This window comes from Heteronotia binoei, chromosome 19, assembly GCF_032191835.1.
Source record: "Heteronotia binoei isolate CCM8104 ecotype False Entrance Well chromosome 19, APGP_CSIRO_Hbin_v1, whole genome shotgun sequence".
Lineage (NCBI taxonomy): Eukaryota > Metazoa > Chordata > Lepidosauria > Squamata > Gekkonidae > Heteronotia > Heteronotia binoei.
In genome coordinates this window covers 30,558,170-30,661,459 of record NC_083241.1, presented here as the reverse complement: position 1 = coordinate 30,661,459, position 103,290 = coordinate 30,558,170, and the positions used below count along the sequence as shown (strand labels likewise).

Genomic DNA, 103,290 nt, shown 5'->3' with positions numbered 1-103,290 from the left:
TTGTACTGATTCAGACCATTGGTCCATCTAATGGTGTGGTGGCTAAGTGTGCAGGCTCTTATCTGGGAGAACCGGGTTTGATTCTCCACTCCTCCACTTGCAGCTGCTGGAATAGCCTTGGGTCAGCCATAACTCTCCTAGGAGTTGTCCTTGAAAGGGCAGCTGCTGGGAGAGCCCTCTCAGCCCCACCCACCTCTCAGGGTGTCTGTTGTGGGAGGAGAAGATATAGGAGATTGTAAGCCGCTCTGAGTCTCTGATGCAAAGAGAAGGGCAGGGTATAAATCTGTAATTCTTCTTTTTCTTCTTCTAATTCAGTACTGTCTACTCTGTCTACAATGGCCCATCCAGTCCAACACTCTGTGTCACACAGTGGCAAAAAAACAAACAAAGAGCCATCAGGAGGTTCACAAGTGGAGCTAGAAGCCCTTCCACTTTGCCCCCCCCCCCCCCCCGCAAGCACCAAGAATACAAAGCATCACCGCCCCAGACAGTTCCAATAATATGCTGTGGCTAATAGCCATTGATGGACCTCTGCCCCATATTTTTATCCAATCCCCTCTTGAAGCCGGCTATGCTTGTAGCCGCCACCTCCTGTGGTGCTACCAGAAGGCTTTCTATCTCAAAATTCTAAGTATTGCACCTGCGTGAAGCCTTTGCTAGCTGCTTTGTTGCTAGCCTTTGTTCACTGCTTTGTTGTTGGATTTCCTCTTTGCTCCTGAACAGCCCTCCACCTAGGAGGGTTACGATCGAAGGCCGCAGTCCAAACAAACCAGGAGCTGAGTGTTTGCCCAGCCCTGTCACATCTCTACGGTGTACGGAGAAAGGCCAGCCCAGGGTCACTGGCGGTGTCTCCATCCCAAGCCACGTTTTGTAGTCACTGCTCCAGGGTGCCCTTCCAAAACTGCCTTGTCCTTCAGAATCCCAAAGTGCCAGACTTGAAGCTACCCCAGGAAAAATCACACAGCAGCAGAAGGAAGAGTTAGGGTTACGGGCAAGGCTCTTTTTCTAGCAGGAGCTCCTCTGCATATTAGGCCACACCCCTCTGATGCAGCCAATCCTCCAAGATCTTAGAGGGCTCTTAGTACAGGGCCTACTGTAAGCTCCAGGAGGATTGGCTACATCAGGGGGCGTGGCCTAATATGCAGAGGAGCTCCTGCTAGAGTTCCACCCGATATCAGGCCACGCCCCCTGATGTAGCCAATCCTCCAAGAGCTTAGAGGGCTCTTAGTACAGGGCCTACTGTAAGCTCCAGGAGGATTGGCTACATCAGGGGGCTTGGCCTAATATGCGGAGGAGCTCCTGTTAGAAAAAGAGCCCTGGGTACGGGCAGCTTGGTTTTGAGACCCCCATCAGGGATGCCGCTCAATCTGGACAGTTCTACAGGGGAAGCTGTAGGGGGGCAGGGAAACGGGTCTGTAACGGGCACGTGATGAAGGGGAATATCGGGTAGCGAGCAGGAGGTTGAACAGAAATCAGGGGCTGCCCTAAGGAAGAGACCTATCTAATCCCACAGTCAGTCTTTACAGTGGCAGGTCACTGCTATCTGAGGTCACTCGCAGGGGCCGGGCTGTTCGAGGGAAGGGGTGGGTCAAAAGAGAGGAAGACAAGCCTGTGACACTCGGTGTGTCCTGTGACAAGCGACACTCAGCCCCACACGCCTCCTTTGTCCTCTCCGATCATCCTCTACGTTCATCAGCTGCAGAACTGCGTGATGTTTTAATCGCCCAAAAGTGCTGACAACAAGGCAGGCCACCGCTACATCCACCACTGGCATTGGCCTGGTCGAGACCTCTCCCGCCCACCCCCAACCACGAAAAACCGTCTCCTCTTGTGTTGGCCGGGACCTTTGCCAAGTGGGCTGAGTGAAGCATGTGGGGCAAAGAGAGGAAGAGGGCAAAGGGCTCTCCCTGTGGGTCGTGGCCCACGCGAATTGGGAGGAACTGGTGAAGGGAATGAGGATTGCTGGGAACGGATGCAATGCAGGCCCCCGTCGGCTTTCCCGCGAGAGATCCACGTACAAAGGTTCTGCCTGTGAATGCCTCCCATCGGGATCCACAAGAACAGCCTGTGACAGGACAACTCTTGACATCTGCCACGGGGTAGTGTCGTGGCCAAGAAAATACCTGAGGCTTGCAGGGTCCAGAACAGCTGGGTTCACAGTCCATCTTTGTCTTTTCTCTGGAGCCCTTAAAAAGACACCTGGAGGGCTGTGCCCAGACAGGGCCCTCTTCAGGGCACAGCGTGGCTCCTTCCCTCAAACACCACACACAGGCCTCACACATTGGCGGGAAGGGGCCACAGGAGGGCATGGCAGTGGCCACCATGTCCTCTCCCCGGGCACATGCAACACGCATCCGTGAAGGCCCCCCTTGCCTTCACTGCAGCCGGCCGGATTTGCCGCTGTCCCCTGCTTTGGGCCTCGCTGGCGGGTGCGATTCTGCCACCTCAGGGCATTTGCGGGTGTTCTTGGGGCTTACTGAACCCTTCCGGGGGGCCTGGGGGCTACTCAGGCCTTTCTTCTGGAGCTGGGGGCTGGACTGGGTGGACGGCGCTTTCCTGCTGGAGATGGGGCTCCGGGAGCCTTTGACTCTGGGCGGTGGCTGTGGGGTTTCGAGGCTCTTCAAGGCCAGAAGCTCACAGTAATGGTTGCAGCGGTGGGAGGTGGCAAAATGTTCCAGCAAGGCTGGGCAACAGCTGTCCTTCAGGCCTTGGTACCTGGCAAAGGAGAGCGCAAATCACTAGGATCGAATCTGTCATTGCAGACACATAGCCAACAACTCCAGTCCACCACCCTTGGCTCTCTTTGCATCCGGCCAGGGGACCTGCCTTGGACTTGCAGGGGCAACTCACCTTGGCTGAGACAAACCCAATCCAACTGGCAGCTGTGGCAGCCAGGCTTGGAGGCAACCGAGAACAGGCAGGGCGAGGCTGCTATATGGCAGCCAGGTGGGGTCAGTTCTATCATCAATGCCCTTCCTAGGAGGCAGCTGCAACTGAGACCAGTCTGCAGGACAACTGAATGCACACAGCTGCCTTAAACCCAATCAGGCCCTTGGTCCATCAAGGTTAGAACTGTCTACTCATGACTGGCAGCAGCTCTCCAGGGTGTCAGGCAGAGGTTTTCCCCATCATCTGGTCTTTTTAACTGGAGATGCCAGGGACTGAACTTGGGACCTTCTGTGTGCCAAGCAGATGCCCATCCACTGAGCCACAGCCCCTCCCCTTCACAATGGGTAAAGGGGTAGAAGGGAGGAGCAAGCCAGGGATGGGGATTGGAAGGGTGGCCTATTTAAGGAGGAACAACAGGAGGCTAGGGAAGAGAAAGCATCTGTGCTCAAGCAGCGTGGAAGAGCAGAGGATGCAGATGGGCAGAGGGATAAGGTGGTGCAATCCCCTCCCCTCTCCACTTTGTCTTACAGGTCCTCCACTGCAGGGAAGGTCACGGCAGTGCAAAGGCAATGGGGCCTTGACCACGGGGAGCATCACAGACATCCTTCTACCGATGGTATTTTTTGTAGCAGAAGCTCCTTTGCATATTAGGCCACCCCCCCCCCATGTAGCCAATCCTCCTGGAGCTTACAGCAGGCCCTGTAAGCTCTTGGAGGATTGGCTACATCAAGCAGGTGTGGCCTAATATGCAAAGGAGTTCCTGCTATTTAAAAAAAAAAGCACTTCTCCTATCCATGCCCACATACATAAACCTAATATTTCCCACAATACAGTTTCACTCACACCATTTCTAGGCCCTGGGAGATGAATTAACAGGCAGAAGGAGGGTTTTGCTTGGGCAGGGTGGAGCTACTATTTCTCATTGTATGCTGGACTCAGTTCAATAACCGTTATTGGCATGATATCGAGCATAACAGGGATCCAATCCATCCATCAAATGGCAATTTGCAAATACATTAAGCACCTCCTAGATATAATAAATTTGCAACAATTTGCAATTACTAATTGGTTCCGAGTTGACAACAAGAAGACAATTTTATATTTGTCGGGCTTCACCGTTTGCTCACTCAAACGGGGCTCAATGAGTATGGAGCGCAGATCAAAGTAAAAAGTACAGTTTAAGAACACACGTTCTAAAGTTTCTATCTCTGGACATGTACAAGGGCACAGCCTGTTTGAATAGGGAGTTGTATCGCAGATGGCAGCACACTGAACCTAGCTAGCGAATAGGCTCTGCATCGCCAAGGGGCAGTTAGGCAGATGTATGCATCTTTCAGGGCATCGACTTCGGGTTCCTGTTACTACTGACTGCTGTGGCATGCCAGAGGGTAAAGCAGGATGACATGATGGGAACAGAACAGAGAGGTGAATGGGGTTCATTTTAAGGCTTTCCCTAGGGTCTTCAGGCTTCTGGAAGAAGCTTGCCGCATCTCCCAGCCCACTGATCCAAAGGGACCACGCAGCCCAGGCTAAGGAGCAATTTCCCTGCAGGATGCATGCAAGCAGGGTCTGCTGCTAAGAAATCCACCCAAGAAAAAATAAAGCCCTGAGCTGTCACAGATTTCAAAACAAGGTCCAGAGCACAGAGCTTTTGGCTGACTCAGAACAAACATTCTCAAGGGGAGGGGAAATGTCGGTGGATGAGAACTGAGCTTCCTACTTTGCTATCTTATTCTCCTCTCCGTTTTGAGCCACCGCCACCTGCGTCCAGAGGCAGCACCAGCATCCAGAGACAGGTATCCAAATGCTGCTTGTTCCTGAGCAGGTCACTTACCCTTTCGTTTTGGTAGCAATCCTCACATTGGTGACCTTCCACCCGACACCTGCAACAGAAGAAAGACCCACCTTAGGCCATGAAGTACGGGAGCTGGAGAACTGGCGTGGCTCAGCTGACCAAACACACCCGAGGCCATGGCTCCCTGAAAAGCTGGTTCTGCACTTTCCCACCATGTTTAGCTGGAATGGTGACAAGCTGCCAACAGGAGGCACCGATTGGCCAGTGCCTGTAACATCAGCACACTGGGGCCATTCTAGGCCTGCTCTCACTACTCAGTCCCACCAAACTGAGTTACAGCGATCAGTGGATTCCCAAGAAACAAGGGCGTTGGTCGGTTCCCTACAGAAAAGCCCTGATGCAAAACAAACATTAAAGAGCAATAATAATAAATGCTTATGCTTTGGGGCACTCTGGGAAGCCAAAAATAAAAGTCAAACCAATATCTATTCCCAGCATCAGCAAATTTTATTTTACTTCATCTATACGCCACCTTCCTTTCCAACGGGGACCCAAAACAGGCGACACTGATCTCTCCTCCAGTTTATCCACACAAAACCCCTATGAGGAGTATGTTAGGCTGAGAGAGTGAGACTGGCCCAAAGTCGCCCAGCAAGCTTCCATGGCAGAGTAGGGATTCAAACTTGAGCCCTCCCAGATCCTACCATTACATTCTAACCACTGCACAATATGAGTGTACTCAAGGCATGGCTGAGGATGAAGGAAAGCAAGCAAAGTTTACAGAGGCCAGCAGGGACAATAAAGCACAGGCTTGTAAAAGTGCCTGATTCCAGAGCCAAACCGGAGCATCCAGGTTCCCCAAGAAGGAAAAAAGTCACTGTTTCTAAATTCAGTCCCTGATGGCACTACTGCAGCTCATCCCTCCTTGGGATTGTTCCCCGAATGCTAAAGGGCTAAAGTGATGACCCTCACCTTCCAAGTCCGTCACCAGGATGTTGCCGTTTGTCCACTGATAGAGCCAGTGCTGGAAGGTGGCGCACTTGTGTCCAACCTCAGAGGCACTGGCTGGTGCCAGGCTGCCGTCTCGCTCTCGCCCGCAGAAGCGTTCGAATAGGCCAGGCAGGTCCTCCTCCATGGTGGCGTAGGGAATATTGTTAGCCGGGCGGTAGATCAGGTAGACGGGGATTATTCTGTGTGAGAACAATGTCCCTGCTCAGTTACTACCGTTTCCCTACACATTTGGTGCAAGGCGTTTCCCCCTGATGCAAGCGTAAGGTAAAACTCGCGGAAGAGTCATGCACCGACACAGGTTTTAAGTGTGAGGAGGCTGCAACTTGGCAGCAGGTTGTCGACTTGTGTGCACATGCTAGAAGATGTGGCCTTGAAGAACACAGCTAACGTAAGAATGGGGAGCTAGGTTTCATTTAGCAAAACCTGGCTGGGTTGAATGACATGACTCCCCTCAGCCCTTCCCAGCTCATTTTTAAATAAGGTTCCCTGGAGAGGTGGCAGAACAATCTTCTAAATAGAATAAATTAATGTACACCCCCCCCAGGTGACCTCTACTGTCCCAGGGTCGGTTCCAGTGGGCCCTGGCCAGAGTGTGACCAGTCCCCTTGCCTCGCCTCCCCTGCTTATCATTGTAAAACTGCCTTAAACTGAACCAGACCCTTGGTCCATCAAAGTCAGTATTGTGGCAGAATTTCTTTTGGGGTTGGTTCTCTTATGAAAATGGCCACCAAGGGTTCAAGCATCCATATTGCTTAGGCTGAGAGTTAGCTGCTAGAAATGTAGGTCAGTAGAAAGTGGGTTGTAAGAACCCCGTGGCGCAGAGTGTTAAAGCTGCAGTACTGCAGTCCTAAGTTCTGCTCATGACCTGAGTTCAATCCCCGGCGGAAGCTGGTTTTCAGGTAGCTGGCTCAAGGTTGATTCAGCCTTCCATCCTTCCGAGGTTGGTAAAATGAGTACCCAGTTTGCTGGGGGGAAAGTGTAGATGACTGGGGAAGGCAATGGCAAACCACCCTGTAAAAAGTTTGCTGTGAAAACGTTGTGAAAGCAACGTCACCCCAGAGTAAAAAAAAACAGGTTGCTTACCTGTAACTTATGATCTTTGAGTGGTCATCTGTGCAGTCACACACATGGGTTTTCCCGCTGGAACGAACCCGACCTCGGAGAATTCAAAGCTAGCCTTAGGCGTTATTTTTGGCGCGCACTTCCTCCCGCCCTGGGGAGCAGGCATCCACTGCGCATGCCTGGAGCGGGGGGAAGGCGCTCCACCCACCAGTTTCTTTCCAGCCGCTGTTAAGTGCAATATAGTCTAAGGAATGTAGAATCGCAGAAACAGCAGCGGGGACGGATGGGTGGGCGTGTGTGACTGCACAGATGACCACTCGAAGATCATAAGTTACAGGTAAGCAACCTGTTTATCTTCTTCGTGGTCTCTGTGCAGTCCCACACATGGGTGACTGATGAGCTAACCTGCACGGAGGTGGGTGCTGTTTCTGAAAGAGAAATTTCAGAAGTTAGGTTATACATAACAGATGAGTAAAGGTACTCCCACTCACCATTGGAGAGCATGGCATCTCAGTTGAAAATGGAGCGGAGTACGGCTTGCCCGAAGGAAGAATCTCGCCTTGCATGAATGTCCATGGCATAATGCGTGGCGAAGGTGAACGATGAAGACCATACTGCTGCTGCACAGATGTCTTCAACGGGTATGCCCCTCGCAAAGGCGGAGGATGTGGCTAGTGCCCTAGTAGAGTGTCCCCTTAGAGGTTCTGGAACTGGTTGTTTAGCTAACTTGTAACAAAGTGATATAGCCTCAACCAGCCACTTAGACAGTCTCTGTATAGAGAGTTTCTGTCCCTTCTTGTGGGTTCCGTAGGAAACAAACAATGCGGTATCTTTGCGGAATGCAGCAGTCCTGTCCAAATAGAAGGCAAGGGCTCGACGTACGTCGAGGTTATGGAGGGATTTCTGTCCCGAATCCGAGGGGTGTTGGAAAAAGGATGGCAAAGTGGTTACACTTTGGAGGTGGAAGGGTGACACCACTTTAGGTAAGAAATTTGGGTCCGGCCTCAGAACCACTCTGTCGTGATGAAAGACAGTGTAGGGCGGATCAGATCGAAAAGCGCAAATGTCACTGGCCCTTTTAGCTGAGGTGAGTGCAACTAGCAGGGCTGTTTTCCACGATAGAAGGTGCAAGGGGATAGACGCCATTGGTTCGAAGGGGGGCTTCATCAATTGACTGAGCACGACAGATAGACTCCATGTAGGGCAGAGTTGCCTAGTCGGAGGTTTAAGGTGGAGAATTCCCTTCAAGAAAGATTTTGTAACAGGATGTGCGAATACTGTACGGCCCTCTATGCTCTGGTGGAAGGCGGAGATGGCTGCCAGATGCACCTTAAGTGAGGAGTAAGTGAGGCCAGATTCCGAAAGAGAGACGGTATAAGTAAGGATCTGCGAGATGGAGGAGGACGCAGGGTGGAAATTATTGCGCATGGCATATTGAGTAAAGCGTTTCCATTTAGCTGTGTAGGATTTCCTAGTAGAAGGCTTCCTGGCGTTTAAAAGGATGTGTCTGACATCGTCAGGAAAACCTAAAAACTGATCTTCCAAGCTGTTAATTTGAGGACTGAAGGATTGTGGTGTAGGACCCTGCCCTTCTGTTGTGACAGAAGATCCTGTACCTGCGGGAAGCAGTGATAAGTCCTGTTCGATAGGAGGAGCAGAGTGGTAAACCACACCTGGCGCGGCCACCAAGGAGTGATCAAGATACAGTTCGTGTGGTCCAGCTGCAACTTCTGAATTGTCCTTGTTATGAGCGGAATCGGTGGGAAAAGGAAATGAAGTGGGCCGTTCCACGTTTGTAGGAACGCATCCCCTGGTGACAGGGAGGATGGGGGGCCTCTCATGTAGAAAATGTCGCATTGAGCGTTGTCCGGGGACGCAAAGACATCTATGGTTGGGGCACCAAACATAGTGAAGGCAGGGAGGAGATACTTCCTGTTGATTGACCATTCGTGATCGTTTACTGTCATCCTGCTCAGAGTATCTGCTTGCGTATTCTGCACCCCTGGTAGGTGCACTGCAGTCAGATGGATTTTGTGAGCGATGCTCCAATGCCACAAGCGTAGTGCCATCTTGCAGAGACGGGAGGACGCAGTCCCTCCTTGCCGATTGATATAAAACACAGTCGCCACATTGTCCGATGTTATTTGTATGTGGCGACCGTGCAGAGATGGCAGGAAGGATTTCAGTGACCTGTGAACAGCAAGGAGCTCGAGACAGTTGATATGCAGGAGCTTTTCGTTCGCTGTCCACTGACCTTGGACCATCAGAGAATCAAGGTGAGCTCCCCACCCCCACCTCGACGCATCTGTGGTGACAACAGTTGAAGGTGATAGTTTCAGGAATGGCATTCCTTGTAGAAGATTGTGCTGGCTTGTCCACCACTGTAGGGACGGCAGAATGTGGTTGGGAACTGAAAGTAGCGTCCGTTGTGATTGCCTCTGTGGGTGAAAGGTTCTGACAAACCACAGTTGTAGAGGCCGCATGTGGAGCCGAGCATATGAGAGAACGGCGGTTGTTGCTGCCATCAGACCCAGCATGCGCTGAAACACGAGAGCTGTTTGTGTCGGATGGGAGATTATATTGTTGGCCAGGGTTTGGATATTCGTAACCCTGTCTATGGGTAAGTATGCCATATGGTCTGTGGTGGATAGATATGCCCCGATGAATTGTATTGTCTGCGAGGGGGAGAGTTGAGACTTTTGGTGGTTGACCTGCAACCCTAGAGTAGCGAGGAGGTGAAGTGTTATTTGAATGTGCTCCTTGAGCTGCTCTTCCGAGGTTCCCACCATCAACCAATCGTCTATATAGGGGTAAAGGGCTATGCCCCGCTGACGGAGGAACGCTGCTACCACTGCCATACATTTTGTGAAGACCCTTGGGGCGGTTGATAGGGCGAAGGGAAGTGCCCTGAATTGGTAGTGGGCATCCCCTATGGCGAACCTCAGGAATCTTCTGGGGCAGCTGTTGATGGTAATGTGGAAGTACGCGTCCTGCAGGTCTATCAGCGCCATCCACGCGTCCTTGGGAATGAGTGGCAGTGTGGACTGTAGGGTAATCATGCGGAATTTTGTGGGACGTATGTATTTGTTCAGTCTGCGTAAGTCCAGGATTGGGCGCTGGCCCCCGTCTCTCTTCGGTACCAGAAAGTACCGGGAGTAAAACCCCGTGCGATGGTATTGGGGGGGGATTGGCTCTATGGCCTGTTTGGCCAGAAGGATGTTGATTTCGTCTTGTAGAGCCTGTGAGGGGGGGGTTACAAGGAAGTGCGAGTTCTTTGGTTGTGAGTTGAACTCTATGAAGTAACCCTTCTTTACAATTTGCAGTACCCAAGAGTCCGTTGTTATGGACTGCCATGTTGGTAGGAAGGGAAGGAGTCTGGGAGTGGAGGGGGTGAAGTCAAAGAGACTGCTTGTTTGGAGGAGTGGTCTTTTTTGGAGCTTGCGGTCTTTGGCGTTGTTGAAAGGGCTGCTTTGCAGGGGGTGCCCTCCTTCTCCAGTAATCAGATTGCTTTGGAGATCTAGTGCGCTTGTAAAAGGGGGTTTTCCAAGGTCTCTGCCTGTTACCTTGAGGTTGCTGTTGGGTTACCCCCAGTCGCTTTGCTCTTTTCCTACTGTCATCCACGGTGGTAAGGATGTCATCCGTGGTGGCATTAAACAGGCCCTGCCCATCAAATGGGAGATCTTCTATTTTATACTTAATGTCCTGTTGTAAGGAAGACGAGCGAAGCCAGGCGTGTCTTTTTAATCTAAAAGCTCATTAATTGTAAAAACCCTCCCAATAAATATCTTTCCTTAATTAATTTGCCACCAATCAATTTTCCCAAGCTCGTTAATTATAAAACCCTCCCAATAATCTCTACCCTAATTAACTTGCTACTAATCAACTTTCAATTAGCTAATAATCAACCTCTTAATAGCCTATAAACCAAACCAATCTTATCATTACACTGGCAGTTTAGATCTGCTGGGGTGGGGGATTAATACAAAGATGTAAACAATTGAGTAAAGTGCAGTAGTTTTTAAAGTGCTGAAGTCTATAAGGTGCCTTGATCTTATTTCCGTATCTTTGTCTTTATCTTCGGGCGTGCTGAATTCCATGTGGAGCTTGTTCTTTAAAGTGGTGGGAGGGGAGGGGGTTGTTAAGAGGTAGACAACTCGGTAGGGGAGTCGTTGGGATGATCTTAGGATGACTATATGGCCGGCCGGTGGACTCGGGAGGCCCACTGTGCAATCTCGGGGGGCCCAGAGGGGTATGAGCCCCGCTACGTCCCCTTCGTCACACAGGCTCCGCCCTGGTCAGCAGTTCAGCTCGGCCCCTTTCAATGTTATCCGGGCCCTTCGGCTACCAGTCGAGTCCCAACGCGATGCCCTACAACCACTCCCACACCGGGAAGGGAGGGGGGGGGGATACGTCCCCAAATTCCGCCGCCACACACAGTTGATACAGTGGTCGGCACCACCATGAGGTCCAAATAGGACTTGGCCCCTTCTGAGGGAGAGAGATCTGCAGGCTTGACTATGTCAGAGGCTGGGGAGGCCGGCTGAGATAAGGACTGTGAAGAGTCTGAAGCCTCAAGGTCCGACTCGTCTTCGTCCCGTGGATCCTCTGGATCCGGTGGTAAGGGCGGTTTAGTTTGCTTGGATGTTGACGGTGTAGGAGAGACTGGAACCCGATGGTAAGGCGATACCGCATGTTCAGAGCGAGATGACAGGTGGCGTTGGTACCGTGCTGGACTTTGCTGTAGTTGGTACCGTGCTGGACTTTGCTGTTGTTGGTACCGTGCTGGGCTGTGCTGTTGTTGGTACCGTGCTGAATCCTGTGGTTGGTACCGGCCCAAGTCCTTCTGCTGCTGGTACCGTGCCGGGTCCTGTTGTTGGTACCTAGTCGAGTCGTGTCGTTGATACCGGTCGTGGTACCGTTCTCGATGTCCCACATCCTGGTGCTGTGGGTCACGGTGCCTACGGGTGCGGTAAGATTCTATAGAAGGGGATCTTGACGGCGTATAGCGCGGGTAGGAGCAACGGGATGGAGAGCGTGATCTGCTATGGTACCGACTCCCTTCGTCTCTACTGAAGGATCGCTCACGGTATCGTGTGGTCTTCTCCCGGTATGGGGATGTCTGGTACCGGTGCTTCATTCTGGGGGACGCAAGATGTCTGTCCCTAGAGAGTGATCTTCCGTGACGCCTATCGGGTGCATGGTCTCGATGGCGTGGAGAGTCGAAGCGGAGGGGAGACACCATAGCGTCCTTGTAGGTACGAGGGACAGTAACGTCCCGGAAGGAATCAAGGTCGAGCTGTTTTTGCAGTTGCTGTTGCTGTAGAAGTTGTTGCTGTTGCTGTTGCTGTAGAAGCTGTGAAGATGGCTGGGTAGGTTCCTTCGCCAAGAGGTCCTCCGGCAGGAATTCCTGTATCGAAGGCGAACGAGAGCCAATTCGTATGACCTCGGATTCGATAGCATCTACCGGAGTCAGGACTGGAGGCGGCGTTGGAGCCGTGAGCACTCGGAGTGAAGAGACCGCTAAGGCGGCTTTCGCATCCGAAGCCGACTGGTGTGGCGAAGAAGATTTCTCTTTTCCTGTCGATTCACCATGTTTTTTCTTGGAATCGTGGTGCTTCTTCGGGTGTTTTGAGGGCTTAAGCTTCCTGGGAGTCAGAGCCACAGAAGCTGCCTGGACCGTACCGACCCTCTGAGGTGTGAGGGAAGGTGGTGACTTCTGAGGATCAGAAGATTGAGACATAGCTGGACGCAGAGATTGGGTCAGTAGGTGACTGTTCAGTCTAGCGGCGCGGTTCTTTCTAGCTTGTTTGCCGAACTGGGCACAATGAGCACAAGCGTCAATCCTGTGGGTTTCGCCCAGGCAAATCAAGCACAAAGCGTGGCCGTCTGAGGAGGGGATCTTAGTCCCACAACGGATGCAGTTTTTAAAAGTGATTTTAACTTCTTTTCCTTCCATACGCCCGGGGGGAAGGGGGGGGGGAAGGAGGAAAAGGGAAGAGATAAAGGGAAAAGGAGGATATATAAAGAACTCTTTTTTTTTTTAATACTATACCAGACAGAAGTAAACGGAGCAGAAAAACGAAGAAAGAACTTTAGCGGTAGCGGAGGAAAAAACGGTTGAGGAGGCTAGTTGAGAGGAGATGCAACGAGGAAGGACTATCCCGGGCGGCGGTCGGAAAGAAACTGGTGGGTGGAGCGCCTTCCCCCCGCTCCAGGCATGCGCAGTGGATGCCTGCTCCCCAGGGCGGGAGGAAGTGCGCGCCAAAAATAACGCCTAAGGCTAGCTTTGAATTCTCCGAGGTCGGGTTCGTTCCAGCGGGAAAACCCATGTGTGGGACTGCACAGAGACCACGAAGAAGATCGACTGGTGCTTGCACAGGGGACTTTTCCTTTCCAGAAAGTTGGTTAAAGGTAAAAGTTATCTGAGGGGAATCTTAGCCTTAAATGTTTTGATTTGGCAGCATAATTGCTGATGTTAAGAGGTATGATAAGAACCAGATAGAGTAAAGATAACTGGTCCATTGGCAGAGGGTGAATGGCCATCTGTTGGTGCAGCTGGTGGTTCTGGAATGCAGATGACACATATTATCAGATAAGATAAAGATAGTGATACCAGTTTCCGGGAGGAAAACCCTGAAATTTTGAGCAGGAGTTGCTGATCTCCACTAGAGACAGGAGACTGTCTCTCTATGCTGGTCATGCCAGGAAAAATGAAACTTAGGACTTAGACTCTAACCAAGAAAATGTAGACTAACAGGGTGTAGTCCCTGGAATGGGGACTTCGACTTTTCATAGAATTAATGCTTTCTAACTGTATTCTGAAATTGTACTAATGTTATCTAATTGCTTTGCTTTTCTAAATACCTATATTTTAAGCCTTCTGTCTAAAGCTTGGAGTCTAATAAAGTTTATCTGTGTAGCTTGGAAACTGAATTTGTTTGTGTGTATGAGTTTCTGAAAACTACAGGTTGTTTGGGTTTCTGAGGGTACAAGAGGTACAAAATAAATCCCGGCTCAAGTATAGTCTGCTCAGACTGGTTCTCCAGGATCTTAGGTAGAGGGTCTTTCACATCCCATATCAGATCCTGAGAGGCTGGGGATTGAACTTGGGACCTTCTGCATGCCAAGCAGGTGCTGGGTCAGTGAGCTGCAGCCACACCCTAGGCATCCCTGCCCAACTGCCTGTGTTCTCCGCCCCCCCTGCCTAGCTGTCCATCCTTCCCCCACCCTTCCCAGTCCTCCCACTGTTTGCACACCTTCCATGATGAAGCTGGGCAGTATGCACAGCCGGGAGTATGTGTGGTGAGAGGACTCACAACAAACGGATGGGCAATGGGGAGCAGGTGCAGCAGTGAGCTCCACTAGAAGTTAATTGTCCAAACCACATGGAAGACAGAGTTACCACTTACTCAGGCACCGGCCCGAAGGCAGGGACGGCTCGGGCCTCTGCGGCAAAGATTTTGCAGTATTCCCGGCTCGAATTCTGGATCTTGCACTCCTGCAGGGGGCAGACGAGACAGAGGGGCTGTCCTCCTTGTGGGGACTCGGGATAGGATGGACAACATACACAGGAGCATAACAGGCAAGCCAAATGGGTGGGGTGGGGGGCAGACACAAAGCCTGCTGAGTGGGGCTCCTGCGTGAACAGCGTATTTTTACAGGAAGCTCTGTAACAGCCACGGGAGAAAGAAAGGTGGAGCTCCTGTTTCCAAGGTGGAAGCTTGGGAAGTCATGGTTAAGGAAACACAAACAGGAACTTTCCCCCACCCCACCCGGATTTAAGCTACGTGCCGACCGATTATGACAGGCCACGCGCCACATGCCTCCCTACCTGGATGGTGATGTCATAGTTCCGCTCCATGAGTGTGTTCTCGCTGCGCCCACCGAAGGCAATGAGGTTGCGGACTTTGATGATGCCTGTGTGCCCGGACTCAAAGACTGGCTCGAGACCGTAAATGGCCCGAGCACGGCAAGCCTTGCGCAGGAAGCCTTGGCCCACTTCTAGGTCCTCCACCATGATCCGGCCAAAGAGCTTGTCCCCCCAGAAGCCAGAGTCGGCTAGGCCTTTGGCAAACACCATGGGTGTCATCTCGATCTCTTCACCAGCTGTACAAGAGTGGAAAACACATGGGAGATGGGGCTGAGCAACTGCAGCAGGGGGGAAGGCAGGAGGGAAAGGATGCTAACCTAGGGTAGCCAGGTCCCCCAGGGGAGGGAAGAGTTGCAGCTCCAGGTTGGGAAACTCCTGGAGATCTGGGGGTGGAACCTGGAGGAGGACAGGGGCTTCAATGGGATACAGTGCCATAGAACCCACCCTCCAAAGTGTCCATTTTCTCCAAAGGAACTGATCTATGTAGTCTGAGGATAAGCTACAATTTCAGGGGATACTCAGGTCCCACCAGGAGGCTATGGGGCCCATTAAGATATCTAGGGGGAACTGTGATTTTCAGGGGTGGAATTCTAGCAGACTCTCCTTTGCATATTAGGCCACACCCCTGATGTAGCCAATCCTTCAAAAGCTTAAGAAAGGTAGGAAAGGTTCCCTGTGCAAGCACCAGTTGTTTCCGACTCTGGGGTGACGTTGTTTTCACAGTGTTTACAACGTAAAAGAGCTTACAAGGCTCTTTTTTGTAAGCTCTTGGAGGATTTGCTCCATCAGTGGTGGGTGGCTTAATACACAAAGGAGCTCCTGCTAGAATTTCACCCCTGGTTATTTTCCATGACAACAGATTGGGGAGAGGGATCTTCCCAGCAAACTAATAGGCCCGCTGCTCAATAACAGAAGTGGGGAGGAAGGACAGAGGACCAGCAAAGATGGCAGCAGGAAGCCTGAGGGATCCCAAACCAGAGAGGTGAGTTTGGAACTTCAATGGCCTTCCAAATTGGCCATCTTCTCCAAGGGAACTGATCTTTGTTGCCTGCAGATCAGTTGTAATCCCAGGAATTCTCCAGCCACTACCTGGAGGTTGGAAACCCTACCCTGGTGGGCCAACAAGGATGTTTGTGGGACCTGTGATCAAAACTTGAGAGGGAAAGGAGACAGGGAGATGGCAAGAAAGGGAGATAGAGATTCCAACAGAGAAGGCCTGGGCACTGTGGCCCCAGGAAGTCTGAGGGAAGGGAGTACTATCCGGACAAGGTACAGGAAGGGGGAAGAAAGGCTGCCTGAAGGAAGGGGAGGTACAAGGAAGAGAGCATCAGAAGCTTGTCTGCAAAGGGAAAGGAGCAGAGGTCTTCCTCTCTTTCATCTCTAGCCCCGTCACTAAAGGGAAGCCTGTTTTGCAGGTCTCCCCTGCCTCTTTGTTGCTAAATCTTACATGGGACACCAGCCACGCAGGAGGCACAGGTGGGGTTTCACACACAGGATAGGGGCCACGTTACCTGGCAGGGCACAGACTCACCACTCTGTCTCCTGGACACACTTTACCTTCTATTTCTTCTTTGGAGAGAAATCCTGACAGCACTGAAGAGAAAGAGAGAAAGGGGGGGGGGGGATGGTGATCATGGCTTTATCTCTCCACTGTAGAAAGAAACAAGAAAGGAAGGCACAGCCCTTTCCCCAGTTTCATAGGTGCTAATTTGGCTAATTGCCCTGATCCAGATAGCCTGATTCCACCAGACCCTGGAAGCTCAGCTCTGGCTGGTCCTTGGAAGGGAGACCATCAAGGAAGTCCAGGGCCATGACGCAGAGGCAAGCAAGGGCAAACCGCTTCCGAATGCCTCTTATCTTGAAAACCCCGCAGCACCATCCTAAGGCAGCTGTGAGTCGATGGCAAAAAAAGTATCAGCTTGCGGACCCCCTTTTCTTGGGTGGAACTCGCTCTGTAAAACGCCATCTTCTCTTAGCTCCGGTTCTCTATCGCATGTCCCTGCCCTCGGTCCCTTCTACTCCGCAGCCTTGCAACCAGGGCCAGCTCCAGGTTTCTCAGTCCCTTTCCTTAGAACCCTCTGCCCATCACCAGGCTCTTGTGTCCTCTCCCACCCACCTGCTTGGATGTCCTTTTCCTTGCTGCTCACAAGCTACCCTGCTGCCCACACTCACGGCTGCCTGTAGATCTTTCCCCACTGGCATCGGAAGGTGTGTACAGCTAGGAAGTGAACTGGCAGGGGGTGCTGGTGGAAGTGGAAACCCAGAGCCCCAGCAGAAACCCAGAGCCCCAGCAGCCGCCCCACCTCAGCCTACGCTGACCCAGCTCTGCTCGCAACATGATAGTCTCTCTGCAGAGCAGAGCCGTGACTCGGGGTGTGTGCGTGGGGGGAGGCCTCACCTTCAGCGCTCAGCAGGAAATCGGTGGAGTCGGTGCCGTATTCGTTCTGGATGGTGCACTGGTAGACGCCGCAGTCCTTCAGGGACACCTGCACGATGGCCAGGGCTGCCTGCCCTTCATCCCCGGAGCTGGAAGAGAGTCCTCTAGGAGATGAGCGCAGGGAACACTGTGCAACTTGCTATAAACGGTCACGTAAAGCAGAGCAGGGAATCTAAAAGGTGTGTCCCTGTCCAACTCCAGCCACCTGAGCTTTCACACCAGTGCCAGGAACTGAGCGACAGGAAGAACCCAGGAAAAATTCAAAGGGACCTGAAATCTGATTTACACATTTCCCTCTCTGTGTGGTGTATATTAGGGCTAAACCAGAAGCTGCTGAGGGTTCTGAGACTGGAGCTTACGGCTTTTCAAAAAAGATGTATCAGGATAGGAGAGTGGCAAGGAAAGGATGAATCAGGAAGTCAGTTTTTTGATTTAAGGAGGGGAACTGGGGGGACTGCCTTGACTTGGATAGCCCAAGCTAGCCCATTCTCATCAAATCTCAGGAGCTAAGAAGCATCCTCCCTGGTCAGTATTTGGGTGGGAGACCACCAAGGACATCCAGGATCACTACGCAGGGGCAGACAATGCCAAAATACCTCTGTTAATCTCTTGCCTTGAAAACCGTATGGGATCACCATAAGTCAGCTGTAACACGATAGCAAAAATAAATTTATCATAGGATCTGAAAGATGAGAGAGGTGAATGACTTGGGAAGGAAAATTCTCACACAATAGGATTTTCCAGTAAGTACACACAGTTGTACATATGCAGTTTTCAAAGTGTGCACAACAAGGGGTCACTGGTGGAAAGGAAAGGTCCCCTGTGCAAGCACCAGTCATTTCTGACTCTGGGGTGATGCTGCTTTCACAACATTTTCACGGCAGACTTTTTATGGGTGGTTTGCCATTGCCTTCCCCAGTCTTTTACACTTTCCCCCCAGCAAGTTGGGTACTCATTGTACCGACCTTGGAAGGATGGAAGGCTGAGTCAACCTTGGGCCAGCTACCTGAATCCAACTTCCGCCGGAATCGAACTCAGGTCGTGAGCAGAGAGTTCAGACCTTAGTACTGCAGTACTGCTGCTTTACCACTATGCACCACAAGGCTGTTGTGCCACAGTTGTACATATGCAGTTTTCGAAGTGTGCACAATAAGGGACCACTGGTGAAGAGACAGCAATCATCTCCCTTAGCTGTTGACTGGGAGTAAGGTGATTGATCTTTGCTTGACCTGAAAGAGAGGCCCGTTTCCAAGTCGGAGGGCGAGCAAAGCTGTGCCTGGGTTGCTTGGCAACAGCCGGACACCATCCCCTGGTGCTTCCGAAATCTCTTTCAACAAGTCACAGGGTTCCTAAACCTGCCACTGCAAAACTCTCTTATTGAGGTCACAGATAAATTCTGCAAAATATACACAAGGTTTCTGCAATGTGACTGCAAATCTGCAACAAAATAACCCACATTGCAATTCTTGCCTGTTAAAAACCCTGGGAGCCGGTGAGAAGAGAGAGTGTCGCCCAAAGGCAGCAGAAACATCGTTCTTATGTTTTGGGGTTTTGCCATCAAGTCACAGCTGACTTCTGGAGACCTTGTGGAGTTTCAAGGTATGTGGCGTTCAGAGGTGGTCTGCCAGGGCCTGCCTCTGTGTTGCAACCCTGGGCTTCCTCAGTGGTCTCCCATCCAAGTACTAGCCAGGGCTGACCCTGCTTCGCTTCCAAGATCTGATGACATCAGGGTAGCCTGGGTCATACAGGTCAGGGCATGGTTCCTCTAAGTACCTTAAAATCAAAACCTCTGGCAGTGTTTATTGTGTTATGGAAGAAACCCAAGATCTCTGTACAAAGGCTGTCTGGAAGTTCTAAGGCAAAATTTAGATTGGTACAATCAACAATTTTTTTAGAAGAATTGCAGATTTATACTCCGCCCTTCTCTCTGAATCAGAGACTCAGAGTGGCTTACAATCTCCAATATCTTCTCCCCCCACAACAGACACCCTGTGAGGTGGGTGGGGCTGAGAGAGCTCTCCCAGAAGTTGCCCTTTCAAGGACAGCTCTGTGAGAGCTATGGCTGACCCAAGGCCATTCCAGCAGCTCCAAGCGGAGGAGTGGGGAATCAAACCCGGTTCTCCCAGATAAGAGAGCTATGGCTGACCCAAGGCCATTCCAGCAGCTCCAAGTGGAGGAGTGGGGAATCAAACCCGGTTCTCCCAGATAAGAGAACTATGGCTGACCCAAGGCCATTCCAGCAGCTCCAAGCAGAGGAGTGGGGAATCAAACCTGGTTCTCCCAGATAAGAGAGCTATGGCTGACCCAAGGCCATTCCAGCAGCTCCAAGCGGAGGAGTGGGGAATCAAACCCGGTTCTCCCAGATAAGAGAACTATGGCTGACCCAAGGCCATTCCAGCAGCTCCAAGCGGAGGAGTGGGGAATCAAACCCGGTTCTCCCGGATAAGAGTCCATGCGCTTAACCACGACACTAAACTGGCTCTCTTTTTATAGAATTTTTTTTTACTGCTGTTTGTCTTCTGGGCCTAGCTCCTCCTGTGTCCTTAAGACAAAAAAAAATGAGCAAGAAGCTGTACCCGAAAGCAGCAAATGTCTGATATGAAGTGCAGCAAGTTCTTAGCTTCTGAGATCTGGCGAGATTGGGCTTGCCTGGGCTATCCCTGTCAGGGCCAGGTATGCTATCGCGTTGATCCCCTAGTTAATACTGCGCTTAAAAAAACCTGCATTCTTTGAAAGAAGCTTCTGAAATTGACATTTCCACCACGCCCGTCTCTTATGCCGAGAACCTAGGAGGAGTCAGGCCTTCTTGAAGGTCAACGTGTCACCAGACAGGGACAGTCCTGAGCCAGCAACAGTTGGCCTCTCTTGGCTCCCAGCCCTTCTGACCTGAAGCAGATGTTAGAAGGTTTCTCCTCCACAGTGGGAAACCCCAAAAAACCTATACGGGACATCGTAAATAGATCCCTCTCGGAGGGGCTCTTTGCAACGCCTCTTAAAGAGGCTGTGGTCCGCCCTCTCCTGAAAAAGGCTACATCAGATCCGGCCCAATTGGCACCCCTTTTGGGCAAAATTATTGAGAGGGCAGTAGCGTTACAGTTGCAGAGTTTTCTGGATGATGCCACAGGGGGCGGTGCTCTCCCTGATGTTGTTTAACATCTACATGGGTCCCCTTGCCCAGATTGCCCGGAGGTATGGGCTGGGTTGTCACCAATATGCTGATGACACCCAGCTCTATCTACTGATGGACGGCTGGCCTGACTGCGTCCCAGAAAATTTGGACCTGGCGTTGCAAGCTGTGGCAGGATGGCTCAGGCTGAGTAGGTTGAAGTTGAACCCAGTGAAGACAGAGGTCCTTTGCCTTTGTGGCAGCCTGGGAACAGAAATCCCCCTACTAGCTTTTGATGGTGCGCCATTGGAAATGGCGTGCAAGGTCAAGAGTTTGGGGGTGCTGCTGGAGCCTTCCTTGTCAATGGAGGCCCAGATAGCAGCCACTGCTAAATCTGCCTTTTTTTCATCTTAGGCGGGCGAGGCAGTTGGCCCCCTTCCTGGAGCGCGACAACCTGGCAACAGTGATCCATGCAACGGTCACCTCAAGGTTGGACTACTGTAATGCCCTCTACATGGGGCTGCCCCTGTGCCGAACCCAGAAACTGCAGCTAGTGCAGTACGTGTTCCCTAAGTGGGAGCACATACAGCTGAAGCTGCGGAACTGCACTGGCTGCCAATAGTGTACTGGATTCGTTACAAGGTGCTGATTATTACCTTTAAAGCCCTATATGGCCAAGGACCTCCTACCTTAGAGACTATCTCTCCCCATATATTCCCTAGAAGGTACTGAGATCTGGTTCACAAAATCTATTGACAATCCCTGGGCCGAAGGAGGCCAAACTGAAAGCTACAAGAGAAAGGGCCTTCTCGATTACCGCTCCCTACCGGTGGAACCAATTGCCAGAGGAGGTGCGGGCCTTGCCCAGTTCTGCAGGGCCTGCAAGACTACCCTCTTGCAGCTGGCTTTTTCTTAATGTGGAATCTATTGTACCGTCATAAGAACATAAGAGAAGCCATGTTGGATCAGGCCAACGGCCCATCAAGTCCAACACTCTGTGTCACACAGTGGCAAAAAATTTTATATACACACATACACTGTGGCTAATAGCCACTGATGGACCTGTGCTCCATATTTTTATCTAAACCCCTCTTGAAGGTGGCTATACTTGTGGCCGCCACCACCTCCTGTGGCAGTGAATTCCACATGTTAATCACCCTTTGGGTGAAGAAGTACTTCCTTTTATCCGTTTTAACCTTTCTGCTCAGCAATTTCATCGAATGCCCACGAGTTCTTGTATTGTGAGAAAGGGAGAAAAGTACTTCTTTCTCTACTTTCTCCATCCCATGCATTATCTTGTAAACCTCTATCATGTCACCCCGCAGTCGACGTTTCTCTAAGCTAAAGAGTCCCAAGCGTTTCAACCTTTCTTCATAGGGAAAGTGCTCCAGCCCTTTAATCATTCTAGTTGCCCTTCTCTGGACTTTCTCCAATGCTATAATATCCTTTTTGAGGTGCGGCGGCCAGAACTGCACACAGTACTCCAAATGAGACCGCACCATCGGTTTACACCATCGTCATCACAGAAAAATTGTAAGATGGGTAACATCGAGACTGTAGCACCAAACTAATTTGACAGAACTAAATCTGATGGTTTTAATTAGATGATTTTAATGTATGATAATAGTATATATAAGTGAGCTGTAATATATTGTGTAAACAGTTTGTTTTTTAACTATTGTAATGTTTGTATATTATGTTATGCTATGTGAGCCACCCTGAACCTGCTCCGGCGGGGAGGGCGGGATACAAATTAAATATTATTATTATTATTATTATTATTAAAAAACCCGTGCTACAAATATTTAAAATTTAGTGCTCAGATTCAGCAGACAAAACTCTGCATAATGAATTCCCATTTGCATTATTTGCAGTTCTTTGTGCAACTTGCTTCCTCTTTTTGGAAAAAGACACATTACATGCCCTGATGTGGATGCCTCAGGCTAGCCCGATCTCACCAGATCTCAGAAGCTAAGCAAGAGCTGGCCTGGGTTAGTACTTGGATCATGGGAGACCACCTAGAAGAAGAAGAAGACTGCAGATTTATGCCCCGCCCTTCTCTCTTAATCAGAGCCTCAGAGCGGCTTATAATCTCCTATATCTTCTCCCCCCACAACAGACACCCTGTGAGGTAGGTGGGGCTGAGAGGGCTCTCACAGCAGCTGCCCTTTCAAGGACAACTCCTGCAATAGCTATGGCTAACCCAAGGCCATTCCAGCAGCCGCAAGTGGAGGAGAGGAGAGCCTTTCTTCCCCGCACTACTTTCCCAAACTAAACTGTGATATATTTTTACGATACCTGGTTTATCTATCACTATCAGGCTTGTTATACCGCTGTTGTGGTTTTGTTGGAAAGGTAGCTGATTATGATCATTTTGCTATTGTGGGTGTGGTCATAAAGAACCTGGTTACCTTGATTTCAGTTCATGTGTTACTATCTGTTGTAATACGAAGCTTTGAGCGTGCTGGTATTTTTTGCTATACATTAAATTTTAATTGTTCTTGGAAGCCACCTTATGTGCAGATTGTAGACAGATAGGTATTAACATCTTAAAGAAATACTGCCCCCCCCCAGATACTGTTAGCCCCTTGGGTTAAGGGAATGCAAGTATCCAATCCCTCCCAGCAACAACTGTTCTATTTAACTTCAAATCCTGCCCTACAGCTGTTCTGAAGTACAAAGGGGGGAGGAGATCTATTGGAAGATCCATTCAAGGCTCTCTGACAAATAAATAAATGGATTCTAGATTAGGTTCTAGATTAAGGGTGGCCAGACTTGCTTAATGGAAGAGCCACATAGAATAAACGCCACAAGTTTGAGAGCCGCACGACATGAATGTCAAATGTTTGAGAGCCACAAGGAAGGGAGGAAGGAAGGAAGGAAGGAAAGCAACAGATGAGGAGGAAGAGAGAGATGGAAAGAAAGCAACTTCAGCTTTAAATGCATTCTCCAAGCTGGCCACCAGAGCAGTGGAGGCTTGGAGAGCCGCACAATATGTGTGAAAGAGCCACACGTGGCTTCCGAGCCACAGTTTGGCCACCCCGTTCTAGATCAAAATCAAGCCTGAATTCTTCTCTAGAAGCAAAAATGAGTAAACGGAGGCTATCAAGCTTGGGTCACATGAAGAGAAGACTGGACTCACTGGAAAGGACAACAATGCTAGGAAAAGTGGGAAGGCAGCAGGGAAAAGAGAAAGACCCAACCTGAGATGGATGGACTCCATCAAGGAAGCCGCAGCACTCCGTTTGCAAGAGCTGAGCAAGGCTTTTAATGAGAGGGCATTTTGGAGGTCATTAATTCATATGGTTGCTGTGGGTCAGAAGTGATGGCACTTAACACACACACAAGGTGTTGCAGGACTCAAATCTAGCTGTTAGACGGCATACTCACCCCCAAATGAAATGCAGGTTCCCAACACACTGCTAGTAATAGTAGCAAAGCTCCTCTTCATTCACAACAAACACATTTCCCCCATAGAGGGGCAATTCACATATAACTCACCTCCTTCTGGTTTCCGTCACAGGAATCTCATCTTTATACCAGGTCAGCTTCGAGTCGCTCAGCACGTTGAAGAACTGACACCAAAGTTTCAGGTTCCCCGAAGCATCTGAGAACTGCTCTGCTCGGATCTTACGGATCACCTGCGGGGCTGCAGAAAGACAGCAGTAGGTATCAGCAAACCGGGAATTCTGTACACCGGCATGGTGCAAAATTCTGAGAGCTCTGTCGAGTTGACAAAGCCTGAACCAAAAAGAAAAGAAAATCCAAGGAAAGGCGGATATTCGTGCTTTCCTCCCCTCAAGGAATGGGGGAAATAATAGGAAAATAATTCAGAAAAATATTTAAGAGTCCCCTTCAACAATCTTTGGGGAGGAAGTTCTCCTTGAACTATGCCTGTGATTCTGCATTCTACAGACCTAAACCTGTGAGCCTGGGAGTCACATTCTGGGCACAAAGCAAGGGGTCACTGAGGGAATGGGGGTTGGGAGGTAGCTGTGAATTTCCTACATTGTGCATGAGGGTGGACTAGATGACCCCGGGGGAACCTTCCAGTTCTGTATCTACATTAGCGATGTCCTGATGTGGGAGCAAGTGGAAATTATCTCTATGCCCTGAAACAGTCTTGGGGACTTTCCCTTGAACTGAGGAGCCCTTAGAGAGGATGAAAAAGCAGGTCCTCCCATCTCCCTCACCCTACCTGAATGGTCCACTTTGAGGCTGGACTACCACACTCCCCTCTCAGATTCTTTAATCTATTTGGGCACCACCTTTCTCACCTTTAAATGGGTCGTTTGCTCTCCGGGATTCTCCTGACTGCCCTTCCAGGCCAGCCTCTTCACATTTCTCTGGGACTCCCAGGACACTGTCTGCCACAGTCTTACTCTCTTCAGTAGTCTCCTCGTACATCTTTGGCACTTCTAGCGTTGCCATCTTTCTGGCAAGGGTTGGGGAACGCCTCTCCATGGGAGGAGACGGAGATGGGACTGGAGTTTGCAGAAGAGCCGCATTCCTTCGGCTCTGCTGCGGGGACACGGTGGGGCTGTCCTTTTTGGCATGCGCCTGGCTGTCTGGGACTAGCCCTTCCATCTCATCACCCGGCTTGGCTTTGGGCAGGAATATTTTACGGCGCGCTCCCAGCGCCAGCTCCTGGGGGGTAGCGCTAGGCAGGGCTGCTGGTGCCTCACCAGGAACCTCTGGAGGCAGTTCGGGAAGCCCCGTTGGCTCGCCGGAAATGTTCCCTACCACGATTGAGGGAACACAGGGCAATGGAGGCACCTTTGATTCAGCCATCAGTCTCTCTTGGCAAGCAAGCAACTCCTGATTGATCATTCCTGTGAGCCTCCTGGAAGTCTTGGGGGTCAGCTGCAGGCTCTCTGCACTCTGAAAGAGCTGGTTGGTTTCAACCCGCTCAAAGATCTTCCTTGAAGTTCTGGGGGTTAACCCGGCAATACCCGTATCTGTGACGTGCCTTGGGAGAGCAGAGGGTGGAGCCCTTTCCTCCACCACCTTGGCTTCCTGCTTTGGGCTCTCTGTGCTTTTCTCTGGCTCTGAGGTCATCTTCAAGAGCAGGAGCAAATAATTTTTCAGGGAAGTCACCAGGTTTTTCTGCTGTTTCTTCTCCGGGTTTTGATCCTCCTCCATAGCATTCTCGGGCTGTGGCAAATCCTGTGAAAACAAAGTGCTTGAGGCTGTTCTCTTCTCTTCCTTATCACCCATCTCCAGCTTTTGGCCAAGCGCTAAGGACTCCTGCTCATCCTCTTTGCTGCTCTGAGGAGCTGAGAGCACTTCCTTAGCATGTTCCCCCTCTCGGACCATCCTATCAGCCTGCTGGGCTGGTTCTGAAAGTGGAGGCCTTGCTGGTTGCCAAGGGTCCATATCTCTCTTCACGTCCCTCAGCAAAGAGGCCACTGATTGGTTCCTCTCAGCAAGGTCTTCTTCAGCAGGAGAAAGCAGAGATGACCCAGAAGATCCATGAAACACTGGAGGCATCACCATAGCGGGATTTGGAGGTGGCTTTTCCGGAATGCTTTCGTAGGGAACGGGAAGTTCTACGGAAGCCTCCGGAATCAGAAGAGGTCTTGCTGTTACTGTCCTTTCCACCTCAAGCCCCAAATCCATTTTCAGGTCAGGTCTGTCATCCTGCAATGACTCCAGTGCCTCTTCTTGCTTCACACTGACTTCTGCTTCAGTCTGAGGTGCTCCTCGGTCCAAGCAACACATCGGACCTGTCTCGAGATCAGCTCTCTGGGGTGGAAATCCAGCAGGGACCATCTCTTCAGTTCCATGATCTGGAGATAGCCTGTGCTGATTTTCATCAATATCAAAAATTGAGGAGACCTTCTCCACCTCTTCTTCCAAAAGCAGGGGCTCCTCCCCAATGGGTGGCGCAAGATCAAGGGAAACAGCCGGGGGATTCAAGGAAGTCCCCCAGCTATACTGTTTACCTTCTTGGCTTACCACCTCCATGCTTGGCTCTTGGGTTTCTGGGCTGCGGCTGGACTTCTCCTTGACCCATTTGGTCTCTGGCTCTACGGGGGAGTCTTCCTTTAACGAGAAGTAGGCAGATATCTGATTAGTTTCTTGGATAAATCCTGAAGCTGGAGGTTGCGGAGTATCATAGGCAGTGAAAAAGGTGGTCTTCAAATTTTCAGGAGTCTAGGGACAAAAAAAGGACATGATAGTTAGCCTCCTTACATTAGCTTAGAAAGAAAGTCTTGACTTGATGTCCTCTTCTGTTTTGCAGTGAAGGCACAAGATGTTATCTTAAGGATCACCACCAGCTTTTATATGAACCTGCATGGTCTCTGAAAACATGACCGTGGAGACCTTGCTCTGGGTGACCCCCCACACAGAGGTAAGGCCCTCTTAGTGGTTGCACCGGGTGATGAAATAAGCTCCCCAAATATATTCACCAGTGCCCTTGTTGATGTCTTCTAGGTTCCAATTACATTTTAAAGAACCAACTAATTGATTGGCAGAGCTGCTGTTTCATTGTTTGGACATTTTTGAATGGCTTTATTGTGGATTTCTTTTTTTAAAAAAAAACCCTCAGTAATTAGTATTTTATGGAAATAAAATAACTATTATTAGAACCCAAATCCTTTCTTTTGGAAAACTTGCCCAAATATACATTTCCTGTACTGAAATCTCTCTGTGTGTGTATTGTGTATAAAGACAGAAGAAAAACTATGTACCATCAAACATTTCTTCCTGAGCCACCATATTCAGTACACAATTTTGTTCTCACATTTCCCACAATTTTGATTTTTAAATATCAAGTTTGCTGTCCTCATGAGACATCTGAACAGATTCTGCTGACGATGCAGATAAACACAGATAGAGATGGTCTTTCAGTCAAGGGGCAGCTCCATTTCTCTTCTCCTCAGAGCTTTTTTTGTAGAAAAAGCCCAGTAGGGACTCATTTACATATTAGGCCACACCCTGATGCCACCATTGTTTCATAGAGAGCTTTTTTGTAGAAAAAGCCCAGCAGGAACTTATTTGCATATTAGGCCACACCTCTGACAACTAGCCAGCTGGAACTGCGTTCCTGTGTGTTCTTGCTTGCCCTGCTTCTCCCAGTTAGTCCCTGATCCTGTAACTTGTCTTCCTCTTGAACTGCAAACTGTAGTCAAAATAAATTATGCAACTCAGGCTCATGACTGATTCCTTGTTGCAGAATTTAAGGTCTTTTTTTGGGTGGGGAACACAAAAGGAACCTTATTGGGTAATTTCCTGTACGAGAAAAAGAGAGATTACTCTGCCAAATCTGAGGCCACAGCTACTGAGCTCTCCCATAGAACACAAGGAAGAGACAATTCCACTGTTCAACAGCCTGGTGCAACTGAGACAGGAATAGCAGCCCCGAACATGGGCAGCATCCGAACAACACTGACAGATCGAAGGGAGCAACCAGATCAGGTGGCTGGAAGGAATGACGTCTGGGGAAGATTAAAAGAGCTATATCTGTCTAGCTTGGCTAAGCAACAGCAAAAGGGGAAGGAGGGGGGGTCCAGCCTTGAAGATATACAGCAGACAGGCGATCACACAAGAAGAGAAAAAACAGTCTGTGAAGTTATCTTTTTTTAAAGTAGAGTAAATTAGAGCAGCTTTTCCAAGCTCAGGGGAACACAATGTCTGGGGCGGTGATGCTCTGTAGTCTTGGTGCTTGGGGGGGGAATAGGATGAGGGCTTCTGGAGTTCTCGGCCCACTGGTGGACTTCCTGATGGCACCTGGGTTTTGGCCACTGTGTGACACATAGATCGATTTCACACTCACCTTACGCCGCTCTCACGTTCGTCTTCTCACTGCAGCAAGCATCGGCATTTTTGCACAGCAAACAGAAACTGCTAAAAACCAATTTCTGTTTGCTGTGCGAAAATGCCGATCCTTGCTGCAGCCCCAGCACAGATAGTGGGAAATCAGAAAGATGAACGAGAGAGCGGCGTAAGGTGAGTGCAAAATCGGTCATAGTGTTGGACTGGATGAGCCGCAGGTCTGATCTAACGTGGCTTCTCTTATGTACTTATGTTCTTACTGTACTTGACAGCCATGCATGGATTCTTCTACCTGAGCCTGCTTCGGCAGGGAGGGCGGGATATAAATAAAATGTTGACTGATTGATTGATACCTGCCCAACAGCCCTTGTCAGGAAGGCTAGGCTGACAGACTGGGAAAGAGACTAAGGCCAGGTCTACGCTGAGAAATTTAATTATTTATTTATTACCTTAGTCTTCTATCTTGCCCTCTCCACAAGCCGACTCAGGGCGGCTAACAGTCAATCAAAGCACAATTTAAAATTACAACTTAAATAAATGTATTAACCATTTCATGGAGATGAATGTGATGAAAAGTGATGAAAAGCCTTGGAATCACAAACAGAGCCTTGGTCCTGCGCTACTACCAAGTTTACATTCCCAACATTGCTCAGAAAAATTATTAGAGACTGCGGTCTGTACTACTATGCATAGTTTGTTGAAACCAGGATCCTGCTATGGAATTCCACATCATTTAATGTGTCATGTTAACACTTACGTTTTACTTTTAGCTTTTTGGTTGCTTCTACAACCTGAATCCTATTTCATGGTTTATTGATTGTCCCATCCGCCAACTGAAGAAGATGAAGATACTCTGAATCTTAGCGTCTCAGAGCAGCCTACAATCTCCTTTACCTTCCCCACCCCCCCCACACACAGCAGACACCCTGTGAGGTGGGTGGGGCTGAGAGCTCTCCCAGAAGCTGCCCTCTCAAGGACAACTCTACCAGAGCTATGACTGACCCAAGGCCATTTCAGCAGCTTCAAGTGGAGGAGCAGAGAATCAAACCCGGTTCTCCCAATAACAGTTCATGCACTTAGCCACTACCAAACTGGCTCTTGGAATATGCAGAGCGAGTCAATTGTATTGACTCGCTCTGCATATTCCATCTTGAGTGCACATGAGAAAGGGGGACTATAAGTGATGTAAACAAATAAATAAATACAGCATGATCTAGCCCAGCCATGATACCAGAAAAGGAAGAAATGCCAATATGTGAGGTGCCCAGGCTTCTAGCTGAGAACTGGGCTTAGCTTTAGGTTTCTTCCATGGTTCTGTACTCCTACAATTCTGCATCATTTTTGAGAGGGGGGGGGGAGAGAGCTGTCTCCTTCTTTGTGGTTCTTTCTACTAACATGGATTCATGAGGAAATGACTGCTGCCACAGACCACTGTATGAACAGCTGCTCTCGTGCCTCAGGGTCAAGTTGCAAAAACAGATCAAGCTGTCCCACGCTACTGTCGAAACTGTGAAAGCATCCCCAAGGCGTACTGAAGTGCGGCCACAGCAGTCATGAGACCCCCACCCCAAGACACAACTGCCTTCAGCAGAACATATTATCCCGCACACTGTTATTTTTCCCCCTCTCCCAACGTACTAGAACTCGAGGGCATCCAATGAAGCTGGTGAGTGGTAAATTCAGGACGGACAAAAGGGAATGCTTCTTTACACAGCGAGTGATTAAAATGTGGAATTCACTGCCACAGTTTGCAGTGATGGACACGGGCACGGATGGGATTTGACAGATTCACGGAGGATAGATCTATCAGTAGCGACTAGCCCTTGTGATTAAAGGGAACTTCCACATTTAGAAAATATTAGCCTCTGAATCCCAGCGCCAGGTGGCAACATCAAGGGACGGCCACTGGTCTGATCCAACAGGGCTCTTCTTATGTTGGTTTCCTTTCATCTAATTAAAAGGTCTTAAACAGCAGTCCATGCACTGCCCCTTCATAGCCAGGCTTTGGGATTATGTATTAGTAATCATGACTTTTTTTGTAGCAGGAACTCCTTTGCATATTAGGCCACACTCCACCGATGTAGCCAATCCTCCTGGAGCTTACAGTAGGCTCTGGACTGAGAGCCCTGTAAACTCTTGGAGGATTGGCTACATCAGGGGTGTGTGGCCTAATATGCAAAGGAGTTCCTGACACAAAAAAAGCCCTGTCATCAATGTTCCCTCTAAGCTGCAGAGTCTTGTGAGCAAAAATTCTACTTTGTGAGCTACTGATATTAAAGCTGTGAGCTACTGCATAAATTATAGTGCTCTAGGCCATTTTTCCTGAGCTAAGACAAAAATGTGTGAGCTGGAGGCTAAAAATCTGTGAGCTAACTCACGCTAACTCACCTTTAGGGGAACACTGCCTGTCAGTAATCATTGGCAAAGGCGCCCTCTACTGGGTCAGGCCAATGGGCTCTGCAATGTCTCCTCTGACTGGTGAAGGATCTCCAGGGTTTCCAGAGAAGATGGGGCTTTCCCAGCACCTGCTGCCCATGATGCCAATGGCAGGATCTTCTGCAAGCAAACCATAGGGCTATGTCACAGAGCCACATCCCACCCCCTGCTTTTTCAGTGCTCACTTCTGTCTAGCAACAAAGCTGTCCTTTTTCCTCTCTGTAGCAGGGAAAACAATGCAAGTCTCCTCCAACAGTCTTCCTTGACTTGTGGCCAACTTCAGCCACAGATGGCCACTTGCTGTATTCCCATACATGCCTTCCTACCTCTTTCCACCACCACCACCACCTCCCCCCACCCTGGTTATGAGTAGCAATGGTATTTTAAGACACCCACAGCCTCATGGGTATGTGCCCATGCCAGCAGAGGGTGAAGAAAGATGAATCCACCAACAAGAACAAGGGCTGGGGTTTCAGTGGCACAATGAACTCTGTTTCCCCACTCTTGCTTCTGTGAAGACACTTGCACAATCTGTGGATCAAATCCTGGTGGCCTTTCCCTGTCTGTTGCTCCTCTCCCAAGGTGCAGGCAATCCACTTTTATTATGTTTTCCCTTCAAATTCCTTTCCTCCTGCTCAATCAAAAATATGTCCAGCACATTAAAAGAAATGTTTTTGTTGTTTTTAAACACCAGTTTAATGAATGTAAGAAGAGTCCTGCTGGATCAGGCCAGTGGTTCATCTAGTCCACCATCCTATTTCACACAGTGGCCAACCAGTTCCTCAGAAGGGCCAACAACAGAGCAGAGAGGCCTGGGCCTTCCTAAGAATAAAATAACAGCCCTGCTGGATCAGACCAGTAGTCCATCTAGTCCAGCATCCTGTCTCACACAGTGACCAGCCAGTTTCTCTGGAAGGCCAACCACAGGGCACAGAGGCTAAGACATTCATAAGAATGAAATAAGAGCCCTGCTGAATCAGACCAGTGGTCTGGGCCTTCCTAAGAATGAAATAAGAGCCCTGCTGGATCAGATCAGTGGTCCATCTAGTCCACCATCCTGTCCCACAGTAGCCAATCAGTCCTTCTGAAGGGCCAATAACAGGGCAGAGAGGCCTGGGCCTTTCTAAGAATTAAATAAGAGCCCTGCTGGATCAGACCAGTGGTCCATCTAGTCCAGCATCCTGTCCCATAGTAGCCAATCAGTTCCTCTGGAGGGCCAACAACAGGACAGAGAGCCTGAGGCCTTCTCCTGATGTCACCACCTTTTATGCCACTAAAGGTACTGACTGATTCGATGTTGCCTTTTGACAATGATGTTCAGAGTTTACTGACTCTGAATGTGGAGGTCCCCTTTAGTCACCATGGCTAGCAGCCATTGATGGATCTCTCTCATTCATGAATCTGTCTAATCCCTTTTTAAAGTTGCATATTCCTGCGGCCATCGCTACCTCCACACTCTCTGTGGCCATCTCTACCTCCACTTTACTCTCTGTGTAAAGACGTATTTCCTTTAGTCCAGGGGTAGCCTAAATGGACTAAAGAAGAGGAAGCAGGCTTTGTGACTGTCACAAAGATCATTTAGGGCCAAGATGAAGGTTATAACACACCTTGGCCTTACTGAAGCTGTGAGTTGCCAGTAGAAACTAGACTGAAAAGCACTGCAAGGGCCTGATTCAGATTGGGATTGCTGCGAATGGGGAAGCCAGGAGCTCCTTCTCCCCCTGTGCCACAGTCCCAATCTGAATTGGGCTCCCATAGTGCTTTTGAATAGAGTTCTCACCAGGAATCAGCTGCAATCTGGTTACAAGTCCCTGAGACCCCACAGTGCACTGAGGTTTGTTGTAATGTGTAGTTTGGCCCCCCCTTGAAAGGAAGGCGGTGAGTTTAAAGACTGACACAAAGGTCAGCCAATCATCACTATGTATCACCTTACTCTGACATGAGGAGGAGGAGCTTTGCGGCTGGCATAGAAGTGAGTACCGCTTACAGTGCACCTAGTGCTAAAACTATAAAATCTGTCTTTACTCAAATTCACTGTGGTGGACAAAGACATCACTGGAGGGGTAGGCACATTTTCGGCCCAGAGGCCTTATCTGGCTCTATGCTTGTTTTTGATGGCCCCACTGGTCCTTGGAAACAAGCTGAACCAACATCCAATGCAGAGTTCTCAAAAAATGGGCAGATGTGGACACCTCTTCCACCTGGATGGTTTCAGGTGGGCAGCCATGTGAAGTGTCTAGTAGCAGAACAGTATCTGAGTCCCGTAGCACCTTAGAAGATGAACATTTTCCAGGGTAGAAGCTTTCATGAGTCAAAGCTCACTTTGTACAATATAGTATGAAGCAAAGCAAGCTTTGACATAAAAGTTTATATCATGGGAAATGCTCATCTTTTATGCAGCTACTGGGCTCTAATTTTGCTCTCCTCCACTCTGCTGCTCTAATTTTGCTCTCCTCCACTCTGCTGCATTCATTCGGGCCATGAATGTTTTCCAGGAACATTAGCCTGTGGTCTGGCAGACTGAAACTCCCCACAAATAGAAGAAGACTGCAGATTTATACCCTGCCCTTCTCTCTGAATCAGAGACTCAGAGCGGCTTACAATCTCCTATATCTTCTCCCTTCACAACAGACACCCAGTGAGGTGGGTGGGGCTGAGAGGGCTCTTCCAGAAGCTGCCCTTTCAAGGACAACTCCTGCGAGAGCTATGGCTAACCCAAGGTCATTCCAGCAAGTGCAGGTGGAGGGGTGAGGAATCAAACCCAGTTCTCCCAAATAAGAGCCTGAACACTTAACCACCGCACCAAACTGGTGTATGTGATTTGAGAGATGAAAGTATAGACCCCATAATTTGCCCACCTTTGCACTGTAACAGGAAAACCCGCCAACAGTGTTTGTCACACTTGTAGTGATGGCCAAATGGCATCTTATTGCCAAGTCACTCCTATGATCTCCCAAACTATGTAAATCACAGAGATCACTACCACCTGAGTGCTTCACTAGGCTTGCCTATTCCCTTTATTAGCTGATTTATTAGCCTATTCCCTTTATTAGCCACTTCCTGGTTAGAGGCCAAGACTGCCTCACATCTCCTAAAATGGCCATGCATGAAGCAAATTCCAGCAGGACAGCCACATAGCCATCAGCGCATATCAAAGGACTGAAGAACCACTCCAAGACACTGATAAGTCACTTCTGAACCTTTGGAGAGCAGGAAGAGAGCTGGCACGTCCTTCGGCAGAATCAGAAGCTTCCTTCTCTCACCTCAGGGCAAGCAGAGATTAATGGCAGCCAATACGTAATGTGTCTTTTAAATATACAAAGTGCAAAGACCTGCTGCAAGAGACCCCAAATCCTATCAAGATGGGGGCAAACGAGTGGAGAGGGAAGGCTGTGGTCCTGTGGTAGAGCATCTTCTTAGAATGCAGAAGGTCCCGAGCATTAAGAAAATGGATATTCAACAGTAAAAATTGCAGATTCCATAAGCGAATAATATATAATCATAAATCAGAATTTGGATGGGGGATTCCGGACCTAAATATTTATTATGAAGCTTTCCAACTAAAACCATTATTGGAAATAGGGGAGGAAAAGACTCAGAAGTGGGTCAATTTTGAAAATGAAATAAATAATAATATTGGGAGTTCAGGCATTTTTTCTAAAGTTACCACCAAAGACTTACAATTAACAATAGGCCCTAGAAGAGCTTCATTGGAGGTTTAGAAGAAATGGCAGCCACACTGGTTAGGAAGAATTTCTAGATGGGCACCCCTGGAAACTGTCAATGAGGAAGTGCAAGAAACTAATTGGTGGAAAAGGTTAAACCTTAAAGGTTATTGCAGAGTGGAAGACATGTTTCGAAGTGGAATTCTTAAACCCTTACAGGAAATAACAGAAGAAATAGGAAAACAATACTGGTTAAAAGTAGCTGGGCTATACAAGACAGTAAAAAGGATTAGTGAAAACGAAGATTTTTGGATAGACACGCCAATGGAAGTATTATACAAAGAAATGGCAAAGCAGAAAAAGGGTTTGGTAGGGAAGATATATAGAATGATGATAGTAAATATGGAAAAAATAGTAGAGTATTTACAGAGGAGATGGAGCCAGGAGGGCAGGATATCAGAGACATCAGTAAAAAAAATTAAGAAAGGAATAGAAGAAATCAAAGTAACCAAGTTTAAAGAACTTGAATATAAATTTCTTACAAAATGGTACAAGACCCCAGCACAATTAGCTAATATGATTCCAGGATTGAGTCCACTATGCTGGCACTGTAAACTTTCTAAAGGGTGGTATGCTCATATGTGGTGGGAATGCCCGGAAGCAAACATCTTTTGGAACAAAATTATTGAAATAATCAGAAAAGTATGTAATATAACATTAACTATAGAGTTTAATCTTATGTTGGTACAATAGGTAGCCCGATAATAGATAGGAGTATGCAAAATTTAGTCAAGGGTATGGTATTGGCGGGTAAGGTGGTCATTGCTTTGGGTTGGAAGGACAAAAGTAAATGGACAGTAGAATTCTGGCACAATTATTTGTTTGAATTTATACAGTCGGACATCGTGGTGGTACTTAACAAGATGACAACATGGGATGAGAAAACCAAGGAAATTACAACCAGATGGAAGGCCTTCCTAGAATGGACAGCAATTGAAGGAAGGACGGACATTCAGTGAAAGATTAAGACTTTGTGCCCATGGCTGGGGGGAAGACACTAGGAGTAAAGAGTGGGGGGGGGGGGAGGGAGGAAGGGTGTGTTGGAAATATAAAAAATATTTGTTGTAATGGATTTGAAAGATTAACAAATAAAGATTATTTATACAAAAAAAAAAGGAATGCAGAAGGTCCCAGGTTCAATCCCTGGCATCTCCAGTTAAAAGATCAGGTAGTAAGCAGTGTTCCCTCTAAGCTGAGTTAGTGTGAGCTAGCTCACAGATTTTTAGCCTCCAGCTCACACATTTTTACCTTCACTCAGGAACGATGAGCCCAGAGCACAACAATGCATGCTCACAACTTTAAGGCCTGTAGCTCACAATATTAAGGCCAGTAGCTCACAAAATAGAATTTTTGCTCACAAGACTCTGCAGCTTAGAGGGAACATTGGTAGTAAGCGATGTAAAAGACCTCTGCAGGAGACTCTGGAGAGCTACTTCCAGTCTGAGTAGTCAACACTGACCATGATGGACCAATGGTCTGATTCAGTATAAGGCAGCTTCATGTGCTCATGTGAGATTAACCTTCCTCTATGCTATTTTGCCCGGATGGTTCAGGCTAACTTGATCTTGTCATATCCTGGAAATTAAACAGGAATCCAGGGTTGCTACACAGAGGCAGACAATTGCAAATCACCTCTATTCTCCTCTTGCTATAAAAACCTTATGGGGGGGAGGGGTCCATCAAATGCCAGCTGTGACTTGGCACCACTTTCCACCACTATGTTGTTTTCTCTGATCAAAACTGCGCTCCCTTCCCCTGAGCTGCTATCACCCTCCATAGACAAAACAGACAGACAGAGTTGGTCTTTTTTCCTTCTCTTGGTTTGTAGCAACTGGTGGAAGGGGTATTTTTACTGGAGAAATGTGGCATAGAGGGAAGGGTTACAACTCCTTTGCAGCGTAAACCAGGGTCCCCAATTGCTTTTTTTTTTAATGCAAAAGAAAACAGCCAGCTAACATGGAATCTACCCCTGATTTTTACACATTCAGCGTGAGTATGCTCTTGTTTTCTTACCCAGGCTTTGACCCACAGCCCCAATTCTTCTAGACAGCACGGTCAAGTAAATGTAGTCCTCTTGTCTCTATTGTCCCTCTCAAGTTTAGGGCCACATGGTTAGTTTCCTGCTCACCTAGACTTGAACCTCAGCAAGCTGTGGTATGGGGCAACAACACAGCAGTATTAGCCTGTTCAGGTTCGAGACTAGGAAAGGCTCTAACCGAGACCAGCAGGACTTTTTGCAGAAAAAGGCCAGCAGGAACTCATTTGCATATTAGGCCACACCCCATGACGTCTCCATTGTTTCATGCAGGGCTTTTTTGGAGAAAACCCCAGCAGGAACTTATTTGCATATTAGGTTACACACCCTGACGCCAAGCCAGCTGGAACTGCGTTCCTGTGCATTCCTGCTCAAAAAAAGCCCTGGAGACTAGGCTTGTGTTTGAAGGGCACAAAAAGATCTTCCAGTTCTTTATCTCTTCCACAATTCCTCAGCTTATTATCTTGAAATTGAAATATTAATGGAGAGATGCTTCCGTGTTTGTTTGTTTACTTGGAGAATTTGTACTTGCAGTGAAAATGAAAGGGGGGCGGATTTCGACCCAGAACAGACTAGGTAACCAAAAAGGTTTGAGGGGGGGGGGGGGGATAGAAATAAATTACTTATATGTTGAAATGTAAATGTCAATTGCAGAACAAAAGGCTAAAATTATATTCCAGAAACTTTAATCTAAGTATAAATATTAAAAATTGCACATCATGCATCAATTTTTGATTACTTAAATATGTACCTTGCCTGAATGTAAAAAACTTTTATAACAAATTCATCCTTGTATATTCTCTTATTTATAATTTGATTAAAGTTTCTGGAATATAACTTGGGGGAGGGGTTGAAACTGACATTTATACTCCAATAGAGAAGGGTTTCTCCCCCCCTTTCCCCCCAACCTTTTTGGCTACCCAATTTATATTTGCAGCCCTCTCCCCAGAGACCAGCTCAAAATATCTCACCAGTGAAAACTAAACACAAGTAAAAACTATGTCCCCAACCCCCCACCTTAAAAAACATCATAAAGGATCTATTGTAATAAAATCAGGCTGTAATGTCACATTAGATGTTATCCTAGATGTTGCATTCAATGACAATTCATTTTTAGTGTTCCCCTCCCCCTTCCATTTGTGAGCATAATTTTCTTTGCTGTGCTGTGAATTAGGGGTCATAATTTAAGATCTGTCATTTGCTAGATTCCTTTGTCTGGCTTACATTGCTTTATTTTCTTCTGTGCATGCATTCTCTTTGTTTTGTCCTGTGGGCTTTAAGCAATAATGAATTGAGATTAATTGAGAATGGTTCGACATGCATGCAAGTCATAACTCAATAACATATTAGATTGATCTGTTCTTTTAAAAGGTATTTTAAAAGCTGTGCCAAGTCAGAATATCAGAAAAGCCTTGCTGCATCAGACCAGTGGTCGTCAAGGCCTTCCTGACCGTTAGAGCAGTTCCTCAGTGGAACAGGCCTCCTCGGGAGGTGGTGGGCTCTCCTTCCTTGGAGGTTTTTAAACAGAGGCTAGATGGCCATCTGACAGCAATGAGGATCCTGTGAACTTAGGGGGAGATGTTTGTGAGTTTCCTGCATTGTGCAGGGGGTTGGACTAGATGACCCTGGAGGTCCCCTCCAACTCTATGATTCTATGAACTAATTCAGCATTCTGCCTCACACAGTGGCCATCCAGTTCCTTTGGAGGGCCGAAATCAGGGCACAGAAGCTGAGGCCTTCCCTTGAAGCTGCCTCCTGGCTCTGGGGTTTACAGAATTAGTGCCTCTGAATGTGGAGGTTTCCCTCAGTAACCATTGATAGACCTCTCCTCCATGAATCTATCTAATCTAATGACTCGCTTGTGTTGCTGGTATTTAAATATGGGGAACTTGAGAGTTAGTGCTTCTGAACTTTTGGGATAAGTCACAATTAGATTTTGTACGCAAAGAACTAACATTGTTGCTTATAGCTGCAGCACATCTTACAATAGCGTCTGCCTGGAGATCTCCTTTACCACCTTCCATAAAGTACGCATGACAAAATATGGGAGTAATTTATTATGCATAAGATTTCCATCATTGTAGATCATACTTCCACCGATAAGGCACATAACAAGTTCATTTCAACATGGTCACCACTGTCGAAATACATGACATCTGATCATTCTTTTCACGTTTGGCTACAGCTCTACATTTTTTTCCCCACCCTGAAAATTTACCTCTGAGTTTTTGTGTTATTCATTTATTTACACATTTATTTATTTATCTATTTTTTTCTTGTAGAAAGCTTTAGTAGTTTTGAATATAGATGGATATGCTTTCTCTTTAAGTTGTAATAATCTTTTATAAAGTGCTCTTTGTATCATGTTGGATACATAATTCATTTACTTGTCTGTTTTCATATATTTATCTCAATAAAAACAATTTTTCTGATAAAAAAAATGTGAACATATAAAGCTGCCTTAGATGGAATCAGACCTTTGGTCCATCAGAGTCAAGTCTTGTCTACTCACACTGCCAGCGGCTCTCCAGGGTCTCAGGCTGAGGACTTTCACATCTCCTGTTGCAAGATCCTTTAACTATAAATGCTGAGGATTGAACCTGGGGCCTTCTGTATGTCAAGCAGATGATCTACCACTGAGCCGCAGCCCCTTCAAATTTCCCATTTTTGAACACATCAGTACAACATGATGAAAGTGTCACATACAAAGGTGCTCCTGGGATTGCCTGAATTCCAGAGCAAATTCAAAGATCCTGCAAACACCCACTAGAGCTGTTTGTCCAAACAGAAACTGATGTCAACCTCTCTCCTTCCCCCTACACATGGGAAACAGACGCAGAAGACAGTTTCAGAGGGGACCTGTGTTGGTCTGCAGTAATAATAATAATTTTTAATTTATATCCTGCCCTCCCCACCGAAGCAGGCTCAGGGCAGCTTACATGGCATAAAATGCAGAGATTACAATAATTAAATACACTAATTACATAACAATTATATTTCTCAATTAAAATATACTATTACATTAAAACCATCAATTAAAACTATCAAATTTAAAACCAACAAATTAATTCGGTGCTACAATCTCAATGTTACTCATCTACTAACCAGTAGAGCAGCTGGATTTGAGTCTAGTAGCCCCTTCGATACTAACCAGATTTTTGGATTACAATTACAAGCACACAGGAACTGCGTAGGTTTTATGAAGAACATAAAGAATTTGCACCACGATGGATTACAAATTATTATCTTGGAAAGTAAATGGACTAAATTCACCACAAAAAAGAAAGGCAACGTTCATTGGATTAAAAAGCAAAATTGTAATATAGTTTGTTTACAAGAAGTGCATATCAAACAAAAGGATTACAAATTTTTATGGAATAAACAACTGGGACTAGAATTTTATTCATTAGCTGAACAGAAGAAAAGGGGAGTGATTTTCTATATTAAACAAGAATTGGAGCCGAAATTAGTGTTTAAGGATAAAGATGGAAGATTTGTAGCAGTAGAAATAATATTAAATGCAAAAAAACCGTTGTTATTGGGACTGTAGGCACCAAATGGTGCAAAGGATGCTTTTTAAAAAGACATTATACAACAATTTGATGATTTGACTTATGACCAAGTTTTGATAATGGGGGACTTGAATGGAACAATTAAGAATACACTGGATAGTTCTGGGGGTAAAAAAAATAATGAGGAAGGAAAATTGCCAAAGTGTTTTTTTGAATTGGTCAAACCAGAAAATTTGGAGGATATATGGAGAAAATTTAATCCTGAAGTGCGGGACTATACCCTTTTTTCAGCAAGACATAAAACTTTTTCCAGAATTGACATGTTGTGGGGCACTAAAGACTTAGGCTTTATAACTAAGAAAATAGAGATTTTACCTAAAATTGGGGCTGACCATAACCCAATAATGTGGATTACAAAATTGTCTAAGAAGTTGAGAAGATGGAGATTGAATGAAGATTTACTACAGAATAAAGAAATAGTGACAGCTCAAGAAAATGAAACTAAAGCTTTCTTCCAAATAAACGATAAAGAGGATATAGAATTTCAGACGGTCTGGGGTGCTTATAAAGCAGTAATGAGAGGAATATTGATTACATTGAATAACAAAGATAAGAGGGCAAAAGAAAAACAGATGTTGGACATTCAAAATGAAATAAAGAAAAAAGGAGGGGAACTGAGAAAAATGCCAGGGAAAAAGAAAATTATAAGGGAGATTACAATATTACAAACGCAAATGAGACATTTGTTAAATAAAGAACTTGAATGGAATCTGAAAAGATTGCAGCAGAAATCTTTCGAGGGAGCAAACAAACCCGGAAAATATTTGGCCTGGCAACTGAAGAAAAAGAGAGAAAATAAAATTATTAATAAAATTGTGGTGGATGGAAGAGAGGTGGTAGATCAAGAAGGAATAAATAGAGAATTCTGTAAGTATTATGCCAAGTTATTTAAAGGTGTTAAAATAAGGAAAGGAAAGATGGATGAGTACTTACAAAAGATAAAAATAGCACCCTTAGCAGAAAATATGCAAAAAGTTTTGAACGATCCAATTGAAAAAAACAGAAATTGAAGCAGCAATTAATGCAATGGAAAATGGAAAAGCACCTGGGCCAGATGGATATACAGCTAAATTTTTTAAAACCCTCAAAGAGGATTTAATCCCGAAAGTTCAGAAATTGATGAATATGATAAGAACAAAAGGGAAAATACCAAATACATGGAAGGAAGCTGTTATTTCGTTGATTCCAAAGGAAGATAGAGATGTTACGAACGTAAAAAATTATAGACCAATTTCATTATTAAATAATGATTATAAAATATATACAAGAATCTTGGCAGAACGGTTTAAACAATATTTGATAAATTTTATAAAGGAAGATCAAGCGGGGTTTCTTCCCAAAAGGCAAATAAGAGACAATATCAGAACTGGTGCAAATATTGTAGAATATTATGAAAGACATCCAGAAAAGGAAGTAGCATTATTCTTTGCGGACGCAGAGAAAGCATTTGACAATTTAAATTGGGATTTTATGTTTGCAGTAATGGAGAAAATGGAGCTGGGAGAAAGCTTTATAAGAATGATAAAAGCAATATATACTGAACAACGTGCAAGGCTATGTATAAATGCTGATCTTACAGAAGACATGATAATTAGTAAAGGTACAAGACAAAGTTGTCCACTTTCCCCACTGTTGTTTATAATGACTCTTGAAATATTACTGATGCAAATTCAAGAAGATAAAGAAATAGAAGGATTAAAAGTAAAAGGATTTTCTTACAAATACAGAGCATTTGCAGATGATATAATGTTTATAAATGAAAACCCCATACAAGTCACACATTTGTTGTTAGCCAAAATACAAGAATATGGGGAGTTGGCGGGACTTTGTATTAATAAAGAAAAATCAAAACTTCTATGTAAAAATATGCAAATAAATAAGCAACAAGAATTGCAGAGACTAATGGGCTGTGAAGTTACCTCCAAGGTAAAATATTTGGGTGTGGAGATAACAATGAAGAATATTGATTTGTTCAAAAATAATTATGAGAAGCTATGGCGTAAAATGGATGAAGATATGTTAAAGTGGAATAAACTTAATTTGTCACTGTTGGGTAGAATAGCCGCAATTAAAATGAATATTCTACCAAGAATAATGTATTTGTTTCAAACTATTCCGATTGTGAAAGACAGTAAACAATTTAATAGATGGCAAAGAAAAATTTCAGAGTTTGTGTGGGCAGGGAAGAAACCAAGAATTAAAATGAAAATTTTAACAGATGCAAAAGAGAGAGGCGGATTTTAATTACCAGACTTAAAATTATATCATGAAGCAGTTTGCATAGTATGGATAAAAGAATGGATAATGTTGTTAAACAAAAAACTCTTAGCGTTGGAAGGTCATGGAAATAAATTTGGCTGGCACGCTTATATGTATTATGGGGGAAAAAAGATAGACGGCTTTTTCTCTCACCATTATATAAGAAACAGCTTGCTAAATACATGGATGAAATATAAGACATATGGAGATGAGAGAAAACCATTATGGATAGTGTCAGCCGAAGTGATAAAAATAACAGCTGAGACAGGTGAAGAAAAGTGGTTGTCATATAATCAACTATTAAAAATATAAAGTGGCAAAACAGAATTGAAAACTGCTGAAAAGATGAATAATAAATATGATTGGTTTCAAATGCAAAAAATAAAGAGCTTGGTGGAGAATGACATTAAAACTGAAGGAATAAGAAAAGAGCAAACAGAAATGGAAAAAGTTCTGCTTGGAGACAACAAAAAATTAATTTCAAAATTATATAAATTACTTTTAAAATGGTCTACGGAAGATGAAGTAGTGAAATCTCAAATGATTAAGTGGGGAATTAATGTAAACAAAGAAATACAGATGGAAACTTGGGAATATTTGTGGAAGAACTCTATGAAGCTTTCGACATGTCATAGTATTAAAGAGAACTGTTTTAAAATGATGTATAGATGGTATATGACTCCTAAGAAATTGGCAAAGATGAATAATAAGATGCCAGACAGATGTTGGAAATGTAAAAAACATGAAGGTTCTTTCTACCATATGTGGTGGACTTGTGAAAGAGCAAATAAGTATTGGCAGATGATTCAACAAGAAATTTCTAGGATCCTGGGATATGAATTTAAGAAAGTTGCAGAGACTTTTCTGTTGGGATTACAAATGGAAACATTTCCAAAAGAATATAGAACTATAATTTGGTACTTGCTTTCAGCTGCTAGGACATTATATTGGCAGTTGTGGAAGCAAGAAAAAATACCAGAGAAATGGGATTGGATTGTAAAAGTTATGACATGGAGTGAAATGGACAAATTAACAAGAATTTTAAGAGACTATGATTTAGAAGTTTTTAAGATGGAGTGGAAAAAGTTCAGAAGATATGTAGAAAAAGAGTGGAAAATACAAGGACATTGGACAATTTTTGATAATGATTAAGTCTTAGAAAAAAGAAGAATATTAATTTTTGTTTTTATTAGTTAAGGGTACCTTTAAACATTAGTACTTTAAGTAAATAACACTGGCGGGGGTCAAGTAACGGGGGGGAGGGGTGTGTAGAAAGTAATATATGGGATAGATAAAAGAAGTTATTAATGATGCAAGAAATATAATTTGTTACCATATGTTACCAAATAAAATTGTTTTAACCATGATACTAACCAGATTATTTTGGGGAGGGGGGGAATCAGCTTTCAAGAGTCAAAGCGCCCTTCATCAGACATGAGTTGGAATAGAGATTTCTGAGTCCTTCTATACCAGTCAGAAGGTGGGAGGGGTCTCGCAAAGAAGGAACTCAGGATGCAAAGGTACAATGGGCATAGTAATGAGCTTGACTGGAGCAGAGGGGAGATGGTTGGGGGCAGAAAATTAGCATCCATAGTGAGATAAGGATCCTATGTCCCTATTCAGCCCTGGTGGGGTCCATCGTTCTGAATTTACAAACTCACGTTCAGCAATTTCATGCTGTGATCTCCAGAGCAAAAGAGTGTTAGCATAGTCTTCTGGATGTATTAGAGGCAAGAGGGCACACCCTGGCCTCCTTCGCCCTGCTTGGAAACCATCTTTTCACGAGGGGAAGCAGGAAGAAAGATTCAACGGGCCTGATCCACCAGGGCTCCTCTTAGCTTCTTAACATGAGCCCCAAACCACTTGCAGCTGTTTGCACTGGGGAGGGGGAAGGGTCCGTCCTTGCGTCATTGGTCCCCAACAGGCTCATTCTGAAAATCTGTCCCACCTACGCAAGTCCCCTCTTCCCAAGCAGGATTGTTCAAATGCCGATCCTGTTTGCAGCATGAGTCCCCGAGCGCGAGACACTGAATTAGGAAACCCTGTTAGCCCAGCAGCGTGCGAGGCCTGCTCTCGAATGCAGAATTTACATGGAAAACACTTCAGAATCAGTGACGAAAATAGAACCGCCGCGGCGGAGTGAGTGGCAGGGACAGCTGTGAGCACGGACAATGCAGCGACACCCCGCTGTGGAGTGCTAGTGGAGCCGACAGACGGGCCAGAGAGGCCAGCTACTCGCCCCTCTGCACGGTAGCCCAAAAGGGCTGCCGTCTGGTCTTCACCCAACACATCCTGCCTATCTCCTTTCCAGCTGCAAAGGAGGGTGGGGGGAGCAGCTAATGCAATGGTGCAAAGCCAGGGGTCACTGTCAGCCCGAAGAGAAGCCGCCCTATTTATTGCTGTTCGCGCACATCCCGCATTCCCAGCTATAAATAGAAGGCGGAGCTTCAGCAGTTGCTGCTTAACTGATTTGGAAACATTTCACATGAGGTCAGCCTAGCCGAGGGGAGAAGGAAAAGGGGAAAAAAAACTTACAGTACCTCATAAGGCCCTTTGCTGGGCAGCTGCTCTTCCGCAGAGGCCCATGGCGAGTCTCCCGTTGCTTCCTGTGACAACCAATCCACGTGTGGCTCTGCAGCATCCTGGGGCTGCGGGATATCATAGATGGGGAGGGAATCCAGTAAGTCCGTTTCTCGGATGTTGCCTTCAGATGTCTCCCCTCCGTTTCCTTGAGTGAGGGAAGGTTGTATCTCCAGGCCAGCCTCTGACTCCCAGCTGGGAGGTTGAGGTTCTGTTTCCAAGGTTGTTTTGCCTGGGATTTCAGCCACGTGAAGTGCAGGTTCCACCTCTGGCGTGGGCTCTGTGGTCCACTTAGGATACTGGGTCAGTTCCACATTAAAGTCCTTAGCTGTTTCAGTCACTGCAGTCTCCAGGGCCTCCTTTCCCTTCGCTTCCTGCTCAGTTGACTTTTCTTCCTGCACAGTCCTTGTCCAAACCGGAAGAGTCTCTTTCGTGCTGGAAACATCTGGGGTTGGCTGGTAAATATCCATTCCGCCCCCTTTTTTCTCTGGCACCTCCTGCTCTGTTTCACACTTGGCTCCAATGTCGAAATACATGTCTTTCAGGGAAAAGTACACCTCGGTATTGGAATGCAGGTGTGCTGGACTTCCCATAACCTGACTTGGGACCCCTTTGGACTCCGTTTCCATCAGTTCCCCGTTTGCCGTTGCTGAGGGTGTGCGTTCAGATGTCAGCACGGGCTCAGCATTCTTCTGACTCCTGATGGTTCTCCTCAGTTGCATCCTGTCTTCTGGCCGGGAAACGTCTTGTTTAGTGTTTGGCAAGTCGATGGCGTTCTCCTCTTTCTTCTTCTTCTTAGCAGCGAATTCCTTGTTGGTAGGCTTGCTGGTCATAATCTCCACCGTCTCGTAGATATAAGTAAGAAAGCCACTGCCGTTCTCTTCTCCGTTCTCCTCGCCACTCTCGAGAGAAGAGTCTCCATTGGTCGTCACGTCTGCTTCCAGACGTCCGGTGATGAAATTGTTCGAGAAGAGGACTTTTGCATCCAGGGAGGACTCTTTGCTCTTGGCGTGACTGTCCTCGTTGAGTCTCTGCTTCAGATCAGGAATATGCACCTTGGCCACTTCCTCGTCCCACAGGGAGGTGCCAGAGCGCATGCCCACTTCTCCCGTTAGCCGGCGCTTCCGCTGGAACCGGTCTGGGCTCACTCTTCTCAGCTGCTCCGCCTCCACATTCTCCTTCTCACGCTTTCTGCTCTGCTCTATCTCGCGCAACCTGGCTTCGGCCTTCCGCTTCAGCTTGGCGAACCACCTCTGGTGAATTTTGTACTCCGTCATGGTTCCAACCTCCAAGACGCCCGAACAGGACACAATGCCCTTGCTGTTTCTCGCCGAGGCCTGGTAAATGGCTGCGTCATTCTCTTTGCAGCTAGGAGACCAAAAGACAACAGCTATAAGCAGAGAGTCAGTGTAGAATTGGACCAGGACTAGGGAGGACTGGATTCAATCCCCCTCCCCTCCAAAAAAAGTTTTATTGGGTGAACTTGAACGAAGTCACTCTTTCTGCCTAACCAATGTACTTAGCCTGCTTAGCAAAGTCAGTCTAAGTTGAATGAGGTCAGGAAACGCTGACAGTCCCTTCCAACAAGTGCCACTGCCTGATGCAATACTGCAGGGGTCCCCAACCTTTTTGAGCCTGCAAGCCCATGTGGAATTCTAACACACCATGGTACCTGCAGCAACAAAATGGCTGCCACAAAATGGCTGCCACAGGAGGTGGAGCCAGCCACAAAATGATTTCCACAGTTTAACTTCAGTAACGCAATGTAGATCCTTGTGTGGTGGTGGCAGCTATTGCCAAAGGAAGATTTTTAAAAATCTGCACAGTCAATCAAATCTCCAGGGGCCAATCAGAAGCCTTGATGGGCAGAAAAGCCCTACCTGGCCCTGCCCATTTCCTCAAAACAGCTGGCAAGCCCCAGAAGAGGTGGCAGGCTCCTATACCAGTCTGGTGTAGTAGTCAAGTGTGAAGATTCTTATCTGGGAGAACTGGGGTTGATTCTCCACTCCTCCACTTGCAGCTGCTGGAATGGCCTTGGGTTAGCCATAGCTCTCGCAGGAGTTGTCCTTGAAAGGGCAGCTGCTGTGAGAGCCCTCTCAGCCCCACCCACTTTACAGGATGTCTTTTGTGGGGGAAGAAGATATGGGAGATTTTAAGCCACTCTGAGTCTCTGATTCAGAGAGAAGGGCGGGGTATAAATCTGCAGTCGTCTCTTCTTCCATGGCACCTGTGGGCACCATGTTGGGAACCCCATCAATACTGTGTTGAATGGGGACTTACTGGGAGTCTTACAATAGCTCAAATGAAGCAAAATGAAGTTTAGCTCTTTTGTAGGGTCCATCCCCACCTCACCCCTTGCACATTCCTGGACAGCAATAAGGGCTTGCACACGTACAAGAGCCCTGGTATTAAGCCAATACTGACTAAGCCTGGAACTGTTTCCCTGTAGGCAAGGATGACTTGAAAGCTGAAGCAGAGGCACCTACCACAGGGTACCCCTGCACAGGTGCATCCCCTCCTACCCTGCTCTCCCAGCATCTGGACCCAGTGAGCTTATGCAAATTTTGGAACAAATGTGCCATGCTACAGTTTCATCTCTCCAATGTGCATGAACTTCCCTCAGATGAAGTCCAAAGAAGAAGAGATTGGATTTATACCCTGCCCTTCACTCGGAGTCTCAGAGCAGCTTACAATCTCTTTTCTCTTCCCCTTCCCACAACAGACACCCTGTGAGGCAGATGGGGCTGAGAAAGCTGCTCTGGAGAGAACAGCTCTGAGAGAGCCGTGACTGACCCAAGATAACCCAGCTGGCTTTTATGTGGAGGAGTGGAGAATCAAACCTGGTTCTCCAGATTAGAGCCCGAAGGTCCTAACCACTACACCAAACTGGCTGTCTGCAGCAAGTTTGGGGCAAAAGACACTGCTGAGGAGAAGGCAGCCGACTGGGAGGGAGGGGGTTCTACTCTCTAGGTCTTCCAGGACAAGAGGAAAACCCTAATTTTTTTGTTTTGTTTTATTACTTAGTGTTAAATAAGTGCTATCATTGGCTGCTTCACGTTTACAGCATTACACCAATCGTTCACAACCAGATTATGCTGTGTGGCCAAGCTAAACCAATTGCGAAGAATTGTGCACAGATCAATGTTGTTTTGGAGGCAGCCCAGTGGGGGGGGGGGCATGAAGGAGAGGAAGGAACTGCATTGCTTCAGAGAAATGCCTAGTAATCTCATCCATTTTAATGATTTGACAAGAGGGAGTGCACAGCTTTTAAAAAACTGAAACGAAAAACCACCACCCCTAGCAGTGAAACAGCTAACAAAATGGTGAGGCATGGCCATTAGAGAGGGAATACATCACACACACACACATATTTGATGGAACACTTTTGAAGGTCATCAAATGACAGCACAAAGGACAGTATGTATCGTGAGAATTGACGTTACAGGCACTGTCCAATTGCTACTCATGAGGATTCTTTGAAGAATGGAAGGCGGCTGCACAGGTCTTAATGGTAGCAACTGGACAGTGCCTGCGACATCACTCTTACCGCAGATGTAATCGTGTGCAGTAAGCCCTTAGGAAAAGAGTGCTATGCCTCGTGTCCAAGTGGCAGAGGTCAGGGGAGACACTGGATTTCAGGAAGCTGGCATGCTAGGGTTGGCTGAGCAATATCTGAGTCTCCCAGCCGCTCAGCTTGGAAGCAACTGCTCAAACAACATCCCTTGAGACACTCCCCCCTCCTTACTTGTACAACTGCAGTGTGTGTCGGTTCCCGTGACGGAAGATCTCATACTTTGGTAAGCCACAGTATCTGTCCATCTCTTCGTCATCTTTATACCACGTCACTTCCGGTTGGGGGTATCCTGATTAGGACATTACAGGTTAGGAATCCCCTGAGCTACTACTACTGTGTTATAATTCTGAGCTGAATACATTCCAGACAGCAGCCACAAACCCCTCAAACTCTTAGGTCCAGAATGACTGATGCACAATTGCCTCCAAGGCATGATTTTTCCTCATTACTAAATCCAGGATGACATGGCTGGCAGAACTTGGATCTTAGGGTCAAACAAATCTAGATGCTGGATAATCTGTGAATGGATCTCTAGTACTTATTTTATTATTAAATAACAGACATGGGGGAGGCAGGGGTGGAATTCTAGCAGCAGCTCCTTTGCATATTAGGCCTCACACCCCTGATGCAGCCAATCCTCCTGGAGCTTACAGTAGGCCCTGTATGAAGAGCCCTGTAAGCTCTTGGAGGATTGGTTACATCAGGGGTGTGGCCTAATATGCAAAAGAGCTCCTGCTAAAATTCCATCCCTGGGGGGAGGGGAGGAGTCTGGATAGAGGGAAGGAAGGAGCTACTTATCCTACTGAGGAAATGGGGAAGGTGGAACGTGCCCTCAAGTCAGGGTTTCCAAGGCAAGAGACATTCAAAGGTGGCTTGCCATTGCCTGCCTCTGCATAGCAACCCTGGACTTTCCCATTCAAATATTAGCCAGAGCTGACCGTGCTTAGCTTTTTCTGGCATCTTCGTAGTGTTTTCCAAGCAAGAGACATTTGGAGATGCTTTGCCACTGGCTGTCTCTGCATAGTGACCTTGGGCTTCCTTGGTGGTCTCCCATCCAAAGACTAACCAGGGCCAACTCTGCTTAGCTCCTTATGGCATCCCCATAGAGTTCTGTAGGCAAGAGACATTCATTTCATTTCATTTCATTCGATTTATATTCCGCCCTCCCCACCAAGGTGGCTCAGGGCGGACATTCAGAGATGGCTTGCCATCGCCTGCCTCTGCGTGGCAACCCTGGACTTCCTTGGTGGTCCTGCATCCAAATACTAACCAGAGCTGACCCTGCTTAGCTTCTAATTATTTATTTATTTTAGTACATTTCTATTCCGCCCATTCCCCGTAGGGCTCGGGGCGGAGTACAACATATAATAAAACAATAAAATACAATAAAAACATTTTATAAACAGGCAACTCAACAGCACTCAGATTACCATGACATCACATACTGCCCAGCCTAGTCATCTCACATCATGATATCTCATAGGGATGGCAGTTTTTATTCCAATTCCTAGCGCAGATGACAGTGCTGGCCGGGGAGGCCAACCAGATCAATAGATGCATGCAGCCTCAGCTAAAAGCCTGGCGGAACAGCTCCGTTTTACAGGGTAATAAGCCAGGTAGGGCCCGGATCTCAATAGGGAGCTGATTCCATCAGGTTGAGGCCAGGACTGAAAAAGCCCTGGCCCTAGTTGAGGCGAGGCGGGCGTCTCTTGGGCCGGGGACAGCCAACAGATGTTGGGAGGCCAAACGTAACGACCTCCTGGGCATATATGGAAAGAGATGGTTCCGCAGGTATGTTGGTCCCAGGCTGCGTAACGCTTTAAATGTTAGCACTAGAACCTTGAAGCGGATCCGGTACTCAATGGGCAGCCAGTGCAGACTGCGGAGCGCCGGCCGAATGCCCACCCGTAAAGGTGGTGCAGTCAGCAGGTGAGCCGCCACATTCTGCACCCGCTGCAGTTTCCAGATCAGTCTCAAGGGTAAGCCAACGTAGAGCGAGTTACAGTAGTCTAGTCTGGAAGTGACCATTGCATGGATCACTGTAGCCAGGTCCTGGGGGGATAGATATGGTGCTAGCTGTCTGATTTGCCGTAGATAACAAAAGGCAGACCTGGCAACCATTGTGATCTGGGTCCCCATGGAAAGGGAGGAAACCAAGGTCACTCCCAAGCTCCTTTTGGGCTGGTACAAATGTGGCACTGTCCAAAGCTGGGAGCTCGATGCCCATACCCACTCCACCCCGACTCAGGTACAGGACCTTCATCTTAGCTGGATTCAGCTTCAGCCGGCTCTGTTGTAACCATTCAGCCACGGCTCCCAATGCCTCAGACAACTGGTCAGGGGCGGCGACTGGCCGGTCACTCATCAACAGATAGAGCTGGGTGTCATCAGCATACTGGTGGCAAAGCACCCCAAAGCCTCAGGCAATCTGGGCAAGAGGGCGCATATAGATATAATATTGGCGAGAGAATGGCTCCCTGCGGCACTCCACAAATAAGTGGATGTCGCTAGGATGTCTGCTCGCCAAGCACCACCCTTAGTCCCCGTCCCCGGAGAAAGGAGGAAAACCATTGTAAGGCCACCCCCTGAACTCTGGCGACAGCAAGGCGGTGAGTCATAAGGTCGTAACTGACCGTGTCAAATGCTGCTGACAGATCAAGCAGCGCTGACCCGCCTTGATCCAGATGCTGTCTTAATTAATCTGTGAAAGTGACTAGGACAGTCTCCAGGTGAAAGCTTGACTGGAATGGGTCCAAAGCGGATGTCTCATCCAGGAAAACCTGTCATGGCATCTCCATAGGGTTTTGTAGGCACGAGATGTTCAGGGGTGACTTGCCATTGCCTGCCTCTGCGTGGCAACCCTGGACTCCCTTAATGGTCTTCCATCCAAATACTAACCAGAACCAACCTGCTTAGCTTCTTATGGCATCCCTGTCAGTTTTTCAAGGCAAGAGACTGGTTTGTCATTGCCTGGCTCTGTGTAGTGACCCTGGAATTCGCATCCAGGGTCACTGCACTGGGGCTGCTTAGTTTCTGAGATCTGACAAAATCAGGCTAGCCTGAGCCATCCAGGTCAGGTTGCAGAAACTTACAACTCTCTTTATGTTTTCTATGTTCTCCTCAACAGGGCAGATATCGGTGCCAGGAGGCCATCTGAGGTCAGGAAAAGGGTATGCAAGGGTGCGAGGAGGAAGGAACGCTACTCTTTTCTCCCCGTTGCTGCAACTCTGACCCGAATTGGGAGACTCTACAGCTGCTTGAGTGATAAAGTGCATGCCAGGGATCCGCTTGCAGGTCTTTCAGTGCCTCGTCCGGTTTCTGATGGCTATGGTTCCGTATGTCATCGGGAGCGCAAGAAAGACCAAAGGTACACAGCTGTGTGGAGCAGGATGGAAAGGGCCCCAGGGCACATAACTACCACTTGAAACTGCTGAAGACTTGGTGAAACCCCAACCACTGAAACCCTGGTGCAGCTATTGGAGGTCAAGAGTCCCAGAACCATAGCAGACTCCACTCCATGAGCCAAGCATTTAAATGCCTCAGGATGTTAATACAGCCATGCTGGATCAGAGCGGTGTTCTGTGTAGTCTATGCAACTCTTTTCAAAGAAGACGAAGGGAAGGAGGAGCAGCAGACTGGATTTATACTCCACCCTTCACTCAGAGTGGCTTACAACCACCTTCCCTTCCACTTCCTGCAACATACACCCTGTGAGGGTCGGAGAGAGCTCGGAGAGAATTGTGACTGACCCAAGGTCACACCAGCAGCTGCACGTGGAGGAGTGGGGAATCAAACCCGGTTCTCTCAGATTAGAGTCCACGTGCTTAACCATTACTACACCAAACTTAACCACATACCAAACTTAGGGCCATCCTGAGTCATTTCCAAGAAACTTGTTACTCCAAAAGCTAAAGAAGCACTAGACCCCAGCCTTATGCTGCTAGGGGCTGCTTTGAGCAGCAGAGGAGACAGTGATTTTGCCTGGGGTGGGAAGAATACCACCCAGCCAGCGGTGGGGAGAAGACGACGACGACATTGGATTTATATTCCACCTTCCACTCAAGAGTCTCAAAGCAGCTCACAATCTCCTTTATCTTCCTCCCCCACAACAAACACCCTGTGAGGTGGGTGGGGCTGAGAAGGCTCTCGCAGCAGTTGCCCTTTCAAGGACAAGCTCTGTGATAACTATGGCTGACCCAAGGCCATTCCAGCAGGTGCAAGTGGAGGAGTGGGGAATCAAACCCGGTTCTCCCAGATAAGAGTCCGCACATTTAAGCACTACACCAAACTGGCTCTCGTTAGAACAGTTAGCTGAATCACTGTATACTTTTAATTTTCAAAACAACATTGTTGGAGAGCTTAGAGCAATGGCACAGGTTCCATCTTGCAGATGTCAAAAGACCACATGAGAACAACCACCTGGGGTACAGACACAGACATCATCACAAGAACCAAGACTGTGATTGGGGAGACCGCATTCCCTCGCCTTTTGCCAGGATTTATGGTGACCCCATGGGGTTTTAAAGCCAAGAGATGTTCAGAGGTGGTTTGCCATGGCCTGCCTTTATGTGTTGCAACCCTGGGCTTCCTTGGTGGTCTCCCAGCCAAGTACCAATCAGGGCTGACCCTGTTTAACTTCCAAGATCTGATAGTGAGTTATCTGGGGGGGGGGGAAGTACAATGCATTGGAAAGTACAATGCAGATTTAACCGTATTAACTGTGTGGCTGCTAAAATGTGCACAAGACTTTCTGAGGGGCGGGGAGGTAAGAACAGAGGCAGCATTCATGTAAGAGAATCTGCCCTATCCAATGCAAAATCCAACTTGCTCGGGAGCCACATGTGGCTCTTTCACACATATTGTGTGGCTCCCAAAACCCCTGCTGCCTTGTTGGCTGGCTTGGAGAACACATCTGTCTCTTTAAATCACTTTGCCAAGCCAGCCGGCAGCTTGCAGAATACATGTAAAGTTAAAAGTTGCTTTCTTTCCACCTCTCCCTCCCTTCCCCATCTTCCTTCCTTCCTGCTCTTAAAACATCTGATGTTTATTCTATGCGGCTCTTACCTTAAGTAAGTTTGGCCACCCCTGCTCTAGAAGAAACTACATTAGACCTTAAACTAGCAGAACTACTGAAAAATAGATCCTGTCTGTAATGTCTCAGGTTCCAGGTTTTCTATGCTCAAACCTTTCATTTGTTATTTAACTTCACAGTTGTTATTTTTTTTTACTTCTGTATTCAGAAATAAACTTTTTTTTTTTTAAGTCCTGCACTGGTTGATTCAAGTGGAAAGAACTCGATCTGCTGACTTGGTTCTGCATATCTTGGCAGTTTTGCATAAATTGGGGGGAAAACACAACCCCAACTGTTTGGAAGCCTGACGTGGGTACAGTCGGGCAGATCAGGTGTTCCCTTCGCAGTCTCAGTGGACATAGACGGGAGGTGAGAACATCCCTGCTGTTCTAGGAAGAGAGCCTGCTTTGGGCAGATTGATGCCTAAGGTTAAAAAACAGACACTTAGCAGAGGGCTGGCAGCTCCATGGAGAACCAAAGCATCACAGCCTGTAAACCGAACCCAAAGTTTCCATTGGACAGAAGCAATGGCGATTGCATCACAGGCCAGCCTGTGCCCTCTAAATACCATTGGATAGCAGATGCCGCCTGCCCTTTCCGGACAATGACATCATGATATGTGTGTGACCGGCTGCTTCAGAGCCAAATGGGCTATATTCATGTGAGGATCAGCTCTGGGCATGTAGAAAGGGGTGGGGGGGAGGGGGTCACAGCCGGCCTCCAAAGCTGCCCTGGGGTAAGTCAAAGTTTCTGACTTGCCTTCTAAAGCTGCTCCAACTAGCTTTCACCACCCCCTCCATGCCAGTAAATAAGGGAGTCTCCAGATGGGGCCTCTCTCAAAGCCTGAATACCCCAAGGGAAATTTGGAGGGCATTTGGGTTCAGGGTGTTATGTAAAGTGCAGGGAGCTGTGCCTTTGAGCTTAGGATGTTAGGAGCCAGCGCTCTTTGAAACTGGCAGGCAATTGCGGCTTGCCCCCTCCTGCGTGTGTGTGTGTGTGTGTGTGAAGTGCCCACACCTTATTTCTGACCCATGGCAACCCTATCAATTTATAGAACAAAATCCCATGGCAACTTCAAGGACGAGCAAAGTTTAATTCTGGGTATAAGCTTTGGTGCGCATCCACACTTCCTCAGATACACACTTAGGTCTACATAATGAACCTCCAAAAAGTCCTGCTGTTAACAGCCTTGCTTAGGTCCTGCAAACTGAGAACCAACCGTAGCTTCCTTTACTGAGTCAATCCATCTCGTGCTGGATCTTGGTTGCTAGAGAGGAAAGCTCTCCTGCAGCTGGTTCTTGGAAAGGCTGGGGTGGGGAATGGATTACACCCCCAGGTTCTGTGTCCTCTTTACCCTAGTGCATTATTTGAAATTAAGCACTGGCTTTGATAACAGACGAGATACCACATTTTTCCTTCTGCTTTACTAGGGTCCTTATGTGCTCCATGCTGGGGAGGCAGCTAGCTTTTCAACTCTCAAAGAGAAAAATACCTATTTTTAAAAATGGCTTCCATAACCCACATATGACACTGCCTTGTCATGAATCAGACAACTGGTCCATCAAAGTCAGTACTGTCCACTCAGACTGGCAGAGGCTCTCCCAAGTCTCAGGCTGAGGTTTTTCACATCATCTATTGCCTGGTCCCTTTTAACTGGAGATGCCACAGATTGAACGGGGGACCTTCTGTGTGCCAAGCAGAAGCTCTTCCACTGCCCCACAGCCCCTCTCCAATAGAACATAATGGGTGACTATAGACCAGGGGTGGAGAACAGTGGCTCTCCATATGTGTTTTGCCTACAACTCCCATCAGCCCCAGCCATTGGCCATGCTGGGTGGGGCTGATCGGAGTTGTAGGCAAAAAAACATCTGGAGAGCCACTGTTCCCCACCCCTGTTATAGACAGTCAGCTCAGGGCGGCAGCAAGCCACCCCAAAGAGAGCAGGCCAGAAAAGGAGCAGACTGGAAGCTTTCAAGTGGCCCGCAGGCAGCCCCCAAAACAGGGATGGGCTGCATGTGCCCTGGAAGAGCTAGCACCTCGAAGCCACCTCAGAAATTAGGCACCACTTTGTAAGCAGTGCCCTTCTGAAGCTGCTTCGAACTGGCCCTGGGCGGGTTGCAATTGGGGCAGGGATGGCAGGCAGATGTGTGCATGTGGACACGCTTCTTTGATCCGCCTGCCTCCCATCCCCGGGATGGCTTAAAACACCCATCTGTTTTCACCCAATGAGTTCATAAACCTGCCTCATATTGAGTCAGATCCATTGGCTACTCTCACTGGCTCTCCAGGGTCTCTGACTGAGGTCTTCCATATCACCTGCTGCCTAGTCCTTTGAATTGGAGGTGCCGGGGATTGAACCTGGGCCCTTCTGCACTCAAAGCAGAGGCTCTTTCACTGAGGCACAGCCCCCCCTCCCCCAATCCAGAACCTCTGTATCTCATAACCCCCTTCACACCCAGCACCACCTATTCCAATGAAGTCTGCGGTTTATCTGGTTATTACGACCGTACAAACTGCAGGTGAGGGGCTTTACCAGCACATCCTAAAGCATCCCCTCACCCAGTTATTCTTCTCAGCACCGAACAAGAAGCCTGACGAAGAGTTTGGGGAAGCTTATGATTTCTGAGACAGTCCGGTTGGCTCATAAAATGGCATTACACTGTTATTTTCGGAAAGGCTGCTGGGGATTCTCAGGTCCTTTATTATTATTTTTAAAAAGCATTTTCAGCTCCAGTTAAGTCAACTCTGTTCTAGGAACTCTGCAGGGGGCTCAGAGCAGACTGTGGAGGCGCAATGACCATCACGTGTCGGCTCAGCTTCGGAGCCTCTCGAACAGCAGTAATTATAGCTTGAAGCCCCCAGGCATTATTATCCTAAGACTCACTTCCTAAAAGCACCCCGACTGGTTGATATTGTGCAGAAGCGAGGGGGCCAGAGACAAGCTCACTTTCCCAGGGCTCTATAGTGCCTTCCCCACTTATCTATTTCGGCTTGACCAAGGGGAAAGATCGACCTTCTGCCTACAGCTTTGACACCATTCCCAGCCCCTTTGAAGTTCCACAGGGAGCCCATTTGGAACACTTTTGTGGCTGCTGGAAGAGGCTGAACATTTCATTTCCGCAGAGCAATCGTGCACCCCGACAATCCCCAAGCACATGGGTTCCAAACTTACAGGGGGGAAGAAAGGAGGAGGAGGAGAAAAAGGAGAGGAGGAGGAGAAGTTGGATTTATAACCAACCCTTCACTTGGAGTCTCAGAGTGGCTTACAATCTCCTTTCCCTCCCCTTCCCACAACAGACACTCTGTGAGGTAGGTGAGGCTGAGAGAGCTCTTTTGCAAACTACTCTTGAGAGAACGGTTCTGAGAGAACTTGTGACTGACCCAAGGTCGCCCAGCAGCTGCCAGTGGAGGGATTCAAACCCAGTTCTCCCAGTTTAGAGTCCATGCTCTTAACCACTACACCAAACTGGATCTACACCAAACAAGTGTGATTGCATTCCTCTGGTCAGGGCTGGGGTCAGCATGCGTTGGGGTAGGGCAGCAACCAGGGTCCGGGGCTTCTGGAGAGGCCCAATGCCACTGACCATGCACCTCCTGCCCTTCCTCCACTCTCTGCCATCTATGCTCTCAACCATGGGGACTGCTAAGCATTATCAGGGTATGAGTATGTAGGTAGTGCAGGCATCTGTGATTGCAGGTAGTGAGAAGGCTTTTTAGTTAGACTAAGAAGAGGAGGGGGCCCTGGGCACTCTCTGTCCAAAGCCTAGAACCAGCTCTGCCTCTGGTCATCTCTGAAGCATCTTGCTTCAAGCCAGGAGGCCTGGGAGAATATAGAGAGGAGTGGTTGGCAAACAGCAAAACACCCCAGGGGGCCAGAGACCTTCTCCAACTCATCAGATGCTAGAAGAAAGAGAAGACCCAGAAAATGCACAGGTACCATAGAGTTTTAACCTCCCAAATGGCTAGAATGTCCGTGAAAAACCATAGTTTTCCTGGAAATGCCTAGAGCGGCCCCCGTGTGCACCGCCATCTTGATGACATCACTTCCAGGTGACATAATTTCATCATGCACCCGCGGAAGTCACCCGCCAGGACTTGAAGAGGACTTGGCAACCCTAATCACACAGTGGCCAACCAATTCCTCTGAAAGGCAAACAACAGGACAGAGAGGCTGAGACTTTCCCCCTGACATTGCCTCCTGACTCTGGGATTCAGAGGTTTAGCGCCTCTGAATATGAAGGTTCTCTGAATATGAAGGTTTCCCTGAGTCGTCACCATGGCTAGTAGCCACTGACAGACTTATCCTCCATTAATCTCTCTAATCCCCTTTTAAAGCTGTTTATTCTTGCGGCCATCCCTACATCCTCTGGCGCCAAATTCTGTATTTGAATTACACTCTGGGTAAAGAAGTATTTCCTTTTTTTCTGTCCTGACTGCCCAGCAGCTTCTGGTATTTTGAAAGAGGGAGGAAAAGTTCTCTATGTCAACCATCTCCAACCTTTGTGTAATTTCCTTATGGTCAGGGTCTTTTGTGTAGAAAAAGCCCAGCGGGAAGTCATTTGCACATTAGGCCACACTCCCTGATGTCACCATTGTTTCACACTGGGCTTTTTGTAGGAAAAGCCCAGCAGGAACTCATTTGCATATCAGGCCACACCTCCTGATGTCACCATTGTTCCACATAGGTCTTTTTGTAGGAACAGCCCAGCAGGAACTCATTTGTATATCAGGCCACACCCCCTCACACCAAGGGCGTTTTCGCACTGACCTTAATCGGCAGTGACGCCCCTCTTCAGCGCGCAGGATCAGCCCGGATTTCGCACCAATTGCCGCGGAGCACCCGGAAGAGCCGGAAAGTCCCGCGGCTTTTGCGGCGCAAATGGAAACTGGATTTTGGCGGTTTCCATTTGCGCCGCAAAAGCCGCGGGACTTTCCGGCTCTTCCGGGTGCTCCGCGGCAATTGGTGCGAAATCCGGGCAGATCCTGCACGCTGAAGAGGGGCGTCGCTACCGATTAAGGTCAGTGTGAAAACGCCCTTGGGGCGATCCGGAACTGCGATCCTGCTCAAAAAAAGCCCTACTTATGGTTCAAATCTCTACGCAGCCATCAAGATCCCTGGGATCAAGCTGCTGCTTCTCAGCCTAGCCGACCTCGCAGGGATTTTTAAAATAAAGATATAAAGGGAAGGGAAGACCTCATACATCCTTGGAGAAAAGGCAGGATAAGAGGTAAACACACGCAAACAGAGAAGCATCCCAATCCTTTCCCCTTAATCCCTTCCCATTTCTAAAGCTGGCCTCTCTCTGCAATCTCCCCCCTCCCCTCTTTCCCATCTGTGGCCGCCAAGGTCACCTCCAGCGCCTCTCGTTCCCTTCCCCCCCTCCTCCCCGCTTAGATCTCCGCACTTGGGTGAAGTTCAAAAGTGACCTCAGCTCCCAAGCACTCTCCACCTGGCAGCCGCCAGCACCTGGCCTCCTCTTCTCCCGCGGCTGCTGCTGCTACCGCTGCAGACTCTCACGGCCAGCTGATGTTTACTTAAGAAGTGGCACAACCCTGCTTTCCCCGTCAACACCTTTTGCTGGGCACAAGACAGGGGTTGCATTCAGGCATCGAGAGAAACTGGGGTTTTGCAAAATAAAAAGTCTTAACGCAAAGGGCCAGCCTTTCCACCAGGGAAACCTAGGTGATCGTCTAGGGCTAGGGTGACCAGCTTTAGGTTGGGAAATACCTGGAGATTTGGGGGGCGGAGCCTGGGGAGGGGAGGGACCTCGGCAGGATAAAACACCAGGGCCCACCCTCTGAAGCAGCCATTTTCTCCAGGGCAACTGATCTCTGTTGGTAAATTCCTGATTTGTGTGTGTGTGTGTGGTGAGAGCTGAGTTTTGGGAGGCGAAGGAACTCAGTATGTTGCCATAAATTGCACCCTCAAGGGATTGTCAGCTCTGAGTTAGGAAATATCTGGATAATTGGAGGGTGGAGCCTGGGGAGGCCAGGGTTTGGGGAGAATGCGGACCTCAGCAGAGTATATTGCCATGGAGTCCACCCTCCAAAGCAACTATTTTCTCCAGGGGAACTGATTTTGATCACCTGGAGATCAACTGTAATAGCAGGAGATCTCCAGGCCCACCTGGAAGTTGGCAACCCTGCCTAGGGCACCAGATCTGGAGGGGTGCCACAAGAGTTAAAGGCAGTCCCAGGGGCCCAGGGTGCAGGGCACAGAGGAAGACAAATTAACATTCCTCCCATGCAAGTGTGCCATGCCTACACAAGCCCCACTCTAATGCTCAATGGGATTTAGTCCCAGACAAGTGTGCTTACTGTGGCCCTTGCATTACATTTGCCTGGTTGATATTGCATTTTGTGTGTGTGTGCGCTGAATGGGAGGTAGCGAAGTATTAGGTTTGCCTAAGGGACTAAACCCCCTTGGGCCGGCCAAGCTACTTCAACCCTCAGGTGGGGATCCCCCCCACCGAGCTCCAATTGCTGGATTGAGAGCCTCAATAGAGTCATCTCCCCCCCCCCCATCCCCTCTCCCACACAAACACACTGATTTTTGGAAGGATTTGCTGTTACTGCGAACTCACAGGGAGTAAGGGCACCCTGCTTCATTCAGAGCATGCCCAGAACTGCTGATCTCCCTGGGACAGATTTGGGAGGGAAGATAGTTCACATTTGCAGATTTTGTGCATGCAAGGGCTGATTGCATGACTGAATGGTCGCATGTTCAGATGTGGGAAAGGCATGAATGCACAGACATGTGAACAAAAAATGTAGTCTGAGCCTGAAAGGAGCAAGGTCATGTAGGAAAGCCATGTCATGTAGTCAGTTCAGAGACCACCACCCCCTTCCTGCAAAATGTCTCCTTTGCCTTCTCTCTTCCCCCAACCTGGCTGCCTACGACACACATCCATCTGAAGAAGGAGAGGAAGAAGAGTCGGTTTTTATACCCTGCTGTTCACTAGCAAAAAGAGTCTCAGAGCAGCTTAAAATCAAGAGCCAGTTTGGTGCAGTGGTTAAGTGCGTGGACTCTTATCTGGGAGAACCAGGTATGATTCCTCCCTCCTCCACCTGCACCTGCTGGAATGGCCTTGGGTCAGCCATAGCTCTGGCAGAGGTTGTCCTTTAAAGGGCAGCTGCTGTGAGAGCCCTCTCAGCCCCATCCACCTCACAGGGTGTCTGTTGTGTGGGAGGAAGATAAAGGAGATTGTGAGCCGCTCTGAGACTCTGAGTGGAGGGTGGAATATAAATCCAATGTCGTCTTCTTCCTTTCCTATCCCCACAACAGACACCCTGAGGCAGGTGGGACTGAGAGAGCTCTTTTGAGAACTGTGACCAACCCAAGATCACCCAGCTGGCTGCATGTGGAGAACTGAGGAATCAAAACCAGTTCTCCAGATTAGAATCTGCCACTCTTAACTGCCACGTTGGCTCTCTTCAACAACTTCAGTTATGAGGGTGCTTCTGCTTTGTTTACTAGAATTAAGGAACATGGAGGGTGGGAGAATGGTAGCTCAGTGGCAGAGCACATGCCTTCCACTCAGAAGCCCCCCAAGCTCTAGATAAAGGATCTTTAATAGTGAGTGTTAGGAAAGACCCTTCTCTGCCCAAGATTCTGGAGAACTTATGCCCATCCAAGTAAACCATTCAGATGGACCAGTGGTCTGAACTTAATGTAAGGCAGCTTCATGCATACAAGTTGATTGCAAATATGCATGGGTAGTTAAGCCAGGGAGAAAGGAATGTGCTGAGGGAAAGTTAAGCACCACACACACGGACCACCACGCACTAGTTATGGCTTCTACACCCAGACAGCCGTCAGGCTGGCTTCATCCCTTGACAAAATGGACGCCTGGTGTATTTAGAGCATTTACCCATTGTGGTGTAAGTCATGTGCAGCAGCTACAACTGAGACATGGAGGTTAGGGCCGGTACACGCAATCATAGTCCTGTACATACACTTTTATACAGTTTGGCTACCTGCATGGGACTAGAGTCAACATCATTTGCATCACTCTTTGAACAATTATTTAGGCCAATCATATTCTGGTGTCTTAAATGACACACGACCTGCAATGCTTATTATTATTATTTCCCCCAACTGTAAAAAACCTGAGCCAGCCTTGAAAATATCCTGCAAAAACAAATAAAGTTTCACATAAATATGTCGTTAATGCTAGCCATTTCTTTCTATGGGACTTCAAACCTTCCAGGGAGGTCACCTCTGCGCCAAGAAACTCTTAAAATCTCGTATTTGTTTCCATAGTTCAGCATGCGGAGGGCGCAAGGCCCGATCCTTGGCTTCTCTAGTTACAAGACCTGGAGCAGCTGGTGCTGCAGAAGTTCACAGGCCGCCCGAGCTCCCCTCAGAGTTCATGCTTCACCTGCCGCTCACCTCGGAGACTGCTCTGATTTCGACCTAATGTGGTCTCTGGCTAACAAATTGGATCTGATTGTGTGCTTTTAAAGAAATCTCTTTTGCCACCTGAAACCTCCAGTTCCAGGACTGCTGGGGATATATATGAATTTGGCTGCAGGAATCCACTTAACATAAGCAAGGGGCTCCCCTGGCGCAAAACCCCGTACACTGGGTTTTGAGAAAGCAATGGACAGCACAACCTTCTTGAACTGTGTCTGATCTTTGCAACTCAGTGTACCCAAGATAATCCCTGGGCCAAAGGAGGCCCGTCTGAAAGCAACCAGAGACGGCCTTTTCGATTGCGGCTCCCTGTTGGTGGAATCAGCTCCCGGAGGAGGTGAGGGCCCTGCGGAACCTTGAACAGTTCCGCAGGGCCTGCAAAACAGCCCTCTTCCGGTTGGCATATAATTAATTGTTATCGGAATGCCTGAATATTCAAATCTCGAACAACAGATTATTGAATACTGGAATATTGAAGAATTGATTTAGGAAAAGGTAGCATAGTACATATTGAAGTGAGTTTTATGTGTTTTTATGTATTTATTGTATAATTATTAATGTATTTTAAACTGACTTTGTTAGCTTTTATGTTGTAAGCCGCCCTGAGCCCGCCTTGGTGGGGTAGGGCGGGATATAAATCGAATAAATAAATAAATAAATAAATAAATCCATGCCTCTTCCCCCAAACATCTTGTGCATGCCAGAAGTAAAAAAATAAAAAAGGGTGGCTCATAAAGCCAAGCTAATGCTGATGGACCTGCAGTGCATCAGGTCCTGCTTTGGCCAAAGGAATCTCAGGCGATTTGTCTTGCCTGACTATAATCAGGGACTGGACAGAGCCAGCCCTAAACTGCCTGGCACCCTAAGCAAGGCTAACTTCTGGCCCCCCTGCACTGATAAGGTCACTGAGTCACATGGGGAGCAACCATATTGGTATCCCCAGGAGGCTGGCGCCCTACGTAATTGCCTAGTTTGTCTAGTGGCATGGTCAGCCCTGGGACTGGTGGTCCACTGGGCCACCGTAGAGACAGGAAAGGCCTGAACAAAGGGGAAGTGCCAGACAGATCTCTCTCTCTGCCTACTCTTTCAGCTGTTCTTCTAGTCAAGGATCACAGGAGTGAGGTGGTCAAAGCTGTAACAAGAGCTCTCTCTCTCCCTGTCCCTAGCAGCATGTGGAGGAACTGTCCAAGAACTTGGTTACCCCCTTCCCAGCTCGGGTTACACATCTCAGACACATCATCCCATAGTCACAGGTGTCACTGTGGGCAGCTGGGATCTGCTGGCCACAGGGGGTACTTGTGGAGGGAACTCCCACGCACACACACAGACAGAAAGATGTAGAGAGAGCATAGAGGTGCCCACAGAATCCGATGAATCTCTACATGCAAGCAGCTTTCAGCAAAGCACTTCAAAATCACAGGACACCCATGCGAAAATTCCACACACCCACATGCTGGGAACCCTGAATGTATGCACTGCCGTGTTATTCCGCTTCTGCCAAAAATAAGCCCTGGAGATTTCTAGACTTATTTTCCTGCAAATGTGCAGAAAGGTCATGATTCAGAAGTGACAGCTGCTTCCTAATTCTGCCTTTATCATGATTCGTTTCAGACACCTCATAGCAGAGAAAATTTTGATTTAAAATGAAAGGGAAGGGGGAACAGAACGGAACCAAAGCTGCCAATGTTAGAAGATTTTCCAAGTGTCTCACCTGGAGAAGGTATCAGGAGTTTAAATCCACACTCTGAATCTGATTCTCCTTTACAAAATGGGGCCAGATAAGGTTGCCAAACTCCAGGTGGAGTCTGGAGATCTCCCAGAACTGCAACTGATCTACAGGTGACAGTTCCCCTGGAGAAAATGGCTGCTTTGAAGGGTGAAGTCTATGGCATTATACCTTGCTGAGGCTCCTCCCCTCCCCAAACCCCACCCGCTCCCATATTCACCCCCAAAGTCTCCAGGTATTTTCCAACACAGACCTGGCAACCCTATGGTTACCCCTCATGCGAGTTTTCAAAGCAAGAGGCTTTCGGAGGTGACTAGCCATTGCCTTCCTCTACACAGCAGTATAAGAGCCCCGTAGCACAGAGTGGTAAGCTGCAGTACTGCAGTCCAAGCTCTGCTCACAACCTGAGTTCGATCCCAGCAGAAGCTGGCTTCTGGTAGCCAGCTCAAGGTTAACTCAGCCTTCCATCCTTCCGAGGTTGGTAAAATGAGTACCCAGCTTGCGGGGGGGGAAATGTAGATGACTGAGGAAGGCAATGGCAAACCACCCCGTAAAAAAGTCTGCCGTGAAAACGTCGTGAAAGCAATGTCACCCCAGAGTCGGAAATGACTGGTGCTTGCACAGGGGACTACCTTTACCTTTTTACACAGCAGCACTAGACTTTACTGGTAGTCACCCACCCTGCTTAGCTTCCGAGATCTGGGCTAGCTCGGGTCATTCAGGTTAGTGCACCAGCCCCTTTAACTATCCATGAATGAGAACTCTACGGGATCTTGGCAGGGATGAGTCAGCTGCTTGACCCATTCACACAGCCCCCAGCAGGTGGTCCCTTTGAAGGGGACTGTTTGCTCCAGGGCAGGACTGTGATCCAAAGTCCGGACCAAGACTGTGATCCAAAGTCCGGACCAAGAATAGGACTACTTTTTGGAAGCCTCTCCTGACAACACTGAGTGCTAGAAAATGAGTCACATCCCGCAACTGGAGAGAGATGACGCCAGCTGCCCGGAATTGCAGCCAAGTGAGACTGAATTCGCTCGATGTAAAGTGGGCATGGAAGGATGCCCATCCCTAGGCCGATGAGATGTTGCAGAGGAAAAAGACACAGAGAGATTCAGAGCTCCGTTGTCAGTTTTGGAGGGTCGCCGTGTTGATCAGCAGAGAAAAACAGGTTGCTTACCTGTAACTTATGATCTTCGAGTGGTCATCTGTGCAGTCACACACATGGGTTTTCCCGCTGGAACGAACCCGACCTCGGAGAATTCAAAGCTAGCCTTAGGCGTTATTTTTGGCGCGCACTTCCTCCCGCCCTGGGGAGCAGGCATCCACTGCGCATGCCTGGAGCGGGGGGAAGGCGCTCCACCCACCAGTTTCTTTCCAGCCGCTGTTAAGTGCAAGATAGTCTGAGAAATGTAGAATCGCATAAACAGCAGCGGGGACGGATGGGTGGGCGTGTGTGACTGCACAGATGACCACTCGAAGATCATAAGTTACAGGTAAGCAACCTGTTTATCTTCTTCGTGGTCTCTGTGCAGTCCCACACATGGGTGACTGATAAGCTAACCTGCACGGAGGTGGGTGCTGTTTCTGAAAGAGAAATTTCAGAAGTTAGGTTATACATAACAGATGAGTAAAGGTACTCCCACTCACCATTGGAGAGCATGGCATCTCAGTTGAAAATGGAGCGGAGTACGGCTTGCCCGAAGGAAGAATCTCGCCTTGCATGAATGTCCATAGCATAATGCGTGGCGAAGGTGGACGATGAAGACCACACTGCTGCTGCACAGATGTCTTCAACGGGTATGCCCCTCGCAAAGGCGGAGGATGTGGCTAGTGCCCTAGTAGAGTGTCCCCTTAGAGGTTCTGGAACTGGTTGTTTAGCTAACTTGTAACAAAGTGATATAGCCTCAACCAGCCACTTAGACAGTCTCTGTATAGAGAGTTTTTTGGGAGCTTGCGGTCTTTGGCGTTGTTGAAAGGGTTGCTTTGCAGGGGGTGCCCTTCTTCTCCAGTAATCAGATTGCTTAGGAGATCTGGTGCGCTTGTAAAAGGGGGTCCTCCAAGGTCTCTGCCTGTTACCCTGAGGTTGCTGTTGGGTTACCCCCAGTCGTTTCGCTCTCTTCCTACTGTCATCCACGGTGGTAAGGATGTCATCCGTGGTGGCATTAAACAGGCCCTGCCCATCAAATGGGAGATCTTCTATTTTATACTTAATGTCCTGTTGTAAGGAGGACGAGCGAAGCCAGGCGTGTCTCCTGAGAGCTATTGCGGTTGCCATTGATCTGGATGTGCATCCGACTGAGTGGCGAACAGTGTTAATCTGTTGCTTGCTAAGACGATTGAGCTCTCTTAGCAGTTTGGTGGCTTGTCGTTGTGATGTTTCAGGTAGCGATGGTACCAGAGTGGTGAGCTGTGTAGCAATGTTGTGTGCATATGCCGCAAAATGAGCCATGTAATTATTAATTTTTACTGATGCTGTGGAGATTGAATAAAGTTTTCTCCCCAGTGTATCTAGTTTACGCCCCTCTTTCTCCGGTGGTACAGGGTGGCGTGTTTGCTTAGTTTTTGACGACGAATGCACAATCATAGAGTTAGGCGCTAGATGGTTAAACAAAAATTTTGACTCCGGGGCGTGAATTTTGTACAGTGACTCGACACGTTTGGATGTTGGTGGTATAGAGGCTGGCTTATCCCAGGCCTCTTTGAGGGCCTCTAAGTGGACTGGAAGCATGGGCAATGATGAAGTAGCAGGTAGGTCTGCATTGATCAAATCGTGGACGACATCGGTAACCTTGGGAAGGTCGGTGGTTAACTTAATGTTCAAAGTTGTGGCCATGTCGGTTATGAGGTCCAAATAGGACTTGGCCCCTTCTGAGGGAGAGAGATCTGCAGGCTTGACTATGTCAGAGGCTGGGGAGGCCGGCTGAGATAAGGACTGTGAAGAGTCTGAAGCCTCAAGGTCTGACTCGTCTTCGTCCCGTGGATCCTCGGGATCCGGTGGTAAGGGCGGTTTAGTTTGCTTGGATGTTGACGGTGTAGGAGAGACTGGAACTCGATGGCGAGGCGATACCGCATGTTCGGAGCGAGATGACAGGTGGCGTTGGTACCGTGCTGGACTTTGTTGTTGTTGGTACCGTGCTGGACTCTGCTGTTGTTGGTACCGTGTTGGACTTTGCTGCTGTTGGTACCGTGCTTGACTTTGCTGTTGTTGGTACTGTGTTGGGCTGTGCTGTTGTTGGTACCGTGCTGAATCCTGTGGTTGGTACCGGCCCAATTCCTTCTGCTGCTGGTACCGTGCCGGGTCCTGTTGTTGGTACCTAGACGAGTCGTGTCGTTGATACCGGCTGTGGTACCCTTCTCGATGTCCCACATCCTGGTGCCGTGAGTCACGGTGTCTACGGGTGCGGTAGGATTCTATAGAAGGGGATCTTGACGGTGTATAGCGCGGATAGGAGCAGCGGGATGGAGAGCGTGATCTGCTATAGTACCGACTCCCCTCGTCTCTACTGAGGGATCGCTCACGGTATCGTGTGGTCTTCTCCTGGTATGGGGATGTCTGGTACCGGTGCTTCATTCTAGGGGACGCCAGATGTCTGTCCCTAGAGAGTGATCTTCCGTGACGTCTATCGGGTGCGTGGTCTCGATGGCGTGGAGAGTCGAAGCGAAGTGGAGACACCATAGCGTCCTTGTAGGTACGAGGGACAGTAACGTCCCGGAAGGAGTCAAGGTCGAGCTGTTTTTGCAGTTGCTGTTGCTGTAGAGCTTTTTGCTGCTGCAGTTGCTGTTGCTGAAGAAGCTGTGAAGATGGCTGTGTAGGTTCCTTCGCCAAGAGGTCCTCCGGCAGGAATTCCTGTATTGAAGGCGAACGAGAGCCAATTCGGATGACCTCGGATTCGATAGCATCTACCGGAGTCAGGACTGGAGGCGGTGTTGGAGCCGTGAGCACTCGGAGTGAAGAGACCGCTAAGGCGGCTTTCGCATCCGAAGCTGACTGGTGAGGCGAAGAAGATTTCTCTTTTCCCGTCGAGTCACCATGTTGTTTCTTGGAATCATGGTGCTTCTTCGGGTGTTTTGAGGGCTTAAGCTTCCTGGGAGTCATAGCCACAGAAGCTGCCTGGACCGTACCGACCCTCTGTGGAGACTTCTGCGGATCAGAAGACTGAGACATAGCCGGGCGCAGAGATTGGGTCAGTAGGTGACTATTCAGTCTAGCGGCGCGGTTCTTTTTAGCTTGTTTGCCGAACTGGGCACAGTGAGCACAAGCGTCAATCCTGTGGGTGTCGCCCAGGCAAATTAGGCACAAAGCGTGGCCGTCTGAGGAGGGGATCTTAGTCCCACAGCGAATACACTTTTTAAAAGTGATTTTAATTACTTTTCCTTCCATACGCCCGGGGGGAGGGGGGGGAAGGAGGAAAAGGGGAGAGATAAAGGAAACAGGAGGATATAATAAAGAATTTTTTTTTTTTTTTATACTATACCAGACAGAAGTAAACGTGGGGAAAAACGAAGGAAGACGTTAGCGGTAGCGGAGAAAAAACAGTTGAGGAGGCTAGTTGAGAGGAGACGCAACGAGGAAGGACTATCCCGGGCGGCGGTCGGAAAGAAACTGGTGGGTGGAGCGCCTTCCCCCCGCTCCAGGCATGCGCAGTGGATGCCTGCTCCCCAGGGCGGGAGGAAGTGCGCGCCAAAAATAACGCCTAAGGCTAGCTTTGAATTCTCCGAGGTCGGGTTCGTTCCAGCGGGAAAACCCATGTGTGGGACTGCACAGAGACCACGAAGAAGATCAACTAGATTCAGGTCCAGTGGCACCTTCAAGACCAATGCGAACATCAAGATGAGCTTTCAAGAGTCAGCACTTCACTCTCAAAAGTGTTGGACTAGGCAACTTCTGGTGCACAAAGAAGAAGATGAGAAGACCCTGAAGGGGGAAAAGCTCATACCCTGGAAACCTTGTTGGTCTCACTCTCTACAGTGCCACTCGACTCAAATCTAGCCTCTCTACTGTTAGGCAAGATGAAACAGGCCTGCAGCAGAATATCAAAAGTTTGCGATGCTCCCATACAAAATGCCAACGTTGAAAAGCAGGAAGAGAGACCAACAGGGAAACTCAAGAGGAAAGGGGCTGTCCCTCTGCCTTGGCCTGTTTTTCCTCCCCTCTGGCTCCAGCCTCAGGTATGTTTTTCAGCTGCCTAGACAACTTAAATGGGCAGTGGCCTTGTCAGTTCTCAGCAGGCCTTCTTGGTTGATGCTATCTGGGAAAGTGCACGTTCACATCCATGGAAATACACACAGCAAAGTAAAGTTACACGCAAGAGCCAAAAGCGAGAAGGACTATATTTGAAGGAGAGCTTCAGCACAATTTATGACTGGTTGAGCAGAGCCAGACAAAAGTTTCTAAAAACCGTGTCCATCTTTAACAGCTGCCATCCTATCCCTGTGAAGCTTTCTCTGGTAGGACAGAATTAATTTGCTGCCATTAATTCAGGGACTTACGCAAAAGGCAACGGAACAAAGTTGGAGTCCAGTGGCCCCTTTAAGACCAACAAAGTTTTATACAAGGTATGAGCTTTCGTGTGCAAGCACACTTCGTCAGATACATTGAAGCAGAAGTTACCGCTCTGTACGTATAGGTAAAGGGTGGGCAGCAAATTAGCATAGCTGAACAGATCAGAGGAACTACCGGCAAGATGGCCGTGTCCAAAGATGACTGCTGTGCCTCCCCAAAGGAAGGAAATGTTTTTTGTCCTCAAAACGGAAGGGGTGCAGAGACTGTAAATGGCTGGCATAGATGAGAAAAGCCACACGTGCATTTAGGAGTGGCTATTTTTACTTGGCTTTTAGGGCTGTTCAAGATCTTTGGAAAATGGCTACTGGCCAAAGAGTGAAAGCAGTAGGGTGGAGAAAGACAGAGAGAAGATCCTGCAGTGATACCAGTCATGGGGATTCCAAGCTCAGCAGGAGGGCAAAGGGCAATGTGGGGGGGAGGAAGATGAGAGCACTGTGGGGGAGGGTTGCATCAGGCACACCCACAGTCTGGCTTACAGTGTGCTCAAAGTACAGACAGGGCTGTGCGCAGTCTGAGCCAAAAGGGCACATGAAATAAAACGCAATTCGATGCCAACAAAATCAAAAAGCTGCACCCAGAATAAAGAGCACAAAAGTTCTGGCTTAATTTGGGAAATCTAAACTATCTCATTAGGAAGCATTTATAAGAATCTGGCATTCTTTCCCCCACAAAGGTTTGTCAGAGGACGTCTTTCATCTTCCCTCTACACAGGGGTGTTGAACTCATTTGTTATGAGGGCCGGATCTGACAAAGACCTTGTCAGGCTGGGCCTTGTGTGTACCTATTTAAAATTAGGAAGAAGATATAAACTTTATAAAGGACACAAACAAACACAATTAAAGATTTTAAAAAAACACATTAAAACATTAGCACTTGTTGGTCTTAAAGGTGCTTTCTTCGTATTTCTCCAGGGAACTGGGCAAAGGAAGCTCTGGCTCTTTCTTTCCTTCCCCAGGGACAAAGAGGGGGAGGAGCCTCAGCCAATAGAAATACTTGCTCAGTAGCTCTGCTGTGCGATTGAGGGAGGCTGGCAAAGCAAGCTCTGCCTCTCCCTCTTCCCCCCCCAAGGGAGGAGCCTCAGCCAATGGAGAAAACAGAGATTTTGCTCTGTAGCTTCTGTGCAACTGAGCAAGCCTTGCAAAGCAAGCTGTGATGCAGAAGGAAGCAGGAGAGAGGGATCAGGAAGCAGATGACAGCCAGTAGCTCGGGGTCTGATAGGAGCTCTCCAGGGGCCTGATTCGGCCCCCGGGCTGCATGTTCAACACCCCTGGCTCTACAGGAACTGCCAAATGGTCTTTACCAGTATATACCAGCATCAACACCCTGGCCATGAGGAATGAAAAGGCACTGGTGAAGCCAGCATAGATTTGAGCAGTTCATACAGACCAACCCTTGCTCCCAGTTTAACAAGATCTCAGGCCAAACTAGACACAGTGGAGGCAGCCATGTTTGTTCACACAGCTGTACTGTTCACATGTACGTCAAAAGAAATCAAAAGATTATGATTGCTCTATAAACTTACCTCCAAGTGGTCTGTTGCCCCAGGCACCAAGGTATGGGGAGCTAAGATGGGGACGGGGGAGGGGTAAAGTTCAGATTTCTTTGTGCATGTCTCTTTTGATGTTAAAGCCAGACTCGTATCCAGCTCCTCACCCTGCCTTGCATGTGAATGTGGCAGATATGTGAACAAGCTAGTATTTCTATCACCGAGTCCTTTCAGGGCAAAAATGGACCAGACCAAAGATCATCCATCGCCACCTGTCTATAAAAATGCAAGCTGCAGGTTCTTGCAGCCTCAATTTAGCTTGGGACTGTGCAGAGAAGAGAGGTTAACCCTTCAACTTCCATTTATTTCACTGACTGGAAGCACACTCCCTTGTTTTATTAGGAATTTTAAAGGAATAAATACATGGTTTTTAAGGATAATTTCCCCCCCCTTAAAAACACTAACGTAGAGTGAGAACGTTAGTTTGGTGTAGTGGTTAAGTGTGCAGACTCTTTTCTGGAAGAATCGGGTTTGATTCCCCACTCCTCCACTTGCACCTGCTAGCATGGCCTTGGGTCAGCCATAGCTCTGGCAGAAGTTGTCCTTGAAAGGGCAGCTGCTGTAAAAAGCTCTCTCAGCCCCATCCACCTCACAGGGTGTCTGTTGTGGGGGAGGAAGGTAAAGGAGACTGTAGGCCGCTCTGAGCCTCTGTCCCTGAAAGGGCAGCTGCTGTGAGAGCCCTCTCCAGCCCCACCCACCTCACAGGGTGTCTGTTGTTGGGGAGGAAGGGAAAGGAGATTGTAGGCCGCTCTGAGTCTCTGTCCTTGAAAGGGCAGCTGCTGTGAGAGCCCTCTCCAGCCTCACCCACCTCACAGTGTTGTGGGGGAGGAAAGTACAGGAGATTGTGAGCCGCTCTGAGACTCTTTGGAGTGGAGGGCGGGATATAAATCCAATATCTTCTTCTTCTTCAATTAACAGCACTGAATAGAATCTGAAGGGTTAAACTTCCTTTCTCCGCCCCACAGAGGCAAAATGAGGCTGAACAAGCCTAAAATTTGCATGTTATAAAGAGGTGCTACTGAATACACCCTGCATAAGAAAGGAGTTTTGGCAAAAAAGTTGATCTTACTAATCCAGCTACAATAGTTACTATTTCCACAAATTAATTCAGTTACAAAAACTGCTATTTCCACAAACTATGAACTCATTAATTGAAGGAGTAAGGGCTTAGCCTCCAAACAGAGGCTTAAATGAAATGTTTTGCCATTGGTTAATATTATTAACAGCCAAAACGCAGCTGCAAAAAAAGCAGAGGACTGGCGATGCTAACTCTGAAAATGTTAAACACTGATTAAACTTCACCTTAGTAGTAGCAGTACTTGACTTTTGAGAGAAGCAGACAAAATTTGTGAGTTTTTGCAATCACTATGGAAATATCAGACTGGAATACAGATGTTACAGCTTCTGCTCCTGTGTACAAAAGTGGCTGTGCTCTTGGCTGCCCACGTAATTGTTCTATTTCGTATTTTGTAATCAGCTTACTGATTGACTGAACTTTTTATCATTCTTGTAATCTACCTTGAGTCCTTGAGAGCAATGGGAACAATAAATAAAGTAAATACACAATGAAATCAAATTTACACCATTTTAAAATAACAAAACTATTATAGGCGCTTTCACACATGCTAAATAATGACGTTACAATCCACTTCAATGACCATTTTCAAGTGGATTTTGCAATTTCACACAGCAAAATCCAGTTGCAAAGTGCACTGAAAGTGGATTGAAAGAGCCAGGCAAGCCCAAACTTGTCAGATCTCAGAAGCTAAGCAAGGTCAGATCTGGCAAGTACTTGGATGGGAGACCTCCTTGGAATACCAGAGCCGGAGGCAGTGGCAGGCTGTAACAAGCGACTTCTCTGAATGTCCTCCATACCCCAATAGGAGTTGCCAGAAGTCGCCATGACTTCCAGGCATGCACACACACAAAATACAAAATTATATAGAAAAAGAAAAGAAGAAAGTGGATTGAAAGTGTGTGATTAAGTGTGTGCAAAAGCTAGGGATGTCAGCCTCCAGGTGGGACCTGAGGATCCTCTGGAATTACAACTCATCTCCAGACTACAGAGATCAGTTCTCCTGGAAGAAATGGCTGCTTTGGAGGGTGGAAGAAGACGACTGCAGATTTATACCCCGCCCTTCTCTCTGAATCAGAGACTCTGCAGCTTACCATCTTCTATATCTTCTCCCCCAACAACAGACACCCTGTGAGGTGGGTGGGGCTGAGAGGGCTCTCACAGCAGCTGCCCTTTCAAGAACAACCTCTGCCAGAGCTATGGCTAACCCAAGGCCATTCCAGCAGCTGCAAGTGGAGGAGTAGGGAATCAAACCGGGTTCTCCCAGATAAGAGTCCGCCCACTTAACCACTACACCAAACTGGACTCTGTGACATTGTATTCCAAAGAGGCCCCTGCTCTCTCCAGGCTCCATCCCCAAATCTCTAGAAGTTTCTCAGCCAGGACTGGGCAACCTGACCCCCCCATCTCTCACTGGTGGCCAGGGAGGACCCGGCAGCCCTACTGAAAGCACTCCGTGTTAGTAAGAGAGATCCAACCTTACTCCCTCTCCTCAGCACCATCCTCTTGTTCTGCCACTAGCCAACCATCAAAATCCCCGTTTTGTTAATTACCTGTAACAATGCATGTGAATTTGGCATCCGCGTCCTCAGATACAGCATAAGATTTAAGGGTAGTTTCAAACAGCGGTTGAGTCTCCTCCGTCAGCTGTGCAATAATTGTGCAGAAGGTGCTCCTGGGAATAATTCGAGAAGCAAAAATGAGAACCTGGGGTGAGATTGCAGAAGACATGTCAAGTGAGAAATTCTGATCCTTTGGCCGGGCCGGGGCTGGGGGTGGTGGTCAGTCTTACTTGCTTCCTTCGTACCTATAAACAAAATGGGGGTTAAACTACCTTGGTGTGGGCAGGGGGTGACAATGACTATCAAATCCTTTTGCTGTGTTTTGTACTAATCAATCGTCCTGGGAAAGGTATAGACATCTTCTCTGTCTCCTACGGTTGCCACCTCCAGGTTGGGAAATTCCTGGAGATTTGGGGGATGGAGTCTGGGAAGCTGATGATGACAATCAAATTTTTTTGCTGTGTTTTATACTAATCAGCCGTACTGGGGAAGGGTACAGCCATCTTCTCTCTCTTTCTCTCCTAGGGCCGCCAGGTTGGGGAATTCCTGGAGATTTTGGGGGTGGAGTCTGGGAAGGGAAGGAAAGGGAAGAATTTATGGAGCAGAGGGATTGCAGTGGAGTATAATGCCCTAGAATTCAGCTTCCAAAGTGGACATTTTCTCCAAGGGAACTGATCTCTGTCAACTGGAGATCACTTGTAATTCCAGGACATCGCCAGCCTCCACTGGGAAGTTAGCAAAACTATAGGATCTTAGTGTACGATTGTGTAAATAAAAAACTGCTAGCAGACACCATAAATTTTAAATGACAAAACAGTGTAATATGAAGGCCAGTGGTGAGGCTTGTACATAGAACTTCAAATGAACAAGAACATGCTTCAAAAGGATATTCCCACAAGACAGTTCAAAGCAGTTCAACAAAACTTTCCAATCACAAAGGAATTTCCATTTTCTAGTATTAGTTCATAGAACTAAAGGCAGTTCATCCAAAGATGTCTGTTCTAGATATCAAGATGTTTCATCCATCTTTCTTCAGTTTGGAGGCTTATTTATCACTGGAACCCAATCTTTACAATACATTCATAGAAGACCAACAAGGTTCAAGACGTAACTGTTAGATTTCCAGGTTCAACTGTCCTGTGGGAATATCCTTTTGAAGCATGTTCTTGTTCATCTGAAGTTCTATGTGCAAGCCTGGTCAGAACACCACTGACCTTCACATTACACTGTTTTGTCATTTAAAATTTATGGTGTCTCTTAGCATTTTTTTTTATTTACTCCACTGGGAAGTTGGCATCCCTATAGAGTTAAGCGCATCTTACAGAGTTAAGTGCAGTCTTGAAGGGGTGGTTTAGGGCAAAAAGATCCACGATACTGGAGTTCTGCAACTGGAAGTCTAGGTGGCAACCTAGGAGAGTCCAGGGCATGTCTTCTCGCCTATTATGATTTAAAACAGTCCAAGACTGATCATTTCCAATTGGGGAAATGGCTGCTAATGGAGGAGGAGTGTGATCCTAATGGAGGAGGAGTGTATCCCACAGAGTCTAGAGATGTTGAGGCTCTTGAAAATGGCACTGGGGGAGGAAGCTGCCCCTCAACTGTCCACAAAGCAGTCCCCAGCAAAAATAAGGGCCCCGTGCATTTTGAAAAGTACAAATTAAGGCTTTAAAATAACACCGCATTCCTTGGGGGCGTGGGATTATCCAGTTTGGCCCTTGCTCCTTCGGAGTTGTGGCTTGTCCAGACATAAATGGTTGCAGGAGAAGTCGGGGGAGGGGAGCAGATATCACAGCCATCCTGCCCTACTTGGAACTTGTTCTATGAGTTATCGCTCATTTTGCACAGAGAATGAAACTTTTGTTTTGATGCAGGGGCTGGACACAAACACGGACTTCTCGCGACATCCATCCTTTCCAGGGTCACAAAACTCTCTCACAAGCATCATGCATAGCCTTGTGTCCATGCATGGCATCAGGCTTTGGCCCCACACGAGACCAGCGATGCATCGTTGTTTGCCAAGAGCCACTCACAGTGGTTGTTCTGTGAAAAGAAGCTAGTAGGCAATGACGTCTGGTCTCTATACTCTTCCCCACCTCTTCTTTCTTCAGTCAGCAACCTCCTAAACAAACTTTCCTGGGGCTGTCCTTCAAAACGAAGCCCTGTGTGCGCTTCCAAAAACCTCTAACTTGGAGGTTAGCAACCAACACAAAAGACATGTAATTTAAACTTGGACTTTCTCAGCAATGGCATTCCAGCTGTGGAATGCCTGCCCCCTAGAAACCCCCCCGTTACCCATTTTGTTGGGTTTTTAGATGCCAGGTAAAAACATTCCTTTTCACACAGACTTCTATCTAGCAATGGTGGCCGTGTTAGTCTGAAGCAGTAAAACAAAGATTGAGTCCAGTGGCACCTTTACGGCCAAGGAAGTCTTGTTCAAGGTGTGAGCTTTCATATGCACACAGACCTCCTCAGATACAATGAAATGAAATTTACCAGCCCATACATAAAGGGCAGAGGTTGAACAGCAAATTAGCATGCAACATAATGAAGATGTTTTAACAGATGCAAACAGGAATGATTAGCGAAGTTTTATAAGGTCACCATCTTTTGGATTTAATTCTGGGGAGAAACAGTGGAGCAAATAAATATGTCAAAATTGGAAATAGATGTGTAAATGTATCCTTAATTGTGGAGTGGTAAAGCTGCAGAGTGGTAAAGCTGCAGCACTGCAGTCCGAGTTCTCTGCTCACAACCTGAGTTCGATTCCGGCGGAAGCTGGTTTCAGGTAGCGGGCTCAAGGTTGACTCAGCCTTCCATCCTTCCGAGGTGGGTAAAATGAGTACCCAGCTTGCTGGGGGGAAAGTGTAGATGACTGGGGAAAGCAACGGCAAACCACCCCGTAAAAAGTCTGCCATGAAAACGTCGTGATGCAACTGGTACTTGCACAGGGGTCTGCCTTTATCTTTAAGGGTAACTGATAAGGGTAACTGATGGAGACCTTGTTGTTACTGTAATTACGGTATGTTGCATATTAAGTTGCTATTCAACTTCAGCCTTATATGTATGGACTGGTAAATTCCATTTCTGCATATCTGAGGAAGACTGTGAATGCTTATACCTTGAATAAAACTTTGTTGGTCTTAAAGGTGCCGCTGGACATCTTGGGTATTTTGATGTCTTATGGCCTGCCCCTCTGTTACAAATGACTTTGGTCTGCTGATGTTACTGATTTTTGTTTTATCGCTAAGATCATTTAATTTTAATGTTGGGCTTTTCGAACAGTTTTGAACCACTTCATCAAATATTTACCATCTTCCATTTTGTTAGCCCCCTTGAGAAACGTTTTTGAAGATGAAAATATTTTAAATAAATAAACTAATAAAAGTATTTAAAAGTTCTGGTGTAAATCCTGCGACAACAGGAAACAGGTTGGGAAAACTACACACCTCAGTTTCTTTTGCCCCAGAAAAACTCCACATAATTAAGGTTGCCAACTCCTGGAGTGGATTTAGGGATGGAGGCTGGGGAGGGGATTTCAGTGAGATATAATGACATAGAGGTCACCCTCCAAAGCAACCATGTTCTCCAGGTGAAGAGATCTGTCATCTGGAGAACAGTTGTGATTCCAGGAGATCTCCAGGCTCCATCTGGAGGTTGGCAACCCTAGCATAATAAATCCCTTTCCAGGTCATTAAAGTTTTGTCATTCAATGTGTTCACCAGGGAGATCCTGTTGCCCACAATTCTTCTGATGTGCACAGTTGCTATTTGGTGTGAATAAAATAAACACACGTCTTTCTTATAGCAAACGTGTACCCTTAAAAAATCCTGTTGTCTGATCTTTTATACCAAGGCTGGAAAATGAGGGCGCTGCGACTCAGTGGCAGAGCCTCTGCTTGGCATGCAGAAGATCCCAGGTTCAGTCCCTGGCTTCTACAGTTAAAAGGACCAGGTAAGAGGTGATGGTAAAGACCTCTTCCTGAGACCCTGGAGAGCCGCTGCCAGTCTGAGTAGACAAGACTGACCATGATGGATCAAATGTCTGATTCAATATAGGGCAGCTTCATGTGTCCAGGATATACAAATTGCCCAATTTAAACAAAACCAGGCCTCAGATTCAGCAGGAGCTCAAGGGAGCGCAGCTCCTGAGCCTTTCTGAAGGTTCCCTCTCCTCCTCTCCACCTTGTTCATTGAATAGTAGGTGCAGCAGCATAACAATCCCTGGATGAGCTCCATCACCTATTTTTCTACAAAGCGACCCCTGCACAAAACAGTGACTGTCCGCATCAGGAGGATTGTGGGTGGCACTGTCTTCTGTCATGTGCAATCTGAACGTCAAAAGCTTCAAGCATAAACTTAAATGAATGATAGTGTGTTCAGAAGTGACAGAACAAAACGCTTCATCCTTACAAACCTGTTGCATTCCACACAATTTGCAGAGCAAAAGAGGGAGATATTTTTGTTTCAGTGCAAGCAAGCAGACACATGCCACATGGAAAGAGCACCGTCAGTGCTGTTAGTACCCCTGAACAGAAAGTTGCTTACAAAAATCTCGACCCCAGAAATATACACAGTCAAAAAAGATAAGTAAATTACCTTCCAAAGCTGGAGGGAGATAATCTGTTGGTTGGTAAGCTAAGCAGAGACAGCAAACAAAATAATTAGGAATTAAAAAAAAAAGCAGAGATGGAAGCTTAAACAACAGCTATTAGGATGTATTAAATGAGTCGCCTTGCACAGGTTTGAGTTTCTATTAATAGAATTCGGCTTCCACTGGCCAGCCGCCAGTATAAGCAAAACCAGCTTGTAAACTGTAACCAAAAGCTCTGAATGAAAACGATCATTAGCAGCAGGGGACAGAAAAATAAGGATTGTTGCGTACATGGGTTAAATTCCCCAGAGCCAATCCCGTGGCTAAGACACCCAAGCAACTGTCTGAGGAATCACACCAAGTACCCAGCAGATGTACCATGCTCAGGGCTTTTTTCGTAGCAGGAACTCCTTTGCATATTAGGCCACATACCCCTGATGTAGCCAATCCCCCAAGAGCTTACAGGGCTCTTCTTAAAGGGTCTACTGTAAGCGCCAGGAGCACTCGCTACATCAGGGGTGTGTGGCCTAATATGCAAAGGAGTTCCTGCTACAACAAAAACCCCTGCCCATGCTCCTGGCCATCAGTGACTCAGGAAGCCAAGGGCATTGCCTCCTGGACCCACAGCACCACTGGACTGGTCCTGACCAAGCCCCAAAGGAGGCGATGAATGTACCCCAGGAATATTTTGTAGCAGTAATTCCTTTGCATATTAGGCCACACACCTCTGATGTAGCCAATCCTCCAAGAGCTTACAGGGGTCTTATTCCAAGGCCTACTGTAAGCTCCAAGAGGATTGGCTACATCGGGGTTTGTGTGGCCTAATATGCAAAGGAGTTCCTGCTACAAAAAAAGCCCTGAATGTACCTTACTCAGGGTGACAAAGTACCTTGAACTAGGGTTGCTAGCTCTGGGTTGGGAACTTTCTGGAGTTTCTGGGGTGGAGCCTGGGGAGGATGGAGGTGTGGCTAAGGGAGGGGCCTCGACAGGGGTGTGATGCCATACGTTCTACTCTCCAAAGCAGCTGCCCAGGGTATCTGATCTCCATTGTCTGGAGATCAGTTGTGATTCCGCAAGATCCCCAGGCCACACCTGGAGGCTGGCAACCCTACCTTGAACCAGCCCTGCAATCCCACCCCCAAATCACTAGAACCGTAAGCACGCGGTTTGCAAGGGTGGGTTCAATGCAATCAGGGCTTTTTTTGTAGCAGGAACTCCTTTGCATATTAGGCCGCACCCCCTTTATATAGCCAATCCTCCCAGAGCTTACAGGGCCTACTGTAAGCTCTTGGAGGACTGACCACATCAGGAGGTGTGGCCTAATATGCAAAGGAGTTCCTGCTACGAAAAAAGCCCTGGATGCAATTAGCTAGCATTCCTGGATTCTACAGCTTCCCCTCCAGTACAGGCATATAAACTGTATGGTGACTAGGACTGGACCCACAAATATCTTCTATTCCCTTAGCACTGACTTATTATGACAGAGAGGGATCCATGTGGAGGCCAGCTGGAACATGTGACCTTGCCACTAATCAGTCCATAGGTGTCAACATACCTCATGGGGAAACCAGAGAGCTGGTGAGCAAGATCTGGTCATGGTCCCCTTAGAGCACAGCATTCCCAGAGAACTGAGATATAAATAGCCTGCCCCGCTCCATCTCAGAGGGCCAACCAGCCTTTTGCGTCTACCAGCCCTGTCTGTGCACCCTTATCAGACAATCCCTACTTAGTGCAAGAAACGCACCGTGCTCTGAGGTCCGCCTGCAAACAGAGCACTTCTGTTGCGTCCCCCTGACCCTCAGCACTCAAATTTGCAATATTTTATCCACAGGAGAATGCAGTTCTTCCGCTGGTTAGCTCCTGTAATGCAGGAGGCATGTAACATGGGCAGCCCTTAAACTGGTGCAGCGATGAAGAGTGCAATCCTATGCCCAGATCTAGAGGGGCAGCCGTGTTGGTCTGAAGCAGTAAGCAAAGTTTGAATTCAGTGGCACCTTTAAAACCAACAAAGTTTTATACAAGGTACAAGCTTCTGTGTGCAATCTATCTGAAGATGCGTGCTTGCACATGAAAACTTACACCTTGAATAAAACTTCGTTGGTCTTAAAGGTGCCGCTGAATTCAAACTTTGTTTCCTTCCTTCTAAGTCCAGTAACTCTAGCAAACTGTCTAAAAGTAGTACTAATCTCATCACAAAAACCTTCCATCACTGTGGGTGTCCAAAGGTCATCTTAGTGATTCTGCAGACTGGGCAAAAGACCAAGATGCGGCCCTAAAATCACTGCCACCCCATAGCTGGCCCTCCTGCTGTGGCCAGTCAAGGGGTGGCCCTTGCCCCATCTAAGGTGGGTAGGAGATGCCACTGCAAGACTGCTGCATGAACCCCAAATGAGGTGGGCACAGGTGGCACCAAGAGGCCGTTTTTTTCTTTTCACCCTTTTTTCGGGGCAGGTCTGTGGATGGATGGGCACCTCCCAACATGGAGCTCGGGGCAGCTGCCCTTGTTGCCTGTTAGTTAAGACTGCCCTGATGGTGTCATTCCAGGGACTCTGACAGCCTTAGTTTTTGTATCACTGTCAGCAGTGACAGGAGAAGGCACCTGGACTGGTCTCTTCTACAGCACAGTGCCAACACCACTGGTGGCCAAAAAGGGTATTGCAGCTACAAGCTCCATGGGGCTCAGGTGACGTAAGAAACCAATAGGGACCTATAAAGCTTCATATCCTGGCTTGTTTCCTCTGCCCATGTCATGTATTGCCCAGAGAGAGAAATGCCATTTGTGCAAATGCTCACAGTCACCATTCTGTCTTCATATAAACATACAATAAAACGATGTGTTCGTCTGCTCTGCTAATCGCCAGCAATGCTGTAGGTGCAGTCCAATAGTAATGGTACATGACAATACGTCTTCGCCATCCAAATTTGAGTTCCTGGCCTGCATCTATAATCCCTTATGTAACACACACACACCCCAATTTTATTCTAAAAATAAATGGCTCAGCAAAAATCATATGCGTGCACAACTGTGAGAGCATACCTTTGGCAGTTCTTCGTGTAAAAACAAAGCGATTCTGCTTCCCTCAGATCCAAAATCCCAAAGCTACTGATTATAGACACACACACACACACACACACACAAAGTGCTACTGATCCAGAATATTGGTGGTGGTTGGAGACGCTGTCAGATCACAACCACTTACGGTGACCCCCTAAGGTTTTTGAGGCAAGAACTAAACAGAGGTGATCTGCCATTGCCTGCCTCTACATAGCAAAAGTGGGAGGGCTTCTAGTGTTCTGGCCCCACTGATGGACCTCCTGATGGCACCTGGTATTTTTTGGCCACTGTGTGACACAGAGTGTTGGACTGGATGGGCCACTGGCCTGATCCAACATGGCTTCTCTTATGTTCTTATGTTCTAACCCTGTCTTCCCTGTTAATCTCTCATCCTAATACTAACCGGGGCCCAACCCTGCTTAGTTTCCAAGAATGATTGAGCTCAGGGTTTTGTTTTGGGTTTTGAGCAGGAACGCACAGGAACGGAGTTCCGGCTGGCTTGGTGCCAGGGGTGTGTGACCTAATATGCAAATGAGTTCCTGCTGGGGCTTTTCCTATAAAAAGCCCTGCATAAAACAATGGTGATGTCAGGGAGTGTGGCCTAATATGCAAATGAGTTCTTGCTGGGCTTCTTCCACACAAAAAAGCCCCGACTGAGCTAGCCTGGGCCATCCATGTCAAGGCAAGAGATAAAAAGAGATCATTTGCTATTGCCTGCTTCCGCGTAGCGACCCTGGACTTCACTGGTGGCCTCCCATCCAAGCACTAACCAGGATCAACCCTGCTTCGTTTCCAAGAGCGGATGAGATCAGGCTAGCCTGGGCCATCCAGGACAGGGCACGAGACAAACAGAGGGGGTTTGCTATTGCCTGCCTCTACATAGCAACACTGGACTCCCTGGTGGTCTCCCATCCAAGTACTAACCAAGACTGACCCTGCTTATTTTCCAAGTTCTGACAAGGGCTATCTTGGTGGTAGAACGTGCTGTCAGCTTTTGGCAACCTCACAGGTTTTTCAAAGCAAGAGATGAACAGAGGTGGTTTGCCATTGCCTACCTCTGTATAGTAACCCTGGACTTCCTTGGTGGTTTCTCATGCAAGGCCAACCCTGCTTAGCTTCTGAGACCTAACAAGATCAGGCTGAGCCATTCAGGTCAAAGTGGTCCAGACTATTACAGAGAGAAAATTAACTTTTCTATGGTTTTCAGACTGATAATTTGAACAGTATAAACATCCTTTGGTTACCCAAAACAAATATTTTGCTAAACATTTGGATAACAACAAAGAAGCTCCATATATTAGATATTACAAAAAAGGCCATATACTAGATGTTACAGCATGGGTTGCGCACACAGCTGTCACGTTTGGGGAGGGGGGGTTTAAAGAGACAGAAGTGCAGAACCATCCATTCATCACTACCCTTTCCGCTCCAACATCTACTCCACCGCTGTTTGCCTTTGCTGAGCTCAAGATCAGGTGTATGAGTGTGTGTGTGTGTGTGTAAAGGGCCATCAAGTCACAGCTGACATAGCAAACCCAACAAGGCACTTTCCAGACAAGTGAGAAGCAGAGGTGGTTGACCATTGCCTCTCTCAGCAGAGTCTTCCTTAGAGGTCTCCCTTCCAAGCAGGGCCAGCACCAGAGGCTCTGCCGCCCCGGGCAGGACCTCTTCCCCTGCCCTAACTTCCGGGGGAGGGCAGTGCACCCACTGCTGCCCAGCCCCCCAACCCTGCCCACCCTTCCCAGGTCAAAGGAAGGCTGAGTGGGGTCACGGGTGACCACCTTTGCATTCCCCAGGTGGTGCGTACGCTCCATGGAGCCTGCCCCTTCCGTTGGGGCAAGTGCTTGGGGAAGGCGAGAGCGCTCAACCCAGCTGCTTTTGTGTTCCCTGGATCCTCAGAGCACATGACACGTGGGAGAGGGGGCACCTGGCAGCACCTCCATGGGCTAGGTGGCACCAGGCCACCTACCTGGCCTACTCCCATGCACTGGCCATGCATAGCTTCCAAGATGGGACTATATCAAGCCACCTTCCTTCCCAAGAAGGTGGACCAAAAAAAATATATCAGTGAGTGGAAGCCCACCAGTCCTCCACCTCAATTTCCCCCTCATCCATCCCACATCTACACCTGTGCAAGGTAACATCCAAACTGTGATGCCCCTTGGGTCCAGCCAGAGCCTAAAGTCAATGATCCTTTGTCTCCCCCCACCCCAATATTTCATCCTTTCACAAAAGATCACAGGGTTAAGCCGCTGCATTTACAACGTGGCAAGCAGATGAGAAACAGGATTCCAAGGGCCATCCCAGTTATGAAGCGAGGGTGCCGAAAACCCTGACAAAATCCCGGAGCATCTTCGGGCCAGATGCCTAAAGCAGTTCACGTGTGAATCAACTGGTAATGTAAAACCTAGCCTATGGTCCTCAGGATGCTCATTCGCATGACAAACGTCCCAGAGAAGAGGAAAGACTATTTAAAGCTTCATGTATGAAAATGCTCAACTGTGGCACAGCTGCCTTCCCCCTCGGAGGAGGAGGGTCTTCTGGGCTATGTGAGTTTGACCAAAAATATCAGAGGTCCTTCTTACCACACTTGGTGCCAACCAAGCCTTTGCTATTTTAAAGTTTCAAATCATGGGGTTCAAACGTGATTGGGGTGTGAAAACAGGTGGGAACTATAGAAGTAGATGCTGCACTTGCCTTGCCTGACGCTCCTTGGGGCATGTCTGCACACTTACGTCTTCTCTGCAAAGATATCTGAAGCAGCCTTAAGCTCAACCGGACCGCTGGCATCTGCCTTGACTGGTGCCCTCTCTCCGCTCTGATCTTTCCCTACCTGTTAACTGTGCTGTGGAATAGTGGAGATCAGACTTTTGGGTAGTGTGTGAATACTCTGAATGGACATTAACATGAAACAGACGGGCAGTTTCAGAGGACAGCCGTGTTGGTCTTCAATAGAACAGCTAGAAGGGGGGAGGGGGGAGGAAGGAAGGAAGGAAGGAAGGAAGGAAGGAAGGAAGGAAGGAAGGAAGGAAGGAAGGAAGGAAGGAAGGAAGGAAGGAAGGAAGGAAGGAAGGAAGGAAGGAAGGAAGGAAGGAAGGAAGGGAGGGAGGGCGGGCTAGAATTCAGTAGCAGAGCAAGGGAGGAAGGGAAGCTATGTTGGTCTGCAACAAAACAGAATCAAGACCAGTAAGACAGACAGACAGACAGATGAGAGAGACAGACAGAGGATGTTGGGTTGCAATAGAACAAAATCAAGTCTAGTAGCACAGATAGACAGACATCCAAAAAGTACAGGATGGCACACATACTTCCCACTCATTTTGCCCTTGCAATAACCCTGCAAGGCAGGATAGGCAGAGAGAGAGGGAAAGAGACTGGCCCAAAGGCACCCAGTTTTCACAATACTCTGGGCCAAGCTAACTATCTTGGCATCCTCATTTATTTATTTATGTTCTTTCTCATCCACCTTTCTCACTAGGACTCAAGGCAAACGACACAGAGTGAGTCACTGCAACAGAAAGGATGGGACGTTCAGTGAACAGCGCAGAAGGAATTAGCGTTGTAGCACCTACCATGAGGACACCATTATCGTTTTAAAAGTGATTCTGAAACATTGCTGAAGCCCAATCCTAATCAGGGCTCAAGTGCAATGGACGGAGGGGCTCTCAGTCTGAAAAGCTGTTGTCAGTTCAGACAGAGATAATTTTAACCTGGATGTGGCTGGAGGGGCAGGCTACAGCAACCCTGAGGAAGCAAAACAAATCTGGGTCTGGTCGGTGCTTGGATGGGAGATCTCTTAGATCTCAAAAGATGACTTGAGGTTCATGATACAAGAAAGGTGGGAAATAAGTGCAATTATTTATTTATTTATTATGATAATCTTCAGAGACCCTGCTCCCAGTGCCTTGCCATCTGAGGCTAAATAGGTGGCAACCCAAGAAAGAGCCTTCTTGGTTGTGGCACCAAAACTGTTGAACTCTCTTCTCAGGGAGACCTGTCTGTCTCGTTCTATCATTGTATTCCACCAGTGGGTGAATATTTCCTGTTTTGTCCAACATTCCCTCACTGATTTTTAAGGGACCTTTCCCCTTTTATGAGTTTTGTTTCAATTATTTTGTTCTTGTTTTTATGAGTTTTAATTGTTTAAAATCATTTTTATATATTTCTGTGGGGTTCTTTTAATTATGCTTTAATGTTTTTCTTGTTTGTTGCCTCGGGGGCCTGAAGTTGGGTGGAAAGGTGGCTTTACAATGTTTTAAATAAGTTATTATTCTCACTGTTGATGGGGACAGCTAGATTTATCTGCATGAACTGGAAACACAAAATCTAAACCAACTCTTCATAAGGCCATTAAGGCATTAAATTATGACGGTGGGCAGTGTTCTCGCTAAACTGAGTTGGTGTGAGCTAGCTCACAGTGTTTTAGCCTCTTAGTTCTTAATACAATGCCAATAGCTCACAAAGTAGAATTTTTGCTTACATGATTCTACAGCTTAGTGGGAGTATTGGTGTTGGGAAGTGCTACCATGTCCTCGATGACTTATAATGACCCCATAGGTTTTTCAAGCAGCCCAGAGTGGTAAAGCTGCAGCACTGCAGTACAAACTCTCTGCTCATGACCTGAGTTCGATCCTGGCAGAAGCTGGGTTCAGCTAGCCAGCTCAAGGTTGACTTAGCCTTCCATCCTTCTGAGGTTGGTAAAATGAGTACCCAGCTTGCTGGAGGGAAAGTATAGAAGACAAGGAAAGGCAATGGCAAACCATCCCGTAAAACATCTGCCGTGAAAACGTCGTGATGCGACATCACCCCAAAGTTGGGAATGACTGGTGCTTGCACAGGGGACTACTTTTATCTTTAGGTTTTTCAAGGCAAGAGGTGAAGAGGGGAGGTTTGCCATTGCCTGCCTGTGCACAGAGACACTGGACTTCCTTGGAGGTCACTCATCCAAATACTAAGCAGGGCCAATCCTGTTAAGCTTTTGAGAGCTGATGGGTTAGCCTGGGCCATCCTGGTCAGGGCAATTCTGTAACACCATTAATGGCCAACGGTCCCCGCCTTGAAGACTTTACACCCTAAAGTATCATCTATACATCATTAGATTTTTGGTATGATAGGGAAAGGGGGACAAAGGGGTTGCATCAAACATTGTGGTGTCGTGGTTAGAGTGCCAGACTAGAATCTGGGAGAGCTAGGTTCGAATCCCTCCTTGGTCGAGAAAGCTTGCTGGGTGACCTTGGGCCATTGGCATACTCTCAGCCTAACCTACCTCACAGGATTGCCGTGAGGATAAAACGAAGGAGAGGAGAACAACGTAAGCCAGTTTGGGTCCCCAACGGGGAGAAAAGCAAGATGATCAGTGAAATAAAGAAAGTCGTAAAGTTTAAAGACCACAGAGGTGCTGGGACAACTCTCACTTAGATTTTCTAGACGCAGACAGATCTGCCACTCCAGGCTGTGACCACTATGTCTGCTGTCCCTCTCCCTCCAGACAGCAGAAAGCCCCTTCCTGGGTACCTCCACAAGGCTGGCAAGAAGTCACAAGCACACCTACACACCCACAGCCACATCTCAGACTTGAGATTTCCTTGCCCATGCTAGGAATTAGCAGATCTCTAGGAAACAACAGTAGCCTCCTTCTTTTAATCCAGGGGCCGGGGAATTTGGCTGGGCTCCCTCCTTCGCACACAAGCCCAGGAAAGCATCTTGCCTCATCCCTCCTGGGCCTCGTTCCAAGCCCAGCCCAGCCCAGCGGATGAGCTGCCGGTGCGGTGCTGCCTTGGGAGTCACAGGCCTTCTGATCTACAAAAGTGTTCTCTTTCCTCCTAGGAAATCCAGAAGCCAGGTCATGGGGTTACTTGGTAAACAAAAGCAAGGGGCGTCTACACATGCTCCAAGGCGCTCTCTTCTTTGTTAATATGACACATATTGACACCTGACTCTGAAACAGGAGCAAGAGCTACAGATTATAGTTCTTAGGAAACGGTACTGCACCAGAGACAGCGTGGGGTGGGAGAACCGTGCAGGATCTGACCACTGGCCCTTCTAATCTAATCCACCGGCATCGTTTCCAACTGTGGCCAGGCGCCCCCAGGAAGCCTTCAAGCAAAATATAAGACGCAACACCCCCCTCCCTCCCAGTGCCAGATTAAACCCTCTGGAGGCCCCTAGGCAGTCAAAATCCCACTCAAAATCCCTCTCAAATTATCTCAGTCAGAGCACCCACCCCACCACCCATGCCCCCCCACTCCCGCTGCAGCCTGCAGGCACCTTCTCCAAAGCCCCTTTCACAAAGTTGTGGGGGAGATGCAGAGAGAGGCAAACTTGATGATGACGCCAGCAGCAGCCGTTTCTCCAGGCAAATCCGGCAAAGACAGGCTCAGTTGCTGGCTGTGCATGTAGGCTGGAAGGGCTGCAAGCAGGAGAGAAAGGGGGGGAGCCAGCCCGGGGCCCCAAATGCGGGGGGGGGGGCCCATTGGCCATTACCTACTTTGGCTAATTGTTAATCTGGCCCTGCCCCCTCCGCATCCCCCAGCCGTAGGTATGAAGTGGGCGCACCCCCGCCTCTGACCCAGGGCGTCTCTTTAGGTTGACACCGATCCACCTCCTCTAACTCTACCCTTCCCGCTCTCCAAAACCACTTAATCCAAGCATCCTAAATCTCGTGGCAGCGAATTCCGCAAACTAACGCCGCCTCGAGTGCACATGCGCGTCTCTCGCCCTAAATCTGCGCTCGATCGGAGCTTCTCGGCGCGGGGATGGGTCGCTGCGCCACAATTGGAAGAAAAGCAGCCCGGCCTTGGCGCACGACAAGGCGGGTTTGCGCCGTGGGAATCCCCGACCCTGCGCACCGGCGGCGCCTACCTGTTCTCCGGGCGCACGCTGAGCATGTAGCTGCGCCGCTCGGGCCGGCTCTCCACCAGCGGCCCGTTGTCCTCGCCGTCGCTGCCCGCGCCGGCGGGGCTGTAGGCCAAGAAGCGGCCGTTGCCCGAGTAGGAGCGGCCCAGAGGCCTCCGCCTGGAGCCCATTTGCCCGGCCGGAAAGTGAGGAGCTTGGCGGCGGCGGAGGCAAGGGGGGCGCGCGGGGGTCCCGGGCGGCTCCCAGTCCTAGTCGGCGCAGCGCACCAGCCGTCAATCACCCGGGGCGGGCCGCCACCCCGCTATTTATACCCGGCCGCACATGGAGCTGTCGCTCAGCCAGGGGGGGCGGGAGGCTTGGACGGGACCCTGCCCTGGCGCGCCGCCTGGCGAGCTCCGGTGCCCAAGCCCAAACGCCGGGCCTCGGATCCCCCTACCCACCCTCCTTGGGACTGGTGGCTTGAAAAGGCGGCGAGCGGGCGTCCGGCTGGGGCGCAAAAGGGAAGAAGAAGAAGACCGCAGATTTATACCCCGCCTTCTCTCTGAATCAGAGGCTGTGATCGCACACACTAAATAATGCACTTTCAGTCCACTTTCCAACTTTTTTACTGTGTGAGCTTGCAAAATCCAGTTGGAAAGTGGATTGAAAGTGCATTATTAGGGGTGTGTGATCACAGCCAGAGTCTCAGAGCGACTTACAACCTCCTTTATCTCCTTCCCCCACAACAAGACACCCTGTTAGGTGGGTGGGGCCGAGAGAGCTCTGACAGAAGCTGCCCTTTCAAGGACAGCTATGAGAGCTATGGCTAACCCAAGGCCATTCCAGCAGGTGTAAGTAGAGGAGTAGGGAATCAAACCCAATTCTCCCAGATAACAGTCTGCACACTTAACCACTACACCAAACTGCCTCTCCTGATTCTCTCCCCTCCCCCAAGCTTCCCGCTTGCCGGTTTGGATCTCTGGGCCCCCTCTCCAATTAACATTTTTAAAGGATGTTAAAGATACTCAAGGTGGTTTAACAATTTAAAAAAATGAAAAGAGAACAGCAAGAATGATCCCCCTTGACCTTTGGGGCTTCCTTTGGGAGTATGGTTGCCAGCCTCCAGCTGGTGGCTAGAGAGCTCCTGGGATTGCTACTGAAATCCAAGAGACAGAGATCAGTTCACCTGGAGAAAATGGTCACTTTGGTGGATTCTCTGGCATTATATCCCAATGAAGCCCCTCCCCAAGCCCTGTCCTCAAGCTCCACCCCCAAAATATCCAGAGATTAGTTCAAATTCTGAGAGATCACCAGGCTCCGCCTGGAGATTTGGCAACGCAACAGGAATACGCAGCAAAATTGAAATCCTGGAGAAAGCAATGTAACAGTTGTTTTCAATAATTAGTCAATGACACTCACAATTGACACTCAATGATTATTTCTCATCCAGAAATACTCATCATAGTAATAGCACACAGTGCTAACAAAAATAATACAAGAAAACAATAAATATACTTTCTGGTCAATTACAAAGCCATTTACTTCTGCACAATATACTGTTACTAAAGTCCAATCACAAATTTAATTCTGTACTGCTTTCACTCTGAAGTCCACTTGTGATGGCAAAAAAGATAAATCGTTAGGGACTCTGGCCTGTGTTTAGCTTGCCAAAGCTAGGATTCTACTATGTCACTTTTGCATCATTTAATTTTTTTATTATTTCTGATTGGGTCTGCAACCTTAATGAGGTAACAATATGTTACCAACCCATGGGGTGACGTCGCATCACGATGTTTTCTTGGCAGACTTTTTATCAGGTGGTTTGCCATTGCCTTCCCCAGTCATCTACACTTTACTTTATGGGTACTCATTTTACCGACCTCGGAAGAATGGCAGGCTGAGTCAACCTTGAGCTGGCTACCTGAAGCCAGCTTCCACCAGGATTGAACTCAGTTTGGGAGCAGAGCGTGGACTGCAGTACTGCAGCTTACCACTCTATTTTATTGCTTACTGAATGTCCCATCCAGTCGATTATATTGATTCATTCTGTGTAATCCTCCTTGAGTCCAAGTGAAAAAGAGGGACTATAGTGAATAAATAAATAAAAGATATCTGAGCAACTTTGGCCAGGGAGTTTATCCTATCTCTTGGTTGGTTCTTGGCAGGTCTCTTTTTTTTCTCAATGACGGACTAGCAAACACTGACCTCAGGTGGTCATCATGGGAATGGCAGGTTGCATCCCAAGCAAGGGCCTGTATCTTGGCACAGGTTGGCACTGCTGTGGTGATGTTTCCACTATCTGCAAAGTAGCAATTAGCAATACGCCCAGGTGATCAGAGCTGAAGATACACCCATAAATTGCCACATTCTGTACTTATTGGGACAGTTGATGTTATTCAAATGCAAAATTTAAGTTGCAGCAGAGAGATAACAGTGCGGCTTTGATAGTCCCTGAGAGCCAGTGTGGTGTAGCAGTTACCCATGTCAGATTAGGATCTGGGAATGCCAGGTGCAAATCCCCATTCAGCCGTGAAACTCACCGAGTGACCGTGAGCCATTCACTCTTTCTCAGCCAAATCTATCCCAGGGCTGTTGTAAGGATTTGGGGGGGGAGTACTTATTTACTCAGTAAGTAATTAAATTGTGGGATTCACTGGCAATGGATGTACTGATGGCTGCTCTTTATTTACCTGGCAGGGGAAACACCTTGATCACAAAGGAGGTTTTCCCAGGGTGAGGTTCATCCACTGTACTCCAGGTGTGCTGACCCCTGCAATTTCCCCAAATGTAAGAAAACCAGTGTAGTGTATTGGTGAAGAGCGGCGGATTCTAATCTGGAGAACCGGGTTCAAATTGGCACTCCTCCACGTGACCCTGGGTCAGTCACAGTTCTCTCAGAACTTGCTCAACCCCCCCCCCCCAACAAGTCTAGCTCGCCACCCAGTGATGTATAACACTAAGCTGGCAGGCAATCTTAGGATCTCTTGGCTCTACTACACACATTGCTGTGCTATAACCACTCCCCCACTATTCAGAAAAAAATTACGTTACCTCTTCAAGGTACCTGCCCAAGGTGGCTTACAAAATAAAGCATTATAAAAGCACTAGCATATGTGACTTTAAAAGGGGGGTATTCATGGTCCCATCAATGGCTGCCAGCCACAATGACCAAAGAGCACCTTTGTGTCTAGTCAGTCTCTGCGTACCAGAACTAGGAGGTAATGTTGGGATAGGCCTTGGCCTCTGTGGCCTGTTGGCTGGCCCTCCTGGGCAAATGGGTGGCCAGTTTGGTGTAGTGATTAAGAGCAGCAGATTCTAATCAGGAGAACCAGGTTTGATTCCCCACTCCACGTGCAGTAACTGGACACCCTTGGGCCAGTCACATTTCTCACAGAGCTCTCTCAGCCCCACCTACCTCACAGGGTGTCTGCTGTGGGGAAAGGAAGGGAAGGAGATTGCAAGCCACTCTGATATTCCTTCGGGTACTGAAAAGCGTGGCATAAAAACCAACTCTTTTTCATTATGTGAAACAGAAGGCTGGACTGCACTGGTCTGATCCCGCAGGGCTCTTACATTCTTATGAGAAAGACTGCTGTAGAAAGCTGCCTGCTTTATTTGGAGCTACGTGTATTAATGGGGACTGTGGTATAAATATAAAGGTGAAGGTAGTCCCCTGTGCTAGCACCAATCAGTTTCTACTCTGGGGTGATGTTGCTTTCACAACGTTTTCACGGCAAGACTTTTTATGGGATGGTTTGCCATTGCCTTCCCCAGTCATCTACAGTCACTTTACCCCCAGCACGCTTGGTACCCCTTTAACCGATCTCGGAAGGATGGAAGGCTGAGTCAACCTGGAGCCAGCAACTTAAACCCAGATTCTGCTGGGATCAAAATCAGGTTGTGAGCAGAGGGCTCCGACTGCAGTACTGCAGTTTTACCACTCTGTGCCACAGGGCTCTGGTATAAATATAGTAAAATACAAATTTTTTTTACCATGAATATTCATTTGGCTTTGCTATTCACCCAAGGGCGTTTACACCCTCAGTGTTCTACAAGAACACCAGGATTATCCTGCAATTAAAGACTTCTGCCTTAGGGTAACTCCATGCAAAGGAGTGGACTAGACTTATTCATTCATTGTTTACTGGGTTTTAGTGATGTGTAGAAAACAATGCAATGTTTGATATATTTTGCACATTATTAATAGAATTTGTCTTGGAAATATGTATCTGTTTTGTATGTCCTTTGCAATGTTCTAAAGTTCCAGTCATTATAGGGTTAGCACTGTGTGCCTGATTCCCTATTGTCTGCATGACCTGGGAAGAAGATACTGACTGCTGTCAATCAAGGTCTAGAAGGGAAAACCTGTTTTGTTTGTCTGGTCAGTTAGTCAGGTGACTTCCTTTGTTCAGGCAGGGAGTTCAAGAAGAAGGAGGAAGTGGTCTTCCATTAAGCACATGCTCTTCTAGTGTAAGCATGTAGTTCTATAGTGTTTGTTATCTTCACCTCCCAGTACCCTTTCTCTGTAGAAATAAATATGTTTTTGCTTTTTCATGTTAAATGCCTCTCAATGATTATTTGATCCAATGATCCATCGCACTGTTTGAGATAAAGAAATAGAATTTCAAACAGAATTCCCTAACAAAATTGGTAGCCGAGCAGATGGTTCTTGGTTTTTCCCATCAAGCTGGTAGCTTATAGCATGGACTGTTTTTTGAACTCGAAATGATTTTTTTTTAATCTGGATCGCCTTTGTGAGCATTTAGAAAGCAATAGTAAAAAAGCTGCTAAGCTGTGCAGACAAGCCTCAATTTTAAAATGACATCTTTTTTTCTCTTGCCATTACTGAGAGCGATCTGACTTAAATGAGCTTTGAATTCAGATTGTCTTGATTTGGAAATGCTGCCACTTTTGTCTAAAAGCCTCAGATGTGCTAGAAAGAGAATTTTTGGAGCTTTTTGACCCTTTTTCTATGGATTACGTCGGAGACCTTGGAAGAGCCTTGCTGCAAACATGTGCGCACATTCAGCCGCCTTTTCTCTCCAGTGAGGAAGGAAGAATTTTTAACTCTGTCCTGCCTGATTGCTGTGAAAAATGTCAAACCCAGAGATAGGAGCCACTGGACTTTCTGTTTCCACATCTTCTGGAACAGCCACTGCAAATCTTGGTGTTGGTACCGTGAATAACCTACCAGTGATAGGAGTTAGTACCCTGAAGTTAACTAAGAATAATTTCTCATTCTGGCTCTCACTCCTAATGCAAAAACGTGAGATTTATGGAGCTGAAAGAGTTCTGTTGGAAAATTCCCCTGAGAATGAGCAAGAAAAATCAAATCAAATCAAACGGCTAGACGGGTTTGCAAAAACTCTCAATTTAGAATCTATTGAGGCATATGAAATTCCTGAATTGCAAACTCTTAAAACTGCAAAAGAAATGCTTGAATGCCTTAAAGATAAATATAACAAAACTCCCATAAGCACTATTCATGATTTAAAGGGCAAAATATTTGGTTTTCAAGTGCAAGAAGGGGAGAATGTGACTAAACGTCTAAAGGAATTTATGTGCATGCAATCCAGACTACAGGAGCTTGGTGAACCTATTGCAGAATGAGACTTAAGCCCAACTATATTAAAAGCTCTACCAAACAGCTACAAGCCAATTAAGATGATTTTGAGACTGCAAAAGGATTTGAGTCTGGAAGGCCTGTTAAATGCTATCGAGGAGGAAGCAGCCTCCAGATCTGGGGACAAGGACACTAAACAAAGGAATAGCAATTTTAAAGCACGTTTCAAATGAGGGAACACAGGCGCCATCTCGTGGCCATAGAAATAATAGCAGCCGGAAATTTTTAAACCAGAAATTTTCCAAGCCACATGACCCAGGCGGGAACAAAGAAAAGAACAGAGAAAGTACCATGCATGTTAATAATGTGAATTTTATTGGTGAAAGAGGAAGATTTTTAATTGATAGTGGAACTTCTATACATTTTTGTTGATATAAAGGCATGTTTTCAGAGTTGGATGAAAGTCAGAGACCTGAAATGATAGGTGCCAACCAGAAACCCTTACAAGCTTGCAGTGTGGTTGAGATCAAAATGAAATTGCTTACCACTGATGGAGATTTAATGCCAGTAATACTGAAAAATGTAGCTTATGCACCTGAATCAACTGAGAATTTACTTTCAAGCCAAGTGCTTATAAGAAATAATTATGCTGTATATCTTGATAAAGGAGATGAAGGTGAAATTATTCAGAAGAATTCTGGAATTAGTTTTAAACTGGATAAAAAAAATGGAGCTCATTATATTATGGAGTTAAGTGAAAAGTCAGATGCTGTTGATGTTGTGGAAAAGACTGTTTGCCAGACTGAAGGCAGAAAGTGTGACCACAGGAGATGTGTTTATGTTTGGCATGTAAAGTTAGCATATAGAAGCATGCAGAGTGTTGAGAAGTTGCTAAAGAATTGTAGACTTGATGTTGTGCATTGTGATAAATCCAAAGAAAGATGTGATGTTTGTCTGAGAACAAAAGGAACCGCACCTTGCTTCAGTGGAAAAAGCAGTGTGCATAATGAAAGGGTTTTGGAAACAATATTCAGTGATGTTGGGCCTATAAAAGCCTCGATTGGGAGAAATAAATTTTTCTCAGTTTTCACAGAAGCAAAGACAAAATATAGCAGTGTCTATATGCTCAAATCAAAAGATGAGACTCTTGATAAATTTAAAGAATATGTTGCCATGGTTAAAAACAGATTTGGGCGTGCACCTCAAAGTTTGCTGACAGATGGAGGTGGTGAATATTGCAATAATGAGTTTAAGAAATTTCTGAAAGCAGAAAGGATTGAACACAAAGTGACTGTCCCATACACTCCGCAGCAGAATGGGAGTGCAAAAAGACTTAATCGTGTGTTACAGGAAATGACCAGAGCAATGCTCATGCATTCTGGATTACCTAAAGGCCTGTGGGCTGAAGCTGTAAATACAGCAGTGTATCTCCACAATAGAATACATTCAAAAGTAACAGGAATTACTCCGTTCCAGGCTTGGTTTGGCAAGAAGCCAGGACTTAAGCACATTAAAACTTTTGGAGCAAAAGCCTATGCATATGTTCCTAGAGAAAATAGAGGGAAGCTTGATGCAAGGACTGAGATTGGGTTCATAGTAGGATATCCCTCAGTGGGAAAAGGCTACAGAATCTATGATCCAAAGCTGAATAAGACTAAATATTGTAATGTTGTGTTTGTGGATAACAATAATTTGCCTACAGCACCCTGTGTACCTGAATCTGATCCTGAGGTTACTGATGATGCTTCTGAAGATTGGTATAGTTGGTTACCTGTAGTGACCACTGGTGAACCAGCAGGTCTATCTTCTGAAGACTCTACTGAACCAGAAGGGGAAACAGGGACCACACCGCAGGGAGCGACAGAACCTCCACTCATTTTAAGACGATCAGAAAGAAGCACAAAAGGACAACCACCACAGAAATATGGATACTGTGATACTGTGAGATCTATAGAGACTGTGAAACTTAAAAAGCAACCCAAGAGCTGGAAACAAGTGTGTGATTTACCTAATGAAGAAAGGGAGAAATGGATTCAAGCAATGGAAAAACAGGTTGCTTACCTGTAACTGATGATCTTCGAGTGGTCATCTGTGCAGTCACACACATGGGTCTTGCCGCAGGCAACGAATCCATTCCTCGGAGTTCCAATAGCTCGCCTATAGCGCTTTTTGGCGCGCTCCCCTCCCGCCCTGGGGAGCAGGCAGCGACCGCGCATGCCTGGAGCGGGGGGGGGAGCGCCTATCCCACTCAGTTTCTTCCAGCCGCCGCTGACACTGACACTGTACAGAGTTAGGCAACAATCACAAGAGGCCAGCAGCGGGGAAGGCTGGGTGGGCGTGTGTGACTGCACAGATGACCACTCGAAGATCATCAGTTACAGGTAAGCAACCTGTTTATCTTCTTCGTGGTCTCTGTGCAGTCCCACACATGGGTGACTAGCCAGCTTAATGACCTGGAGGAGGGTGCTGGAGAAAAGGAGAGTTAGTCATATATCACATGATCAGAACACTATCTACATGCAATGAAGAGATGAAAGCGAATGCACTCACCCATAACTTCAGTGGAAGATGGATCTGAGGACCGCTTGGCCGAAAGAGGCGTCCCGTCTCGCACGCACGTCTAGGGCGTAATGGGAGACGAACGTGGATGGAGAGGACCACGATGCAGCAGCACAGATGTCCTCTAGGGAGACGCCCTGCAGGAAAGCCGAAGACGTCGAGACCGCTCTGGTAGAGTGGGCTTTAAGGCCTTCGGGCAAAGGCTGCTTAGCCAGTTCGTAACACAACCTGATGGCACTAACTACCCATTTCGAAAGTCTCTGAGTAGAAATCTTGTGCCCTCTGTGAGGTTTGCCGTAGGCCACAAACAGATTAGGGTCCTTACGGAACGGTTGCGTACGAGCCAGGTAAAATGACAAGGCTCTTTTAACGTCCAAAGAGTGCAGGGCTCTCTGCCCTGGGTCTGATGGAGAGGAGAAGAATGCAGGTAAGGAAGTTGACGCCGATAAGTGGAACTGGGAAACAACCTTAGGGAGGAAAGCAGGGTCTGGACGTAGGACCACCTTATCCTTATGGAAAATGGTGTAGGGGGAGTCATGTCGGAAAGCACATAAGTCACTTGCACGCTTCCCAGAGGTGAGGGCAACCAGCAATGCTGTTTTCCAGGAGAGAAGGTTGAGATCTATGGTGGCCATAGGTTCAAACGGGGGTTTCATTAAACATGAAAGAACGAGGGATAGACTCCAAGCTGGAACGAAAGGCTTGACAGGCGGGTGGAGATGCAACATTCCCTTAAGAAAGGATTTGGAAAGGCTATGGGAGAAAACCGTCTTGCCTTCAACGGGGTCATGAAACGCGGAAATGGCGGAGAGGTGAACTTTCAGGGAAGAATAACAGAGTCCTGATCTCTGCAGGGAGAGCAGATAGTCGAGGACCAGATTTAGCGGTGCCGATTCTGCTCGAGAGTGATTAGATGCCGCGAAGGAGCAGAAGCGCTTCCACTTGCGCTGGTACGAAAGTCTTGTGGAAGGCTTCCTAGCGTTGAGGATGATGTTGGCTACATCAGCAGAGAGGGAGGAGGGCGGATTCTCCACGCTGTCAAGGCCAGAACCTGAGGGTTGTGATGTAGTATCTGGCCGTTGGCCTGCGATAGGAGATCGTTCATTAGAGGGAGACGGCGGTAAGTGTGACCAGACATTTGCAGCAGCCGCGTGAACCACGGTTGCCGTGGCCACCAAGGAGCAATTAGAATACAGTCCGTGCCGTCTCGTGAGATCTTCGTGAGTACCTTGGTTAGTAGGGGGGTTGGAGGGAAGAGGTAGTGGAGGGGACCTCTCCAAATTTGTAGAAAGGCATCCCTGCCCCTTCTGGTGTAAAATCGAGGGCATTTGGCATTGTCCCTGGATGCAAAGACGTCCACCTTGGGTGTTCCGAAACACCGAAAGATGGGATGAAGGTAAGTCAGGTTGATGGACCATTCGTGGTCGTCTATGCGCAGCCTGCTGAGAGAGTCGGCCAGAACATTCTCCACACCTGGGAGGTGAATGGCAGTCATGTAGATGCTGTGTTTGACACACCATTCCCAGAGAAGTATGGCTATGCGGCAAAGTCGCAGGGATCTGGTGCCCCCCTGCTTGTTTATATAGAAGACTGTTGCCATATTGTCTGTGGAGATCTGGACGTGGCGACCCCCGATGAGAGGGAGGAACGATTGGAGGGCCCTGTGTACAGCAATCAGCTCTAAGCAGTTTATGTGCATGGCCCTCTCTGAAGGAGTCCAAAGACCCCTGACAGTTCTGCCGTCTAGGTGGGCTCCCCAGCCCCACATGGAGGCATCTGTTGTCACGGTAGCCGCTGGAGGGGTTGGTAGAAACGGCATGCCCGCGAGAAGGTTGTCGGGTACAGTCCACCAGGTGAGGGAGAGAAGTGCTCTCCGGGGAACGGTGAGCAGAGTGCTCTGAGGCTGCACGTGAGGATGGTAGGCACGTACGAACCATAGCTGAAGTGGCCTCATTCGTAGCCTGGCGAAGAGGAGGACTGCTGTAGTGGCGGCCATCAGGCCTAAAAGGCGTTGGATAGTGAAGGCCGATTGGGTAGGTTGTAGCTGAACCGATCTGGCGAGGTTGATGATTGTCAGCGCGCGGTCCTCTGGGAGGAAGGCACGATGGAGGGAGGTGCAGAGATAGGCCCCTATGAAGTTGAGGTCCTGAGTTGGGGTGAGGTGTGATTTGATGGCATTCACACGCAAGCCTAGAGAAGATAGGAGGAGAAGAGTGGTATGGAGATTGGACTCCAGCTGATGCTGTGTCGGAGCAATGAGGAGCCAGTCGTCGATGTAAGGAAAGACTGGGATGTTTCGGATCCGTAGGGCAGCCGCCACCACCGCCATGCACTTGGTGAAAACCCTGGGCGCAGTGGAGAGACCGAATGGTAGGGATGCGTACTGGAAATGATCCTGGCCCACTGCAAAGCGGAGATACTTCCGATGTTGAGGTCGGATTGTCACATGGAAGTAAGCGTCCTGAAGATCTAGGGAAGCCATCCAGGAATTCTTTGGGATCAAGGGCAAGATGGACTGCAGAGAGATCATTCTGAATTTCCTGTACTCGATGAATTTGTTCAGCTTCCGAAGATCTAGAATAGGACGCTTGCCTCCATCCCTCTTGGGGACCAGGAAGTATCTTGAGTAGAAGCCCGTCCCCCGATGTTGAGGGGGAACAGGTTCTATGGCATTTTTCTGGAGCAAGTCCAGAATCTCCTGATGGAGGTGAGGAGACGGGGGGGTAGATATAAAGTAGTGGTGGTGAGGCGGTGAAGTGAACTCGATTGCGTACCCCAGGCGTACGATGGTGAGTACCCAGGAATCGGTCGTAATAAAGCTCCAAGTCCGATAGAATGGGGAGAGACGTGTTGGGTAGGACGGCTGCATGGGAGGGAAGTCAAAGAGACTGTTTGGTAGGGATGGAAGACTTTTTGGTTTGCTGAGGGCGCGGCCTCTGGTTGAATGGAGGTTTCTGTTGTGTAGGCCGTCTTTTCCAATAGTCGCCTTGCTTTGGAGAACGTTGGCGTCTTTGGAAGGATGGCTTCCAGGACTTATTGCGATTAAATGGTTGTGAGGATGGTTGAGACACTCCCAGGCGTTTGGCCCTCTTACGACCGTCGTCGACCGAAGTCAAGACCTCATCGGTAGAAGCGTGAAAGAGGCCAAGGCCGTCAAAAGGAAGATCCTCTATTTTCTGCTTGATGTCCGGTTGCAGATTGGTGGATCTAAGCCAAGCATGACGGCGTAAGGCGACGGAAGAGGCGAAAACTCGGGAAGAGCAGGAGACCGCATGACGAATGGAATTAATTTGTTGTTTGGAGACCCTGGACAGTTCGGCGACCAGGGCGGAGGCTGTCTTCTGAGAGGTGTCAGGAAGCGAGGGTATAAGTGGTGTAAACTGGTTGGCCAAATTAAAGGTGTAAGCAGCAAAGTAAGCTAAATAATTATTGAGCTTCGAGTTGGTAGATGCCAGAGTAAAAAATTTTCTCGCTAAGGTGTCTAGTTTCCTTCCCTCACGATCCGGTGGTGTGGGATGTCTGGAGGGTTTGGCCTTAGTGGCCGAATGGACGATTATGGAGTTCGGAGCCGGATGCGAAGCTAGGAACTTGGCGTCGGGGGCATGGACCCGATAGAGGGAGTCAAACCTCTTTGAAGTGGGGGGGACTGAGGCAGGTTTATCCCAGGCCTCTCGGAGACCCTCCAAATGCACGGGTAGCATCGGAAGTAAGGAGCCAGGCGGGAAGTCTGACTGCACTAAGTCATGTACCATGTCCGACACCTTGGGGGAGTCCGCTGGGAGTGGTATCTTCAGCGTTTCCGCCATAGAGGTGATCAGGTTGAGGTACGCCTTGGATGCATCCGATGGAGAGAGCCGGAGCTGTTGCGCGGAATCAGAGGGTAGGGAAGGTGGATGGTCTTCCGAGTCCGACGAGGCTGAGGACTCTCTGTCGGATAAGGAGGCCTCCCCTAAGGGAGAGGGTGGAGGTATGAGCGGTTCCGAGATGGGAGCTCGAGGTTCTGAAGTAGCTCGAGGTTCTGAAGTCTTGGCAGGAGATCTGGGTGGGGTGGCCGGGGCAACGGACACAGTAGCAGAAGCTGTGCGAGGTCTAGCCACGTCCCGGTACCGAGGACGCTCCTGATGGTGTCTAGAGGGGTCAACTTCCAGTTCCAAGGATCGAAGGCGGTCACGGAGTCGAGGTGAGTACTCAAAATGCCTTCGAGGAAAGTCACGGAGTCGAGAGGGCTGCTCATAATGGAGTCGAGGTGAGTCCTCGTGTCGAGTCGGGCGCGTGTGACGGGGTCGAGGAGAATCCCCATAACGAATCCGTGGAGTGGAGACGTCGCGATGCAAATAAGGCTCCGACTCCTGGTATCTGAAATGAACGTCCGAATCGGAGGGCGATCGTGAAAGAGGACGGAAACGACTGTGCCGAGGTGAAGGAGATCTTGAGAAGGGCGAATAGTCATACCGCCTTCTAGAATGGTAATCGTGCTGCTCAACGTAAACGGAAGATCCGGAGTCGTGGCGGCTACGAGGTGAACGTGACCGAACTCGAATCCGATGGGAGGACACTTGGGTTGCCGATTCACGGAATAGTGGGGAGACTGCGACGTCTCGGAAGGATTCTGGCCGTAGAGATGAGCGCAGGTAGGTCTGAGTCGGGTCGGTGGTGCGGTCGGGTTCGAGAAACTCGGAAGGTACCAGACTGTGCACCGAAGGCGATCGAGACCGGATTGGAATCACCTCCACGGCCGTGGAGGTATGTGGTGTAAGTTGAGGCATGTCCAAAATGACATCTGCCGGGGTTGATAATTCAGGCGGCAGGAGTGGCTGAGCCGAGGTGGACTGGGAAGTCGAAGCCATGGAAGTCGAAGCCATAGCGTCCCGAGGTTTCCCGGGCGCCGAGTGCGGCTGGTGAAGGCTCTTTAGAGCCGAATCCTCCGATTCGGGATGCCGAGCCGATTCGGAATGGCGAGGTTTCTTAGGAGCCGAACCCTGATGCCGAGGTTTCTTAGCCGCCGAATCCGAATGCCGAGGTTTCTTAGGCGCCGAATCGGATTCGGAATGACGCAGTTTTTCCGAAGACTTGTGGCCGGTCTCGGAGTGCTTTAGAGATCGTTTCCCGGACTTGTGCGGCTTTTGAGACTGAAGCGCGGCCGGGGAAGCCGAATCTCCCGCTCGAAGTGGGGGAGGCGGCGAATCAGAAGTGGGCATAGCCCGCAAGGACCGTTCAAGGAGGAAGGCCTGTAGTCTTGCAGCGCGGTTCTTGCGTGCCTGCTTGCCGAAGTTTGCACAATGAGGGCAAGAATCAACTCGATGGCCCTCCCCAAGGCAGAAAAGGCAATGGCTATGGCCGTCTGTGGTGGGGATTTTGGCTCCACAGTGCCTACACTTCTTGAAGGTAACCTTCCCTTCCATACGCTCCGGACAGGGGCGGGGGGGGGGAGGGGAAGAAAGAAAGGAAAGGAAAGCGCAGAAACGGTTTATCTTTTTTTTTTTTTTTTTTTTTTAGGACGAAGAAAATGGGGAAAAAGAGATACGATACCAGATGAAGAGAGGGAACGAGCCGAGAAGAGACGAACTAGGGAGAGAGCGCAGCGAGGAAGGTGTTGTCCGGGCGGCGGAAAGGAAGAAACTGAGTGGGATAGGCGCTCCCCCCCCCGCTCCAGGCATGCGCGGTCGCTGCCTGCTCCCCAGGGCGGGAGGGGAGCGCGCCAAAAAGCGCTATAGGCGAGCTATTGGAACTCCGAGGAATGGATTCGTTGCCTGCGGCAAGACCCATGTGTGGGACTGCACAGAGACCACGAAGAAGATCAAGAGATACTATCCATTTATGAAAAAGATGTATGGACTCTTACAAAGCTACCTGCAGGAAGAAAGCCTGTTGGATGTAAATGGGGCTACAAAATAAAGTACAAAGATGATGGAACTATAGACTTGTACAAAGCAAGGCTAGTAGCCAAAGGCTATGCGCAAGAATTTGGAACTGATTATTCAGAGGCTTTTGCACCAGTTATCAATAGGGCTACACTTAAAACACTACTGAGTGTGGCAGCATCAGCTTGTAGAGCACCTAGACATTAAGACGGCGTTTTTTAATGGGGAGCTGCTATTAGAGGAAATCTATATGGAACTACCTGAAGGTTTTCAAGTCCCCGGCAAAGAGAACTATGTTTTCAAACTCAACAAAGGACTGTATGGTTTGAAACAGGCCGCAAAAAGTTGGTATGACAAAATAACTGGACTACTACAGCAACAAGGATTTGAGCAAGGGAAAGCTGAACCCTGCATGTACACTAGACTTAAAGATGGAGAATATCAATACATTCTGGTCTACGTTAACGATATGGTTGTGAGCTTTAAGAACAAAGAGGACATTAAAGATATTGTTGAAAAGCTGAACAAAGAGGTTGAAGTCAAAAAACGTGGAGATATTAAACTCCATCTAGGAATAAGCACATGCTCTTCTAGTGTAAGCATGTAGTTCTATAGTGTTTGTTATTTTCACCTCCCAGTACGCTTTCTCTGTAGAAATAAATATTTTTGCTTTTTCATGTTAAATGCCTCTCAATGATTATTTGATCTAGTGATTCATCGCACTGTTTGAGATAAAGAAATAGAATTTCAAACAGAATTCCCTAACAATTTGAACTAAAAACCGCAAGTGAATATATTTATTGTAAGTTATTATCTTTAATAACATTCAAATTCATTCATTCATTGTCATTTGGAGCTACAGCATCTCCAGTGTGGTGTAGTGGATAGAGTGGTGGGCTTGGACCCTGTGTTCAAATTCCCACTTCTACCACAGAAGTTCGTTGGGTAAGGTCGGGCCAATCACAATATCTCAGCCGGGCCTACCTCACAGGATCGGTATGAGAAACTGGAGGAAGGGAGAGGGATGTTCTAAGCCAACTGAGGGGGGGGAAGGATATAAATAATAAATAAAAAAGAGGTTTATAAGAGCTGGAAGAAGAAAGACCAGGTGGCCAAATGACTGTCCAGAAGGTCACAGGCTCAAACCTCAGCAGCCACATTTTACCCTTTTCCAGGGCCACGTGATGAACCCTAAAGCTCAAAGAATTTAGGGGACAGGAAGAAGAGAGGGACAGCCATCGCTGGTGCTCCCCAACTGAAGTATGAGCTCTTCGTTCAACAGCTCTAGCATCTTGCTCTGACAATAATTGGCAAGTTTGAGTCCAGTGCCACCTTTAAGACCAACAAAGTTCCATCCTGGGTATAAGCTTTTGCATTCAGACACACTTCTTCAGATACATTTGGGTGGATAGCTGTGTTGGTCTAAAGCAAGAGAACAATGGTCTGGGCTTCATAACTTCTCTGTGCGCTGAGGTCAGCCATTGCCTTGTGCATCCCCAGGAAAGATGAATGAAGGCTTTCTGTTCAGCCTGGGGTTAGTGTTTCAACTGCAGTAGATCTAAAAGGCCCTGATGTGTCACTGGCTTCTACTGGACTATAGCTCGCCACTCAGTTCTGGCAGCACCTTAAGAACATAAGCCATGTTGGATCAGGCCAGTGGCCCATCAAGTCCACCACTCTGTGTCACACAGTGGCCAAAAAAACAGGTGCCATCAGGGACAGACTCTGTTTCCCCCCCA

The 103,290-nt window shown here is 47.9% G+C and overlaps 1 protein-coding gene and 1 non-coding gene across 2 annotated transcripts; one reads left to right on the top strand and one right to left on the bottom strand.

Annotated features, from left to right (window-relative positions):
- Positions 1-1,697: 1,697 nt before the first annotated feature.
- Positions 1,698-87,878, bottom strand: ALPK3 (alpha kinase 3). The gene is made up of 14 exons (XM_060259741.1): positions 87,596-87,878; positions 77,685-77,723; positions 73,081-73,202; positions 48,302-48,419; positions 44,517-45,924; positions 24,448-26,326; positions 23,672-23,819; positions 17,026-17,153; positions 16,185-16,220; positions 14,589-14,863; positions 14,167-14,255; positions 5,657-5,874; positions 4,724-4,772; positions 1,698-2,715 (listed from the first exon to the last, which is right to left on the bottom strand). Exons 1-14 carry the CDS (start codon positions 87,757-87,759, stop codon positions 2,376-2,378), a joined length of 5,013 nt encoding a protein of 1,670 aa, XP_060115724.1. The 5' UTR covers positions 87,760-87,878; the 3' UTR covers positions 1,698-2,375.
- Positions 87,879-90,250: 2,372 nt separating this feature from the next.
- On the top strand, positions 90,251-90,420 carry LOC132587988 (U1 spliceosomal RNA). Its single transcript, XR_009556480.1, has one exon. It is a non-coding gene; the product is annotated as a U1 spliceosomal RNA (small nuclear RNA).
- The last annotated feature ends 12,870 nt before the right edge of the window (positions 90,421-103,290 follow it).

Coding starts and splice junctions, on each gene's coding strand:
- ALPK3 (XM_060259741.1), bottom strand. CDS start 87,759: ATGGGCTCCAGGCGGAGGCCTCTGGGCCGCTCCTACTCGGGCAACGGC. Junction 45,925..48,301: donor CACACACTGCAGTTGTACAA/GTAAGGAGGGGG, acceptor TTGGTCTCCTAG/CTGCAAAGAGAATGACGCAG. Junction 17,154..23,671: donor GTGACGGAAACCAGAAGGAG/GTGAGTTATATG, acceptor ACTCTCTTCCAG/CTCCGGGGATGAAGGGCAGG.